Here is a 144,179-nt window from a genome sequence, read left to right on the forward strand (position 1 = left end):
CTTATTTGTGACCACTTCCTGACTTTCTTCATGTAGGCATCCCCTATTTGTATGTGGTTTCCATAAAAAGTCTCAATCAGTTCTCTGCCATTTCTGTACCCTTCTGCTGGTGGCAGATATGCGCAGTTCTGTGCGATGTCTCTAGGCATGCCTTTGGTAAATTGTACTAAGTACTCTATTTTGTCACCAGGATCATTTACCGCCTGATCAATAGCTCGATCAAATGCCTGAGGAAGTTTATATAAGTCCATGGATCACCATCAAATATTGAAACATTTCTATGAGGTATATTAGACGCTTGTGCCTTATTTTGTTGTTCTTTCTGTTGATCATAACACTGTTCATAATGTGGTTGTTGAAGAGGTGCTGGTGCTTTATTTTGCTGATCATAAAGCGGTTGCTGAGGTTTGTTTTAACTTTCATTTTTCACAGAAAGTCACAAATACTTGTATCATGTGGCTTTACATTTTTCACATCTGGTTTCTACGGAACATTATGAGGGTTTGGTTTATCTGGACTGCGTTTGCGTCCTTTAAGAGCTCTCAGTTTTGCATTGGATTCTGCGATAGCTGCTCCCAAAGTCAATGGATTTCTTTTAGCCTTTAGCTGTGCTTCTTCAAATTCTCTTTTGGCTTTCAATTGTGTTTCCTCAGCTTCTCTTTGGGCTTTCAACTGCATCTTTTCCATATCTAGAGTCTGTTGCCTTCTTTGGTTCTCTGCTTTAGCCAACAGCACAGCTTGTGCTGCCTCTTGAGATTTGAGGGCACTAACTGAAGTAGCCATTGAACTTGCATGACTTTTAGTTTTTGCAGAGACTTAGGAGACATTAACTGCAGGGGAAATATCATCTTTCATTCTGTAATCCCTGTATTGGTTACCAGAAAAGTCAGGTTGCTGATTGAGGCTTTTATTCTGACATACTTCTATAGTTCATTCAAATGTATATCCCAAAAACGTATGAAAAGTTTTCATTTTAGCATAAATATCATTTTGTATCATTTTCTGTGTATCTTCGGTGCTCTGGATGGATAAAAGTTTATTGCTTAACCAGTTATATTCCATTCTAAGGTTAGAGAATTAATTCTTGATAATTTATTCTATTTTTTTTACATTTATATTCCCCTTGTTGTAAATCCTTCACGATCTTCATCAGACAAGATAAGAATTGTTTATATTTGTGATCTATTTCCAACTGAAGATTAGCTGTTACTGAATTGAATGGCTTTCTGTCGTCATAGATATGGCCCTTGGTGACGTCATATTCAATGCGACTTCCACTCACACCACTCAGACTTTCATTTGGAGTTTGATATTTCCTTTGGCTTCCGGATTCAAATGCCATGGCGATCTTAAATCAGAACAGGGCAGAATCCCTTTTAAGATAATTAAGCTCCTTTATAAATTATACAATCTCGTGAGGAGTGCTAGCAATTTTCAAATGTCCATATCCGATCAAAGACAAAGATTAAAAGTACATATCAGGTCTTTTCAAGTTGTCGTTGCTTTCTTCCATCATATTACGACGTCAGGCTTAGAACACACAGGTTTCTTTCTTTAATCCAAGGCAGTTTTCAAGCTTTCAATCTTAGGCAGGTTTTAAACTTTAGTGTAGCTGCTGAAGTATAAGGTGAGTTCAAGCAAGGGTCCAACACATGCTGAAAGAAATCTCTCACTCCAAAAGTTTGTTTTAAAAATATGTAGTGAAAATTAAAAGCAAATAATCCAAACAAGAATAAAGAAATAAAGAATAATAAAGAAAAAAGCAATTACACACGTAGATAAAAGGCAAAAAAAAGGAAAAATGTGTCTTCTCTAAGCTTAGCTTTTCTTGAAAAACTTTATTTCTTTATTTCTTCTTCTATACTTAAAGATTCTTAACTTCTTTTGTACGCTTTAAGCGTACGGCTTTGCACTTAAATAAGCGTGTTGTCTTACATGTTAATTCACACAATCAAAAGGCACATAGGCACGGTTTAAAACCTTGTGCCCTCTACACCTTACACATGGCAAGGCTGGTCACTAACTGAGAATAATGTTTAGTCAGAGCTGTTAGAAATGGCTAGAATTTAGTTCAACTGATGGGGGTTATAGGAACCTCCCATAGATTATGCTTTATCATTTAGTAAAATATTTATGAATCTTATATAACTAGGAAATGGTTCTTACAATTATTTGAAAATAAAAGCATACTTTTGGTATGTTTTATTTGACTTTAACACTCTTTTCATAAGTAGAATGAGAAATTATATATATATATATACTAGCAAAATACCCGAGCTTCGCAGGAGAAGTAGTGTGTTAAAGAAGCAATGAAAAAGAAAAGGAAACATTTTGAAAATAACGTAACATGATTGTCAATGTAATTGTTTTGTCACTGTTGTGAGTGATGAGTGTTGTTGTCATATATATACATATATATTTATACATATATATTTATTTATTTACACACACACACATAAACATATATATATACATATCTATACATATACACATATATACATACACATATATATATCTACATATATACACATACATATGCATACACACATACATACTTACACACACATATATACACACAAATACATATATATATACATATACATACATATCTACATATATACACACACAGCTATTTCGTATCAGTGCAATACGCTGCTTGTTAAAACGGATAACTCCCGCTCTTACGTGCAAGTCTGCGTGGATATTATGAACTATCGTATTTGTTCAAGTTCTATTTAAATTTTAAATAGAAGGAATTTTTATTTAGTCGACAGAAATATCTTTGGTAGGAATGGTAAAAACAGACAGGAATATTATTCCTGAATAAATCAACTCAAACCTTAAACAACTTATAATATTTTGCTCTCCATAAAAATATATCCTGTCTAAATTATACAAGTTAGAAATAAAGTAAACGTTAAAAGAACAAACATTCAAATTTCTTTACTCTTATGTAATTTTATATAAAAAATAAACTTAGATTTTAAATATCCCAAAAGATTTTGCTCTCCATAAAAATATATCCTGTCAAAATTATACAAATTCAAATATGAACATGCTGCATAACAAAACCTGGAAATATAAATAAAATGTGTTCCTTTCAGCAATAACAAATCAAATCATTCAGTTGTCTTTGCTCATATGTCATTTTAGAGCTGGACGCCTGGCATCTTTTTTTGGCAACAGGTTCGTTTATGTTTGGTGTGAGGTTCTGTGTTGTGGAGATTCTCAGGATGGATTGCAGGTGCTCATCAGTGAGGCGACTCCTGTGTGCTGTTTTGTTAGTCTTTATCACTGAGAAGAGCTTCTCACACAGATATGTGCTACCAAACATGCACAAGGTTCGAGCCGCATGTAGACGGACTTTTTGTTCTTCAAAGTCACCAAAGCGCGTGCAAACTCAGTGCGCAGCGCTCAGTTTATCAGCAAAGTGCGATTTGGGAACACCGTAGTGACGACTTGGTTTAACATTACTTGGCAACAGGGAAAGTGGGGCAAGGTGCACTGGTGCATTTGTGTCTCCCATAAAAGCAGCTTCACTTGAAATCACTTTGTGATTGTGCACGGGTAAAACGTCCGCTGAAGTGTCAGATTCTTATTTAATTATTCTGCTTTCTGTATCTTCTGCATTGCATTCAGGTTACCCTGATGTTTTGTCTCATAGTGCCGTCTTAGATTAAATTCTGTAATTACAGCCACATTAGCTCCACAAATGAGACACACGGGTTCAGTAAACATATACTCAGCCTCCCATCGGTTTTTAAAGGCTCTATTTTCAGAATCAACTTTTCTCTTCAGCATCGTGTGAGCTAGCTTTGCAATAACTTGCAGCATCATAAGCTAGACTTGATTAACGCGGTAAGTGTTGGCAAGGCAGCTGAAGCGCTGCATTATGGGATCTGTAGTTTATTGTGTTACCAGCGCTTCATATACCGGGCCATTAATAACAATAATACAGTATATAAAATGATCTGCGGGCTGTGGCCGCGCCCTTGAGTTTGACACATATGGACTAAATAGAACTTGAAAAGATATATTTTTTCAAATGTGATCGCAATTCAGATAGAGTTGACGCGCACTACAGCCTGCATGCCTCAATAAGTCATCCTCCCTCGCTCTTACTTTTTTACCGTTCATCTAATGAATACACTGAGTATGGCTTTACCAAAACAATCATTGATGGCGAATAAAGTATCCATTATTCGAGTATGTAGATCGGGATATATATATACATATATATATACCCGCGTATGCAGCGAGAAGTAGTGTGTTAAAAAGCTAGAAAAGAAAAGGGAACATTTTAAAAATAACGTAACATGACTGTCAATATACAGTATTTGTTTTGTGAGTGTTACTGAGTGTTGCTGTCATCAAGGATTTGATTATCATTATTTCTTTCAATCAGGTTCGTATTTGTAGGATGTGTTGTGTTCAAGTTACATTCCGTGTTTGTCAATCGTTGTAAAGATGACAGGTTTCTTTCATCGATTCGTTTCTTACTGCATCAATAAACAGCTCGTCTTCTTCTTTATCTGAGACCTGACACACTGCATGCACGGGTTTTTTACACTGTCTTCCTTTAGCGGGACATTGACTTTTTCCACCGTGTGCTTTGTTTCCGCAGTAGCTGGATTTATGAATATGCTTGTATCAGGCGCTTCATATTTTTGCTGCCTTTTCAATTGTGTAATTCGGTTTTGTTCAGCTCTTTGGAACTGTTGCTTTTATCTGTGCACTGCGTCAGTTCCGTGAGCGCTCGGTGTACATGCATCGAAGGTTCCCAGCTGTGCTGGTGCCATCTCGTGCTATGTCCATGGCTGTATTTAATGTTACCTTAGTCCTTTCTCTCGCAGTTTCGCTGAGTTTGTGTCAAACACCACCCTGACCATCTCATCTTCCTCTCCATAAGCACAGTCCTTCACCCGTGAATATTTAGTGGGAGTTTGCTATTGGATTGCCGCTGACGGACTGCCTTATATGGGCAGGCACTAAATTACAAACGCCAGCGAAGCCTGTCTATGAACTTAATTTAAAGTGTAGGTTTACATCGTGCTTTGTTTCCGAAGTAGCAGAACTCATGAATATGGTTGTATATGTCACTCGCTCGCTTCTTATTGTTTCGCTGCCTTCTCAATTATATAATGCATGTTTTCTTCAGCGATTTTTCGAGGTCTTCCTGGTTTTCTATGTACTGCGTGATTATGTGGGAGGCGTGATGATGTCACACGAAACTCCGCCCCACGGCGTTCAAGCTCATCTCCATTACAGTAAATGGAGAAAACAGCTTCCAGTTATGACCATTACGCGTAGAATTTCGATATAAAACCTGCCCAACTTTTGTAAGGAAGCTGTAAGGAATGAGCCTGCCAAATTTCAGCCTTCTACCTACACGGGAAGTTTGAGAATTAGTGATGAGTCAGTGAGTGAGTGAGTCAGTGAGTGAGTGAGTGAGTGAGGGCTTTGCCTTTTATTAGTATAGATATATATATATATATATATATATATATATATATATATATATATATATATATAGTCATACCTGGATGGAGGTGGTACCCAGCCGGGACGCCTGAGAAGACAGGAGGAGGGCTGGTGCCTCCTCCAGACCTCGAGGGGGCGGCCGCCCTGGAGGCCTCGGGTAAAGAGCTGGGAAGCTGTCGACCCTGTAGGGACCCGGGGTTACCGCCAGGAGGACCCCAATACCAGGAAGACCCTAGACCTCAGCACTTCCGCCACACCAGGAAGTGCTGGGGGGAAGAAAAAATAGGGACACCCGGAGTGCTTCTGGAGAGACAGCTGGCACTTCCTCCACACTGGGGTGTGGCTTTGGGAGATTGCTGAAAACACACCTGGAGCACCTCCGGGTTCTTATTTAAAGGAGCAGCCTCCCTGCAGAAGGGACAAGAGTCGGGTGGAAGATTGGACAAGGTCTGAAGAAGGCAGGAGGCGGCCTGAAGAAGAGAAGAAGAAAAGAAGAGAGAGAAAAGGCATTGGATTGGCCTGGACTGAGGGGTATTGGGGATTGGTGAGCACAGAACTGTAAAAAGAAATAAGAAATAAACGTGTGCTAGGTGACATGAGCGTGTCAGCCTATCTGTGTCCGGGGCAAGGTTCACAATGGCGCCCAAAAAAAATATTTTGAGCAGCAGGCACCCCTGTACATGTTCCAAGGGTGCGGAGTGCTCACTGTACCACACAGACAGGTCCCTTTATTCTCAGGTGACCCATTGGCTTATGCAGACTTTATTAGGGCCTTTGATAACGCTGTTGGGGGTGTGTTAGGAAACCCTCAAGATAAATTAGATTATCTGATCCAGTACACCAGAGGTTCTCCTCAAGAAATGATTAAAGGCTGTTCACGAATGTTACCAGATGCAGGCAATTTAGAAGCCAGAATGTTGCTTGAAAGATATTATGGGAATGAGTTATTCGTAGCAGACACATATCTCAATAGAGCATTGAAATGGCCTCAGATAAAGCAAAACGATGGGGAGGCTCTGAGAGATTATCCTAACTTCCTCTCAATCTGCGTGAATATTATGAATGATTCAAGGAACGATGGAGAATTCAATAACAGTCATAATATGCGTGCAGTACTGAAGAAACTTCCATTTTCTCTAAGAAACGAATGGATGAGATATGCTTTCAAGCTTCGAGAAAATAAAATGAGACCTGGCATACCTGAACTAATTAATTTTTTGAGTAACGAAGCTGAAATGCTTTTAGACCCTGTACATAGTGCTGTTTCACAAGACTACACTTGTATAGAGAAAAAAGAAAAGACCAAGAATGCTAGGCCCCCTTATAAGTACAGAGATCGGGAAGTATATTCACCACCAATATTCCCAAAGCAGCCGAAAAGGAGAGTCAAGAAATCTCTGTCAAAAAGACTGTTAATGATACATGTGCATTTAAAAACCCTTGTATATTCTGCAGTGGCCAGCATATCCTTACTGAATGTAAAAGAATCAAAGAACTGCCACATAAAGAAAGAATTGACTTTTTAAAATCTAAAGGCTTATGTTTTTGCTGTCTCAAACAGGGACACCTTGGTAAGAACTGTAAGGAAAGAATGAAATGTCAGACATGTTCTTTTCATCAGCCAGACATCCTGCACTTCAAAAAAGAGAGTGGAGCAGCATCTAAACCTACAGCAAGTGTAGCAACACCAACTGAAAAGAAAACCGAGACTGGAACTTGTGCCTTTACTGGGGCCTGAGAAGAATGTGCACTGCAAGTAGTTCCTGTTAAGGTAAAATCCAAGAAGAGCGAAAGGTATGTAGAAACATATGCCTTTATAGACCTCGGCAGCACAGTAACAATTTGCATTGAAAAGCTCCAGAACCAATTGAGCCTTCAAGGCAGAAGGACTGTGAGTTATTATGATGACAATTCAAAGATGCTAACCCAATGTTCTGTCTTATCAGATTTACAAGTCTGTGGTCTCAATGATGTTGAATACATTGATTTGCCAAAGGTCTTCACACAGGTGTCCATTCCAGTGAACAGAGAAAGTATTCCACTACAAGAAGATATCGATAAATGAGCATATCTTAAAGAAGTACGTCTATCTCATATTGACGCTGAAGTTGATCTTTTAATAGGAATCAACTACCCAGAAATCTTTAAGCAGTCACGAATAATACCTAGCCAAGGAGGTGGACCTCATGCCATGAAGACTGCACTTGGATGAGTAGTTGTTGGACCACACAAAGAGACAAATGACCTCGGAAAACAAAATAGTAAGATGCCTAAACATTCAATCAATCGTGTATCAATAACAGAGATTGAAGATATGTTGCTGCAACAGTATAACACAGATTTTCCAGAGCGCTGCTGTGAAGAAAATGAGGAGATGTCACAGGAGGACAACAAGTTCATGCGTATAGCCTCAGAATCTGCGAGACTGGTAGGTGGCCACTATTGTTTAAATTTGCCTTTGAAGGATGAAACACTTAAAATGCAGAATAACCACTGTATTGCTGAACAGCATGCTATTGGACTCAAAAGAAAATTGAGCAAAAATTCAGGTTTCCACGAAGACTTTAAAGCCTTCATGAAAGACATTATAGACAATGATTATGCTGTTAAGGTACCCAAAGAAAGCCTGAATTACAATGAAGGCAGAGTGTGGTACATCCCACATCATGGTGTGTATCATCCAAAGAAAAATAAGATTCGAGTGGTCTTTGACTGCACTGCCACCTACCAGGGGATTTCACTTAATGAACAATTATTAAAGGGCCCTGACCTAACTAACACACTCATTGGCGTCCTTACAAGATTCAGAAAGGAGCCAGTAGCCTTAATGGCAGACATTAAGTCAATGTTCAACCAAGTTAAAATACCAGACAAAGACACTGATCTTTTTCTTTTTCTATGGTAGCCCCGAAGGCAATCTAAGTAACGACCTAGAAGAATTCAAAATAACAGTACATCTTTTTGGTGCTACTTCTTCACCCAGTTGTGCTTCTTATGCTTTGCACAGATGCCAGTAGATGCCAGAGATACATTTCCTGAGGAAACTGTTAACACCGTTCTCAACGTGGATGGCTGCTTAAGGTCAGTGATGACAAAAGAACAAGCAATAAAGCTGGCAAAGGACCTTCAAGCTCTATGCCTCAAAGTGGGATTCCATTTGACTAAGTGGGTGAGTAACAACAGAGCAGTTTTATTGTCCATACCTGAAGAAGACAGAGCTCATGAACAAAAGGACTTAGACTTGAGCCACAGTCTCCTTCCCACAGAGCGTGTCCTGGGCATCCAGTAGTGCACAGAAATGGACAGTTTCAAATTTCAGAGTAAGTTGCAAAATAAGCCTGCTACAAGGTGTGGTATTCTGTCTGTTGTTAGCTCAATTTATGATCCACTTGGTTTTCTAGCACCGGCCTTACTGCCAGCAAAGCTTATTCTAAGAGAATTATGCAAAGAGAAATTTGGGTGGTATGAGGAAGTAGAAGTCAAACACATTCAATGGAATGGAAAAAATGATTTGAAGTAACCTTTACAAAGATCATAAATTGCACCGGCTGTTACAGACTGAAATCAAATGTATGTTTTTATTCTAAAACAGTAAGACTAAGAGCGGTTTACTTCTCAAAACAGAGGGGCGCAGGATCGAACCCGTGATCCCTTGGTTCCCAAGCGGGGGCTGAGTCTATTGAACCACGGAGTCAGTTACAATAAACTGGTGTCAATGTCGCATGTTAAGGCGGCTTTTTGTTTCTGCAGTTATATGCTTGAATAAAAGCGCAATTGTGTTATTCTTGTGAAAATGTTTCTTTGCTATTTGGACTTCAGGCTTCATACATTTTATAGTTTATGCCTACATTTTGTCATCTACTACTAGAATATAAAAAAAGTTTCTGTTTTAACAATGTGTTGACACAGATTACTGTAGAAACGGAACAGACATGAAATGCGTGTGTTCCAAACAACGATCTATTATTTCACTCTAAAACTCCACTTCACTCCCAGATACTCAATCAAGGCCTGAGCTGAGAGAAGTTCGTGCACATTCTAAATTGGTGGGGGGATGGAATAGCCGGCTTCTCTTTATCAGCACATTTAGAAGACAAAGGGCGCTGGCGGAGAGGTGTGAAGGGATTTAAGAAGCAGTTTAAGGTGGGACGGAATTACGAGTTTTTTCGTAGGCTCTGGTAATTCTAGTGTTAAGGGACATGCCACTAATGACTGTGGTGAAAATCAATGTAATCCTCTGATTATTACAATTAAGAACCCTACTGTTCATGACGCTGGTACTTATATCCTTGGGGCTTATGTCTCAGGAGCTGACCCCTTGGGGAAATTTAATATTAGGGTACAGGGTCCTTCCCCCTCCAATGTTTCCCTTAACTCCTCCACCCTTGTCACCACCCCTTCGCCTGACGAATCAGCCCCTATAGTTTGTATGTTGAACCTAACCACCTTAACAAGCACCTTTTTAGTAGAAACTGGCTATGGAGATCAGAATAGATGGTTGCCGTGGGTAATCTATTCAGCGAAACAGGTTAACCGTTCCCGTTGCTACGCTTGCACAGCTGCACGCTCTCATTTAGCTACAGTCCCTTTCCCACTATCCAACATTTCGGACCCCACTGAGTTACCTTGCCTCCTGTACTTATTTACTGCCCCCAAAAACCCAAAAAATTGTGCTACCCTATCTTTTCTTTTTCCACCCACCCACTAGTCATATGACTACCCCAATGTTTCAGTCCCACGAAGGCAATTACATGTGTTTTAAGTCAAATGGAACCGCTTTGGTAGGAGAATTACCCTCTTCTTTCTGCTCCCAAACCTTCCATGTCAACTCCTCCTTTTTAAATTTCACTCTTTCACTATTTCTACTTTCCCAAACTACCTCTAGATCTAATGTTTGGTGGATGTGCCGTAGGTCAAAACTATTCGATATCTTGCCTTCCGATTGGTCTGGCACTTGTGCCTCTGTACAGCTAGTTATGCCTTTCCGATTATTGTCCTTATCCCCTTCACACTCTCCGTATCACCCCTCATATTCCCAGGCCTCCACTCCTTCCCGCCGAACCCGTTCTCTCTCAGATTCCCCTTCTGGTTTTTCCCTGCACGGTCCAGGGGTATATATTGATGCCATAGGAGTTCCCAGAGGAGTCCCTGACAAATTTAAAGCAAGGGATCAGGTGGCTGCTGGGTTTGAATCCATAATACCCCAGATCACCATTAATAAGAATGTAAACTGGATCAATTACTTATATTATAACCAACAGTGATTCCTCAACTTCACTAAAGAAGCTGTGGAAGGTATTCATGAGCAATTAGACCATACCTCCCTAATGACTTGGCAAAATCGCTTGGCCCTAAATATGTTACTTGCTGAGAAAGGTGGAGTGTGTACTATGTTTGGTGACGCCTGTTGCACATATATCCCTAACAATACTGCATCTGATGGGTCTATTACCCGTGCACTAGCTGGCCTTACAGCCCTTTCTAATGAACTTGCCACTAACTCTGGCATCTCTAACCCTTGGGATCAGTGGTTTATGTCCACCTTTGGATCCTGGGGGCAATGGATAAGGTCAGTGTTTGTTTCTCTGGCAGTAGTATTTATCGTCCTTCTTCTTGTTGGATGTTGCATCATTCCTCTTATTCGCTATATTGTATCTAGGTACTTCACTGCTTCCATGGTCAAGGCCTATATGTTACATGAGGCACGTATGCTGCAAGTTGCTACTTCTGTTTCCTCATCCCCTTATTCATCTCCCCCTCCATCTAATTACCTTTACCTTGTCACGTCCCAGATTGTCAAAAACGGGGGAATGTGGAAAAAATAAAAATATAGGTCAATAACTTGTGCTTGACAAATCTGAATGTACGTGACAGAAAGCATGTTCTACGGGGTGTGTGGTAGGAGTCATGCAGGCCCTGCATGCTTACAGTGTACGAGACAAGTGCTACTTCTTGGGCGTGTAACGGGTGTGGACTCATCAGGCCTCAACAGATGTACTCCACCCTTAGATTATTTGATAATGCTTATGTAACTAAAGTCCTAAAGCCCTATAAGAATGGGGGACACGGGCCCCTCGGTGCAGATGAAGGGCGGTGTCCTAGGACTGTGCTTCTCTGATATTTAACCTTTGCCTGGTGTGTATCAATAAAAGATTTTTTACTAACTTTAATTATATCTCTCTGTCTTCAGTCACAAGAAACGACACCCTACAAAAAAGTGTCCACACTGGCCCTTTTGGCAATGACAAATGTCCAAGTGAAACGTCTTCCACTAAAAGATAAGGTGGTATGCTGTGTTTTGTAGGTGGGGATCTTAGTGCCATTAGCAGCCTCCAGAATGGGCCCTTCTCTCCCTGAAGCCACATCAACAGGTGATGCAGGAAGCGTGCTCACTTGTGCGCCAGGTATCATATAGAAAACGGCCAAAAGACTGAGCATCTGTTGTGTAGAGCAGGTGGTCTGCGGGGTGTGAGGAGATAGTGTTGACTGACCTGGGTGTGCTAAACTTACAAGGAGGGCAGTATTTCTTCATGTTCTTGCTGAATCAGGCATGGTAAAAATACAGATCAGATGTCGGGAACATGGCAGGAGGAAGAAGAGCAATGCGAGGTGCAGGCTTGCTAACAGGACTGACGAGGGTTGCAGGAGGAAGATAGCTCTGCAAAGGAAAATGCAGGTTGTCAGCCATCTTGGCTAACTCTTGGTAGTCAACAATGGACGTATTGACCTCACAGAAGGGCAAACAGCAGGCAGTCGAGGGGAAGTATTTTACATGAGCTTAAGGGGTCAGAAGGTGTGAAATAACTGTAGCGTTCTAAAATCTAATTTCTTTGCCTTGATTTTTTTTACTTTTTCCATTTAAGTTAAAACATTTAATTTTAATTTGAGAAAAAAGGCAGCTTTAGTAATCCTAACTCAAATTTTAATAATGAGGCCAGTGCAATGCAAGTCCTGTTGGATGTTTGACTTTTCAGTTAATGGTTTAGAGGACCCAGTCTTCTATGAGGGCTACATCTGCAGGAGATGCCAGCTGATCCAGCACCTTGAGCTTAGGGTCGCTGAACTGGATTGAGGAGTTGGCTGACCTTCATTGTAGTAGAGAATTGGCGGGCATGGTCCAGGTGTCCTTTGGAGAGATAGTGTGCACCCCTTAGGTGGCACAGGAAGAGATTCAATGCCAGACATAGAAGGCTCATTGTCACAAGGCACAGGATAAAGGGTGCACACTGTCCAGGGGCATCAACCCCAGAAGTGTCAAATTGTTTTCAGGTCCTTGCAAAGCTGCATAGTCTTTCTGAAGATTCTGAGGAGGAAGGTGGGATGAGGATCCCCAAAGGGCCAACTTAAGACCATTTCCCAGGAAGAGAGTGGTAGTAATAGTTTGGGACTCGATCATTGGGGGAACTGAAGTACAGGTTGCTGCAGAGACAAAGATTCTCGCATGGTGTGTTGTCTCCCAGGTTCACAGGTGGGAGACTTTCCTGGAAGGGTGTATAGGTTCTTGGCCAGAGTGGAGGTGGATTCATTTGTCATTGTCCAGTGTGGTATATGGCCGACAGTTCATCCCAGCCAATATTCCCATGTCACCAGATGGAGCCCTTCTTGCAATATGGAGGTGCCCCGAGTTCCAGCAGGGCATCATGGACAGTCGAATTTTACATCACAGTCCTGCTAGATACAATGAGGGCCACCAGGAGACACTGCAAGAAGGCACGAGGATTTTTATTATAGCACAGAAGTACTTTCTAGTCATGAGAATGGAAATAACGAAGTACTTCTGGGATGAAGAAAAGAAGTTTTCACCTGACCCGGAAGTGTTATGAAGCCACGTGGACTGAGGGATAGAAACACTTCCGGGTCAAGAACTATAAAGGACTCTGGGAAACCCCAACAAAATGAGCTGAGTTGGGAGGAAGGGTGACGAAATGTCTGGGAGTGGAGGATTTATTGTATTTGAATTATTATTGTTATTATTATTGGCTTACTGTGGAGGTGGAGATGCTTTGTGCACAATTTATGAAATTAAATTCTTTTGTGACTTTTATCTGGTGTCTGACGTGTGGTCTGAGTGTTCAAGGGGACAATAGCACCCCCTAGCTGTCACACCATGTTGGAACAAATGACATACAAAAGGGTAGTCTGTCAGTTCTGCAATCCAAATTTAAAGAGATAGATTACAGACTGAGGAGCAGAACTGACAAGGTATTCTTCTCTTAAATTCTGACTATGCCATGCGCCAGTCCAGGTAAGACTAAGGAGATTGGAAGGCTTAATGCATGGCTCAGATCTTAGTGTTGGATAGAAGTTTATAGGTTTCTAGGGCATTTGGACTCCTTTTGGAACAGATGGGTACTGTTCCACTGTGACGGGTTACATCTGAAATGGAGGGGCACCAATGTGTTGGGGAGGCGTATGAGTGGGTTAGTTCAGGATTATTTAAACTAGGGAATTGGGGGGCAGGGAGTTTAGGACAGGCCAGGTTTAGAACTATACATTGGAGAAACAAACAGTAGTGTAAAAATACTAATGCATAGTAATTTAAATTCTAACCCAACATTTAAATATAAATGAGGACATTTTGTCTGGAAAGCATTAGGGAAAGTTGCCTTATTTTAGGAGTGTGTTATAGACCACCCAATTCAATCAGTAATTTCAATGTGCATCTTTTTAGTAATATTAAAAAGTCAAGTTTACAGGGGAATATTATAGTCATGGGGAACTTTAACTACTTACAGTGGTGTGAAAAACTATTTGCCCCCTTCCTGATTTCTTATTCTTTTGCATGTTTGTCACACAAAATGTTTCTGATCATCAAACACATTTAACCATTAGTCAAATATGACACAAGTAAACACAAAATGCAGTTTTTAAATGATGGTTTTTATTATTTAGGGAGAAAAAAATCCAAACCTACATGGCCCTGTGTGAAAAGTAATTGCCCCCTTGTTAAAAAATAACCTAACTGTGGTGTATCACACCTGAGTTCAATTTCCGTAGCCACCCCCAGGCCTGAATATTGCCACACCTGTTTCAATCAAGAAATCACTTAAATAGGAGCTGCCTGACACAGAGAAGTAGACCAAAAGCACCTTAAAAGCTAGACATCATGCCAAGATCCAAAGAAATTCAGGAACAAATGAGAACAGAAGTAATTGAGATCTATCAGTCTGGTAAAGGTTATAAAGCCATTTCTAAAGCTTTGGGACTCCAGCGAACCACAGTGAGAGCCATTATCCACAAATGGCAAAAACATGGAACAGTGGTGAACCTTCACAGGAGTGGCCGGCCGACCAAAATTACCCTCAAGAGCGCAGAGACGACTCATCCGAGAGGTCACAAAGACCCCAGGACAACGTCTAAAGAACTGCAGGCCTCACTTGCCTCAATTAAGGTCAGGGTTCACGACTCCACCATAAGAAAGAGACTGGGCAAAAACGGCCTGCATGGCAGATTTCCAAGACGCAAACCCCTGTTAAGCAAAAACAACATTAGGGCTCGTCTCAATTTTGCTAAGAAACATCTCAATGATTGCCAAGACTTTTGGGAAAATACCTTGTGGACTGATGAGACAAAAGTTGAACTTTTTGGAAGGCAAATATCCCATTACATCTGGCGTAAAAGGAACACAGCATTTCAGAAAAAGAACATCATACCAACAGTAAAATATGGTGGTGGTAGTGTGATGGTCTGGGGTTGTTTTGCTGCTTCAGGACCTGGAAGGCTTGCTGTGATAGATGGAACCATGAATTCTACTGTCTACCAAAAAATCCTGAAGGAGAATATCCGGCCATCTGTTCGTCAACTCAAGCTGAAACGATCTTGAGTGCTGCAACAGGACAATGACCCAAAACACACCAGCAAATCCACCTCTGAATGGCTGAAGAAAAACAAAATGAAGACTTTGGAGTGGCCTAGTCAAAGTCCTGAACTGAATCCAATTGAGATGCTATGGCATGACCTTAAAAAGGCGGTTCATGCTAGAAAACCCTCAAGTAAAGCTGAATTACAACAATTCTGCAAAGATGAGTGGGCCAAAATTCCTCCAGAGCACTGTAAAAGACTCGTTGCAAGTTATTGCTGCTAAGGGTGGCCCAACCAGTTATTAGGTTCAGGGGGCAATTACTATTACTTTTTCACACAGGGCCATGTAGGTTTGGATTTTTTTTCTCCCTAAATAATAAAAACCATCATTTAAAAACTGCATTTTGTGTTTACTTGTGTTATATTTGACTAATGGTTAAATGTGTTTGATGATCAGAAACATTTTGTGTGACAAACATGCAAAAGAATAAGAAATCAGGAAGGGGGCAAATAGTTTTTCACACCACTGTAAGTATTAACTGGTTTAACCTTGCAAATTGCGGAGTATAAGAACAGGAGTTTTTAGAAAAAACTAGTGACTGTTTTTTAATGCAGTATAAGTACCTACCCGGGATGAAGCCTGTCTAGATTTAGTATTTTGTAATAATCAGGATAGAATTGAGGGTGTGGCAGTGATTGAAACCATAGGGTCAAGTGAGCATAATATAATACAATTTTCAGTGTTTTACAAGAATGCAGATGTAATAATTAAAACTGTTAAATTTAGTTTGTGGCAAAGTGTAAAGAGGATAGACTGGGATACACTTTTAAGTGTGGAAACAGTCAAGGAGCTGTGGAACAGGTTTAAAAATGTTTTACATGTAATGCAGGACAGGTACATACCTAAATTTGGAATTAGGAGGAAATTTTAAAAAGTCTGCAATGTGTTAATAAAGAGTTAAAAAAAGAAGCTGCAAAGAAAAAAAAAGCTCTATAAAGCGTATAATACTAATAACTGCAATGTGAATTGTAGGGCATATAAACACATGAGGGCATGTAAATTTGAAAAAGCAACAAAAGGGTATGATCAAAGTGAAGCATATATTATTTATCTTGGAATTCAGAGTGCATCTGATAAGGTGTCAAATGAAAAGGCTGGGCATCAAACTAAAATAAGTGGGATTTCAGGGTGGTGTTTGTAGATGGGTGCAAGATTGTCTCGGACACAGGAAGCCAATTGGTTATGGTGTGTGGGACCGAATCAGAATTGTATGATGTTAAGAAGGGTCTTCCACAGATGTCAGTGCTAGGGCCACTGCTATTTTTAATATATATAAATGATTTGGGTAGGAATATAAGTAAGAAGCTGGTTAAGGTAAGTGGATTGGCAGATAATTAAAGTATTCATATCATTATTCACTGGGAAATAGTAACGTGTTTTTAGTGGTTGAATTCTGAGGTTTTAGTATACAATATGTTTTCCTAAATCATTTATCTGGGGACAAAAATGTGCTACTGTGTTTTTACTAGTGTTCTAACCATCCATCCATCCATTTTCCAACCCGCTGAATCCGAACACAGGGTCACGGGGGTCTGCTGGAGCCAATCCCAGGAAACACAGGGCACAAGGCAGGAATAATTAAATTAAAATAATAACTGTATGTAGAAGATAACTTTTGCAATGGCAAACGTAAAGAGAGGAGTACAGTTTCTCTATGTACTGTGACACAGTTGTTAAACATGGTACCCACAGTCAGGTTCGTGCAGTCTTTTGTCTGAAAATTATGTATAAGAAGTGAACAAATCTGCAATGCAAGGACAACATATTACTTAATGGAGAAATCTGGAGACTCAAGACATGTAGATTGTTTCCCCTTACACTCTTAAATGAACCATGAAAATTACTCATCAAAAAACAGACTCTCCTGAAAGTATGATACTTTGTGCTTTGATTTGGTAATTGTGTTCCTAAAGACAATTATTTTAAATTTATCTTTAGCTAACAAGCCACCAGCAAAAAAGTCAAAGAAATCTGATGAAGCAACACATTTTTTTAACAGTTGATTAGAATTAAAACTTGTCACATTGATGGAGATTACTTTTTAGTCTTCTTGTCCTATATTTTCTGGTTTGTTTATTTTCATATGTTTTGTTATCTTCATTTTTATCCTGTTATTACATTACCTTATTGCTGGTCCTGTGATTTATTGTCATCTTATTAATGTTATGTGTAGTGACTTTGGGCTTGAGGAAGGTGTTACATAAATAAAATGTATTATTATTACTTTTGTACATGACTCATAATGTCATTGGTTGCATCTAAATGCAGTTACACACTCTTAAGTTAAGAATAAATTATTTGTCTTGACTGCATCCATTACATCAACAAAAAATATTCCCATAAGCGTGCATAGACTTTTAACATTTTCTGTATATACATTTTTTAATGCCATATATATTAATGCATTTTTTTAAATTTTATTTTTTCTCACAACCAAGCATTTATGAAGGGTTCTACATTTTTCATATTGGTTGGTTACAGAGTTCTGTATTATACTTGAATGACTTGGGGTATGTACTCCTACAAGTTGAACTATTTGGTATGTAGTGTTGCCTAATATAGTCCATTGTACAATGTATTTGCTTTTAAGTCATAACTTACAGCTGTGAGATCATAATTTTTAGTCACATGGTACATAATATAATATTTATTACCTGGGTAATGGAGTGAAGTAGGACAGTCAGATTTCATATACAGTGGAACCTCGGTTTGCGAGCATAATTCGTTCCGGAAACGTGTTCGCAATCCAAAGCACTCGTATATCAAAGCGAATTTCCCCATAAGAAATAATGGAAACTCAGATGATTCGTTCCACAACCCAAAATTATTCATATAAAAATGATTAATACAAAATATAAAGTAAAAATACATAAAACAAATTAACCTGCACTTTAACTTTAAAAAGAATCATGGCTGGTGTGAGTGAGTTTCTAAACTCATGAGGGATTCCACCCAAGGGGACGACACGCGGAAGAGTGTCCCAAAGCAATGGCAGTCTCCCAGCGCTGTAGCAGTTCGCCGTATAAAGCGTCCAAAAAGATCACAGACATGCTATAAGCGCCTGCCGTCAATGGATGATACAAGGAACATTATAAAGATCCCGCTACAATAAATAACAGCGCTGTTGCTGTTTCAAGCTGAAGGCAGCTGGTGTTGTTAAAGTACTGAGACTCAGCTTCGTGTTTTGGGGTGCAAGATGGGGACTTGCACTTCACAGCACACACGTGTGCGTGCACACACACACACACACAATCACAATGCTGTAGTAAACAGTATACGCTCGTACGATGTTGACTATATGAGTGAGGCAGACAGACTCAGATGGAGAACAGGAGACAATTGCCCTCAAGAGAAGAGAGAGAGAGAGAGAGACGCGCTGCGCGCAAGCAAGAGAGATAAGGAGAAAGAGAGAGAGGCGAGTGCGAGCAAGCGAAAGAGATAAGGAGAGAGAGACATGCACGGGCAAGAGAGATAAGGAGAGAGAGAGAGACGCGTGCGCATGAGAGAGAAGAACCATCAGCTCAGTTGTGATCACATGACGCTCAACAGACAAAGCGTATCTATACTGCTCGTATTGCAAGACATCGCTCGTTTATCAAGTCAAAATTTATTAAAAAATTTTGCTCGTCTTGCAAAACACTCGTAAACCAAGTTACTCGTATTTTGAATATAGCAAAAATGTATGTATTGCTGAGGGAAAAAATAAGAAAGAATTATGGCATATCAAACAAGTTCATATTTGGAAAAATATTGAAGATCATTTATTTTCATGACACATAGTAAAAGTGGTTGACTTCAATTTAAAAAGTGTTGTGGTGGGTGTAAGTACATCTCACCTGATGCTGCTGAAAATCAAAACAAATGTCCATCTATTCTTCTTAAAACCAGCTTAGTTCAAATTTGTGGGAAGCCAGAGCACATTCAAGAAGCACTACTGTACATGTTAAAAGTAAAGTAATTCTGAACAGAGCCACAGCACCATACGTCACCGCAGTTCTAGACCCGCAGTTGTAGACCCGCAGTTACAGACCCGGAAGTGGCGTCACCTTCGTCTCCATAGTTCCAATAAATAATCCATAAAATCAGAAGTGAAACGTGGAGGTTAAAAACAATAGAAAAAAATCTTCTTAAAAACAACAAAGTTAAAATAGAGCAGGAAGCATTCTTTAAAAAAAAAAAAAAACAAAAAAAACAAGATGAAGCCCAGTGCCTGCTTGCAGCTGACGTTAACTCTGCCTACTTCGGCTACTTCGCTCGCTCGCTCTCTCTCTCTCTCTCTCTCTCACTCACTCACTCAACCTCCCATCCGTTCTTTCTTTTTCCTCCCCTTTTAGCCTACTCGCGCTTCTATTTATCAAGATAAGCAGCCCCAGGAACAATCATGAATGCGGACGGTCCCTCACAAGTGCACTTTGGTGAAAAACGCCCACATTGCGAATCGTCCTGACAACCTTCAGCCACATAACCACCATGCCCCCTCACCAAGCTGCGAGCGCGGTGATTATTTATTTTAAAGGTGGACTTTGACAGGAGCTGTGGACCCGCTATACCACACACGTGAAAGTTCACAGAGAGTTATAGTGCGGGTTGTTCACTGAATGCTAGCAACTGGCGCACTAACGCTCGTGGGCATTCGTGGCTTTGTCTCGAGAGAGGTAAACAAGGCTAGCACGCGAGTCGTATTCCAAACAAAGGTCGTATACCAAGCAAAATTTTTCACGTTCAAACAGGACGTATACCAAGTTGGACTTATTCCAAAGCAGACGTATACCAAGGTACCACTGTATATTAATTACATTATATAGAACTGCTCTAGTTTTTGTCACTTATTATTATAAACGATGGGCCATCAAAAGAAAAAAAAAGAAAAATACTAATAAGAACACAATTTATTTGTATAGCACCCTGCCCAGAATTCAGAAAGAACAACAGGACCTATATAACATTGGCTACAAATAATATCTCACTAAATAAAGATAAATACAGGATATACAAAACATTCAAATAGAATAAAAGACAATAATTCAGACTAAAATACAACATATAATACTACAAACAAATCTTGAACAAATAGCATAAATTGTGATGTCATTAATTTTAGGAGGTCAGTCCACAGTCAGGGCACTATATACAGCTCAAAACCCTGCTGTCACCCACAGAGTGCAGGTTAGTGGGGGGCACAGAATGAGAGGACCTTAGTGGGCAGGTCAATACCAGAATTTCATATTCAGCCCTGTAAGACACAGGTATCTGTGAACGTGCAGCAGGATGGCTGGGATGTGGTCGCTGTTGGTGGTCCGTGTCAGGACTGTTGCAGTTGAGTTTTGAATCAGCTGGAGCTGTGATATAAGATTAGAAGGGGCACCTGCCAGTAGTGACAATGCAGGATGTGATAAAAGCAGGGACATAATAACTTGCTCAAGCGGTAGCATATAGATACAGAACAACAGAGGATGTCATTTCATTAACAAGGGGAAGTCAGATGGAGGAACTCCTGTGAGAAATTAAGGCAAGAGGATTACCCTGGACAGGACATAAGCTGCTGCATTTGTGAAGGACTGAAGTGCGGGACTATCTAAAACTATCATTGAGTGTATTTCAGTAATTTATGTAGTGACTTATAAAACCACAATATTACATTAAAATATACTGCTGAAAAAATTAAAGAAACCCTTTTTAATCCAAGTATATAATCAAGTCAATGAAACTTGTGAGCTATTGGTCTGGTCAGTGAAGTAGCAGAGGGACTTGTTCATCAGTTTCAGCTGCTTAGGTGCACTGGAGAGGTGGGGGCAACAATAAGACGACCCCCAAAAAAGGAATGAATGGTTTCACAGGTGGAGGGAGGCCACTGACATTTTTCCCTCCTCATCTGTTTTGTCACTCGTTTTGCATTTGGCTTCAGTCGGTGTCACTACTGGTAGCATGAGGCCATACCTGGACCCTACTGAGCTGACACAGGTAGTCCAACTTCTCCAGAATGGCAGACACATCAATATGTGCCATGCCAGAAGGTTTGCTGTGTCTCCCAGCACAGTCTCAAGGGCACTGAGGAGATTCCAGGATACAGGCATCTAGGAGAGCTGGACAGGGCCCCTCGTAGAAGGTCCTTAACCCATCAGCCCGACTGAAGGAACAGGATGAGCACTGCCAGAGCATGCAAAATGATCTCCAGCAGGCAGGCCACTGGTGTGAATGTCTCTGAGCAAACAATCAGAAACAGACTTCATGAGGGTGGCCTGAGGGCACGAGATCCTCTAGTGGGCACCGTGGAGCTCAACTGGCATTTGCCGTAGAATACCAGGATTGGTAGGTCCACCACTGGTGCCCTGTGCTTTTCACAGATGAGAGCAGGTTCATCCTGAACACATGTGACAGACGTGAAAGGGTCTGGAGAAGCAGTGGAGAACGTTATGCTGCCTGTAACATTGTTCAGCATGACAGGTTTGGTGGTGGGTCAGTGATGGTCAGACTGGGGAGGCATATCCATGGAGGGATGCACAGACCTCTACAGGCTAGACAACGGCAACTTGATTGCCATTAGGTATTAGGATGAAATCCTTGGACCCATTGTTAGACCATATGTAACTTATGTCATGTCCAGGGCAACCCTCATGCCTTAATTTATAATATAATAATTAAGTTATCTTAATTTTATAATAATATAATCTTATATCACAGCTCCAGCTGATTCAAAACTCAACTGCAAGTCCTGATACGAACCACCAACAGCGAGCACATCCCAGCCATCCTGCTGCACCTTCACAGCTCCCTGTGTCTTACAGGATTGAATATCAAATTCTGTTATCGAAGTGCCCACTAAGGTCCTCTCATTCTGTGCCCACACTAACCTGCACTCTGTGGGTAACAGCAGGGCCTTCAGCTGCTTATAGCGCCCTGACTGTGGAATGACCTCCCTAAATTAATGAGATCAGCTGACTCCATTCATTTGTTTTTAACTCATTTGTTTACAAAAACATTAAACAGACCTGACATTCGGCCCCTTCTTTCAGTTTACCCCCTTTATCTGTCCAGGTACTCAGGGTTTGCATTTTTATCACAATTTATGTTATTTGTTCAAGATTTTTATGTTGTATTTTAGTCTGAATTATTGTCTTTTATTCTATTTGAATATTTTGTATATCCTGTATTTATCTTTATTTAGTGAGATATTATTTGCAGCCAATGTTATATAGGTCCTGTTGTTCTTTCTGAATTTTGGGTATAGGAAGGGTGCTATATAAATAAATTGTGTTCTAAATAGTATTTTTAATATTTTTCTTTTGATTGTCCATCGTTTATTATAATAAGTGGCAAAAACTAGAGAAGTTCTATATGATGCATTTAATATATAGCATAATTCAGTGTAGAATATGTATTGCTGTTTTCTTCACATACATGTTTAAAAATGTTAGATTGGCTTAAATGTTAATTCCAAATTGGTTTAGTACAATATTGCACACATGCCTAGTGCATTATAAAAAAACACAATCACTTATTATAAACGTTTTACTAAACTCTAACGTGGTGCAAACATTGTAATTATATTGTATATTTCAATTCATGAATGTAAACGAAAAACTATTTTCAATTAACATAGATCTTGATTATTTTAGGCATGTTAAATGGTTCCCACAGACCCAAACACAATGTAAATGTTAATATTAATATTTCACAGAAATGATCCGTATTGTTTAGTTTGATGTATGACACAACGTGATGGCAGAAACCCTCTGAACTTCACAATAATGCGTTATATTTGGTCTGATGTACCTTTTATCCTTCTTGTTTTTATTGCTTAATTTCTGAACGGGTCCTTGACCTGATGTTACTTTCCGGGCTTTGCTGAGACCTGCCGAAATCTTCCAAAAGTAATTTTATGAAGTCAGTCCTGAAACGACAGAGACGTCACTATCGTGTCTGTAGCTGCGGGTCTAAAACTGCGGTGACGTATGGTGCTGTGGCTCTGCAAGTGGATGCTTCTCCAATCTGAAGGGATATGTCTCTCCACAAATGTGCTCATTGCAATTTTATAGTCAGTCATCAATTCAACGTACTCCAAGAAAAAGTCACACAAAAATGCAAACCCCACTCAGATGGTAAACAAACTGTGATTTTGATCAAAGTGTCCTTGAGCAGCAAGGAATCACTACAAATACTGTTCTGCCCCGCATCTTGTTAGTTGAGACTGTTATTTGTTGAACTGTGCTCCCCCTTCATCTTGTCATTTATTAACACACCAGTCAGTCACGTCCCACACTCACAGTGGTACTATAAAAGTCTATGAAAATCATGTAAAGCATGTAGGTCCCATAATAAACATTTGAAAGCAGCTTTATTTTGCAAAGTCACAGTGAGAAGAGTTTCAGAAAAGCAGACAATCAAATATACATGACAACGTCAGGGCTCTTCTGAACCCGGTCTGTTGGGAGAGACAAGTTTTTATACCCCTAGAATGCGTGATTTAATATCATTATGAAATGTAACAGTCAACATGTTTATTATACACAATCCTTGAGCCCCTTCAACGCCCCTTATGCAACTTGATTTCTTGGCCACTTTTGTTATGGCGTTCAGATGTAAGCTAAGGGAAAACGTGATAAGGCAGACTCATGTGTGGAATGCTTAGACCTTGAGTCCTTTGCACAAATATTTTTCTGTTTGCTAAAACAAAGCATGCTTTTACATGGTTTCGTAAAGCTTACTTCTCAGACATGAATTAGTACAAGGAAACGAAGAGAACATTCGTCTTCCACAGGAGTGAGGCAGAAAAAATACTGTAAATAAAACTGATGTCCTGAAGCACATCATGAAGTATTCCTATTGTCATGCAGTCCGATATGAGTATTGCATTGATTCAATACTGCCACTTTGCCAGTAGTCTTGTTTCATATACAAGCTAAAAGAAAAGAATTCAGAACTTTCCTTTTGAAAACAACTGCTAAAGACGTGTTTACACAGTCAACACTTCAAGAAAGGTTGGTTTAGGTGCAACTCTGCAGAACACAATGTAATATGTACATTTCTCTTTACAATATATATTCATTTTAAAGGGTCTCAAACATGCCTCCTAGGCCACAACAGTTACTGTATGTCCCATCTATTAATTTAATTTAACAAGAAACTAGCTCCAGCTTTTAAATAAATTAAATTAGATCAACTAAGTTCAATAGGTGTAAAGCAGTGATATTAAAAGAAGCTGGCTGTGTTAATGTACAAGCTTGCTACACCACATCAGCCATATTTAACTGATATTATTTATTAACATTTAAGTACTTTTTCTATTGTTCCTTTGTTCCTCAGAGTATAAAATGCCCTTGAGTTCTCAAAAAGCAGTATATAACAATATATGATGGTAATAAAAAGTAATGTTCAATTGCATAACATTTATATGATACTTTGGATTTATAGTTTGGTAAAATTATCTGCAGATATCTATGAGTAGGCAGCATAATTCAAAAAAGTAATTCTAGTAAGACACAATAAATGAAATGATATACTGACTACAGTGAAATGTCTAATAATAGTTATTGCAAGCAAGAAGCAAATGTCCAGATAAAGAATAAAATACTGTATTTGTATTTGATCACGCAGCTTATTTTGTTCTCCTTCAAAAATTATGTGGAGTAATGAAGGTGCCTAGATATTTGGTGACACTTCAGATGTATATTTGTATCCATCTCCTCTCTTTGGTGGTTCTTTTTCACCTGTAAAAAAACAGCAAATATCTCTTGAATAGAAGAATACAATATTGTGTGTCCATCGTCTGGATTATTCTTCACCACTGCCAATCAGATCAACAGCCGTTCATGGAGATAATGGAGTAGACAGTAGAATTCTGAGACTTTAATGCAAATAATGTAAGCAAATACTTCTCTGTGCTCCTAAGTTACAAATCTCTTGTTCACATGCATGATAGAAGAAGAATAGAGAGGGTCACTAATGAATGTTTTTGAATTGACCCCCCAACCAAGTGGCCCTAACCTCTCTCTCTCTCTCTCTCAAGAAAAAAGAAAAGCAGTATACTGACGTTAATAGTTAACATAAATTGCAGACTCAAAAAGCTTTATATGCGTTGGTCTGTCTAGGATATTAAATTCTAAAGCAAATTCATTGCACTTACTACAGTTATTATAACAAACTGCTTGTGGACAATTGTAGAGAGATACATCTGTCACACAGCCCACCCTCTGTCTTAAATACAAAACCTAAGAAAACCTTTTTGTTTTTTTCAAAATGAAAAACTCTAGTTCATGTGCCTTTTGTAAACATCCTTTCACTGTTGTTGTTTTTTTCCTGTACAGTATTTTACTCTTTAAATTCATTTCAAAGCAATGAAAAATTTAGACAGTGTTGATAAAGTCATGAAAAAAATCTTTGTTCGACATGATTATATATATCAGTGCATATTTTTCGTAATAAATTTGCTTGAGTTATTTAGTGTGCTCTACCAGAATACAGAGTATTCTGAAAGTAAACTCAGTTAGGACTGGCTATTTATTACTGTCTTTACCAACCTGGCCTGACTTAGGTCAGTACTACCAACTATAAATCTGTGCCACCTTACTATAAAAGGTTAGCAGTAAGTATGCAGGTTCACGAGATACATAATGCCATAATCAAAGAAATCCCTGACAGCCTCTAGAAAAATATGTGTATAAGTCTGGAAGCCTCTCTCAATCCATGTTTAAATTGAATGGACTCCACAGAGTCACAGTGAGAGAAATATGGCAGAAACTGAGTAAACAAAATGTTAGCCATTTCTGTCTATGAAATCTGAAACAATCCTATAGTATAATCTAAAAGTCTGAATGCCTCCCTCATCTTGGTGAAGGTCTGCATTTTAGGATGAAACTTGCCAAATAAAAATGTACTGACTGCAGAAGAGCAGGATCAACACCTTTGCTTCAAAGTAAAATAAGCAATGCTGCTGAGCAAAACTGATAAACAATCTTCAACAGTTCTATTGCAATGCTCTTCAAATCAGCGAGTAAGAGATTGAACATTTGGGCCAAAATAAATTATATGATTATATAGAGAAATCAAAGAACCTCATCCCATCACTGAATTATAATAGTGATTGTCAAAGAAGGCAAGGTCAGGCTGATATCCTGGCTGGGATGGATAATGATAACTTTCTCAGCCAAAAGGCTTTTATAACAGAAAGACTGTGGCAGACGTCCTCCCAAAGACATGAATTCCCTGTGTACACTGATTTTTCTGATGGAGCTCTCCCAGACAACATAGCGAGACCAGCGGGCTCTCTGAGGATTGTTGTCGGGTCTAGAAGACGACGCAGACCGAGGACGAAAAGAAAGCAGAAGTGGGGCCGCAGATCCGGCGTTATGCTAAGGCTAAAAAAACAACCATACAAGCCCTATACAGAACTTTTTTTTTGCAACTTCTTTGCATCTTTTTGCACCATTTGTTTTTGTTTATTTACTTGTTGTGTTCTACACATATGTCTGCACTGAAGGAGCTGCTTTAAATCTCATTGTACATGTGTATAATGACAATAAAAGGCATTCTATTCTATTCTAGAAACAACAATTTCATACTGTACTCACCATTTAATTTGACATCTTTGGGCTGCAGGAAGGGAGGAGGAGAATGAAACGGAAGGTGGTAATTGTTTAGAAGGAGCGTCCTTATGCAAATCTTTTCTTTGTAAAATTGTCGAGATGGTGGATTTCGACATGCTGTACATATTAGCGAGATCGCTCACACGAACAGCACTCTCATATTTCCACACAATTTCCATCTTCGTTTCGATTGTGATCACTTTCTTTACCTTCTCTTCCTTCCTTAGCAATTATGTGTCTTGCTTGCATGGTCTTAGTGAATTATATATATAGGTAAATCACTGCAATGACCGAAATTACATCCACAAACACATGTATCTGGGATCCGACTGATACTTACTAACACTCTTGTTTGTTTACAATTGTGCAAGCGGATACACATGACCGCATTTGGGTCATAACGCAAGATGTTGGTCGTAAATCAAAACAAAAATTTTTATTTTAAACTTCCCGATAATTTATTATAAATTTTATTAATAAAATCAACAACTAAAACACTTTTTTGAATAAATTCTTTATTTAATTTAAAGTACCGGCATGCAAAGTTACTTCTTCATCTGAAAGATGGTGCTGTGATTTCATCATTAATTACTTCCGTATTCATCGGCAAAACCGGCATAGCGCTGGAAATCTTGAATCTGAAAGGATATTCGTTGTATAAGCTGACCCCCAAACTCCAAGCCAGAAATCTAGGATGAAATTCTCGGCTTATATTCCGGAATCTACATTATGATGATGACATCATTTTTAAGATGAAATGCAACAAAATATGTTTATTATATTATACAGATAAAACTTTAACTTCATTTAAATAATTATTTATAATTTATAATAATATATTGTTAATAAATAAACATGTGAGGACATGGTGTCGCAGCGCTAGCAAGGAGCTGGCGCTCCCTTCATGGATTGTTCCTGCCTCGTGTTGTATTCTTGCTGGGACTGACACGACACTGGATGGATAGAATAATTTAATATGTACTACAAAGATATTTCAATGTTCCTTAAAAGTTTTGAAGAATCTGCGTTCTAAGCTTACAGATGGCTTAACTTCTATTACAGAGCTGTGTGGCGATTGGGTATTTGGAGAAAGAAAACTAAGGACGGGACTTGGAGGTTAGTATGTTGGAAAGAGACAGTACTGTTGCAATAAATTATTTCATCGAAAGTTGTGCACAGCGTAACAAGCATCTTGCGTGAGGCACGAACAGTCACTGCACCACCGTGTTCCTATGTTTTATAACATGCTTTAACTCCTATCATCATGAAAATTATATCACGTATACATCTCAGTATTTTAATTGTTCAGAGAGCTGTAATATTACAAATGTAATGGATTCTGTATCCTGTCGGAAAAAGAGAAAGCCCGGAAGCACGTAGTGATTCACACAAATAGAGCACATAGAAAATCAAATAGAAAACAAAGCATTTAATGTGCTACTTTAGTTACGATGGGATTTGAGAAACTAGTAAATTTAATGATTTAAAGATTAAGTTTATGATGTTCTACTTTAATGACAAAATAAACTATGTGATTAAAGTGGAAATTTCATGTTTTTTCCCCCACTGTGTGCCTTTTTTTTCTCTGTACCTAATAAGCTTTCATATGACACTGAGACGGTAGGCTACGACTTGCCTTTTCACGGCGACTTGTGACAACTTCTTTTTTATTTCCGGTACTGTGTGACTTTGTAAATTTGAGCTTTCATGTTTCTCCTACAGGCTATATCACTCGATCAACTTCCTTCTGTTGTTTATACCACTGTTTAAACCAACAAATAGTATGTTTTTCCTTTGCCTCCACTTGGTATTCACTGAAATTCTTCTATTTTCCCTTGTGCTTTTGCCATTGTCTTTTCACAGAAGGTTGAGCTTAAGGGTTATTTATATTGATTTGCATATTCAAGGAGGCATAATTCTGGGAGGAGTTGGGGCGGGACAGCAAGCGCGTGCACATGTGTTACTTTTCAAGCTGACTGGGATTTATGTAGTGAAAGAATGTGGAAGTTGGCGTTCGCACAGACTTATGCCTCTGGATTTTTTTGTGCGTACAAACATTTCCGCTTTTGTGCTTACGCTATGTTATAATGTCAGTTCTACACACGCCGTTATACATGAGGTCCCAGGTGAGTCAGAATCAGGAGTGGAGTCAGGCTCAATTAAGTAGAGCATTATAAAGAAAAAAAGTATGAGAGACGTGGAAGAACAAGGAGGAGAATTGTTGGAAAAAAAATATAAAAAGTATTTTCTGTACAATAAAATATTTTATTTTAACCCAGGACTATGCTGGTGTAGTTGTGTTTGGAGTGTGGGGCTCTGTGACACTTCGTACAGTCCACATGATATTGTAACAGTATATCAAATGATAGGGTGGCATGGTGGCGCAGTGGGTAGCGCTGCTGCCTTGAAGTTAGGAGACCAGGGTTCACCTCCCGGGTGGAGTGGAGTTTGCATGTTCTGCGTGGGTTTTCTCCGGGTATTCCAGTTTCCTCCCACAGTCCAAGGACATGCAGGTTAGGTGCATTGGCGATCCTAAATTATCCCTACTGTGTGCTTGATGTGTGTGTGTGAGCGCCCTGAGGTGGATTGGCGCCCTGCCCGGGGTTTGTTTCCTGCCTTGCGCCCTGTGATGGCTAGGATTGGCTCCAGCAGACCCCTGTGACCCTGTAGTTAGGATAAAGTGGGTTGGATAATGGATGGATGGATATCAAATGACTAGCAAAATACCCGCGCTTCGCAGTGGCGAAGTACTGCCTTAAAATTTTTATTAAGAAGAAAATTAAACCTTTTTAAACTGAGGGAAAATATACCAATAATTATTTGTTAAGGATCTCTTTGCATACCACATTGTGAGTTCGGCCCTCCGGTTGTAATATGACCAAGCTGTTCGCTGAGCTTACTCTTGAGCATGCAACGTACAGTTGGCTATGTGAACAGTAATCTTGTTTCAAATCTCACAGCTTGGATTACTGCTGTCATAATCAGTTTGAGTTTCATGGTTTGTTTCAATTACGACTGTATTTGTAGGACTTGTGTTGAAGAGACATTCGGCATCTGTCAAGCGTTGTAAGTATATAACCGGTTTCATCGATAACTTCACATCCAGCTTTTGAGAGTTTAAACATTCATAAACATCAAAGTGTCCACTACTCAAATCGTCACCTGTCAATCTAAGATGTTTAAGAGGCATTGGCGGTTCTCCAAAGGTGTAAAATATTTGGACATTTCGGTACACTTGAAAGTGACAACCGAACAATTCAGCGGCAGCCATCAACTCACAAGCATCTTATAATGCTCCTGTGTAAATATAATTATCTCCTGTACCGTCATCAGTCCACACCTTGAACCTGTTCCAGTCATTGAATACATAAGACACAATGTTCCTCCGGATATCAAGAGTGAGCCTGATATGGCCGTGCAATATGTAACAAAGAGAATGGAAAAGGTAGGTGACATCTCCGGGCATGGAAACCACTTGGTAAGTGACAGTTCTTTGATCGATGGTGATCACCTCGATAGACATGTTAATGGGGGTACGGTTGGAATGGATAAAGGAAATGGGTACCTGAACAATGTAAAGTAAGTCTAAAATACCTACACAATAACTATAATCGTAATAAATGAACAATAAAACAGCAGAGAGGCTGTGGATTAAATAAAAAGGCTGTAGTTATCAGCAGGGAGACGTGAATCCTGTGGCGAAGCAAGGAAGGGAATGTAGAGACCGGAGCGATGGACGGCCTTATATAGGCAGGCAGCCAACAACGTGGGAGGCGTTGGGATGGGGGACCCAACGCCGCCTCACATGGTGACCGAGCTGCAGGCTATGGACATATATATGTACATAAGTAGGATTCAGTTAGCGTTGGAAACCCGCGTACCAAATTTCTTGAAGATGGGCCCATAAGTAACAAAGACCGTTAAAAAGTTCAATATGGTGGCCGACAGTGGCATCATACCACCGAAATAAATGCCAAATTTCAGCTTTCTACCTACAAGGGAAGTTGGAGAATTAGTGATGTTGGAAAGTTCAATATGGCGGCTGACAGTGGCGTCATACCACCAAAATAAGTACATACATTGGTTTTGGTTAGAGCAGGGAAGCCGCCTACAAAATTATGTGAAGATGGGGCCATGAATAAGAAAGTTCAACATGGCGAACGTTGTTAACCGTTATGACCGTTACACGTAGAATTTCGAAATGAAACCTTATCTTTTGTAAGTAAGCTGTAAGGAATAAGCCTGCCAAATTTCAGCCTTCTACCTACACGGGAAGTTGGAGAAATAGTGACGCTGAAAAATTCAATATGGCAGCCAACAGTGGTGTCATACCACCGAAATAAGTACGTACATTGGTTTTGGTTAGCGCAGGGAAGCCACCTACCAAATTTCATGAAGATGGGGTCAGCCTTCTACCTACACTGGAAATTGGAAAATTAGTGACGTTGGAAAGTTTAATATGACCGCTGACAGTGGCATCATACCATCGAAATAAGTAAGTACATCGGTTTCGGTTAGGGCAGGGAAGCCGCCTACCAAATTTCGTGAATATGGGGCCATAAATAAGAAAGTTCAACATGGCGGACGTTGTCGACCGTTATCGACCGTTATGTAGAATTTCGAAATGAAACCTGCTTAACTTTTGTAAGTAAGCTGTAAGGAATAAGCCTGCCAAATTTCAGCCTTCTACCTACACGGGAAGTGAGTGAGTGAGTGAGGGCTTTACCTTTTATTAGTATAGATTATCCACAACAACTTGAAGCCAAACTGTAGTTGTTAAACACAGTATGGTAATGATCCAAAACACATAAGCAAATCAGCTTGCCAAAAGAAATGATTTTGGGATTTCACGTGGTCAGATTAAAGTTAGATGTAAACCCTGTTGAGGTATTATAGATGGATCTGAAGCAGTTCTACAGGGTAAACATTAAAAAAAAATAAAAATATTTTATCCACAGTACAATAAAAGAATGATTAGGAACTACAATAAATTATTATTGGTGCTTAAAACAAATTCTAGTTAAAGGTGGTGTTTGTCGATTTTAACAACTTAATCGATTAATCAAAATTTGTATGTTAAAGTGATTTTCTAATGATAAAATTGTGAATTAAATAATTATGGAATAATTATGAAAATTATGAAATATTTGAAAAGTTGATCTATAATGTAGGACTAATATGCAGTCAGACAATACAGGAAAAATTTAACAAATCATGTGAACCATACATGGCCATGTGCATTCTGGCTCTTGTTACTCCCAGGAGGTTTGTGTGTTAATCTAGTAAGAAGCAAGCCTTTTTTACTTGGCTGCATGCAGCAGCAGATGTAGTCACATATAAACAATACACACCCTGCTCTGTTTATACCGTAGTTCAAGCGTTCAGAGCACAACACTGCATGGTTGCAGATCACCCCCAAAGTTTTTTTCTTTGCCTTTACATGTCAATCTTGCAGATATTTTCATTTCTGCCTGCATAAAATGTTTTTTTTGCTCACGGTCTGGGCAGTTTCTCGTCACAAATTTGTGCACATTTGGCTATTGTTGTGTGCTCTTAAGTTTAGATTGTGTAGGAGTAAGCATAAATTCATCAGTAGCCGATTAGCTAATTGTAAAGAAAGGCAGTAATATGATTTTTTTCATGTGGAATTTGTTTGAATATTGTTATTGAACACACCCATGTTTAATGCAAAGTTTGCAGGAAGACAATGAACACTAAAAGTAGTAGTACAACAAATTTATTTAAACAGTAATTCCCAGTGGAGTGGCTGGAATGTTAAAAAATACCAACAAAACTGTAGCATTAGTGAAGCTAGTGAACTCAGCCCAAAGCACCAGTTAAAAGGCAGCTAACCTTAGTGGCATCATTTTACCGTATAATCCCATATGGTAAATCACTACCCAAATGGAAAGAAATCACATATGTGGTGGCATATTATGTTGTAAAAAGATATGGTTCCATTAACAATACACACTATTGATTCAAATATCTCGCAGAGAAGGTGTTGCTGTGTCTGTAGAATGAAACATGAGACAGAGGAGCTGAGCAGCGGGAGGAACTTACTTTTTATGCCATTACAACAGACATGTGGAGTACCTGCATGTTTCAGTCCTATAGTATATAAGCTTAATAGTTCATTACATTGATAAAGATTGGAAATGCAATGTCATTGTTAAAATTATAATTTTGGAAGCTTTTTTCATTCCAAACAAATAAACACATTGTTTTTATTTTTTTATAACTGAATGTTTGTGAGGAGTAGGTGGTAGGTCTAATGTATTTATGCATTAGTAAAATTTAAATTATTGATCAGCTTAGTAGCTTTGTTGGGTAATAATCATAATACAATATGTATTATTGTAGAATTTTGCTTCATAAGTTGATGAACTGTTAATTATTATTTCTTCTTTTTTTAAACAAAAATGCCACAAAAGATCCATGGCTTGATAGAGCTATAGGTATATGCAAGAAGATTGTGGGCACTTTTTCTTTCTGCTGGAAGAAAAATAGAAAGATAGCTTCAGCACAGGCTCCCCACTTATCAGATCATGTCACTGTTCCCAGGCAAATGAGGCTCAAGACAAATGTTGATCCAACGTGTTTTGGAGCAGGAGAAAGTCATTGTCCTGGTCCTGGGTTGCAATTAGAAAATGAGACAGATTTTACCTACTTGGCAGGGCTTAGATGTCTTGGAATCAGTCCATCACTAAAGCCATCAGGCAATGAATGACTTCACCTGAAAGTAGTGCTGCAGTTTATTTTTTTTAACACCAGCATTCTGGTGTTACAAGATCAAGACACAGAGCTCACAATACACATCAAATATGCCACCTTGCAGCACCTAAATAGCAAATACAGTGACTCAGATACAGATAACTTTCTGTTATTGCTCCTTTGATGAATGTTTAGTTCTGTGTAAATTAGATTGGAAATGATGAGTTGGAGATAATTAAGTAAAGAGTTGTCACAAAACTGATGCCCCTATCAGCTGTCAGGGATGCCAGGGGCCATGACCCGGCCGGGACGCAATGAGGGACCGGATGTGGGTCTGAGCCCACCCTAGATCACGTGGGAGCTGCCTTCTGGGTTGACTGGGGTCTGAGTGACCAATGAACTGGGGTCTTTGTGACCAATTGTTGTAAATATTGTAGAATAAACGTGTGGTGGTGTTTTAACAACATGTCCGCCTGTCTGTGACCGGGCCAGGTTCACACAACAGATAGATAGATAGATAGATAGATAGATAGATAGATAGATAGATAGATAGATAGATAGATAGATAGATAGATAGATAGATAGATAGATACTTTATTAATCTCAAGGGGAAAATCACATAATGCAGCAGCAGCATACTGAAGAAATTAAAGTCGAGTTGACGGCCTACCTGAGTTTCCCTGACAAAGCTCCTGAAACAGATCCTCTTCAGTGGTGGAAACTCCATGAAGCAAGCTTACCCAACTAAGTGATCTTGCCACCCCAACGGCTAAAAAGGGATTGAAAATTAAATTGAGGGTGGCCTAGAGTGTAATTTTTCTGCCGCACTCTGCGCTGTCCATACAACACGGCCGCAGAGAGCTTAAACAACTTGGCACATCCACATAAAACAACAAGGGGTGAGCTTTCTTGAAGGCTTTTACTGGACGTACCTCATTGTAAACTGAAATATACACAAAAGAAACATACAGGTGTATACAGGTATACAAACAAAGACAATAAAGAATGATTTACAAAGCAATACAGTCGGCACTCGTTTATCGCGGTTAATCATTTCCAGACTCTACCACGATAAATGAATTTCCGCAAAGTAGGATTCTTTATTTATAAATCAAATATTTTCACAGTTAGAGCATAGACAACTTGTTCCTGTTCCAGAACCCCCCGCGAAAGGTGAAAATCTTTGAAATAAAAACCATATGTTTATATTGTTATTTTTATATTGACACGATTGGGTCACAGATTTGCACAGAAACACAGGAGGTTGGAGAGACAGGGACTTTAAAACACTGCAAACAAACATTTTTCTCTTTTTGAAAAGTTTAAACTGTGCTCCATGACAAGACAGAGATGACAGTTCCTTCTCACAATTAAAAGAATGTAAACATATCTTCCTCTTCAAAGGAGTGCGCGTCAGGAGCAGAGAATGTCAGAGAGAGAGAAAAGCAAACAATCAAAAATGAATAAGGCTGTTCTGGCTTTTAAGTATGCAAAGCACTGCCGGACAAAGCAGCTGCAAGAAAGTGAGCAATGTGAAGGTAGTCTTTCAGCATTTTTTAGTTGAGCATCTGTGTCCTTTAGGTCAGTGTGCTCACACACCCTCCGTCAAGAGCAGTGAATATCAGAGAGAGTGAGAGAGACAAAGAAAAGCAAACAATCAAAAATCAATATGTGCTGTTTGGGTTTTTAAGTATGCGAAGCACCGCCCACGAAGCATATTGTATATCATTGAGGAGTTTTATTTAACACGTAATACGTGCTCTGATTGGGTAGCTTCTCAGCCATCCGCCAATAGCATCCCTTGTATGAAATCAACTGGGCAAACCAACTGAGGAAGCAGGTACCATAAATTAAAAGAACCATTACCAGCAGAAATCCGTGAACCAGCAAAAAATCCATGATATATATTTAGATATGCTTACATATAAAATCTGCGATGGAGTGAAGCCGCGAAAGTCGAAGTGTGATATAGCGAGGTGTACATTAAACAATAAAGCTTTAAAAGACACAAGTTGAGTGATTTCCATGGTTGGATTAAGTCAAAGAGAAGTGTGTAGACAGAGGTTCAAATTGCTGTGTACCACAACTAACCAGACCCAGGAGTTTATATACCCTGAAGATACGTGTCGGACATGACCGAAACTAGAGATAAAGGGGTGCCTACGTAAGACACATGTGGTGTAATGTATTCAAATGTTTATTGTGGGACCTACGTACTTTATGTGAGTTTCATAGACGTTTATAGCACCACTGTGAGTGTGGGGCGTAACTGACTGGTGTGTTAATAAATGACAAGATGGAGAGGGAGCACAGTTCAACAAATAACAGCTAACGACATGTGGGGCAGAACAGTCATCAGTGCATTTTTTGGACTTTTGTTACTTCATCTGTTTGTACCTATACCATGTTTATAATATAGAGACATCCTTTGATTATTTTTGTCCTTATTCACATCATTCTGTGTATGGTAATAGACCCTTTATCTACCACACCCATTACTAAGACTACATGGCAGTTACTTTTTCACGCAGAGCATTTTAGATAAATGAAAATAATTAATATCAAAAATGTATTATTTATTCACTTAGATAGATAGATAGATAGATAGATAGATAGATACTTTATTAATCCCAAGGGGAAATTCACATAATCCAGCAGCAGTATACTGATACAAAGAAACAATATTAAATTAAATAGTAAAAAAAAAAAATGATGTTAGCATTTACTCCCCCGGGTGGAATAGAAGAGTCGCATAGTGTGGGGGAGGAACGATCTCCTTAGTCTGTCAGTGGAGCAAGACAGTGACAAAAGTCTGTCACTAAAGCTACTCCTCTGCCTGGAAATGACACTGTTCAGTGGATGCAGTGGATTCTTCATGATTGACAGGAGTTTGCTTAATGCCCGTCGCTCTGCCACAGATGTTAAACTGTCCAACTTTAATCCTACAATAGAGCCTGCCTTCTTAACAAGTTTGTCCAGGCGTGAGGCGTCTTTCATCTTTATGCTGCCACCCCAGCACACCACCGAATAGAAGAGGGCACTCGCCACAACCGTCTGGTAGAACATCTGCAGCATCTTACTGCAGATGTTAAAGGATGCCAACCTTCTCAAAAAGTATAGTCTGCTCTGACCTTTCTTACATAGAGCATCAGTATTGACAGTCCAGTCCAATTTGTCATCCAGCTGCACTCCCAGATATTTATAGGTCTGCACCCTCTGCACACAGTCACCTCTGATGATCACAGGGTCCATGAGGGGCCTGGGCCTCCTAAAATCCACCACCAGTTCCTTGGTTTTGCTGGTGTTAAGATGTAAGTGGTTTGAGTCGCACCATTTAACAAAGTCTTTGATTAGGTTCCTGTACTCCTCCTCCTGCCCACTCCTGATGCAGCCCACAATAGCAGTGTCATCAGCGAACTTTTGCACGTGACAGGACTCTGAGTCATATTGGAAGTCTGATGTATATAGATTGAACAGGACCAGAGAAAGTACAGTCCCCTGCGGCACCCCTGTATTGCTGAACACAATGTCAGACCTGCAGTTCCCAAGACGCACATATTGAGGTCTGTCTGTAAGATAGTCCACAATCCATGCCACCAGGTGTGAGTCTACTCCCATCTGTCAGCTTGTCTCTAAGGAGCAGAGGTTGGATGGTGTTGAAGGCGCTTCAATAAATTATAAATAATGAACTTCGGGTTCATTAAATGCTTTAAATGCTGTATTTTGTTGGAGACATAGAAAATCCTAAAATATTTAGACAGGGGTAGGTTATTTTGCACAAAAATACATTTTGTAATGTTTGAAAGCCTAAATGAACTCTGTTTCTGACTGTGACCATGACAACAGGCCAGCTGAAACTTTTCAGATAGGTTTTATCTTTCAATGATGAGACTGGAATTGTAAGGTCAGTCAGTCAGTCATTACCCAACCCGCTATAATCCTAACACAGGGTCACAGGGGCCTGCTGGAGCCAATCCCAGCCAACACAGGGCGCAAAGCAGGAAAAAATCCCGGAGAGGGTGCCAACCCACCACATTAAGTAAAGGTTTGTAGAGTTATTATTGGCACATTTACAGAGTACTGTGAATTTTTTACTTGTAAGTGCTAATCAACATGCAACATGTTGTCACTCTCCAGCAACGTAATTAGAGCATATAACAAACCTTGAAACACCTGTCTTCTCTCCTGAAAACTTTCAAACACAGATTAGGGTGTAGTGGTTGCTCTCTGGCTAAAGAATCTGGGGCCTCATGCATAACGTTGTGCGTAGAATTCGCACTATAACATGACGTAAGCACAAAAGCCGAAATGTGCTTACGCACAGAAAAATCTAGATGCAGGAATCTGTGCGTACTCCAACTTCCACGTTCTTCCGCTCCATAAATCCCGGTCAGTGCGAAAAGTAATGCTTGTGTACGCGCCTTCTGTCCCGCCCCAACTCCTCCCAGAATTACGCCTCTTTGAATATGTAAATCAATATAAATCGCCCTTAAGCTCAGCCTTCTGTGAAAAGACAATGGGAAAAGCATGGGGGAAAATATAAGAATTTCAGCGAATACCAAGTGGAGGCAAAGGAAAAGCATACTATTTGTTGATTTAAACAGTGGTACAATCAACTAAAGGAAGTTGATCAAGTGGCGTAGTGTGTCGGAGAAACTCAAAAGCTCAGGTTCACAAAGTTGCACAGTGCCAAAATAAAAAAGAAGTCACATATCAAAGTCGCCGTAAAAAGGTGAGTTGTAGCCCACCGTCTGAGCTTATTAGGGTACAGACAAAAAAAATAGGCACACAGTGGGGAAAAAAAGGAGATCTCAATATCTGTGCAAAAGGATGAAGGTTCAAGTCTTTAAAGTCTTGGTGCTTCCTGTTTTGCTATATGGTTGCGAGACATGGACGCTATCCAGTGACCTGAGATGAAGACTGAACTCCTTTGGTACTGCGTCTCTTCTGAGAATCCTTGGGTACCGCTGGTTTGACTTTGTGTTGCATGAGCAGTTACTCAGGGAGCCCCAAATGAGGCACATTACCTGCATTATGAGGGAGTGTCAGTTATGGCACTATGGCCATGTGGCATGATTCGCCAAAGGTGATCCGGCTCACAGGACCGTCATTGTTGATTGCCCGAATGGCTGGACCAGGCCAAGGAGACGCCCACTTATCATCTGGCTGCAGCAGATAGACAAACATTTACGGAAGGTGGGACTGGACTGTGTGTCTGCCTCGGGGGTTGCCAACCAGGATCCGGTTTTCATAATGTGGTGGGTGCATCCACATGCTCCCCATCCTAACCTGACCTGCTAATTCGGAAAGGTTCCTTTGCTTCTTGATGTTAAAGCCAATTTTGCACCCACCTACACACTATACCTTGAGTTCCTGCTTCTTTTAGTTTGATCACTAACCTTTCATATGATACTTTTTCTGAAGATTTCTAAAGTCAGGATAAATAATATTATATGCACCTCTCTTTTTAGATAAATATCTAAAAATATAATCTTTTTAGTCTAAACCCATGCTTGTTGGCCACTTATACACCTGCTCTCGCCATGTAATTTTCCTGAATAACTATTTCCTTTAATTTACACATGTTTCATGCTTACCAGCCTATAATTATTTGGATCCACCCAATCACTCTTTTTATATATCATGGGATAATATTTTCACGTCTTTAGAGATTAGTGATCTTTGAGAAATACAGTATGTTCAACATAAATCTCATTAAGAACTCTAGGATAAATGTTATATGATTCTGATCATTTTGTTAGATTTCAGCCTATTTATTCTAAGCACCACCTTATGCACCACCTCTGCATTTTCCAAATCCCTAAGGAGCTTCTTAGTAGTTCCTGTTACTTTTGGAAGTTTATTGATTTATTCATGTTTATATACTTGAGGGGAGGCACGTGGCGCAGTGGGTAGCGCTCCTTCCTCACAATTAGGAGACCCAGGTTTGCTTCCCAGGATCTCCCTGCCTGGAGTTTGCATGTTCTCCCTGTGTTTGCGTGGGTTTCCTCTGGGTACTCCGGTTTCCTACCACAGTCCAAAGGCATACAGATTAGGTGCATCGTCGATCCTAAATTGTGCTTGGTGTGTGTGTGTGCATGCCTTGTGGTAGGCTGGCGCCCTGCCCAGGGTTTGTTTGCTGCCTTGCACCCTGTGTTGGCTGGGATTGGCTCCAGCAGACCCCCGTGACCCTGTAGTTAGGATATAGCGGGTTGGATAATGGATGGCCTTTTTATAACTTCACTTTAACTTAATACTGATACTCTGTATGTTCAATTCTTCATAATAACTATTCACAGTGGCTCCAAAATCCATACTAACCCCTACTCTCTCTTCTGTTTCTTTTTCCGGTTTCTTTGTGGTGGCGGCCTGCCACCACCATCTACTCAAAGCATCATGATGCACCAACATTGATGGACTGAAAGCCAGAAGTCTACGTGACCATCATCATCAGGTCCTTCCATGAAAACCCTAAATACAAAGAGGACTGTTTGACTAATGTTAGGTAGATTGCCCAGAGGGGACTGGGCGGTCTCTTGGTCTGGAACCCCTACAGATTTTATTTTTTCTCCAGCCTTTGGAGTTTTTTTGTTTTTCTGTCCACCCTGGCCATCGGACCTTACTCTTATTCTATGTTAATTAATGTTGACTTATGTTTATTTTTTATTGTGTCTTCTATTTCTCTATTCATTTTGTAAAGCACTTTGAGCTACATTTTTTTGTATGAATATGTGCTATATAAATAAATGTTGATTGATTGATTGATGGATGGATGAATATACAGTAGTTAATGTATGGATATATTTTTATTTTGCGATTTTAAGTACATTCATTTAAGATATCTCAAGATTTCCTTACCAAATGTGAACTTATATGGACAATCTAAATGTTATGCTTTGGAACAAAGTGATTTCTTTCCCTTAGTCATAGAATTTACCTCAGAGTTTCTTGTCTCCCCACAGCATCACCTTTCATAACCTAGGCTGAAACAGTAGACATTCTTTTGTAGCTTATTTCACTACAGTAAAATAATCAATATCTCTGGCAATTTCACAGATAATGTGTAGTGCAGTTGTAAAATAGATGATACAGAAAAATACTTGGTATTAAAGAGATGGGCAACTTCTTCTTTATTTGGCTCCTTCCATTAGGGGTCACCACAGTGGATCATCTTTTTCCATATCCTTTCGTCCTCTGCATCTTTCACCATTACACCAACCACCTTCATGTCTTCTCTCACCGCATCCATAAACCTTCCCTTAGACCTTCCTCTTTTCTTCTCTCATGGGAGCTCCATCCTTAACATACTTCTCCCAGTATACACAGAATCTCTCCTCTGCACATGTCCAAACCAACACAATTTCACCTCTATAGCTTTGTCTCCCAACTATCCAACCTGAACTGACCTTGTAATGTACTCATTTCTAATCCTGTCCATCCTTGCCACACCCAATGCAAATCTTAAAATCTTTAACTTTGCCACCTCCAGCTCTGTCTCCTGTTTTTTGGTCAGTGCTACCAACTCCAACCCATATAACATAGCTGGTCTCATTACCATCTTGTAGACTTTTCACTCTTGCTAGAGGTGTCTGTGACAAATCACTCATGGCACTCTTTTCCACACCCTCCAACCTGCCTGCATTCTCTTCAACACTCCCTGTTACTCTGTACTCCCAAGTATTTAAATTCTTCCACCTTTGCAACTCTTCTCCCTGCATCCTCATCACTCATCTGACATTCCTCTGATTCACACATAAAGTATGTATTCTGTCTTCTTCCTATTGACCTTCATTCCTCTTCTTTCTAGAGCATATCTCCACCTGTTCAGGGTCTCCTCGAACTGCTCCCTGCTCTTGCTACAGATCACAATGTCAACTTCAAACATCATAGTGTATGGGGACTCTACTTTAATCTCATCTGTCAACCTGTCCATCACCATTGTAGATAATAAAGGGCTCAGGGCTGATAAATGATGTAATCTCCCCTCTAACTTAAATGCTACTGCAGACCTCACCAGTGTCACATTTCCCTCGTACATATCTTATACCACTTTTACAAACTTCTCTGCTACTCCCAACTTCCTCATACAATACCAGAACCCCTCTCTACGCACCCTATCATATCTACGTCCACAAAGACATAATGTAACTCCTTCTGGCTTTCACCATACTTCTCTATCAACACCCTCAGAGCAAACATCACATCTCTGGTACTCTTTTTTGGCATGAAACCATAATACTGTTCACTAATCATCATCTCCCTTCTTAACCTAGCTTCCACTTCTCTTTCCCATAACTTCATGTTGTAGCTCATCAATTTTACCTCCCTGTGGTTACTACTGCTCTGTATATCCCCTTTATTCTTAAAAATTGGCACCAGTACACTTCTTCTCCACTTCTCAGGTATCCTCTTACTTTACAAGATTGTATTAAACAGTCATTTTAAAAACTTCAAAGCCATCTCTCTTAAACACCACCATGCTTCCACTGGTGTATCATCTGGACCAACAGCCTTTCTATTCTTCATTCTATTCATAGCTGTCCAAAATCGCTCTCCATCTGCTCAACACACTCTCCTCACTTGTGAGTATATTTTCATCTTTATCCTTTATCATCCTAACCTGCTGCATGTCCTTCCCAGTTCAGTCCCTCTTTCTAGCCAACCGGTAGAGATCAGTTTCTCCCTTCTTAGTGTCCAACCTCTCATACAACTCATCATATGACTTTTCTTTTGCCTTCATCACCTCTCTCTTCACCTTATGCCTCTTCTACTTGTACTCCTGTCTACTTTCTGTATCTCTCTGACTATTCCACTTCTTCTTCGACAACCTCTCCCTCTGTATACTCTCCTATAATTCCCCATTACACCAACAGGTTACATTATCCCCTTTCTGCTGTCCAGATGTTATACCAAACCCCCTTCTAGCTGTCACACTTACTACTTCTGCAGTTGTTGCCCACCTTTCTGGTAACTCTTCACTTTCTCCCACTGCCAATCTTGCCTCTTCCCTGAACTCATCCTTGTAGTCTTCCATTTCAACTTAGCCTTTTCAACTTCCACCATTTGATTCTTCATTCTGTTGTCACTCTCCTCTTCTTCTTGATATCCAACATCATCCTATAAACCATTCCACCACTTCCTCTAACTCACTTCATAAATTTTCTTTCTCATCCACTACACACCCAACTTGCAGGGCATATGCACAAATAACATTCATAAATTTCCTTAAATTTCCAGCTTCATAATCATCACTCTGTCCGACAGTCTTTTCACCTCCAAAACACTCTTGACATACTGTTCCTTCAGGATAATCCCTACCCCATTTCTCCTCCTATCTACACCATGGTAGAACAATTCGAACCCTCCTCTGATACACCTAGCTTTAATCCCCTTTCATCTGGTCTCTTGCATACACAATATATCAACACTCCTACTTTCCATTATATCTAACACTCTCCCCTTACCAGTCACATAGCTTACATTCAAAGGTCCTACCCTCATTTCCACTTTCTTTACATTTCTCTTCTCCCTTTGCCTCTCTTCTCCTTCTTCGGCCAACAGTAACCCAATTTCCACCAACACCCCATTGACTAACAGTACTTGTGGTGACCGTTGTTAACCTGGGCCTTGACTAATCCAGTATGGAAATCTGTACTGTTGTCCGCATATTGAATACATGGGCAACTAAGTTAAAAAAAAATCTTTTAAAAACACAAATTTAAATCACCCCTGAAACTCCAGTTTTTACTTCACATTGACCAGCTACTCTAACTTGGCCTACTGTACTAATAGTTGTGGGCCAATGTGTGCCCAAAGATACGGGAGACTAATGTCCCATCAATTACTGGTTCTAGTTTTGTTCCTAGTGTTCCCAGGGCAGACTTCCCAAAACCCTGTCTTAGTTGCTGTAGATCTTGTGCTCACACCATTTACTTTAAATTGACATATAAAAAACAGAGTTGATGACAACTCTGAGTATATAATTTGATTAAGCCTACAGATTTTTTTGTTTCTCAGGAATATCTCTCGCCATCCTTGGCTAGCTGTAAAGGCATATTTTGATTCCTCTTAAATGGTCATGACTAGCAGGCTTTGTTCCATATGTCCATATGTTTTCTCTGATATTATTTTCCGTTCTTTTTTGTGTTCCCCAGGGCACACACTATAGTATGTGAGATCTTTTTAATTGTAGATCGTCTTGCGTTGGGCGGAGTGGTGGCTCTGATGCTATAACCTCTCAATAGTTGAGAAAGACTGATCTACCTGGCACCATGTCACATACATTTAGGGGACTTGGGTAAGCATGGTTAATACAATAAAATCAAATTTATTAGGAAATAAACCATATGTGAGAAGAAAAGAGACATGAAATAACAGAAACCTCAGAGCTCAAACTGGAAACAAAATCACACAGGTCTGTCAAAATCCAACTTGTCCTGGTATATCTATGCTAAAATGGAATCTCTTGACAAGTATTCTTTTTTTTCTTTCCTTTTCAGCACTAACCAACTCATGATGGAACTGCAGTCCAATACAACACACATTTATGCAATTAAATTACAATCACTTCTAAAATGCCAAACTAGAGACACCAATCAATGTCTTTGAGATGTGGGAGGAAAACCTGCATTCACACAATTACAATATACAAACTCTGTACAGATGGTGACCAGGCCTGGAGTCAAACTCAGCATATTGGAGGTGTGAGGCAACAGTACTGACTGCTTCAACACTATGTCTTTCATTTAAAATTACAATATCTTTGTATACTTAAAAAATGAAAGAAGAAAAACAAAAAAAATAACTTGTGAAAGAGACAAAAGACTAAAAGAGGACAAAATGACACTGCCATATGTGCCAAATGTGCGACACAGAAATACAAATTTGCAGTTTTCTTCTTGATAAATAAAGCTCTCTAAGAGTTCAAATTAAAGTAAAGAAAAAGAAGTGAAAGCAGCAAAAAAACTTGTCTTGTAAGATTAGCACTATAAAAATAAATTACATCTGATTGAAATGTAATACATTTAGTACAAGGAAACCACAAATCTTCACAATTTCATTTTAGTTAAGCTAAGTCTATTGGAGCAGTAAAGATGTATAATTAAATGAATGTACAAAAAAACTTCATCAGCAAGTATTGTTGAATTTGTATTGGGAAATAAGAATTCAGGAACAAAAAGCCATGTAGCAGTGTTACCTTAACATTTTGGTAATAAAAGAGCAGCCATTGACAGACAAAGGGCTTTTGCTGAATTTTTGGTATAACTCCATTATAAGTTAACTGCAATTACAAATGAGGCATTCAGTCTATTGAGTTGAAAGTGAAAATGATAAAAGCCACTGAGCTTAATGTAAATACACAAAACTGAATCAATTTAAATGTCAGAATTGTCCTCAAGATTGATTAATTGAAAGTGAAATTGGCTTGATTTTCTAAGAATGTTAGTTACTTCTCTAAGTACTCTGTTTCATTGGACTACTCCCTCTTTATGGAATTTGATATTGTTAAACATATATACAGCATGCAGCATATCTTGTACTACAAGGTACAATGCTCCATTACAACATTATTTACAAAAATGTCTGAAACCAGGAAAGCAACCAATGAGAAAAAAAAACCTCATAAAACAGTATGTCACTTGTTAAGTATCAAGCAAAATTTTTTAACATTCTGTATCACTTGGAGGTTCACTGCTTAATGATAGGTTTGCTGTATATTGATTCATGGAGAATTTACCTGAATTCTGACTTACAATAAGATTATAGAGCTGAGCTGATTTGAATGTTATCTTGGGAAGAAAAAAGATGCAAAAAATTGCAAAGAATTAGACAAAGGTAATTTGACAAAAAGCATGATGAAAAAGACCTTGTTTTGGAATATACATTGTGGCCCCGCCGGCTGGAGCCGCCGGGGCGCAGGAGGACGTGAGGAGGGCTTGTGCCTCCTCCAGACCGCGAGGGCGTCCGTCCTGGTTCTGTTGGGGGCCACGGGTTGAGGGCATGGAAGCCCTTCCCTGTAGGGGCCCGTGGTCACCGCCAGGCGGCGCCCCGATGCCGGTTTATCCCGTGCGGTTGCCGGTCGGGGCAGGAGCCCGGCCGGGACGCCTTGGAGGACCGGAGGAGGGCGAGTGCCTCCTCCAGACAGAGTGGGGCGTCCGTCCTGGTTAGGCAAGGGGCTGGGTACAGGGCTTTGAAGCCCAGCCCTGTAGGGACCCGTGGCCACCGCCAGGCGGCGCCCCGGTGCCTAATTATCCGGGAGCCCGCACTTCCGCCACACCAGGAAGTGCCGGGGGGAAGACTTTATGTGGCACCGGAGAGCTGCCAGGAAGACAGCCGACACTTCCGCCACGCTTGGCGTGGCTAGAGACGAAACACCTGGGGCTCATCCGGGCATTATTTAAGGGGCGCCTCCCTCCAGTCATTGGTGGAAGTCGGGAGGCAGAAGGACTGAGCTGGAGAGCGAGGACAGGAGGCGGCCAGGAAGCAAGGCACAGGACTGTGGGCCCTGGACTTGGGGGAATCAGTGCAAGAGGCACTGGGGTTCGTGAGTGCACGTGACATTTATATGATTGTAAATACTGTAAATAAACGGTGTGTGGGTGCAAAAATGATGTCCGTCTGTCTGTGCCGGGGCCAGCGTTCACAACATACATCACATAGATAAAAAGGGCAAACAGATAAGGTATAATATGAGGTGAATTGAAGATGCATTTAACAAAACATGCTCAGCCTAATGGAACAGAGATTCCATCTAATACTAAAACCTTAGATCCAAGAAGAGCAATGTGGATTGCATTACATCTATGGAACAGTCCAACAACTCTTTGTCTTTTCACAGACTTTGAAGGCGCCAAAGGGTTTTACCATTCTAAATGAGCTTTGTGGACTTTGTGGACACTAAATGTTTATTTCCTGAATTTTTAGATCTTCATTCATCAAAATTTACTAAATTAATATGTCCGCTAATGGTAGTATTACAATTGTTTTTGTAGCTCTTTTTAATCTCTCATTCACCATATACAATTTCTTGCAATAGGAATTTGTCATTTTTCGCTTATTCTTCAAAGGCACACACAGATTTTTTTTTGGGTGGGGAGTTATAGTTAGCTATTTGCACAGGACCCCTGGAGTAATTGCAGGCTATGGGTCTTGCTCAACGGCCCAACGGAGTAGCATTCCTTATGTCATTGCCAGGATTCGAACCAGCAACCTCTGAGTTACCAGTCCATGGGCCTCATGCATAAACAGTGTGTACACACAGAAATGTCATGTAAGAACGTTTCCACGTTCGATGTATAAAACCTACACTTGGCATAAAGCCACGCACTTTTCCACGGTACCTCATACCCTGTCGTACGCAAGTTCTCCACTCGGTTTTGCAGACTGGCGGCACCCAGCATCAAAGCAGTACTATCTTTATTTTCCTGACATGGCTTTATAAATACACTGAAACTAACCGCATATTGTTGATTAGTGTAATGCATCTGATTGTAATTAACTTGTAACAATATAATGCCATAACTGCTTTAGCGTTGTTACTTTCACTGCACCTTGTTCTTTTTCTTCTTTCAGCTGCTCCCTTTAAGGGTTGCCACAGCGGAACATCTTTTTCCATGTTACTCTCACTGTACCATCGGAGTATTTATATTACTATATCTGAGTGGGGAATCACAGCAGCAGCTGATCAGAAAGAGAAGTATCGGTATACAGCATCAAGCCCACGCTGCCTCAGCCACGGCAAAATGTTTCAAAGCCTTTCCTGTACAGACCTCGTGGTTCAGAAACAGTTTCATCCCAAGAACTATAAACGCACTCAATCAATTGCTCCTTATAGAACTGTTTGTACTTATAATTGCAATTACCCCAATGTAAACTTGCACTGTTATAATACTGCACAACCTTCACCACTTTATAAAGCGTTTTTACATTTGATGACGATATCATTTTTAAGATGAAATGCAGCAAAATATGTTGATTATATTATACAGATAAAACTTTAACTTCATTTAAATAATCTGTATTGTTAATAATTAAACATGTGAGGACACGGTGCCATAGCGCTAGCAAGTTCACGTATTGTTCCTGCCTTTCGCTGTATATTTGCTGAGGCTGGTGCGACATTGGAAGGATAGATGAATAGAATAATTAAACACATACTATGAAGATATTTCAATGTTCCTTAAAAGTTTTGAAGAATCATGGTTCTAAGCTTACAGATGGCTTAACGTCTATTACAGAGCTGATTGTGTGCCGATTGGGTATTTGGGGAAAGAAAAGTAAGGACAGGAATTGAAGGTTAGTACGTTTGAAAGACATTACTGCTACAATAAATTATTTCATCGAAGGTCGCGCAAGGCGCAGCAGCATCTTGTGTGAGACATGAACAATCACATGCTTTCATTCCAATCATCATGAAAATGATACCACATATACATCTCAGTATTTTAATTATTCAGAGAGCTGTAATAGCATGAATGTAATGGATTTTGTGTCCTGTTGGAGAAAGAGAAAGAACGGAAGCATGTAGTGATTCACACACATAGATCACATAGAAGATCAAATACAAAACAAAGCATTTAATGCTTTGAGAAACTAGTAAATAAAATGATTTTAAGATGAAGTTTCTGATGTTCTACTTTAATGAGAAAATAAACTACGTGATTAAAGTGGAAATTTCAAGATTAAAGTTGACATATGTTAATTGTTGGAGGGAATGACACTGATCACAACAATATTTTGTCATCATTTAACTCAGTTGGAATCCCAATTAATTTTACTGAATCAGCCCGCAATCTAGGAGTTATCTTTGACTCTAGCATGTGATTTAAAGAGCATATCACAAAGTTGTCCAAAACATGTTTCTTCCATCTTAAATATGTTAGGAAATTAAGGCGCTTTCTAAATAAACAGGATTCTGAGAAATTAATTCATGCATTTATCTCTAGTAGGATTGACTACTGCAATGCAGTGTTCACTGGCTGTTCAAACTGTTCTCTATACACCCTCCAGTTAATCCAAAATGCGTCTGCAAGAATTATTACAAGAACAAGAAAATACGAACACATAACTCCAGTTCTTAAATCCTTACACTGGCTCCCGGTTAAGTTTAGGGCAGATTTCAAAATCCTCCTTTTAACATATAAAGCATTAAGTGGCCAAGGTCCGGCTTACTTGTCTGAACGTATCATGACTTACAAACCTGAGCGCACATTAAGATCTCAAGATGCCGGTCTGCTTATGATTCCAAGGATTAATAAAATAACAGTGGGAGGTCAAACTTTTAGTTACAAGGCCCGTAAACTGTGGAATGGTCTTCCTGCTTCAATAAGAGATGCCCCTTCGGTCTCAGCCTTTAAATCCCGGCTGAAGACTCACTACTTCAGTTTAGCATATCCTGACTAGAGCTGCTGATTAACTGTACATACTGCATCTCTTTTGTTAGTCATTAGCACTAAAACATAAGTAACATGATAGTTATAATTGAATACTAACCCTCACCTATTCTGTTTCTATTCTCGGTACTCAAATGTGGCACTTGGTGCCACGACCCACCTGCCAAGTTGTTTTGCCTTCCTATGGTAAAGTCAACCCTGATGGAGGATCACAGAAATCATGGGAAGGAGGGGTCCTTTCATCGGATTGGCTGGCCCGGCACTGTTTCAGCCGTGGAATGGCCAAATTGGGGAGGCAGTTTGATGAATGAGGACTCCAGGACTCCAAATTGTATTATGTGGTATCATCTACTGTTAAATTCTGCTCTGTACTTCTAAAATGTTTATTTTTATGCCGTATTAAGGATTTGTTCTGTTCTGTGTATTGTATTGTATTGTTTTGACCCCCTTCTTTTGACACCCACTGCACGCCCAACCTACCTGGAAAGGGGTCTCTCTTTGAACTGCCTTTCCCAAGGTTTCTTCCTTTTTTCTCTACAAGGTTTTTTTGGGAGTTTTTCCTTGTCTTCTTAGAGAGTCAAGGCTGGGGGGCTGTCAAGAGGCAGGTCCTGTTAAAGCCCATTGTGGCACTTCCTGTGTGATTTTGGGATATACAAAAATAAACTGTATTGTATTGTATTGTATTGTAATGGTTGAAATAATTCTCATACAATGAATATATTTTCTCTAATTTTAAATGAAATAGGATTTTCATTTGCTATGTTTTTATATTTGGAGATTTAGGATTTTTCTAGCTGAGGTTAACATCTTTAAGCAGGCCCATTTGGGTGTTATCCCAAACAGAGTAGCTGGAGGATTAAAGATTATTGTGAATTCAAGACTGTCTGATAAATGAGGAAATTTTATATTCCAATTACATCTGAGACACCCTTTCAAGCCCAACCTAGCCCTTCTCCCATTTTAATCCATGCTCTGTGCACAATGTGAACAAATTAAAAAGATTTAGCATATGAATGGGGTGAGTGTCTCATTTTAGAAGTAGAGCAGATTTTTGGGGCAGCTTTCTTGAAGTTGTTTTTAGCTTAAACAAGAATGCTAAGTTAGTGTTATCAACACCAGAAAATTCTAATGGGCCACTGACACTTTCATTTTCATCATCTGCTGCATGCTCATCTCTCTCTCTCTCTCTTTATGTGTTCTACAATGTGCATGATGTGTGCTTACTAGCAGGATCACATATGGAGGAATACTCTTAGCATGTGGGTGACAGTAGTGGATTTACATTTTTGGGGCCCTAACACTTGAACTGTTATGGGGTCCCCTTCACAACCAACAATGAGGTTTGGGTAACCACTGTTATCTTCCTCAATGAGACTGTTTCATGACAGAGCACCACAGATTTTTTTTTTAATTTAGCCACTATATCTCATATTGTGACATATGTACAGAAGTAAATGTGTTATTATTTATTGCAATAGTATTATATGGTTAATTTATTGTAACATTTTAGTAGATTATTCATGTTACCAAAATGGTGTCCTTTACAAAATATTTTTTTCAATTTGTCAATTACACCTAGCCTAAGATAAATAATTGTAATATTTTTTTAAATTTCTGTGATAAATATTAATAGTGTTTTATTTTATTTTATTTGTAAATATTTTATATTAAATACATTTAAAGTGAAACATCCTTAGTTTGAATATTTTTTCATTTACGGTGTCACACATGTGATCATGGGAGGTGGCATGAGGAGGTCTAGTTAATGCTGAAACTCCAGTAGGTGGGGATAATCATGAGTACTAATCAGTGACTTATGTTGAGGTTCGTGGCTGGTGAGTCCATCTTATATGATTTACAAATATATTAACACAAAAGAGTTGCTTATTCAATGACTACAGTCTTCTTGGTAAATTTTTCATTTCACAATATCCCGTGTTAGTCCAGACATTGCCACAAGTTGAGAACAAAATGCATGGAAAGCAGTAAAGGCGGTTTCTTGTAGGACAGCCACAAAGCCACTCTTTTTGGGTGTACCACTACGTTTGAGTAGAGCGAGTTGTTTTTTGTCCCTTAGTCTGAAGTAAACCTTTTAGCTCCAGCATTGGTCTTCCATTATTTATCACTTCTTGTTTTCACTGAAAGTCCAGTTTTGAGAAATGTTTAAGCTTAGATATATAATCTTCCATTTTGGCAGTCAGTCAGAGCAAAATATAAAAATAAATGGACTGCTGCAGTGCACTTGACATTCTGATATTGTTAATTTATCAGCGCCTAGAGCCTTTGCATGGAACAGCAGCAACTAGCACCTGCTGGGCTCATATCCACTCTGTTGAGTGCAGCATGGTATTGTCATCCTCACCTTGTGCCTTTTCACTGCGGTTTTATGTCTGATCAGCAAGACTAAATATGTCACACACATTCATTAAAGATATTAGCCAGAATGTGGAAAGTGTCTGCAAACATTATATTGGCGACATACAGAGAGACAGCAACAGGCTGTTTGAGGGATATCTCAGTCTGAAGTGAGGTGATGCTCATCGCTGCTGCACCTCGTATTTCTCCCTTGTATTTGAAAAGGAAATGCACAAATTCAGCGATTTTGACTATAAAAATGATAACAATTATTGGAATCATACAGAAAACAAATTTATAGCACAGACCAGTGGACAAATTTATTTTATGTTATCATTATTAGTTCTGTCCTTTCTTGTGACTCAGTCTTTCGTGATTACTCGGTGGAGTATTACGCATTCTTTTTCCTTGCAGCGATTCTACAATATATGAGGTGGATCCCAAAACCTTTGTCATTGTTTTTGACTTTCTTTACAACAAATAGCCTACATATTGTTTAATTATCCTTTAAATATTTATTTTAACTATTTATTTAGTATTGAATTACACTATATTAGTATTATTTTTTAAAAACTCCCTCTGATACAGTAGTCACCTAAAGTTGTTAAACAATGAGAACTAAAGTCGCCTCTGAGCCCCTCTGGGATTAGGAACCTTGAAGTTTAAGCTTCATTAGTTTCATAGTAGATCTGCCATGAAAGATCAACCTTTAAGAATTAAAATTTTCTCACATACAGATTTGATACTTGATTTATCACAGTTAAACAGTAATTGTAGGCTGCAAAGTGCTGGTTAGGCTCAGACATTAAAGATTCGGAGCATCATACTCGAGTCAACATCATTGTGCCCTCAACAAGAAGGTTATGTTCATGCTTTATAACACATTAGTTAGACCTCATCTGGAGTGGTGTAAACACTTTTTTTCTCCAGGCTACAAAAAATGAGATAGAAGTGCTAGAAAAAGTCCATAGAAAAGCAGCTAGGCTGATTGAGTTATAAGGAAAGATTAAATAAAGCTGAGCCTTGTTGTGCCTTTGCCTCAGCTAACCTCTTGATTCCAAACTCAACGAGCCAATGATATAAGGCAGCTTACTTATAGAACCCTTAAATCTACTGTATATCTGTGGTCGAGAATAACATCACACTAAACTACCTCTAACAGTTCATGTATCCCTGAGGCCTTATTTTGAAGTAAAAGTTAAAGCAATTGGTCTCTTTTAGGATATATCCCCTTCATATTATGAAGCAAGATTCCATCTGACTCATCTGTTTATAGGGAGTTCTCCTGAGGTTACACCACTACATTGTCCATTATATGTTATGTCTCTCTCACCTTCTGGCCCTATGAGTAAATACTCATTTGGTGTCATTCAAATAACTCCTGGTGAGGCCTTATGCAGGTTGTTCCTTGCCTTCCATGTTGGAATTGTCTGCTATACCATGTCTCCTATTTACAAGTACATTCTTGCAAAAATGTGATATTTGTCAAGTTGTAACAGCCGACCCCTTACCCAGCCTCCAAGACCTGTGGCCTGGATTAATTACTGAGGTTGAATCTAATCCAGCCGTACCTTTAATAAATTAAACTTTTCCCCACAATCGACGGCGTAAATAAGCACAAAAAAAAGCAGACATGTAAACTTAAACTGATAAATTGTATTAATGAAACAGAATAGCTAAACAAATTATTAATATCCCTCCACCAAAGCAACACCGTGACAAACACCTATATGAATATAACAAACCCTCCCTTGCCCTTGTAACATATAACAAACAACACAAATACCAAAAAAATGAATGAGAAATGGAAATGAACGGTCGTGAACTTGAGTCCAAGTAACAATTGTACTGAATGCAGATGACTGGTTAACCGATATATGGAGTGTTTGTAATTCCCGGAACAAAATGGAACAGCCTCTCCTCGGCACGTGGTGGATAATGATGCAACCCCGGGGTCTCTCGTGATGAGGGTGTTGGAGTAAGTCCGGCGGAATTAAAAACAAACTGGATGGAAATGCACGATGTGGAATACAGCAGGTACAGGTGGTTTGTGGTCGTGAAATGAAAGTCTCCTCTCTCTCCTCTCCCTTCTCTCCCTCCTCGTTCCCTCTTGATTGTTTTTATAGTCCTGTGACGAATGTAATTGATTGATTGAAAACCGGTGTTTTCCAGGTTTGGGGCTGTGGTCTCCTTCCATCATCCTGCCACACACAAACAGTAAACGGGACGATGGAAACAAGACGCACGTGGTACGAACACAGACAACACTATTACTACTATGTAACCTCGCTACAAAGTTAAAATCCAAAGTATAGCACTAGGCGAAAATATATAAGATACACTGTTATAAGCAGCATGCACCACTTGGCGGTAGGTAAAAAACTGATGATCTCAGCTTTCATGGGGCACTACCATATGCCTGAGTATACATATCAGAAACATTAGTGCCCAGAGAGGTAGAAAATCATTATAAAATCACAGGCTTTATTTTTGCAACATTTGGTATACTTACACCTATTGTGGAATATGGCCGGCAGCTTATCCCGGCCAATACCCCCAAGCCACCAGGTGGGGTCCTCCCTGCAACGTGGAGATGCTCCAAATGCCAGCAGGGAATACTGGACAATGTAGTTTTTATTCTCAGCCCTGTTGGATACCTTGGGGACTGCTTGGGGACTGCAGGGAGGCACAGAGACTATTTGTCTTACGCCCAGGAAGTACGTCAAAGTCACGTGGACAAAGGGAATGATGTGCTTCCTGGGTGAAGAAAAAGAAGGATTTTTATCTGACCCAGAAGTGTTCCAGGTCACATGGACAGAGAGGATGAAACACTTCTGGGTCAAGGACTATAAAAAGGATAGTGAAACACCAGAGCGTTAAGCTGAGCTGGGTGGTAGGAGGGCAACGCGTCTGGGAGTGGAGGATTGTGATTTATTGAATTTGTATTGTTTTTTCGAGAATAGTGGAGTGGTGGTGCTTTGTGCACTTTATTATTATAATAAATAAAAATTATTGGACTTTTACCTGGTGTTTGGCGTGGTACCTAAGGGTTCAAGGGAGCAATAGCGCCCCCCTACTGCTACACTGGTGTGGTCAGCAGGATTCTCTGGCCGTCGATTCGGCAGAGGACCTGTTTTATAAAAATTTTTTGGGCAGAAAACCCCAAGAACGTAGCGTCAAAGCATTCGGAGGTAGAAACGCCACCCTCTATAGAGAGCGCTGCAATAGAAAGCCTCATTCAACATCAGTACGTGATGGGGAAGAAATCTGAAGAATGGGAATCACCCAAAGAAACAGACCCTAGATGATGCCGCAAGTACGTGGGCCTACTTGACGGGAAGCAAGGAAGACTGGGCAATGATAGAAGCCGAGAGGGCCCGAGCGTTACGGCAACAGGATGGCTGCCAGACATCAGACACGAAGGACTACCTATATGAACATAAAACACGTAGTCAAGGTTCAGAGGTAGGTGCTGGAAAAACGCCTGATGCACTGGGACTTTACTATAATTATTTTTCAGAGGCCTATCTTCTTGTTTCTGACAACGAGTCGGAGATATACTTCCCACCTAGGCAAGATGATGAGGAGGCTAGCCCATCTAGGAGTCGAAAACTGGGGATCCTATTCGACGAGAATAGTCATGTGAACTATCCCGGAGCAGGCTGGGAACACCTAAAGGACTACAATTGATCATATGACCACAAGGGTCACATTCCATTCGCTGAAAATGGGCACGAGATCTCCCCAGATGGATTATGGGAAGGAGAAGGTCGACAACAGTCCATAGGTGAGGTCGTCATTTGCTCAACGGAATCGAGATCCCTGATGGGAAGGGGGAGTCAAGCAAAGCAGCGCTAGCTGTAAATAAAAGTAATGAGGGACCCCGGCCCTCTAAAATGAAAGACTCCAATTCCCAAGAGCCTTTGCACAACCCAGCTGAGCACGTGCCAGGAGCGGATGTGCTGATTGGCTCCCAGCCGAAAGGTAAGGCAAATGATGATAGTAGCCTGCCTTCGGCTGAATTAAATGACATTGTGGGACTGTGGGATCTCGAGAAACTGCTCAAGTCTGTATATAGTTTCTTACAGGTATTGGCAGACATCAAGAAACGGGTGGAGGAGCTGGGAACGACGGCCAAAGCGCCGCTGAAAAGGGTACAGGAATACCTACAGTGTTTTGGTTGGGAGTCTCCTGTCATGATTGATGTGGTGGTACAGGTAAGTGGGACCAGTACCGTACATTATAAAGGGACGCAGTGCGATCCGGGCCTGTGTTTAATAAGTAGCGGGTGCCAAGTCACTGCAAACCGAACAAGGGAATGTAGTATGATGACAGAAGGAGGGGGTGAAGCGCCGATCAGAGCAGCTGAAAAGTGCTGTCTTTCGGAACAATGCGGTGCTAAAGAGGCCACCTCCGGTTATAAATAAATCAAAGGGCGTGAAAACAGTGAAAGGGGTCTCTCTCTCCCATAGAGAGATTTAAACTGTAGACAAGCCCAAGAGTAAAAAGGAGATCCCTAAAATAAAACGGGGGTATCCTGACAAGTTCGATAAGGGGTTGGAAAATGTAAGAGCGGCCGATAAACCCATCTCAGCGGAGAGAAGGATGGAGCCAGAAGTACTGAGGTGCATCCAGTGTCACGGAGGAAGGCGACCAGGAGGACGGTCGGATCCGCTGCAACTGTCGTCGGCCAGGCCACGTATGGCAATGCTGTCCTCGGAAGGACAGGGGACCAGAGGGATTTCCATTATAACGTTCCCCCAAGGATTTCCGGGGAGGCTAGACAACCTTGCCAAGGCCCGACTTACGGATTCTCCTGGAGGAAGACGTCCCTCGTGGGGCTGGACGTTCAAAATCATAATTTTTCACTGGGGGCAAGTATTGTGGGATATGGCCGGCAGCTTATCCTGGCCATTATCCCCAAGCCACCCGGTGGAGTCCTCCCTGCAACGTGGAGATGCCCCGAATGCCAGCAGGGAATACTGGACAATATAGTTTTTATTCGATGTGCTTCCTGGGTGAAGAAAAAGAAGGATTTTTATCTGACCCGGAGGTGTTCCAGGTCAAATGGACAGAGAGGGTGAAACGCTTCCGGGTCAAGGACTATAAAAAGAACAGTGAAACACCAGAGCGTTGAGCTGAGCTGGGTGGTAGGAGGGCAACACGTCTGGGAGTGAAGGATTGTGATTTATTGAATTTGAATTGTTTATTGAGAATAGTGAAGTGGTGGTGCTTTGTGCACTTTATTATTATAATAAATAATAATTATTGGACTTTTACCTGGTGTTTGGCGTGGTACCTGAGGGTTCAAGGGAGCAATAGCGCCCCCTACTGCTACACTATATAACAACTGTTGTTAAATATATTGCATCTCTCTCAAATTCAAAACTTCAGTTTATCCAAATAAAGCTCCCTTTACTCACAGGTTGAGTGTACATAGTCCTCTCATCTCAGTCCTATTTTAAACATCTTTAAATGCACCCAAACCACTATAGTACTCTAATGTGAATACCTAAAAAGTTATAATACATAAAGCTCTACCAATAACATAAAATGAACGTAGAAATCTGCAGCATGTTAAAGATATAAAGCATGCATTTGCAAGATGTCTCTTTCATTTTCTGTGAGAAACAGAAGATGGTCACCTAGTCTTGTATCACACAGAAAGTGCAGATCATTAACTTTCAAGTACCATCATAGTAACTTCCCTTTCACCTCAAGATCCAGACATCTATGCTTAAAAATATACAGGAAGTAGTTTATGCTCTTCTTAGGAACTGATTGTTTGTTTGGTTATCAATCAAAGAGTTGGGTCTTTTATCTAATACAATATTGTAAGGTGTCACATTTTCAGCTTTCATATGATGTATTGCTTTCCTTTTTATGCACCTAAGTTTCTAATATATGAGGTTTAAAATGGAGTGAGGTTACTCGCTTGACAGCTTCACTGGAGATAAAAGCATTTTTTGTCATGATAGAATGTATAGTGTTTTTTGTGTTTAGTTTAATCTATGTAAAGAAATAAACATGTAACTTGATATTAAAGAATTTCAATAATTTGAACACCATTCCATTTTCCATGGTAGCGGCAGCAACTCTTGGATGTTTTCACTCAAAAACCAATTTAAAACTCCCATTTGAAGTGGTGTGATCCAGCATTTGACAGATTAAATTTGTTTTTCTTATAGATGTGTACTTTCTTTGTTTTTTTATTGTTTATGCTATTCTTCTTCCTATTACTGTTGTATTTATTACTTGTAGGTCATAACATTGATGCTATAGCTCTTTTATAGTATATCATGACTATTCCTATTTATTATGTTATATTTTTTATTGCTGTGGATTTTGCATGACGTAAACAAAAATATACAGAATTAAGCAAAACTTGTAGATAAATGGCAAAATAATCATATATCACAAAAATAATGCATAATATATATAATATGCTGATATTGCATAATCTTTTCTGCAAGGCTTCACATATATTACATTTTTATTTGTTTTTAACAGCTTATTTCACAATAGAGAATCTGATAAAAAAAGCACATTTGAAAATGTATTTTTTAAATACATGTTTTTTGAAAGATTCACGGATCTTGACTTTGCTGATGATGCTGTGATCTTTGCAAAGTCAATGGTAGCTCTGATCAGGGGCCTCATGTATAACGCCGTGCGTAGAACTCGCACTATAACATGGCGTAAGCACAAAAGCCGAAATGTGCTTACGCACAGAAAAATCCAGATGCAGGAATCTGTGCGTACTCCAACTTCCACGTTCTTCCGCTACATAAATCCCGATCAGCATTAAAACTAACGCTCGTGCACGCGCTTAATGTAACGCCCCAACTCCTCCCCAGAATAACGCCTCTTTGAATATGCAAATCAATATTAATCGCCCTTAAGCTCAGCCTTCTGTGAAAAGACAATGGGAAAAGCACGGGGGAAAATATAAGAATTTCAGCGAATACCAAGTGGAGGCAAAGGAAAAACATACTATTTGTTTAATTAAACCGTGGTATAATCAAAAAAAGGAAGTCGATCGAGTGACATAGCGTGTTGGAGAAACTTGAAAGCTCAGATATCAGTCGCCGTGAAATGGTGAGTCATAGCCTACCGTCTGAGTGTCATATGAAAGCTTTTTAGGGTACGGAGAAAAAAAAGGCACACAGTGGGGAAAAAAAAAGCACAAAATGTCAAATTTAATCTCGAAATTTCCACTTTAATCATGTAGTTTATTTTGTATTTAAAGTAGAACATCATAAACGTCATCTTAAAATCAGTTTCTCAAATCACATCGTAATTAAAGTAGCACCTTAAACGCTTTGTTTTGTATTTGATCTTCTATGTGCTCTATGTGTGTGAATCACTACTTGCTTCTTAAACCGGCTCTCTTCCTCCGACTGTACACAAAATCCATTACATTTGTGATATTACAGCTCTCTGAATAACTAAAATACTGAGATGTATACGTGATATCATTTTCATGATGATAAGAGTTAAAGCACGTTATTAAACATGGGTTTTACAGCGCAGCGATTGTGCACGACCATCGATGAAATTAATTATTGCAGCAGTACTCAGGGGTGGCTGTAGGCTTGTGGTGGCCCTGGGAAGAAAAAGAATCGGTGGCTCTATCACCCGCCAATGTCAATTTGGTATCTTATGAACGGCGGATGGCCATGTCCATTGCGGACACTGCATAGCCGCCTCGTGCTCATGACACAAGCAATTAACTTTTGTCGAAATTTGCCACTGCGTTTTTAGCGGTGTCGTTATTTTCTCTTTCTGTTTTATATTCAATATGCAGTATATTGGCGTGGCCGCCCATGCAGTTCTTGCTTTTCTTTCTCCAAGTAACCGATTGCCACACAATCAGCTCTGTAATAGATGTTAAGCCATCTGTAAACTTAGAGCGCTGATTCTTTAAAAAGTTTAAGGAACATTGAACTATCTTCGTAGTACGTGTTTAATTATTCTATCCTTCACGCCAGTCCCAGTGAAGAATATAGATTATTTAAATGAAGTTAAAGTTTTACCTGTATAATATAATAAACATATTTTGCTGCATTTCATCTTAGAATGATATTGTCATCATATGTAAATACTCACTTTGTAAAGTGGCTCAGGTTGTGCAATGTTATAACTGTAGTGCAAGTTTACAGTGAGGTAATTGTACTTAAGTACAAATAGTTCTACAAGGAGCAATGATTGAGTGCGTTGAGTTCTTGAGATGAAACTGTTTCTGAACCGTGAGGTTCGTACAGGAAAGGCTTTAAAACGTTTTGCCGTGGCTGAGGTAACGTGTGCCTGGTGCTGTATACCAATAATTCTCTTTAGGATCAGCTGCTGCTGTGATTCACACTCGGATACAGTGATATAAATACTCCGAGTGCTGCTGTGAGAGTAATATGGAAAAAGATGATCCGCTGTGGCAACTCCTAACGGGAGCAGCTGAAAGAAGAAGGTGCAATGAGAGTAACAATGCTAAAGCAGTTATGGTATTGGGAATACTATGGCTATTCCCTGGACCATTATATTGTTACAAGTTAATTACAATCAGATGCATTACACTAATAAACGATATGTGGTTAGTTTCAGTGTATTTATAAAGCAGCGTCAGAAAAATAAGTTGTAACCACACAGGAACAGTAGCACTGCTTTGACACTGGGTGCCACCAGCGGAGAACTTGCGTACAACAAGGTATGAGGTACCGTGGAAAAGTGCTTGGCTTTACGCCAAGTGTAGGTTTTATACATCGCGATTTGAACGTGGAAAAGTTCTTACGGAACATTTCTGTGCGTACGCACCGTTTATACATGAGGCCTCAGGGCATGTTAGAGACTGAATGAGGAGTCTGAGTGTCTGCATGTCTACCTTGTTGAGAGGTTTACTTACCTTGGCAGTGATATTCATGTCTCTGGTGACTCTTCCTATGAAGTCAGTAGACGGATTTGGGGAGCATTGGGGGTCATGATGTCGCTTGAAAGGGGTGTGTAACACTTGGCTGTGGCAGATAGAGGGTAATTTCCAAAGGGAGGGACTGCTCCGTGTGTCTGCCTGGGGCAATAGAAATTGCCTTTGACATGCTCAAAACTAATCAGCAACATTCTTGAGACATACCATTCCATGAGTGCAAACCAGGATCCCGAGTTATTTCGTTGTGTAGTGGGTGTGGCAATGCACTGTACTAGTGCATGCTCCCCAACTTGACTTGACTTGATGGCATTTGAAATTATTGAAAAGAAAAAGAAGAAATACAATGCATTTCCAAAATCTCTTTTTACGTGCTAATGAGTAAGTGTATACATTTTAAAAGGTATACTCAACATGCAAAGTCCACTGGTGTATGTTGTCACGCATTTGTGCTTGGGAGTCAACCGAAGGGACCAGAAAACACCAATCCCAAACCAGGCCCGGGGGTGACGGGTTGTGCTAAACCTCTCTATTTTCTCTCTGCAGACAAAATACGAGAAATCGTTTGTGTCCCAGCCCTGAGGACGTCACTGCCTGTCCCAGCCCTGAGGGCCTTATTTCCTGGAAACAGACTATAAAAACCAATCATCCTTTATATCTAATCAGTTCTACAATACGGGTGGCTGTCCCAATCCTTTGTTGTGTGTCCAGTCGTTTATTTCACAATGTATATTCCATGTAATAAAACTATTGGATAGTTTTTAATTATCTGCCCTGAAAATATCTGTAAAATAGAACTGTTTAGTCTTGCTTTTCACATCTGTTGCATCGGGTTATGCTCTACCCAGAACACTAAAGTGGCCTTTAATTTATATTTCTAAATTGGTATCACCCTTTACACACCACTTCCCAAACAGTTAACTATCATCGTCCTTTTTCACCAAGCAATTAATGTCAAGTCTGTCAATAGAAATTGCCTTTGACATGCTCAAAACTAATCAGCAACATTCTTGAGACATACTATTCCATGAGTGCACTTCCCTGCACTTTTGAACTTTCTTCTGCTTGAAGTCATCATGCCTGAAGGGAAGGTACTGAACCTTGAATGTTCAAAAATGAAACTTTCCCCATGATTTCCTCATAATGTATTTTATTTATTTTCTTTTCAAGTGTTTTTATTTTGTTTTTTGCACTTTGTACAGTTAGGGACAAAGTTCTACCTACAGTGTAACTAATACTGTGGGTATGTTAAAATACTATGAATAAACAATAGCACCTGCTTTTCTAAAATTATATAATATAAAATAAAGCATAAATAGGCATTCAGTAGAACAGTGAAGAACATCCAATATGCATATTAGGACCATAAGCGTCCACATGTGAGCCACAGGTGATTTGCAAGTTGGAATTTTGTTTAAGGGTATTAGATAGATAGTGAAAAAGTGCAAAACACACTATTAGAGAGATAGGAGTTGAAATTGGTCCTGAGAAAGCCCCGTATGTAAGCAGTTTTTGCTTTTGTTGGACTATTCTTTTGGCACATTATGTTCTTCCAGCTTTCTTCTCTATATCACAGAGGTAACAGAAATAAACATGCATATGTTAGGATGTACTTATGGAATTCCTTCATACTCACACTAGTTCCAAGAAATGAAAACTGCAGTGTCATCCATAAGAACCATTCCATCAGCCGCCCTAACTATGACTCTCCGAAGAACAGATTCAGATGTGCGTAATGCTTTGATTCCTCTGTAAGCAGGACGTGGGTCGCTAGACCACGGATGGTGTGTCACTTGCTCACAGATTCCTCTAACAAACACCTCTTTATCTGCCCTCAGAGCCCTTGCAGACGTCCTTCTCAGTTCCCAGTACAGACCAGAGTTGAGCTGTGCACTGCAACTCCTCTCTATGATACCCAGGGTACCCTGCAAGATGAAACACCTCCTTCTGATAACACCAGTAACAACAACACAACCCTTAGCAACCTTCAGGGTCTTGTCACGAAGGTCTCCCACATCACATTAGGATTGGCAATCATACCCAAATCTAAAAGTTCCTCACACAAACTTCATGCAAACAAGTCCAAACCAAGTCCAGGCTCATTTTCCTAGTAGTTGGTTACCTACTGGACCTAGGCTGGACCCTAAGAGTAGAAACAACAAGTCTGTGGTCAGAATTCACAAACTGGGCACTTCTGTAGACCCAGCAGTTTTGCAAGAGCCTTCAGCGTCTGCCCACCAGGATGTGATCGATCTCCTTCACCGCACCACCAGTATTGGAATACCAAGTCCAATGGTGCGGTTGAGGGTGCTGGAACCAGGAACCAGCGATTCGCAGCCCCTGACCTTTTACAAGGTCAAGGAACATAGAGCCGCTTTCACCATGGTCACCAGACCCATGGGGACAGAGACAATCCTCATAGCCAGCCCTGTCAGTGCCAGTGGCTGTATTGAAGTCACCCATGACCAGAGGAGTGTCACCTTGTGGGCACGCATCAACCACTGAGCAAAGCTTCAAATAAAATGTCTCCCTCGCCGAGACATCACTCACTGCGTTCAGAGCATACACTGAGACAACAGACAAGGCACCCAGGGAGTTCCGTAATCTGAGTCCCATAATACGCTCATTGAAAGGAGTGACATTGGACACCATCAGAAGAAGCCAATCCGCTACAGCAACAGCTACTCCCTGAGTATGACAGTCATCAGACCGACCAGACCAATAAAAGGTATATCCACCTACAGAGATCTGGCCAGTCCTCGGTCTGCGCACCTCAGAGAGTGCCGCCACTGAAATGCGGAGCTGTGCAAAATATAATAAAATAAAGAATAAGGCATAGATCATAAAGGATAATAATAAAGATAGATAGTTAAAGGCAAAAAGAAATATTGATAACAAATAGCTGTACATTCTATAAATTGGTAGAGAACTGAGAACAGAGCAAACAGAATGGACGGTCTTGTGAACACTCCTAAGAAACTGAAAGCAAACAGGGTCTCCAGTAGAACGTTACGGGAGTTACAGGAACCACGCTTCAGCTCTGTCTGGTACGATTCTAACTGTGTGCAAATTAAAACTTATGCCAAAAATACGACAGGGCAGGTTCAACTTTCAGCATTAGCTTCGATGGCGATAGAAAGGGACTTTTTGATGGAACTGAAGCGCATGGATAATCCGGACGACAGAGTAATTGAACTGTTTTTGAGGAAAGAGAGGAGGATGGATTTAGTTTACAAATAATCCAAATTTTTGGTGAGTAAAATGTTGAGATTTTCCTAAATAATATTGCAAGTTTATGAGTTATTATTGATGTTTTTAATGTGCATCGCGGCTGTGGCTGCAGTAGAAAGGAACTTGCTCACTCCTGGTTTGTCTATTCAATAAAGGCATTTATATATATATATATATATATATACTAGCAAAATACCCGCGCTTCGCAGCGGAGAAGTAGTGTGTTTAAGAAGAAGAAAAAGAAACATTTTAAAAATAATGTAACATGATTGTCAATGTAGGTTTTGTCACTGTTATGAGTGTTGCTGTCATATATATATATATATATATATATATATATATATATATATATATATATATATACACACACACATATACATACATATATATATATATATATACACACACACGTAAACATATATACATATAAACATATCTATATATATCTATATCTCCATATATATATATATCTATCTATATCTATACTAATAAAAGGCAAAGCCCTCACTCACTCACTCACTGACTCACTCACTCACTCACTGACTCATCACTAATTCTCCAACTTCCCGTGTGGGTGGAAGGCTGAAATTTGGCAGGTTCATTCCTTACAGCTTCCTTACAAAAGTTGGGCAGGTTTTATATCGAAATTCTACGCGTAATGGTCATAACTGGAAGCTGTTTTTCTCCATTTACTGTAATGGAGATGAGCTTCAACGCCGTGGGGGCGGAGTTTCATGTGACATCATCACGCCTCCCACGTAATCACGCAGTACATAGAAAACCAGGAAGATCTCCAAAAAGCGCTGAAGAAAACATGCATTATATAATTGAGAAGGCAGCGAAACAATAAGAAGTGAGTGAGTGACATATACAACCATGTTCATGAGTTCTGCTACTTCGGAAACAAAGCACGCATGTAAACCTACACTTTAAATTAAGTTCATAGACAGGCTGCGCTGGCTTGTAATTTAGTGCCTGCCCATATAAGGCCGTCCGTCAGCGCAATCCAATAGCAAACTCCCACTAAATATTCATGGGTGAAGGACTGTGTTTATGGAGAGGAAGATGAGATGGTCAGGGTGGTGTTTGACACAAACTCAGCAAAACTGCGAGAGAAAGTTTTAAGTGCCAGGACTAAGGTAACATTAAATACAGCCATGGACATAGCACGAGATGGCACCAGCACAGCTGGGAACCTTCGATGCATGTACACCGAAGCGGCTCACGTGAACTGACGAGTGCACAGATAAAGGCAACAGTTCCAAAGAGCGCTGAACAAAAACCGAATTACACAATTGAAAAGGCAGCAAAAAATATGAAGTGTCTGATAAGCATATTCATAAATCCAGCTACTGCGGAAACAAAGCACACGGTGGAAAAAGTCAATGTCCCGCTAAAGGAAGACAGTGTAAAAAAAACCTGTGCATGCAGTGTGTCACGTCTCAGATAAAGAAGAAGACGAGCTGTTTATTGATGCAGTAAGAAACGAATCGATGAAAGAAACCTGTCATCTTTACAACGATTGACAAACACGGAATGTAACTTGAACACAACACATCCTACAAATACGAGCCTGATTGAAAGAAATAATGATAATCAAATCCTTGATGACAGCAACAATCAGTAACACTCACAAAACAAATACTGTATATTGACAGTCATGTTACGTTATTTTTAAAATGTTCCCTTTTCTTTTTCTAGCTTTTTTAACACACTACTTTTCCGCTGCGATACGCGGGTATATATATACAGTGGTGTGAAAAATTATTTGCCCCCTTCCTGATTTCTTATTCTTTTGCATGTTTGTCACACAAAATATTTCTGATCATCAAACACATTTAACCATTAGTCAAATGTAACACAAGTAAACACAAAATGCAGTTTTTAAATGATGGTTTTTATTATTTAGGGAGAAAAAAAATCCAAACCTACATAGCCCTATGTGAAAAAGTAATTGCCCCCTTGTTAAAAAATAACCTAACTGTGGTGTATCACACCTGAGTTCAATTTCCGTAGCCACCCCCAGGCCTGATTACTGCCACACCTGTTTCAATCAAGAAATCACTTAAATAGGATCTGCCTGACACAGAGAAGTAGATCAAAAGCACCTCAAAAGCTAGACATCATGCCAAGATCCAAAGAAATTCAGAAACAAATGAGAACAGAAGTAATTGAGATCTATCAGTCTGGTAAAGGTTATAAAGCCATTTCTAAAGCTTTGGGACTCCAGCGAACCACAGTGAGAGCCATTATCCACAAATGGCAAAAACATGGAACAGTGGTGAACCTTCCCAGGAGTGGCCGGCCGACCAAAATTACCCCAAGAGCGCAGAGACGACTCATCCGAGAGGTCACAAAGACCCCAGGACAACGTCTAAAGAACTGCAGGCCTCACTTGCCTCAATTAAGGTCAGTGTTCACGACTCCACCATAAGAAAGAGACTGGGCAAAAACGGCCTGCATGGCAGATTTCCAAGACGCAATCCACTGTTAAGCAAAAAGAACATTAGGGCTCATCTCAATTTTGCTAAGAAACATCTCAATGTTTGCCAAGACTTTTGGGAAAATACCTTGTGGAACGATGAGACAAAACTTGAACTTTTTGGAAGTCAAATGTCCCATTACATCTGGCGTAAAAGGAACACAGCATTTCAGAAAAAGAACATCATACCAACAGTAAAATATGGTGGTGGTAGTGTGATGGTCTGGGGTTGTTTTGCTGCTTCAGGACCCGGAAGGCTTGCTGTGATAGATGGAACCATGAATTCTACTGTCTATCAAAAAATCCTGAAGGAGAATGTCCGGCCATCTGTTCGTCAACTCAAGCTGAAGCGATCTTGGGTGCTGCAACAGGACAATGACCCAAAACACACCAGCAAATCCACCTCTGAATGGCTGAAGAAAAACAAAATGAAGACTTTGGAGTGGCCTAGTCAAAGTCCTGACCTGAATCCAATTGAGATGCTATGGCATGACCTTAAAAAGGTGGTTCATGCTAGAAAACCCTTAAATAAAGCTGAATTACAACAATTCTGCAAAGATGAGTGGGCCAAAATTCCTCCGGAGCGCTGTAAAAGACTCATTGCAAGTTATCGCAAACGCTTGATTGCAGTTATTGCTGCTAAGGGTGGCCCAACCAGTTATTAGGTTCAGGGGCAATTACTTTTCACACAGGGCCATGTAGGTTTGGATTTTTTCTCCCTAAATAATAAAAACATCATTTAAAAACTGCATTTTGTGTTTACTTGTGTTATATTTGACTAATGGTTAAATGTGTTTGATGATCAGAAACATTTTGTGTGACAAACATGCAAAAGAATAAGAAATCAGGAAGGGGGCAAATAGTTTTTCACACCACTGTATGTATATATATATATATTCCGATCTACATACTCGGATAATGGATACTTTATTCGCCATCAATGATTGTTTTGGTAAAGCCATACTCAGTGTATTCATTAGATGAACGGTAAAAAAGTAAGAGCGAGGGGAGGATGCAGGCTGTAGTGCACGTCAACTCTATCTGAATTGCGCGATCACATTTCAAAAAATATATATCTTTTCAAGTTCTATTTAGTCCATATTTGTCAAACTCAAGGGCCACGGGCCACATCCGCCCGTGTAATTATATCCGCCCGAGATCATTTTATATACTGTATTATTGTTATTAATGGCCCAGGTATATGAAGCGCTGGTAACACAATAAACTACAGATCCCATAATGCAGCGCTTCAGCAGCCTTGCCGAACACTTACCGCGTTAATCAAGTCTAGCTTATGATGCTGCAAGTTATTGCGAAGCTAGCTCACACGGTGCTGGAGAGAAAAGTTCATTCTGAAAATAGAGCCTTTAAAAACCGATGGGAGGCTGAGTATATGTTTACTGAACCCGTGTGTCTCATTTGTGGAGCTAATGTGGCCGTAATTACAGAATTTAATCTAAGACGGCACTATGAGACAAAACATCAGGGTAACCTGAATGCAATGCAGAAGATACAGAAAGCAGAATAATTAAATAAGAATCTGACACTTCAGCGGACGTTTTTACCCGTGCACAATCACAAAGTGATTTCAAGTGAAGCTGCTTTTATGGGAGACACAAATGCACCTTGCCCCACTTTCCCTGTTGCCAAGTAATGTTAAACCAAGTCGTCACTACGGTGTTCCCAAATACGCACTTTGCTGATAAACTGAGCGCACTGCGCACTGAGTTTGCACAGCGCTTTGGTGACTTTGAAGAACAAAAAAAGTCCGTCTACATGCGGCTCGAACCTTGTGCATGTTTGGTAGCACATGTCTGTGTGAGAAGCTCTTCTCAGTGATAAAGACTAACAAAACAGCACACAGGAGTCGCCTCACTGATGAGCACCTGCAATCCATCCTGAGAATCTCCACAACACAGAACCTCACACCAAACATAAACGAACCTGTTGCCAAAAAAAGATGCCAGGCGTCCAGCTCTAAAATGACATATGAGCAAAGACAACTGAATGATTTGATTTGTTATTGCTGAAAGGAACACATTTTATTTATATTTCCAGGTTTTGTTATGCAGCATGTTCATATTTGAATTTGTATAATTTTGACAGGATATATTTTTATGGAGAGCAAAATCTTTTGGGATATTTAAAATCTAAGATTATTTTTTATATAAAATTACATAAGAGTAAAGAAATTTGAATGTTTGTTCTTTTAATGTTTACTTTATTTCTAACTTGTATAATTTAGACAGGATATATTTTTATGGAGAGCAAAATATTATAAGTTGTTTAAGGTTTGAGTTGATTTATTCAGGAATAATATTCCTGTCTGTTTTTACCATTCCTACCAAAGATATTTCTGTCGACTAAATAAAAATTCCTTCTATTTAAAATTTAAATAGAACTTGAACAAATACAATAGTTCATAATATCCACGAAGACTTGCACGTAAGAGCGGGAGTTATTCGTTTTAACAAGCAGCGTATTGCACTGATCCGAAATAGCTGTGTGTGTATATATGTAGATATGTACAGTATGTATATGTATATATATGTTTATATATGTGTGTGTATGTATGTATGTGTGTATGTATATGTATGTGTATATATGTAGATATATATGTATGTATATATGTGTATATGTATAGATATGTATATATATGTTTATGTGTGTGTGTGTAAATATATATATATATATGACAACAACACTCATCACTCACAACAGTGACAAAACAATTACATTGACAATCATGTTACGTTATTTTCAAAATGTTTCCTTTTCTTTTTCATTGCTTCTTTAACACACTACTTCTCGCTAAGCTGGTATTTTGCTAGTATCTATATATATCTATATCTATATATATCTATCTATATATATATATATATATATATACACACACACACACACACACATATATACACATCTACATATATAAACATATATAGTAGTACATACAGAAAGCAACTGTCAAAAGAGGTGTTAGATTGATTGATGACTTTAAGCCCTGCCCCAATATATGATGGATGACATTAAGCCCAACCCCAAATATGAAAATATGATATGAAAATATAAAAACATGAATATGAAAATATAATTTATGAAAATATAAAAATATGAACTATACCCCGCCCCCTGGGGGTTGGACCAGTGTCATAATTGATCATCTCTAAACCCCGCCTTTTAGGGTGGGTCTTTCATAAACCGGACACTTATCACTCCCCATTAACAATACTCACGCCCGAGGTACGCCTTTATCTCTCTATCCGCCTATAGGGTTAGGGGAGAGGCGTATCGCTCCACCCCTTCCCAACCCCGACTGTAAGAGGAGACGAAAGAGTTGTTGTATAAAATTCTAGTCACTTAGTGAAAACGCCATGACACACAAAAGCAAACAGAATGGCCGGTCTTGTGAACACTCCTAAGAAACTGAAAGCAAACAGGGTCTCCAGTAGAACGTTACGGGAGTTACAAGAACCACGCTTCAGCTCTGTCTGGTACGATTCTAACTGTGCCGGGTAGAGGTAAAAAGAAATGGCGAGGGACAGCTCACGATTGCCGTTTCCAAAAAGGAGCCTATCCTTCCCGAATATAACGAGACCGGTCACGAAGAGGAGGAAGAAGATAAAGAAAATGTGATAAAGGAGCGAGTGAGTGAAATAAATTTTTCTATAAAAGACTGGAGATTTTTTAAAGTTCTTATGCCAAATATTGATGAAGCTATTTATCAAGGAACACTATCCGACCAGATGAAAAGAATTAAAAGAAAATTGGAGGAGGAGTTTAGCATGTTGAATAATTCATGCTCGGAGGAGGAGGAAGACGAAAACTGGGAGTCAACCGCCCCCTAAGTTAGTGGAGATAGATACAGAGGTCTTTTCCATAGTCTACATTAACCTAAAACCCTATCGCGATGTCTTCAACTAACTACCCTTCCGAAGCTGGTGCTAGCTGGGCCGGTCGTCTCCCTGTTCTCTCGGCCTCTGAGTCCGACATTTTGATGCGCTCCGAAGAACCAAGCTCCGGGGGTATGGAACATACGTCCGCCGCTGACTACCTGTTTTGGCCGGCTAACCTTCAAGCCAACACCGCCTACTCTACTCCCGACGATATGATCGACCCTAACCTACAGCCCGGCTACTCTGCGGCAGACCAGATGCTGACAGACAACGATGTGTTTTGGGCGGGTAACAACCAGCACCCCGCCGGTTACGTACCTGATCAGGCCTGTTGGTCTATGGAACAGACAGCGGCAGTCAACGGCCTGTTTTGGCCCGACGACATCGTACCTAACTCCAAGTACTCTGCTCCTAACAACTCTCCTTCAGACAGACCGTCTTGGCCGGATCTTCTGATGCCCTCAAATGACCAGATCTATTGGCCCGAACCTCAGTTAACTGCCCCTGATGATATGTATTGGCTGGACAGTCTCCTGGAGAACTGTACAGTACCTGTCTTTTTTGTCCCAGTTGAGGATGCTCTGGGGAGCCTAACAGGCGCTGAGGAGATAGCCATGCAGACCATGCATCAAGAAGAGACTGTGGATGACTTGGTAGAGGCTCTGGCCTCTTGGAAGCCATCGTCCCAGAATTCTGATTATGAGGGCATGGACATTGAATAAAACTGACGGGCCCCTGGGTGAAACACTTCAAAAGACTCTGAAACTGATAAAAAGTTTGATTGCGGCTCTGCTGGACATAATAGTCAATCGGGACCTAAAAAGCCCCTGTCAAGGTTATTTTATAGACCACCCCAGCCAGACACAGCATACGTGTCAGTTTGACCCTGACTCTATTTATCGGGTTGGCTGTTTTCAAGAGGTTCTGACTGTTTTCCACAAACCGTGGCTCAGGAGCCTGGTCATAAAGACTCTGGGATGCTTCAACATCTTTCCACCTTTTCACAAGGTTCATTCATTTGTCCAAAATGCTGTAGATGAACTGGAAAATGAACATTCTATTAGCGAGGCTATTGTACAAGCCTTTCACAACATGGACGATCCCTCTTACTCAAAAATACGTGAAATAGCCGATGCTTTCTCTAAAAGGCATTTTTCTGTACCCGACATGACCGATGCACCTTTGGGGTTTTACGGGGAGTACGACATAGAAAAATTTGACAAAGTGTCTGAACTCAATGTGCCGGTGCTATGAAATGTTTTAATAATGTTTTTAATACTGCCGTTTTGAAATTTTAATAATGTTTTGAAAATTATCAATAAAGACTCATTTGATTTTTAAACCATTGACATTTTTCTTTCACCGTCGGCGATGGAGGGTTACTTGAAAAAAGTTTATTATAACCTGGCAAATCCTGGTAGCATGGGGGAAATGACTCTTTGAAAAGAGCTCTTGAGGTTTCGGGTCAGAAAAGTAATGACCAACAGGTGTCGGATTGGTTATCCGGTCAATATGCTTATACAATTCACAAACCCGCTAGAAGGCATTTTAGGAGAAGTAAGGTTTATGTATCCGATATAGACTCGCAATGGCAGATGGATTTAGCGGACATGACAAATGTGTCCGAGCATAATCTGGGTTATAAATATTTGTTAACATGTATCGACGTACTTTCCAAGTACGCGTGGGTACGACCCCTCAAGAAAAAAAGTAAGGAAGTGACAAGAGCCTTCCAAGACATTCTGAGCGCCGGGTGTACTCCAAAGAAGCTCCAGACCGATAAGGGGAAAGAGTTTTTCAACCAAGATTTTCAAAAGCTGTTAAAGAAGATCGGAATAAAACATTTCACCACAGGAAACGAATTAAAGGCCTCCGTGGTGGAGAGATTTAACTGGACACTAAAATCTAAAATGTGGAAATATTTCAGCGCTTATAACACGAGAACCTACATCGATAAATTGCCGGATCTAGTATACTCTTACAACAAAAGTTATCATCCAAGCATAAAAATGGCTCCTTCCAATGTAAACACGTTAAATTCCTGGAAAGTTTTAAAAAATGTATACGATGTAGCCAACCCCCCGGGTCCGCCGTTGTTTAAGTTCAAAGTAGGAGAGACGGTTAGGGTGTCTAAAACCAGACATCCTTTTGAGAAAGGTTATGAACAAACATTTTCATATGAAATCTTTACCGTATCTGAACTACCCTGAATTACAGAAAATTAAAGTCGGATCCACAGACATTTACAGGATCGAAAAAATACTGACTAGGAAAGTTAGAATAAAAAATGACTCATTTTAGTCAAATGGCTCGGCTGGCCAGAAAAATTTAACAGCTGGATACCGGAGAGCCAGGCCCTAGATGTTCAATAAAATCCACAGTGCTCCTAATCGACTCTTCATTCTCTAGCGGTATACGATGGAGCGCAAAAGTTTTGTGACTCTACTGGGCAATGCTTCCTCAGACATTTTCTCTAACAACACAATTTCCAATTTCACGACGAAGCTTGCTAAGCCCATAGAATTAGAAGGTTCTTGGGAAGTCGGTCTAGCCGAAATTCAGTATCCACATACGTGGAATACCATAGACAAACCGGATAACGAATTCTACGTTTCAGCTCCGGGGGTAAAAAAACATTACTACATTCCATGCGGATATTACGAAGGTATTCACGACCTACTGTCTTTTATGAATTCGACAACCTTAAGCCTTCCCACTTTGACAGATGTTGCAGCTGGATTTGTCCCTTCTGAGAACCCTGCGAAATTCAGTTATAATGCTGTGGAAAGAAGAGTCTACATGGTACCGGGTGAAAAGGATGAAACTATACACTTAAAAGGACAGCTGGGTCGAATATTAGGAGAGCATCCTGATCAGACTCGGGGTTTAACTTATAAGGCTCTTTTCCCAGCCGACATCAGGGCCGTGTTTTACACTTTGTATGTGTACGGGGATATGGTATCTCATCAGAGAGTCGGAGACAGCTACGTACCTCTTTTGAGGCATGTTCATATAGAGGATCAGGCGAATAAAATTACAACCATCACCTATGACAAACCGCATTATGCCCCAACCAGCAAGAATCATTTTGACACAGTGACTATTGAAATAAAGACGGACCAGAACAAAAATGTGCCATTTCAGTTTGGTAAGGTGATAGTGAAGTTGCATTTCAGACCCGTCAGACATTTTATGCACGACTGAAACAATGAGGTCTTACCAGGACCCGACACCTTACGTCCAATATTATCAGACCCAAGCGGGTAAAGGCTTACCGGGATTCTCTGGATCCCCTGTAATGTATGGTGGGGGGATTGGAGGTATATTTCGAGGATTGTTTAGAAGAGCTTTACCTCTCCTGAAAAAAGGCTTTGATATCGCAAAACCACATATCAAATCTGCGGCTAAAAATATTGTAAAAGATGTGATTACAGGGGCTATATCCAGTGCTGCAGGTGGAGTCCTAGAAAAGCAGGAGGGAGAGGGCTTAATGGTCATGAGAAAGACAAAACGCAAGAGACCACCAGGGTCGTGTCAGGCCCAGCCGGCTAAAAAGGCCAGGCGCACTATTTTTACAGCATTATCTAAACGATGTCAGAAGAGGAACAAGACTAAAGCAAGCAAAAAGAAGAGACATTTTTTAAGAGAAGATGGCTTTCGTACACAGAATGTCAGAAGAATGTGTCAAATCTGAACTGGATCTGCCTTTCACTCAAACGAGTGTAGATAAAATTATATACGTTGAAGTCCCACCACTCTCAGCCCTCTCTGAAGTAGCTCCGCTAGAATTTCTCATAGCCGGAAATGGGGAAGATTACCTGAACTTGAATAACACTCTTCTACACCTAAGGGGAAAGATAGTGAATGCTGACGGGACTAACGTACCTGCCGGGGCAAAAGTCGGATTTGTCAACTACCCTATAGCCAGTTTGTTTTCCCAAGTTGATGTCACCCTGAGGGACCGTCTAATATCGCAGAGTTCAAATTGTTATCCTTACTGAGCGGTCTTAGAAGGCCTGCTAAATTACAGTCAAGAGACTGTTCATTCTCAGTTTGCTACAGGACTTTACAAAGGTACACTTAACAAATTGGAAGAGACAGACCCCGACGGAGAAAACATCGGTTTTAATAACAGAAGCGCCTATACAGCCGGTAGAAGGACTGTTGAGCTTCTGGGGCACATACATACAGATCTCTTGGTTCGGAACAGCGATGAATTCTGCTTAATGTCCGGCAATGCCGAACGTTACAGAGTAATCATAACATCAGTCTCCCTGTTTGTAAAAAAAGTAAAAGTTTCACCGGCCGTGAAATTAGGACACGCTCATGCCCTTACATCAGCCAATGCTAAATACCCTGTGGAAAGGGTGAATATAGAAGTATTCAGTATGTTCGGGAATCAGAGTATGCAATCAAGAAAACCTGTTTCTGGGTCAACTACCAAAGTATGTGGTGATTGGCATGGTGGATAATGAGGCCTTTTCGGGTCTTATACACGGAACCCGTTCAATTTCAAACACAACGATGTAGAGTTCCTGGCTCTGTACATGGACGGTGAACAGATTCCTGCCAAACCTTTTCAACCAGACTTTGTAAGCGGCAATAGTGCTAGAGAATATTATAACCTGGTATTGGCCACTGGTAAGCATTTGAAGGATCAAGCTCTGGCTATCAGCCTTTCAGAGTTCTCGCAAGGATATACTCTTTTCGCTTTTGATCTAACCCCCGATCAAGAATGCAGAGATCATTTTTCATTAGTTAAAACTGGAAACATGAGATTTGAATTACGCTTCCGCATCCCTCTCCCTCGGACCGTCAATCTAATAGTATATGTGGTCTTTGACAACATCATTGAAATCAACCAGAGATGTAATGTTCTGTATGACTACTAATAAACACCATAAATACAAAACAATTTACAGAACTACTGACTCAAGACCCCTACACCGAAAGATATTTCCGCGGTGTGCTGGCGTGTGATCAACTACCGGAAAAAAATAATGGCTTGCCGGCCATGTTTGTAGTGAATACTCACTGTCAAACCCAACCCGGAGAACACTGGCTGGGGATTTACCTCACAGAAGACGGAAATGGGGAGTTTTTTGATTCCTATGGAAATCCTCCGGACTTTATCTACTTCCCGAAAGACATTTACCATTTCTTAAGCAAAAACTGTAAACAAATCATTTACAATAACCGGCAACTTCTAAGTTGGTTCTCAGACAAATGCGGTCAACACTGCCTCTATCTGCATCAGAGAGGCAAAGGTCTCCAGTACACCTCTGTAATAAAAAAAATATTCTGAGGACGCGAAGAGTAATGACTCTATGGTCTCTAAATTTTTTCGTTCCTGGCTTCCTTCACCGGGACTCTGTTTTTATCAGTACCCTTGCATGCAAAGATCAGAGACCTATAAATATTTCAATAGACGGTTAAAGGATGACGACACTCTGTAATGAGATAAAATTGTATTTAATAAACAAATAATTTTACAAATTAATAAGCAATCCATTCCAGTCTTTTTTTCTCGGTTTCAGTCGGTAGGGGCTAACTTCTGTTTAATGAGCAGGGAGCGGGGTGGCGGGTGGCTTAAAACTTTCAAGGAGTTCTCTCATTTCATCATTAGGTACGACAGAAAATGGAATGTTCAAACCGGCCATGGTGTTTACAAATTCCTTCCACCCCCGCGGTCTCCTATGTTCAGGTATTGTATGAGAAGCGGTCAGATTACGGACCAAATCCACCATGTTGGATCTGACCAAAGGTTTACCTTCTAACAACAGCTCTCCACGATTATTCCAAAACACGTGATGGGGATTAAAGGACATTTTATGTAAAACAAATTCAACATTTTTCTTTGATTTTACAGGCGCGCTTCTCAAAACCTCTTGCCAAACCTTGTCCTCAGACACCTTGACTGTTCCAGTGCCCCCCTCGCCATTTTCTTCTTTTGGTAATACGAGCGTCAGACTGCTAGTTTCTTTATCGGCCTTTTTAATTAATGTCAGATATCTCTGCAAGATAGAAGTGTAAAGCTTCACCTTCTTGTCAGCCCCTATATCACAGCATTGCAGGACGTTTCTCATTTCTTTGTCCAGTTCAGTTTCCGTGGCACTCAAGAGATCATTCAGGTTAGAACTCTTTTGCTGAAAAAGAGACATTTGTTGCTGCGGGACCAAATAAATTTTTGGGGCGTATTCCATGTTTATGCTCTAGAAGCTAGTAAACTGGATATGAATGGCACGCAACACTTAAAAGAGCTCCCAAAAAGCCTCCTTTCTGGTTCAGAATAGCTTTCTTCTTTTTTAAGGTTAGTTTCCTGTCACTTATTTTTCTGACAGATGTTTTATGCTTCTTGAGTCGCTTAAACTGTTTCGGCGAAAGAGGTATATTACCTTTTAAAGTATTACAGGCTATTTCGGACAAAGCATTAATTAAATCGTCAGAAGACGCGTTTATAAGAATTTTACGGCGGCGACAAGAGCAACGGAGTAAGGCCTTGAGAGGCTTTAGGTTTCTGCTTATTCTGGCTGACATGCTGACAGAATATGTAACTTTGACTCAGAACAGCTTCTTTTATCTTTTCACGGTGTACACGACCGGCCAGTCGGGCGGAAACAGACCTGTTCTTAAACGCAGTTTGTCCGGGGTCTGCGCCTTTATATCCACTAAGAAATAGCCGTATGGTAGTTTTGTAGCATTTTCGAAAGCCTCCAAAAAGAACCTAACATGCCTCGGATACATTTGGTGGGCCAAGGTAGTAATCTGCAATTTGTCCCTGGGGTTTTTAAAAAGAGTAATATAATTGGCGTTAAGATTAATCGTTCGGCTTTTCTTTCCTTGAAAGAATAAATTTTGAACCAAGTAAATGATAGACAGATTCCGATGATGTATATATTTTGTGAAAGCTTTTTCTATTCCCTGGCTTTCGCTAGCCGATTCCATCAGATCATCTATAATGACCAAATTTATTTTCTCAGGAGGGAGAAGTTCGTCGTCGCATAAAGACTTTGGGAGCCCCTCAATAAATTTTAATTGCTCGTCGTACATTTTCTGCCAGCAACTATAAAACCAAATTATGTTTTGAAAAGGTTGAGACACAACGTGGTTCGAATGTTCCAATAATTTTTTCACATAATAGGATTTACCGGAACAAGAGGGTCCTGAGATGATTTTAGCGAAGGGGTGTTGAAGGCAGGCGTCAAAGTCTCTTTTAGTAGCCATAAGGTCTTGTGTTGTAATCTTTTAGGAGAACCCTCTTGTTATACACCACTCTGAATTTCTTCCTGAGTGGTCTGTTTTCTAAAGTGAAACGTTTTTTATTTCGATGGATCTGCTTACCGTGAACCAGTAACTCTTGAGGAGGGGCTTCATGAGACATCACAAAATTCTGAACTAGATTGGTTAGTGACTCGAGGTTTATAATTTTACTGGTTTCAAAATTTGATGGTGATACCTTTTACCTTCATACATGTTTTGCCTCATGCCGTTTTATACCCGTACGTCTTTGGACCGCCTGAACCAAATTCAGTAATATAATCACCAGGATTTAACTCACTGGTGAGCTCTCCTAAATAGTCACCCAGACGAGGATTGTACTGACCAGGCTGAGAAGTAAAAATGACCGAGTCGGTGTCGTGGTACAACACCCTTTTCTCCCAGACTGTCCAGTAAATCGTACAACTCTAACCGGGCATAGGCCGTGGTGAAAGCAGCAATGACGACATTAATGCTACCAGGTAGGGCATACTTTTCATCGGTGTACTTCCATTGTATTTAAGCAATCTCATCGCCGATAAATTCAAAATAAGAAACATTATACTGTTTGGAGAAAATAGATTGCAAGAATTCCTCACCGTCCTTGACTAAGCTAGTAGTGAGATGGAGAGGTTTTTGCCCAAATTTACCCCAAAGAGAATTTAAAAACAACTTTAAAATTTGTCTCTTGGCTGGATTTACGGCGATGTTATCACAGTCCAATCGTACACCTTCCTTCTGATAATAACCTAAAATATAACGATCTCGGGAAGCCTCATCCGTACACCAGGCAGGATAGCCCGAGGCCCCCTGCTTGCCTTTTAGATGAAGCTTGATATAGTCTGAGAATAACTCAGAAGTACGTTCGGGGTAATGCCAAATCTTGTATACTTTTGAAACTGTATACCCTTTGTCAATGGCCTTTGCTATTTCCACACTGCACCAAGTACCTGTTAAAGCTCTCTCATCCTCTGTGTGATGACAGTCCACAATCTGAGCTTCTGTCTCCGCGCAGGTGTGACAGAGGGTGAACATTAATTTCACACAAAACCTGAGAGGCCGGACTGGAAAATTGAGACCACGCGGAGGCTGGATGGTGGCTTTAATTAATCCAAAATACTGCCTGAGATCGGCAAACTGCTGAAAAAATGATAGTGGGGTGACCGACCGGGTACATTTTTGTTTTATTCACAAACAGGTACAAGCTAGTGAAATCATAATAGTGAATCTGTTCGGGGCCCACCACCTTGTGGTACAATTTTATGGTGTTGGTACGTCCACCAAACAAAGAGTCCCTCGGTTGTATACGTTGAGGGAAATCAGTGTTTTAAGAATGTTTGTAGCCTGAGGTCTTGTTTTTTCATCATCTCCCAAGAATGCTCCCAGAGCACGCGCACATCTAGATTAAATTTTGTCCTAAGTATTTCCAATTTTCTCATAAACTTGATACATAAGCGCACAAGTCATACCGGTTAAAGGATGGGTACTGTTTAAATCATAACATTCTGGACAGCCGTGATAAAAACAACCAGCAAATTCAAAGGCAGTGGGAATACCATTAACTACGGCATAGCCATCAAGATAAAAGGAACCCTTCTTTACTTCCCCAAGGTTTAGAGCGTGTTGAATGTTCAATTTTTCTGTTTCACAGAGATACAATAACCATTGAATAGATGCGTTCGAATAGTTTTTCTGACTACTACTGTAATGGTCAGAAGGAATTATACCGATAGATTTTGGAGGCATACAGTTTTGCCTGTACATGGCCATACATAGAGATGCCAGGGTCATGCATTGAAACGGGTCAATATTGCCAATTTTGATGACCTTGTCTCTGAATTTAATGCACACTTTTCTAAGAATTTTGACGTCATTTTTACAATAAAAAGCCATCTCCTCTTTAAAATTAAAAACACCATGCTTGACACTGTCGTACCAGGTAAAAAAATTCTTCATTTTCTTTGGTCATCATGCTCTGGATGTCGTAGCATTCAGGTTCAGGGTAGGGGCCGATATAATTCTGATTTTCAGCCGTATTGAAGAAATGAGGGAAATAACCTTTTGCTTCAAACCCCATGGCTTTAGGCATGGCACTCAATTTCATTGTTAAAAAATTCAAAGAATCAATAAAATGTAATTGATAACCATCATCTGTGAAACACATCAGCTTATTTCCCTGAGTAGTAACACTAGGGTTCACACCATTTTCAAGCAAATATTTCATTAAAAAGTACCCATCGCAACCTTTTGAATTGTGAGTTATGAAGGTATAGCCTTGATACTTGGGGCGACGGTATCTGGCAAAGAACTGGTGTACATAATCTTCACCTGCCCAGAACCACATTTACCCCACAAGGACTTACAGTATATGTAATTAGGAATGTGCACCCCCGTTTCTTGCCGACTTTCAAAATCATAAAATACGTATTTCTCACAACGATCCTCAGACTTCAAGGTTTCTATAAAGCACTGATGGCTTTTTGCATCATTTTCAATTTTTGCTTTACAGAAACGGCATTCCTTGGGGCGACATTTATGGGGTTTTGAGGCAGCATTCACTGTGTAAGTTTTGTAACACAGGGGACACATTTTTGCAGTGTCACAGGCCGCTTCCATATCGTTGGTCTTCTCGTTAAATTTAGGAATTGTATGCTGAATAAAACAAAATTGGGACCGGCAGTAACGGTTGCAATCACCACACTTGACAAGCTCTTCAAGGATCGGACGGCAATCTGGGGAGAAACAGACGTTGCAGTGGCCTTCACAACGATGGCTAAGGATTGAGTGGTAGCTTGTGTAACAGTAGTCGCACAAGTATTTCACCCCCAGAAACCCTTTTAAATTCAAAATACTGTAGTAATGGTTATCGTGTAAAAACATAATAGGTTTTGGGGTTTCTACCTCGGGAACTTTCAAATTTTGAAAATTTCTCATTTCTTAGACACCTGTACCAGACAACAATTTTAATACCCAGCAAGTTTTCAAATTTATGAACGTCCGCAAAGGATACCTTTTCATTCTCAGATAATCCAGCCCTGCTCTGAAGGTTATACGCTTCACGCATGCATAACTGTGGGTTTTGCATGTACCAGTCATCCATTAGGCTAAGCAGACAAAAGGCAAAACAGAGCTGATTCCCATAATTATAAGAAATAATAAAATGCCTCATTTTCTTTCTAACTATTTCATGATTGAGTAGAGATGATACGTTGCGAGCGCCACTAGGTGACCGAACAATCTGGATGACTAGCATTACAGACTCATCAGCCAGCAAACTCGCATGACTCTGAAGAAGATTCTCTATCTGCTGAAGAAAACCATCTACATTAATATTAGAGCCAGTCAACTGTATAAAAACACTGATAGGTAATGAATCAGCATGCAATTCTAGCTGTACAACATCTTGCGGATTTAAATTTCCTGAAAAACTATCCAGAATTCTTTGCAACGTCTCATGAATACTGTTAAACACCTACTCGTAAGACTGTAGTTCATAGGCATTGGCAAAATTTAAGGGGTGTCTTATTTCAGTGTGATTAACACTAGAATTACCAGAGCCTACGAAAAAACTCGTAATTCCGTCCCACCTTAAACTGCTTCTTAAATCCCTTCACACCTCTCCGCCAGCGCCCTTTGTCTTCTAAATGTGCTGATAAAGAGAAGCTAGGAGCAGCCGGCTATTCCATCCCCCCACCAATTTAGAACGTGCACGAACTTCAGCTTGATTGAGTATCTGGGAGTGAAGTGGAGTTTTAGAGTGGAAATAATAGATCGTTATTTGGAACACACGCATTTCATGTCTGTTCAGTTTCTACAGTAATCTGTGTCAACACATTGTTAAAACAGAAACGTTTTTTATATTCTAGTAGTAGATGACAAAATGTAGGCATAAACTATATAATGTATGAAGCCTGAAGTCCAAATAGCAAAGAAACATTTTCACAAGAATAACACAATGGCGCTTTTTTATTCAAAAATATAACTGCAGAAACAAAAAGCCGCCTTAACATGCGACATTGACAACTATTTGTTGTAACTTCCTCCTTGGTTCAATAGACTCAGCCCCCGCCTTGGAATCAAGAGGTCACGAGTTCCTGCGCACCTCCGTTTTGAGAAGTAAACTGCTCTTAGTCTTACTATTTTAGAATAAAAGCATACATTTGATTTCAGTCTGTAACAGCCGGAGCAATTTATGATCCTTGTAAAGGTTATCTTATTTTTTTTATTATTCACTTTTCATTCTCTCAGTCGCGTTCAGAATCAATCCATACAACCCCATCTGACACAGCTGTTTTCGCTAAAGACGCGCTATAGCTCTGCAGTGTACCACGATGCATACTAACGCCACCCCCCGGGTTCTGACACACAAACGCTGGCGAAGCTGCCTTCTTCGTATCTCACCGTCACTTGCTTTTCTTTTTATTCAGTTTTATTGAGTGTTCCTGCCAGTCCCCGCATGTTGCTGTATGCTTTTTCTTTTGTACTCCAGGACATGAAGAGGAAAGAATGGTAAAGACCAGTAACTTCGGCGCAATATGCAATCATCAGACACTCCCCATCTGCCCGTGTCGTTCAAACACAGGAACATATACTGGTGTAAAAGTATAACAAAAGTGCACTTTTATTCAAGTGCACTTTTTCCATCGCCTTTTCCTGTAAGAATTAATGTCTCTCTGTGCTGTGGTTTCTATTACACACCTGAAAGAAAGAGACAATATATATGAAAATATAATCGCACTAATGCAATATTATTTGAAAACGAACAGCGTCAGATCGGGTGTGAATTTATGCAGGAACTGGAAATTCTCTGATGCGGGACCTTCCCCCAGGGAAGAAAGTACAGTGTCAGGTGCTCATTCAGTGTGATAGGAACCATAGCACAGAGAGGTGTGTACACGGCAACAAGTAAATGTAGAAAGGACGGTCCTTGGGTGTGTGGGAACTGTTAATATTTGAATGTGATTATTTTATATAGCACGGAATGAAAATCTGCACTTCTTAGCATTGCACCATGCAAGCTGTCGTATCAATCGCCTACTGTAACTTGCTTTCTTTTTCTTCGGTTATACAGGTAGTTTTGAATAAAAGTGCACTTGTTTTGTTTGCGAAATGAAGTGTCTGCGTGCACTTTTCATGGCATTACACGTGTATTTTTTGAGCATGCCCGTTTGAGCAGTATAAAAAGTATTGAAAAGTATAACAAAACAACGGGCAGATGGGGAGTGTCTGATGATTGCATATAGCGCCGAACTTACTGCTCTTTACTATTCTCTCCTCTGCGTGCCCTGGAGTACAAAAAGAAACAGAATACAGATGCGCTATAGCTCTGCGTTGTACCACGATGCATACTAACGCCCCCCCACCCGGTTCTGACACACAGACGCTGGCGAAGCTGCCTTCTTCGTATCTCACCGTCACTTGATTTTCTTTTATTCAGTTTTATTGAGTGTTCCTGCCAGTCCCCACATGTTGCTGTATGCTGGATATGTTCACATGTATTGTCTCTTTCTTTCAGGTGTGTAATAGAAACCACAGCACAGAGAGACATTGCTTCTTACAGGAAAAGGCGATGGAAAAAGTGCACTTGAATAAAAGTGCACTTTTGTTATACTTTTACACCAATATATGTTCCTGTGTTTGAACGACACGGGCAGATGGGGAGTGTTTGATGATTGCATATAGCGCCGAAGTTACTGGTCTTTACCATTCTTTCCTCTGCATGTCCTGGAGTACAAAAAGAAAAGCATACAGCAACATGCGGGGACTGGCAGGAACACTCAATAAAACTGAATAAAAAGAAAATCAAGTGACGGTGAGATACGAAGAAGGCAGCTTCGCCAGCGTTTGTGTGTCAGAACCCTGGGTGGCGTTAGTATGCATCGTGGTACACTGCAGAGCTATAGCGCGTCTTTAGCGAAAACAGCCGTGTCAGATGGGGTTGTATGGATTGATTCTGAATGCGACTGAGAGAATGAAAAGTGAATAATAAAAGAAATAAGATAACCTTTACAAGGATCATAAATTGCTCCGGCTGTTACAGACTGAAATCAAATGTATGCTTTTATTCTAAAATAGTAAGACTAAGAGCAGTTTACTTCTCAAAACGGAGGTGCGCAGGATCGAACTTGTGACCTCTTGATTCCAAGGCGGGGGCTGAGTCTATTGAACCAAGAAGGAAGTTACAACAAATAGGTGTCAATGTCGCATGTTAAGGCGGCTTTTTGTTTCTGCAGCTATATTTTTGAATAAAAGCGCAATTGTGTTATTCTTGTGAAAATGTTTCTTTGCTATTTGGACTTCAGGCTTCATACATTATATAGTTTATGCCTACATTTTGTCATCTACTACTAGAATATAAAAAACGTTTCTGTTTTAACAATGTGTGTACACAGATTACTGTAGAAACGGAACAGACATGAAATGCGTGTGTTCCAAACAACGATCTATTATTTCCACTCTAAAACTCCACTTCACTCCCAGATACTCAATCAAGGCATGAGCTGAGAGAAGTTCGTGCACGTTCTAAATTGGTGGGGGGATGGAATAGCCGGCTGCTCCTAGCTTCTCTTTATCAGCACATTTAGAAGACAAAGGACGCCATGGAGAGGTGTGAAGGGATTTAAGAAGCAGTTTAAGGTGGGACGGAATTACGAGTTTTTTCGTAGGCTCTGGTAATTCTAGTGTTAAAAGCAGGTCTGTCAATCTGCTGAAAAACGCCCTGAACGTCATTACTAGAGACAGCAGAGGGCCCAGCCATGCCTAAGTAGACGAGGGTGAGGGTTTAGATACCACAGAACCACCGGACATGACTGGCGCGATTGAAGAGGTTGAAGGGGTAGCTGCAAATGGCTGTGCAATAGGGACTGAGGAAGCCGTGACTGAAACAGGGGACAAGACTGAAACAAGGGGAGCAGAAGTGGTAGCTACAGGGACTGAAACAGAGGAGACAGGGCCTGAAGATACAGTGACTGAAACAGAGCCTGAAGATGCAGGGACTGGAACAGAGGAGACAGTGACTGGAGCAGAAGTGCGAGCTACAGGGACTGGAACAGAGGAGACACATGGCCATACTAAAGTAGAGGAAACAGAAGTGGGAACTACAGGGACTGGAACAGAGGAGACAGTGACAGGGACAGAGGTGGCACAGGGGACTGAAGTAGAGGGAGGTACAGAGACTGGAACAGAGGAGACAGTGACTGGAGCAGAGAATGCCGAGACAGAAGCAGAAGTGGGAGCTACAGGGACTGGAACAGAGGCTGCCGAGACAGAAGTGGGAGCTACAGGGACTGAAACAGAGGAGACAGGGCCTGAAGATACAGTGACAGAAGCAGAAGTGTGAGCTACAGGGACTGATGTGGCCATACCCGGAAAGGGGGCAGCATTTACAGAACCCAACGTGTTTGTTAAACCATGAACTGTTTGAGCATTCACATTTTCGTTAAAAGACCGTTGAACCCTTTCTAACAAGTTATTTAATGTTTGCATTTCATCGGGGGTGGCTACTGGACGTAGGGCTTCTAAAAGGCTGTCAAGCTGGTCAAAGTCGATGGGAGTGGTAACAGGTGAAGGAACTCTCATGGTCGCTATTATATTATTCATTTAGAACAGGTTTTGATTTTGCCAATTAATATATTCAAATTAATTAAAATATAGGGGTGGTGGAGTAGGCATTTTTGGGGGCCGAATAGAAAAGCAGAGTTCATTTGCCATATTTTGTAATAACCCAGCATTTTGAGAACCGCTCCCAGCATCCAAGTCCTCACTTGCACGCCTTTTGCCAGACATTATTTGGGGAACAAGTTTTCTAAAATTGCATACAATAAAATAACCTTTTCACGTATATCTGGAGACCGTGGTAAAAGGTCCGGTAATGCACTTTGAAAAATCAACAGCACTCGTTCGATTTCAGTCTTCAGCCCAGCAGCCTTAATAGTAGGGTCAATTCTTTCAGGTTCACCGATTATTTGGGTGAGAAGTCCGGGTGATGATGCAAACGGCGGTGGGCCCCCAAGTATCTGAGTCAGTAAGCCTGGAGAGGCGGGTTCTGAAAAAACAAGCAAGACTAAGTTTTCTTTAAAAATAAAGATTTGCTGCGCACTCGCACAGATAGTTCAACTTACCGGGCTGCGTGAATGAGATGTTCAATAGCAGACTGTCCGAGAGCCTTTGCGCCAATTGTAGATGCTGACTGGAAACTTCGGAAGAATAACCGCTCTTTGGGGGCGTTGAGTATTCTGCTAAAAAGTACATATTTAACCCCAACGCCTTATTTTCTTCCACCCCCGACACCCCCATACACACACACACACAAACACACAAGAACCCTCAGTTGAAAGTGATACTTATGGGTTTCTGGGGACTCTTTGTCTGAGGCAGGAATTTTATTCTCAAAAAGACAATCTGTGGCAGCTATTAAATCCTCCAATTGCGAACTAGTTAGATTTAAAGAATCAAACAGTTCACCCTCCGATTCTAAAATATAAAAAACTAGGTTTGTACGTACTTAAAGACAATTACATTAAAAAGTAATCAGCCGGAACGTTCTTATACGTTTATGCATTTCCATTAAAAGTAATTAGTATGAGACGTACATTAACATTAAAACGTAATAAGTTTGTACATACTTAGACATTAAAAGTTTTAAATCGGCACGGTCTCATAAGCAACATTTCAATTTATAAAAGGCTAGTCTATATAACTACTATAATTACCATTAAAAAGTAATAAGTTTGTAAATATTTAAAGACATTAAATCGGCACGGTCTCATAAGCAACATTTCGATTTAAAAGTACGGCTGTAAGAAGATCTGACTCACTTTTTGAACATCCAACCGGCCAGAAACTACAGCCTTCTGAAATAAGAAAAATAATTCATTTATAAACTATGGGCGTTACGGCTAGGTAGTTTTTTCATTTAAAAAGCAGAAAACCTACCTCCAGGTGAGAGGATGCTTGGAGATTGCTCTTTGTCGCTGGAACTATCTGATTTGAAAGCAGATTTATAAAAGAATATCATTTCAACAGTTTGAAGAGACGGACGTTAACGGCATATATTTCGATAATCTACACTTACCCTAAACCACAAAAGTATTTTTTGCCATGCCAGCCATTGCGGAAGAAAAAAGCGAAAACGCCTACCTTATGGAAAGTTCTTGGAGACACTTGGAATAGTTATTGTGGTAATAACCGCGAAGCAGAACACTTTATGCTGCGCATAGGGCTGCATAACGCCTTTGAAGGGTGGAGCGGAACACGTGGGATGTTTGTGAGAAAGCTCATAGGTGCCGAGTTGTTGATGTTCTGCCTCTAAGGGACGGTGACCCTTTCTAGTGGCAAAGAAGCCTCATTCAAACGCACACAGCTGTAAGGTTCACATCTAAGCAAATACTTTATGTTTTACCGAGAGATCGTCGTGCTAAATGCAGACGTTTGATATGTGGAGCCGTTTTTTAGATCGCCACGTGTATTTTAAGGTTGATATACTGTAAATGTGAAGTAAAGTCTATTTTATCATGTACCATAGAGCGCGAGAACCGTTTTAATAACTTTTCTTGCGAGCTTGTAAAGATCATTGTGAATATAAGAGAGAGTAATTAGTGGAAAATATTTCATTTAATAACTTTGTTCTTAGACCATAGGGATGTAAAAAGTCTTGTGATTAAGTTAAGAGCCAGTGCTGAAAAGTGTGCTAAGAGCTTTAGTAAAAATCAGAAGGAGTGTATATTTTCTTAATTGCTTTGATTCGGGGTGAGAATAAGTATTTTACTTTATGATATAAAAAAAATAGAACACGTTTAAATTAGATTAAGGCTTTTCTTAATTGCTTAGGCTGATAACATGAAAACAGAAAGGCGCCGACTCCCTGTGGAGACATAATTGTTGCAACATCTGGCTGGGTGTTTTATCGCTGAGGCCTAAAACAGCAGGTACGCATTTTAGATTATTATCATGTAATCAGAAAGGTACTGCCTTGTTACGGCATGGTAATTAAATTAAAGAGACAGGCTGTGATCGATCATATTTGGCGCATTCCGATGGGGAAAGTAATTGAAAAACAAGTCTTTTAGCTTAATTGTTTTGAACCAGTGAAATTTACAAAGAGGCGCGCAGGCATTAGGAGTGGCTATGTATTTTCTTCCTTTTGATTCTAGTGCAACTTATAATGTTTTAGAAAATTGTATATTTATTTTCTTACTATTAGTTTATAACTTAGAGTGGGGATCATTTGTTTTATGGCTGTGCAGGAAAGATAAGTGCTTATAAAATAAAGATGTGTGTCGTTATCTTATAACTTAGAGCAGGGAGTCCATATCATTTTTAGAAGCGGTCGGCCAGATAATTGTATATTTATTTTCTTACTATTAGTTTATAACTTTTATGAGTTTTTATGTAGTCGCACATATGCGGGGCTTTGCATGCAGGATATGCGGGGCTTAGCATGCAGGATAAGCGTATATTTAATTTAATAATATTAGTTTTGAATCTAGTTGTAGCTGCGTTCTCACAAAATTACCAAAGTTCCGCAGCTTCAACTCAAAAAATGGGATTCAACAAAAGCCTGACGCGCAGAAATGATCTCCACAGACAAAATATCTTGGTTTTTGAAGGTTTAGTTAAGTTTTGAAGTAAAAACAGTTCACACAAAAAAAGGAAAATTAAAATAACAAAAAAAGGAAAAATTAATGTTAAGAAAAGTTCAGTTATAAGCTTAATCTTGTTACATCTCAAATCGTTACTTCTTCCTTAACATTTCTGAACCATTTCAAAACGGTCAGAAAACTGTATGCTTATCCCATTTCTAAGCTTAAAATGGGTCTTTCAAGTCCCTCTTTACTGGGACCTATTCTAAACAAACTGAGCTTATTATCACACTGTTACTCAGTTATAGTAAGAAGGTTCTATCTCTTGCTAACTTATAGGGGGAAAAGACTATACCATAAGTTATGACTATGAATGGAATTTATATTCTATTCAAGTTAAGCAAACATTAATATGAGTTTAACTCAAAACTTTAACTTTCTAAGATTGGCTCTTACACTAGTGTTTATAAAATGAGGTCGTGTGTGTCATTAGTTTATAAGCACAGGTGTGTGTGAATATTTTCAGAAAGTTACACATAGGCATAGCTATGACTGCAAGATAAGTGTATATTTAATTTCTTAATATTAATTTTGAACCTAGTGTTTATAAAATAAACCCACGTGTCCAAGTTTATAGCTTATAAATACATTTTCATACTTTTATAGTGTTATATTTGTATATGCTGATATTTTCATAAATTATATTTTCATATTTTCATAAATCTTATTTGGGGCAGGGCTTAATGTCATAATCATATTTGGGGTGGGGCTTAAAGTCATCAATCAAACTAACACCTATTTTGACAGTTGCTTTCTGTATGTACTACTATATATACACATATCAACATATATACACACATACATATGCATACATGCATACATACACACACACATATACATATATACATACATACATACAGATAAATATACATATATATATACACACATACACATACATATATATATATATACACATACATACACACACACACACATATATATATATATACACAGACACAGATCTACATATATATACATATCTACATATATGCACATATATATATATACATATCCACATATATATACATATCTATAAACATACATACATACATATATATCTACATATACAGTATATGTATATATACTGTATATAGCAAAATCCCCGCGCTTCGCAGCAACGAAGAACTGCTTTTAAATTTTTATTAAGAAGAAAAGAAAACCTTTTTAAACTGAGGGAAAATATACCAATAACTATCTGTTAAGGATCTCTTTGTATACCACGTTGTCAGTTCAGCAGTCCGGTTGTAATATGACCAAGCTGTGCACTGAGATTACTTTTGAGAATGCAACGTATAGTTTTGTCTAGGAGGAAAGCAATGTTGCCTCAAATCAATTGCAACCTTTTGTAGGGTGTGTCCCTGAGACTTATTAATTGTCATCGCGAAGCAGAGCCTTACTGGAAATTTGAGGCATTTCAATTGAAATGGGAGATCAGAGAGTATAACGGTGATGCCAGGAATACATTCAGAGTGTGGCGCTCTGCTGTTTTTTTGTGTAGCTGCCTTCACACAGCTTCTCCGCTGCTTTATAAACGAACGCCATATAAGACCATTGTTTCTCCTTGCTTCGCGGTTCTGTACTGTTTTATTGTTCGTTTATTACGTTTTTTATAGTTATTGTGTAGCTATTCGAGACATACTTTACTGTTCAGATACCCATTTCCTTTATTTAATCCGTGGCTTGTACGTTATTTTTTGTTTGTTTATTACGATTATAGATATTTATTGATTCCCTTCTTTAGCTGACTGCCTGCTCATATAAGACACTCCGCTGGTTTTTTGTGAAACAGCCTTTACACAGCTTCTCCGCTGTGTTATAAATGAACGACATATAAAGCCATCACCTTGTCAATTGTGTAATGTGTTTTTTGCATGGAAGTGATCACTCGTATTGCGTTCAGTCAGTTCACGTGAGCTGCTCTCTTGTGTGATGTTGCGATGTCCACGGCTTTATTTAATGTTAGCTAAGACCCGGCACTTAAAAGTTTCTCGCTACAGCAATTTTAACTCCGTTACAAAGTGATCCAAATTCTCGTTTATACCTCGTGTCTTCTCATTAAAGTTGTATCTCGCAAATAAAGTATTCAGCGCTCTTTGGGAGCTCTTCCTTCTTTTCTACGTACTGAGGTCACAGTCAGTTCATGTGATTACGTGGGAGGCGTGATGATGTCACACGCAACGCCGAACCCCCGGCCATCGAGATAAAATCCATTACAGTATATGGAGAAAAATAGTTTCCAGTTATGACCATTACGCGTAGAATTTCGAAATTAAACTTGCCCAACTTTTGTAAGGAAGCTGTAAGGAATGAGCCTGCCAAATTTCAGCTTTCTACTTACACAGGAAGATGGAGAATTAGTGATGAGTGAGTGAGTGAGTAAGTGAGGGCTTTGCCTTTTATTAGTATAGATATATATATACCCTGATCTACATACTGTCAAATAAACGAACCATACGCCGTGGCGCAACACAAGAGGCTTTGCCTCTAGCGCTGATGTCCGAGGTTCGATTCCCGAGAGGGGGTGCAGTGAGTATGTATGCCTGATGAGCCCAGAATTAGGGTGAAACCCTTGCCGTGTTCTCTTTTCATTATTTGACAGTAAAACTATTTCAATATATAGAACTGTGAATAAACGTGTGGTGATGGCTGAAACGATGTCTGCCTGTGTGTGTCTGGGCCACCCTATTTCACAATACACACACACATACATATATATCAGAGCTTCCCGATTCATTTTACACTCGCACCCCCTGTGACGGACGATCCCGATTTCGCACCCCCTTGGTTTGAAAAGAAGTATGAAAAAATATGAGGTTAACGCAGAAAAACAGATCACCAATTGAAGCTTTATGAATAATGGATACTATATTCGCCATCAATAATTGTTTTGGTAAAGTCATACTCAGTGTAATCCTTCCATTTTCTAATTTTTTCTCGACTAGCCATGATTTCTTTTTTTTTTTTTATTAATTTTATTACAATCCATACATAGCAATCAAGTTTTTACAAAAAAAAGAATTATGTTAAGAACAGATCGATCCCCACCCTGAGAGAGAGAGCAAGCCAAACGTGTAAAATTTAAGGCTTGTAAAATACCTAAATTAACAAATTCTCTGTGCTTTATAAACTTATTTTTAAAATATTACTGATTAGATTCTGCCATGTTTTGAAAAAAGTCTGTACAGATCCTCTAACTGAGTATTTGATTTTTCCAATTTTAAATAATATAACACATCAGTTTCCCACTGACTTAAAGAGGAGAGTTTGGGTTCTTCCAGTTTATCAGAATAAGTCTGCCAACAGTGTAGTGAATGCAATCACAATTTGTTTGTCTTTCTCCACTTTAAGCCCTCTGGAAGAACCCCAAACACAGCTGTTAATGGGTTAGGAGGGATTGTGAGTCCAAGGCTGTCTGAGAGGTAATTAAAAATTTTTGTCCAGAATAATGTTAATTTGGTGCAGGCCCAGAACATGTGACCCAGTGAGGCTGGGGCTTGGTTGCAACGTTCGCAGGTTGGATCATGCCCTGGAAACATTTCGGAGAGTTTTAGTCGAGACAGATGTGCTCGATATATAATTTTGAGTTGTATAATTGTATGCTTTGCGCATATGGAGCTCGAGTGAATTCTCTGCATTGCTACTTTCCACTCCTTTTCTGATATATTAATTGAGAGATCATTTTCCCAGTGTCCTCTTGGATCTTTGAAAGGAAGGGATTGTAAAATGATTTTATATATTGTAGAGATGGAGTCTAACTCCTTGAAATTGAGCAATATTTTTCCAGCGTGGATGAGGGTGCAAGATGAGGAAAATCTGGAAGGTTCTGTTTAACAAAGTTCCTGATTTGAAGATAGTGAAAGAAATTTGTAGCTGGAATGTTAAATTTGGAATGTAATTGTTCATAGGATGCAAAGACGTTGTCTATATAAAGATCTCTAAGCAAGTTAATTCCAAATTTTTCCAGATATTAAAACTGCAAGGTTGAAAGAGGTGGTTCTCTTGCAGGGTGCCACAGAAGAAGCTTCTCCGTCTTAAAATGCTTTCTACATTGGTTCCAGATTCTAAGTGAGTGGAGCACAATTGGGTTATTAGTGTATTGCCGATAACGTGTGTTTATTGGAGCACAGAGCAAGGAATACAAAGAAGTACTGCAGGATTTTACTTCTATTGCGGTCCATGCCTGTGTATGTTCTTCTATTTGTGTCCAGGTTCTTATCGCCTGTATATTTGCTGCCCAGTAATAAAACTGGAAGTTAGGTAGAGCCATGCCGCCTTCTGCCTTTTGTCTTTGTAGGGTCGCTCTTTTGATGCGTGGATGTTTTGAATTCCAAATAAATGAGGTTATTGTTGAATCTAATTGCTTAAAGAATGATTTATTAATGTATATTGGTATGTTTTGAAATAAAAAGGAGCTTAGGAAGAATATTCATCTTAACAGTGTTAATTCTTCCAGCTAGTGTGAGATGAAGGGTTGACCATCTATGCAAGTCTTGTTTAATTTTTTCCATGCAGACGACGAAATTTTGTTGATAAAGAGCTTTATGTTTACTTGTGATGTTTACCCCTAGGTATTTAAACTGTTCTGCAATGATAAAAGGTAGGGTGTCTAATCTAATATTATATGCTTGAAAATTCACGGAAAGAGTACACTTTTATTCAGATTAATTCTGAGACCAGAGAGCTTTTGAAATTCTGTGAGTGCTGCTAAGACTGCAGGCACAGAATTTTCTGGGTCCGATATATACAGTACCATGTCATCTGCATATAATGAGATTTTCTGTTCCAGTCCTTCTCTGCTAATCCCCTTTATCTGATCAGTATTTCGACAATGTATTGCCAGTGGTTCAATGGCAATTGCAAACAGCAGTGGTGACAAAGGGCATCCTTGTCTTGTGCCACGTTCTAGTTTAAAGTAGTCTGAGCAAATGTTATTGATGCAAACTGAAGCTTCTGGGTTAGTATACAGTAATTTAATCCATGCACAAATGTTCGGGCCAAACCCAAACTTCTCCAAAATAGTAAAAAGGTATTTCCATTCAATCATGTCGAATGCTTTTTCTGCATCCAATGATAATAATATTTCTGGGGTGTTTGATTTAGTTGGTGAGTATATTACATTAAACAGGCGTCGAAGATTTGAAGATAAGTGTCGGCCCCTAATAAATCCAGTTTGGTCTTGTGATATTACGAGGGAGCACTTTCTCCATCCTTCTAGCTATGATTTTAGAGAGTATTTTAACGTCGTTATTCAGAAGTGAAATTGGTCTGTATGATGCACATTGTAATAAGTCCTTATTTTGTTTTGGAAAGACAGTGATTAGTGCTTGGCGAAAGGTTTGTGGAAGAGATTGGTTATCTCTGGCTTCTGTAAATGTTGCTAATAGGAGGGAGCTAGCTGAGCGGAGAATTTCTTGTAAAACTCTGCAGGGTAGCCGTCAGGGCCTGCTGCTTTTCCACCTTGGAGTGACTTTATAGCATCCAGTAATTCTGATAATGACAGAGGTTTATCAAGTTCCTCCACACTAAAAGCGTCAATTTGTGGTATCTGTAATGTATCCAGAAATGCATTAGATTGTATATTGTCTTCTTTAAACTCAGTAGTATATAGGGATTTATAGTAGTCTCTAAAAGTGTACATTATATTTTTGTGTTCGATGATTTTATCTCCGTTCGTGTTAGTGATTACCGAGATTGCGTTGCGTACATCTTGCTTGTGAATTTGTTGCGCTAAAAGCTTATTAGCTTTCTCTCCATGTTCATAATAATGATGTCTGGATTTGTAAATTAGTTGTTCAGTTTCTTTAGTTGTCAAGAGGTTTAATTCTGAATGTAGAGCCTGCCTCCTCTTATGTAGAGTCTCGCTTGGTAGTCTGGCATGTTCTTCATCTATTTTAGTAATTTCGCTTTTATCTCTGCTACTTTCTTCGCTTCGGATTTATTTCTGTGGGAAAGATATGAGATAATCTGTCCTCTTAAGAAGGCCTTAAGAGTTTCCCAGAGTATTCCTGCAGAGATCTCAGGGGATGTATTTGTCTCTAGAAAGAATTTGATTTGTTTGGATATAAATTCAGTACAATTCTCTCAGCTAATAGAAGCGGTTGAGCGCCATCTGCGGGTGAGTGTATGGGGCTTAGTAATTTCAGCTCCAAGATCATAGGAGCATGGTCTGAAATAACAATAGCATCGTATTTACAAGATTTAATCTTAGGCAAGAAGTTATTATCTATAAAGAAGTAATCAATCCTTGAGTAGCAATGATGTACTGGTGAGTAGAAAGAATATGTTCTTGAATTTGGGTTTAAAAACCTCCAGGGATCTGATAAGTTGTGATCAGTTATAAACTTTGTAATTATCTTTGCGGTGTTAGTTGCCGTTCCCCCTGTGGAGGAAGTCTTATCTAAAAGTGGATTTAGAACACAATTAAAGTCCCCAGCCATTATAAGTTTATGAGTGTTCAGATTGGGAATGGATGCAAATAAATTTTGTATAAATTCCTTATCATCAACATTAGGTGCATAAACATTTATCAAAATCATTTTACAGTTAGATAAGTCTCCCATGACCATCACATATCTCCCTTCAGGATCCAATACTACATCTGATGCTACAAATGGTACTGTTCTATGTATGAGAATTCCCACCCTCTAGTTTTCTTTGTAAAACTAGAATGGAACATTTGGCCAGTCCAGTCTTTTTGCAGCCAGAACTGATCCTTACTTAGTAAGTGGGTTTCCTGTAAAAATACTATTTTAGTATTTAGACCTGTTAGGTGAGAAAGTACTTTCTTTCTCTTTAATTCGTGATTCAGGCCTTTAACATTCCAGCTTACGAAGTTAACTGTCCCATCATGGAGACACTGATTCTGAGTTTTTGATGTCATTTTATAGTCTTAACTGGAAGTGAAATAGTTTAGGTCTTAATTTCCTATTCCCCAAGAGTTGTTGCCATGCAGCTTATTATTACGTTGATAGTTATAATTATAAAGATTGAGATGATAGATTAGGTATAAATCAAGCCTGCTCTCTTTCTCTTCCCCTTAACCCCCACCCTCCCTTTTTGCCTCCCCAGGTGAGGCTAAAACCCACTTCACGCAGTCCCAGTCCTCTGACATAGCCATGATTAAATGAATGGTAAAAAAGTAAGAGCGAAGCGATGGTGACTTATTGAGGCAGGCAGGCGAGAGCACAATAGCACGCGGGCTCGATGTAGTGCACGTCAAGTCGATCTAAAATCCTCGATCAGATTCGAAAAAATATTATCTTTTCAAGTTCTAATTGGATATAAGTAGGTTCTATTTAGTCGACAGAAATATCTTTGGTAGGAATGTAAGTTGAATTTAGTCTTTAAATTTCTATGGTGAAGAAAAATTTATGTAATGATGACTAAATTTAACTTACATTCCTACCGAACATATTTCTGTCGACTAAATAAAAATTATTATTCTGGCACCCACAGCAACAGTTGCTCGCACCCCAAAGGGTATATATATATATACATATATATATTGGGGCTCGGCCGGACACAGCCCGAAGAGGTAACGTGGGTCCTCCTTCTCATGGGCCCACCACCATGGGAGGGGCCAAGGAGGTCAGGTGCAGTGTGAGTTGGGTGGTGGCCGGAGGCAGGGACTGACTTAGCGGTCTGATCCTCGGCTACAGAAACTGGCTCTTGGGACGTGGAATGTCATCTGTCTGAAGGGGAAGGAGCCTGAGCTAGTGCGCAAGGTTGAGAGGTTCCGGCTAGATATAGTCGGACTCACCTCGACGCACAGCTTGGACTCTGGAACCAATCTCCTCGAGAGGGGCTGGACTCTCTACGATTCTGGAGTTGCCCCCGGTGAGAGGCGCCGAGCAGGTGTGGGCATACTTATTGTCCCCCAACTTGGAGCCCGTGCGTTGGGGTTTACCCCGGTGGACGAGAGGGTGGCCTCCCTCTGCCTTCGGGTGGGGGGAAGGGTCCTGACTGTTGTTTGTGCGTATGCGCCGAACAGCAGTTTGTAGTATCCACCCTTTTTGGAGTGTCTGGAGGGGGTGCTAGAGGGCATACCTTCTGGGGATTCCCTCGTTTTGCTGGGAGACTTCAATGCTCACGTGGGCAATGACAGTGAGACCTGGAAGGGCGTGATTGGGAAGAATGGCCCCCCCGATCTGAACCCGAGCGGTGTTTTGTTATTGGACTTCTGTGCTCGCCACGGATTGTCCATAACGAACACCATGTTCAAGCATAAGGGTGTTCATATGTGCACTTGTCACCAGGACACCCTAGGCCTCAGTTCGATGATCGACTTTGTGGTTGTGTCGTCGGACTTACGGCCATATGTCTTGGACATAATTTCTAGGCGCAGCAGGGTGTTGAAAGGGTCCCGTTTGGTGGACTCAGGATTGGGTCACTGCTTTTTGCAGATGATGTTGTCCTGTTTGCTTCATCAGGCCGTGATCTTCAGCTCTCTCTGGAGCGGTTCGCAGCTGAGTGTGAAGCGGCTGGGATGAGAATCAGCACCTCCAAATCCGAGACCATGGTCCTCAGCCGGAAAAGGGTGGAGTGCCCTCTCAGGGTTTGGGGGCGAGATCCTGCCCCAATTGGAGGAGTTCAAGTATCTCGGGGTCTTGTTCACGAGTGAGGGAAGATTGGATCGTGAGATTGACAGGCGGATCGGTGTGGCATCCGCAGTGATGCAGGCTCTGCATCGGTCTGTCGTGGTGAAAAAAGAGCTGAGCCGTAAGGCAAAGCTCTCAATTTACCAGTCGATCTACGCTCCTACCCTCACCTATGGTCATAAGCTATGGGTAGTGACTGAAAGAACGAGATCGCGAATACAAGTGGCTGAAATGAGTTTCCTCCGCAGGGTGTCTGGGCTTTCCCTTAAAGATAGGGTGAGGAGCTCAGTCAACCGGGAGGGGCCGCTGCTCCTCCGCATCGAGAGGAGTCAGATGAGGTGGCTCGGGCATCTGATCAGGATGCCTCCTGGACGCCTCTCTGGTGAGGTGTTCCAGGCACGTCCAACCGGGAGGAGGCCCCGGGGAAGACCCAGGACACGCTGGAGGGACTATGGCTCCCGGCTGGCCTGGGAACGCCTTGGGATTCTCCCGGAAGAGCTGGAAGAAGTGGCCGGGGAGAGGGAAGTCTGGGCTTCTCTGCTTAAGCTGCTACCCCCGCGACCCGACCTCGGATAAGCGGAAGAGGATGGATGGATGGATATATATATATTTATATATGAGTATATATATATATATATATATATATATATATTGTGAACGCTGGCCCCGGCACAGACAGACGGACAAGATATTTTGCACCCACACACTGTTTATTTACAATACTATTTACAGTTTTGCTCACGTGCACCCCCAGTGCCTTCTTGCACCGATTTCCCCAATGTCCAGGCCCACAGTCTCTTGTGCCTTCCTGGCCGCCTCGGCTTCCTCCCGACATGCACCGCTGACTGGAGGGAGGCGGCCCCTTTTATGGGGAGCCGGATGGGCTCCAGCTGCTTCCCAGCACTTAACGGTGGCCACACCCCTGTGTGGCGGAAGTGCCGGCTGCGTACCCGGAAGCCGTCCGTGTCTCCCCAGTCGTCTTCCCCCCGGAACTTCCTGGTGTGGCGGAAGTGCTGGGCTCCCGGGACAATTAGGCACTGGGGCGCCGCCTGGCGGTGGCCACGGGTCCCTACAGGGCTGGGCTTCAAAGCCCCCTACCCGAGGCCCCCTGCATAACCAGGACGGACGCCCCCACTCGGTCTGGAGGAGGCACACGCCCTCCTCCGGTCCTCCAAGGCGTCCCGGCCGGGCTCCATCCCCGGCCAAAGACCACACGGGGTAAACCGGCATCGGGGCGCTGCCTGGCGGTGACCACGGGCCCCTACAGGGTAGGGCTTCCATGCCCTCGACCCATGGCTCCCAACAGAACCAGGACGGACGCCCCCTCGCGGTCTGGAGGAGGCACAAGCCCTCCTCACGTCCTCCTGGGCGTCCCGGCTCCAGCCCCGGCCGGGGACCACAATATATATATACAGTAATCCCTCCTCGATCGCTGGGGTTGCGTTCCAGAACCCCCCGCGATAGGTGAAAATCCGTGAAGTAGAAACCATATGTTTGTATGATTATTTTTATATATTTTAAGCCCTTAGAAACTCTCCCACACTGTTTATAAATATTCTCCGCACAGTTATACAGTAAACCCTTGTTTATCGCGGTTAATCCGCTCCAGACAGATAAATGAATTTCCACGAAGTAGGATTCTTTATTTATAAATCTAATATTTTCGCAGTTAGAGCATAGAAAACCTGTTTACGACCTTCTAAATACGTTTTTTTAACATTATTAGAGCCCTCTAGACATGAAATAACACCCTTTAGTCAAAAGTTTAAACTGTGCTCCATGACAAGACAGAGATGACAGTTCTTTCTCACAATTAAAAGAATGCAAACATATCTTCCTCTTCAAAGTGCGCGTAAGGAGCGGAGAATGTCAGAGAGAGAGTAAAGTAAACAATGAAAAATCAATAGGGCTGTTGCGCTTTTAAGTATGCAAGCACCGCGATAAAGCAGCGGCAATGAAGGGATCAATGCGAAGGTAGCCTTTCAGCATTTTTAACAGGAGCGTCCCTATCTTCTAAGCAAACAGCTTCTGTGCAAACACAGAGAGAGAGAGTAAAGAAAGCAATGAAAAATCAATAGGGCTGTTGCGCTTTTAAGTATGCAAGCACCGCGATAAAGCAGCGGCAATGAAGGGATCAATGCGAAGGTAGCCTGTCAGCATTTTTTACAGGAGCGTCTGTATCTTCTAAGCAAATAGCCTCTGTGCAAAAAGCCCTCTGCTCACATCTCCTCCGTCAAGCGCAGAGAACGTCAGAGAGAGAGAGAGAGCGCGAGATTAAAGCAAACAATCAAAAAATCAATAAGTGTGCTTTTGGACGCACCTCAATAAAGCGGCATTTCTTAGAGGAGCGTCCGTATCCACTAGGCAAACAGCTTCTGTGCAAGCAGCACCTCTGCTCACACCCCCTCCGTCAGGCGCAGAGAATGTCAGAGAGGGTGAGATAGAGGCAGAGTCAAGCAAACAATCGAGCACCGCGCAGGAGGCATATCTTATAGCATTGAGGAGTTTTAGTTAATATGTAATACGTGCTCTGATTGGGTAGCTTCTAAGCCATCCGCCAATAGCGTCCCTTGTATGAAATCAACTGGGCAAACAAACTGAGGAAGCATGTACCATAAATTAAAAGACCCATTGTCGCAGAAATCATGAATCAGCGAAAAATCCATAATATACATTTACATATGCTTACATATAAAATCCATGATAGAGCAAAACCGCGAAAGTCAAAGCGATACAGCAAGGGATCACTATATATATATATATATATATATATATATATATATATATATATATATATATATATATATATATATATATATATATATAGAGTATATATATATATGTTTATATGTGTGTGTGTGTGTATATATATATATATATATGACAGCAACACTCATAACAGTGACAAAACAATTACATTGACAATCATGTTACGTTATTTTCAAAATGTTTCCTTTTCTTTTTCATTACTTCTTTAACACACTACTTCTCCGCTGCGAAGTGCGGGTATTTTGCTAGTCATTACTGTAAAGGGGTTTGAAAACCTCATTTGATGCTGTCTTGCTCTGATGATCAAGATCTTCTGACTAATAGGGCATGCTTGTTTGCAGACACTGATTTATCTGCTGATTTCTTCTACAATAACCTTCAGCATGACGTGGTGGTGTCAGCAGTGACCTGAGAAATAAGAGGTCTGCAGAAATTAAGAAGAGAAACTTTGGTAAACTTATTGTTAAGTTGCCATATTGCTTATGAGTTCAGTTACTTTTAGCTACAAGACTTCTGGCACATTGTCAACATGCAAGCAGCAAAAGAAAGGGACAAAATTGCAAAATTAATGGCACCCAAAGACATGAAAGCAAAATTCAGATTCATGACAAAGGATGGCAACCTGAGCTGCATGTCTGAAAGGTACAGAAATAATTTGTTTTGGTTGATGTGCTTTTAATTTCCTTCTTTCACATCTTTATACTGATTGTGGACACAACTAGAGTGACTCCCACTGCGTGTTTAATGTGCTGCTGCCAAAGAAATCCATTGCTGATAAAATCACCATATTCTATAAAAATGAACACACAAGACAAAGACAAACAAGCAGCTAAAGGCATACACATTTACTGGTCTCCTGAATGTTCCTATGCCTGTGGTAAAAAAAATGGTTTCTTTAATTACTTTTTGGGTGACACAACAGGGCAAAGAGCAAAAAAAGCAATAAAAAATTTAATTAAATAAACATTACCCAAAACACAAAGAGCAAAATAACAAAAACAAAAAATCTAAAATACAAATTAAACATTAACCAAAACACCATTTACAAACACTAGCCTTGGTCTCACCTACTTCCTAAGCTGAGAGTTAGCAGGTACTTGTTCTTGGTACATAGTCTGCCTTCTGACTGTTGATTAGCTAGAATCCTATATCAGAAAAGAATAGGCCAACATTCCTCTCCCAAATGTCCAGCAACTGGTCTCCTCAGTTGTCAAATGTTTACGTACTGTTGTTAAAAGAATTGGGGATGCTACACAGTGGTAAACATGGCCCTGTCGCAACGTTTTTGAGATGTGTTGCAGCCATCAAATTCAAAATGAACTAATATTTTTCATGAAATACAGTAGTAAAATGTCTCATTTCAACATTCAATATGTCTTTTATGTTCTATTGTGAATAAAATATGAGTTTATGACATCTTGGAATAGGGGTTGTATCATATAATGAACTTTTATTATTGAATGGATCTCCACAATGGGTGAGAACTTCCTCATCTTTTGTAAACCTGTAAACCTGAAGAAGGGGCCTGAGTTTCCTCTAAAGCTTGCATATTGTAATCATTTTAGTTAGCCAATAAAAGGTATCATTTTGCTTGACTTTTCACTACATTCATAATGGCTAACACAGCACAACACCCTAGTACTGCTCTCTCATTGAAACTGTTGCCTGTTTAAAAGGAAAAACTATATCTCAACACTTCTTTGATTTTAGAGGAAGTTATCCTTTCTTGATTTCTTATGATTATACTAACCATTCATTTTGATCTTCTATTTTTTTTTACATTAATTTTTGTTTTCTTACTTAATTTTGACCTGATGAAGATCACACGCAGTCACAAACTGTTAAGTCCATAGGTGATGTAAGTGTACAATATTTATTCTAATGCTCGGCCCTCTTAGTGCATAGCACTGACATTTTCATGAAGACTTGTTTATGGACTTAAACACAAAGTTGTTAATAATCATATACAATTAGTATGATAAAACTGTATAACAGAACAATAAATACTTCAGAATCATGTAGCATATGCAATTACTTCAGTCTGAGTCACTTATTATATAATTGCTCCAATCTTTTCCCTTTTACTGCAGATGGCCAGATATATTATTATGTTAAATATAACTTTACACATATTGTTTAGTTTCTGCACTTTTGATATTTACCTAAAAATATTGATAAATCACTTTTGTTTATTGAGGAAAAAACACAGCAGATGCCGCTGCAATACAGTAAACAAAAAGAGAGCAGCAAGCCTGAAAAGAGAGCTGGTGAAAACAGATGAATGAACTGATCGATGAATAGATGATTTTGCAGGGACGTTGTATAGTTCTTGCAAGGCCTAATTTGGAACAATATGTGCAGTGTTGATCCCCACATTACAAAAAGGACATATCAGCACTAGTGCAAGTTCAGAGATGATCTACTAGTCTGATTTTGTAACTTCAGTGTAAGACCTACAAAGAAAAATTGAAGAAAATGCATAATTTCTAAGCAAAAGAGAAAAAGGTGACAAGATAAAAATAATTTCAAATTATGAAGGTAATTCTTAGTATGTCAGATGTCCCTTTATATTAATTCTTCAGATATAAGACAGGGAAGATGGTTAAAGGAATATTTCATCCAAAAATGATTTTTTATATGTTACTTACTCCATGGTGGATGAGAAAAAAAATGTAATCTCATGTTTTCATCCATAATAGAGATAACAAATTTTCTCATATGATAATTGTCATATTTCAGCCAGGGTGTGTTCCCTTGCATCTGATTATTTTCCTATAATTCATCTTCTTTGTTAGGAGTGTGGAGCTTTGAGGCTAGGGAACTGCACCAGTAATTGGAAGATTGCTGGTTCGAATCCTGTAAACTCCAGAAGTGATTCTACTCCATCTGGCCCATGAGCAAGGCCCTTATCCTGCAGTTGCTTTGTCCTGGGTATAATGTAAATCTGCATCCAGCCCTGCAAGCAGGTCCTCCAACATGCAGGGAAATATTTGGGGATTGATGGCAGGATTTGAACTCCAGTCACTGTAAAAGTTCCAGTGTGGTGCTGAAGTGTCACCTGTTGCATGGCTACACTCTAACCTTCTTTCTCTCATTCTTATTCTCATTCAACCTAGGGCACGAATCAGAAGCAGAAGCACAATGGGTGACAGTGAGATGGACCGAGTTGTTGAAGAACTCCAGGCTCTGGATATCCAAATCCAGAAACTCCTGTCCAGATGAAGGCAACTGAGGAATCGGAAGGCTCATCTACTGGAAATATAATCCCCGACACCTAAAATCGTCTCTACAAGTCGTGGCTCTGTAACATCAACTCCATGCCATGTTGCTCACTGTCAAGGCCAAATGAGTTTTAATCCCGCTCCTTGTCATCGGAGTGACGACGTCAACGATGAGGAATTTGGCCTCTTTGAGCTATGCAGGTCGGGTAATAAGGCTATCACCTCCAGGGCTATCGCCTCCATCGGCATAGGCAACCATCTCCACCCACAACCATTTCGACCCTATCCTCTCCCCCAGTTTGCCTTCAATCCCAGGTGAAGTATTTGTAATTGAAGATTATATTGTAAGTGATCTAAACTGATCGAATGAGTATTACATTCGTCTGCCTGGATTAAACATCTGGCTGAAAAGCTTCTGCATTCGTAGACAACTGGGACTTCTTCTAGGAGAGACTACGTTTCTTTAAGCGGGATGGTCTGCATCCAATTAGATTTGGCGTCCGTGTCCTCTCCCAAAACATCGCTAAGGTAATTTGTCTCTCTTGACTCTCTATTTTTACTTCTAACCCTTTCCATAATGCTTTGATAGACCATGATAATTAGGTAACAAAATCTTCCTTAAAAGTGCTCTGCATTAATACTATAATAACTAATCTCAATGCACGTAAAAAATCTAGACAGTGCGGCATAAATACGAATAATTTAATTACAATTACAATTCTAAATGAACAATGTATTTAAACTATGAAAAGCAGACCATAGATTAAATAGAAAATACACACCGAGTGGCTCAAATAAAAAATAACTTAATTTCTATCTCAAATACCCATAACACTCCTACAATTCAATTCTGCTCTTCCGAGAAATGAAATATGGCTTTATTAAATGTTAGAGCATTAACCAAGACATTTTCCATCAACAATCTTATTAATGTTAGGAAAATCGATTTTATGGTATTAAGTGAAACGTTTCTTAGCTCTGATGGTGCTACTGGTTTAATCAAATCTGCGCCTCTGAATTACAGCTTTGCTCATGCTGACCGTCAAGGTAAAAAAGGCAGCAGTATAGCAAATATTTACTTGAGCCAGTTAAAGTGTAAAGACGTCAGCTTTGGCAAATTCAAGTCCTTCAAGTATCTAGCTGTTGTTATACATGGAGTTTCTCAGTGTCTAGTATTGTCTGTGTATAGACCCCCTAAATACAGTGCATCTTTCTTTGAGGAATTCTCAGACTTGGTGTCAATTGAAATTACGAACTATGACATGTTCCTAATAGCTGGTGACTTTAACTTTCATATGGTTTGGTGCAGCATGTTGATCTTCTTACCCACTATAGTGATCACATACTGTAATAGACATGGTCTGTACATCTGAATTATCTTTTGTCCACATCGCAGTACTTATTTGAGCCTCTCTAAAAACAAAGTAGTGCTTTTCACTTTCAAATTGTCTCTTCCTGCATTTAACTGTAAATATCAAATTTCTTTCATAAACATAAAAAATACAGTATATGTCCCTCTATCCTTGATCAGATCTTTTTCCATCTTCTGTCTTCCGTAACACTTTTAATTTCAGACTAGTTGTAGGTTCAAATCCTGCTACTGACATTGCATGACACAGAGGAAGTCACTTCATCTTCCTGTGTTTCAATTAGAAAAACAAAAGAAATGTAACCACTTGTATCTCAAAAGTTCTACACTACCTTGGATGCCCTAGTGAATATGATAACAAACTAAAATATATTAATAATGTGCTACAAAAATGGATGGATGGATGGATGTGCTACAATTTTTTTAAACATTTTTAAAAGTATAACAAAAATATTCTTTCAAAAACTACTTAAAACTAATTTTTTCAGGTAGACATTTAACTTTCAGCATTTCCTTACAGTATTTGTATTTTATTTTATTTTGGGTCATTGTTGCTTATTCTGTTTCAGTGCTGTGTGTATCCTATATTTATTATTTTTTTGTATTTTATGCAGATATTATTTGTATCCAATGTTATATACAGTATGCCTGTTGTTCTTTGTAAATTTCTGTGAAGCACTTAAAATATAAAATAATTTTGTTTTTGTTTGAAGAAAAAATCTATTTCATTTTATCATTATGAACTTGGCATAGTATTTGACAAATATTTATTCCTCTGGTCCTTACATCTTTCCATCTCCTACGCAGAACAGAATTTCAAATCACCAAAATGAACTAATCTGATATTAGCTGTTGCATTCACAGATGTGAGGATAGTTGAGAAGGAGGTCAAATACTTAAAGGAGCAATTAAGTTAATTCACAAGTACAGGGGTATAAAAATCCATACAGCAGCTTCAGGACACAGTTAATATATTCTCTGCTAAAATGGATGCTGCTGCCACTACTGCAGCTGCTGCTCCTGCTCCCAGCACATCCACTATAGCACTTCACAAGGAACCAGTCATTGTGCTTCCCACATAGTTCACAGGAGACTCTAACAAGTGCCAGGGTTTTTAAGTCAAAGTAGTACGGTTCCTAGAGGCCCAACCAACAACTTATCCAGATGATCATACATGTATTGTATTCATTATGTCATACTGGATACAAAAACCTTTTCAATGGGTGTATACTGTATGATGTAATCCACTGATAATGTATCACTGTTTTCTTTGGATCTGTTTGTGAAAGAATTCCATAAAATCTTTGGTGTACTAATTAAAACAGAGAATGCAGCTAATCTGTGTTTTACAAGAAACAATGAGCATTAATGAGTATATTATGGAGTTAAAATGTTGGCAGCAGAATCAGGGTAGGATGTGAAAGTGCTCATATCCTTGTTTTGTAAAGGTTTTAAAGCAGAAATAAATGATGACATTGCAGGCCAAGAGCTTTCAGGCAATCTGGATCATTTACTTAATGTGGTTCAAAGCGTGGGCACACAATTAAAAATAAGTCAATATGAGAGAAGGTGGAACAAGGGTCCCACCACTTCAAAAGCATTTTAAATTTATCTTACAGAACCTATGAAAAAAGGCAAAACAATAGTTGAATCTCAAGAATGACAGTGACACCGACACCTAAAAAAAGATTATATTTCTACTGTGGGGAATCTGAGCACATGATGTACTCATGATCTAAAGCTTCAGGGAAACTAGAACTCTCACTCTGTTTTCAGGTGGAATGTTGTAGTCAAATGCTTTTTCATAATGTGTTACTCATTCCATGTATTAATAAAACGTTTATGTCAGCAGTCATAGATAGCAGGGCTGCAAAAAAATGTCATAAGTTCAAATACCTACCTTGTAAAAACCTTGTATTTTGGAAGCAGATGGTAAACCTATTGGGTCAGGTTCTTTAAAATTTACTACTCCTACTTGTGTACTTCGTGTGGGTCTTTTCACTTAGAGCATTTTTCATTATTAAATCTTCCATTCCACAAGTTACAACATTCAGCCCAAAAATGCATAGCCAGTCATATTCACTTAATTATTCTAAAAAAATGTACCATGCCTAGTTTAGAAAGTCCATCAAGTCCTACTGTCTACCACCCTACTTGGTAGTTCATTCCAAGTGTCTTTGGTTCCCTGTGAAAAGAAAAACTTCCTAATGGTTCTGCAAAATGTATCCTTTACAAATTTCCTACTGTGCTCTTGATGAACTTGTTTTAAAATAACAGTCTCGATCCAAAATATTAATTCCCTTCATAATTTTAAACATTTGAGTTATGTCTCATCTTAATCTTCTCTTGCTTAGACTGAAAAGGCTCAGCCCTCTTAATCTTTCATCATTATTCATCCCCTGTAGCCTTAGAATCAGCCTAGTCACTGTTCTCTGTCCTTTTTGTAGTACTGCCATGTTCTTTTAGTAGCCTGGATGCCAAAACTTCACACAGTACTCCAGATGAGGCCTCACCAGTGCATTATAAAGCTTGACCATAATCTCCTTGGGCTTGTACTCTTCACATGATACAATATAACCTAACATTCTGTTAGCTTTCTTAATGGCTTCTGAACATTGTCTGGAAGTTGATACTATAGTGTATACTACAACTCCAAAATCCTTTTCATCATTCTCAATGTGTATTCTAACCTAACATTTTTACTTTCTATGTGTAATGATATCCATTTACTGACATTAAACTATATTGAATTCAATTAATTCATTTCTTTAATATTAGTATTTTTTATTTTGAAAGGTAAATGATTTATTAATTTATTTTTTCAATTAAGTCTTGTCACAACAGAAGGGGTAATTGGAAGATGATACATATGAAGCGCTCAAGTTTGCTCATCATCTTAAAAGAAATAGTATGTAATCAATTGTTTCTTTTTCAGAGAAAAACAAGGAATAAAGTAACTTAAGGGTAGCTATGCAATGTGTTAATAAAGCTTAACTAGGTAGCAGGATGACCATTGTACTTGTAGGAGAGACAATTGACACTCTTGTGTCACCATTTCTGCAACTCTGCAACTCCCTGATCAGTAAACACTATGACTAATGCTGTAACTAATTTTTGTGAAGATGCTGTGATTTCCATCATATATGGGCCTGGGATGACGCCAGTTTTAAGTGTGTCTTGGTAGAAAGGCTTAGCATAAATAATCACCAGAAACCTTGGCTTGAATGTTATCAATAATACTGCCCTGCAGCAAATCTTTACCTCTGTTTCCACACACATGGTGGTTTGACCTCAGGCTGATTTGTGAGTGTAAATGACTTTAAAGGAAGTTAGAAGATGAAAGCCACTGGTGTTTATGTATAAGATTAATTGGATGCTAAGAAGCCAGCAGCTTAAGAATGAAAAGGCAAAGTCATATGAGCACAGAGAAGAAGAGGAAGAAGCCACAGACTTCTGTTATTCCAGTATGTATAAAACACATTTTCTTACTATACTGTAATATCAAATGCTTTGTAAAAAACATCTTGGTGTGATGTTACAAAAGATTCTGTGAAATGATAGACTGATAAATGCAATGGTTTTACTCATTCATTTATAAAATATCCTTTTTCAAGTAAACAAATTTTAAGATCAGTGGAAATGTATTTCATTAATGTAACAAAAGATTCTTATTTTACCCACTCAGGTAAAAGTAAAATAACATGTTTTATACATTTCCACCAGGCTTGGTATTGTTGTTATCATTTTTAGGATTCTCAGTCTGTTTTCTACAAAATTAAACAAAATTGTAATGCATGTAGAGCATATACTGAGGTCTGTAACAGATGATATAATTTAGTTGGGGTTTTCCTTCAGCATATCGCTTGGTGGTCATCTGGTCTGCTAATAGCCTGCAGCTGTAGGAGAAGGCTCTTTGAAGACAAGTACATTCCTGTGTTATCCATTTGTTGGCATTCTTTTCATTCTGGAATGGACTTTGTTACAACTCTTTTTGTCAGGCTATATCACTCTCTCAATGATATTTATTTAGCATGAATCTTTCCATAACATAGAAATAGAAAGAAATACCTGGGTTTTTTATTTAAAGTTATTATTTTACAAACTTACAAAACACAAACATAACTAGTATATATAATATGATTAAATATAACCATATAAACAAATAAGGGATTGTTTTTTTTTTAAATCTACTGTTACAATTTTGCCAAGTCATATTTCAACTTTAGTAAACTGCTCAAAAAAATTAAAGGAACACTTTGAAAACACATCAGATCTCAATGGGAAAAAGAAATCCTCCTGGATATCTATACTGATATAGACTGGGTAATGTGTTAGGAACGAAAGGATGCCACATCGTTTGATGGAAATGAAAATGATCAACCTACAGAGCCCTGAATTCAAAGACGCCCCAAAAATCAGAGTGAAAAAAATTATGTGGCAGGCTAGTCCATTTTGCCAAAATTTAATTGCAGCAACTCAAAATTGTACGCAGCACTTTGTATGGCCCCTGTGTTCTTGTATACATGCCTGACAACATCGGTGCATGCTTCTAATGAGATGACAGATGGTGTTGTGGGGGATCTCCTCCCAGATCTGGACCAGGGCATCACTGAGCTCCTGGACAGTCTGAGGTGCAACCTGGTGGCATTGGATGGACCAAAACATAATGTCCCAGAGGTGTTCTATTGGATTTAGGTCAGGAAAGTGTGGTGGCCAGTCAATGGTATCAATTCCTTCATCCTCCAGGAACTGCCTGCATACTCTCACCACATGAGGCCAGGAATTGTCGTGCACCAGGAGCCACTGTACCAGCATAGGGTCTGACAATGGATCCAAGGATTTCATCCTGATACCTAATGGCAGCCAAGGTGCCTTTGTCAAGCCTGTAGCGGTCTGTGTGACCCTCCATGGATATGCCTCCCCAGACAATCATTAACCCACCACCAAACTGCTCATGCTGAATGATGTTACAGGCAGCATAATGTTCTCCATGGCTTCTCCAGACCCTTTCACTTCTGTCACGTGCTCAGGGTGAACCTGCTCTCATCTGTAAAAGCACAGGGCACCAGTGGTGCATCTGCCAATTCTGGTATTCTATGGCGAATGCCAATCGAGCTGCATGCTGCTGGGCAAAGTGAGCTCAGGGCCCATTAGAGGACATGGGGCCCTTGGGTCATCTTCATGAAGTCTTTCTGGTTGTTGGGTCAGAGTCATTCACACCAGTGGCCTGCTGGAGGTCATTTTTTAGGGCTCTGGCAGTGCTCATCCTGTTCCTCCTTGCCCAAAGGAGCAGATACTGGTCCTGCTGATGGGTTATGGACCTTCTATGGCCCTCTCCAGCATTCCTAGAGTAACTGCTTGTCTCCTAGAATCTCCTCCATGCCCTTGAGACTGTGCAGGGAGACACAGCAAACCTTCTGGCAATGACACGTATTGATGTGCCATCCTGGAGAAGTTGGACTACCTGTGCAACCTCTGTAGGGTCCAGGTATCGCCTCATGCTACCAGTAGTGACACTGACTGTAGCCAAATGCAAAACTAGTGAAGAAACAGTCAGAAAAGATGAGGAGGGAAAAATGTCAGTGGCCTCCACATGCTAAACCATTCCTGTTTTGGGGGTCATCTCATTGTTGCCCCTCTAGTGCATCTGTTGTTAATTTCATTAACACTACAGCAGCTGAAACTGATTAACAACCCCCTCTGCTACTTAACTGACCAGATTAATAACCCATAAATTTCATTGACTTTATGCTATACTCTCATTAAAAAGTGTTCCTTTAATTCTTTTGAGCAGTATATTTTCTTTAAGTACTTCTCTGAGAAAAATTAAATTCATTTTAGCAGTCCCATTATGTCCCATCAGATTCCACAGAGTGAGAAAGCAACTGTAATTTGTCCAGAAACAACACCTTTGTTAGACCTCTCTGTTTTGAAATTATATGTTTGTTTTCTGCCTTGACTTCTTCTATCATTTGAAAGGTATGCATTTTTCCCAAGATCTGATCATCCTGTTTAAAACAAGCACAGCGATGCTTTGGCTGTAGTTGCAGGAAAGTCCTGAGTTTATGATTTCATGTCAGATTTAAACTGTGCTTTCAATTTTGCCCTTCTGGACTTCATCACAATTACACTACTTCTGCCTCTTCTTCTTACTACTTCCCTTTAAGCTTCCAGCAAAGCATCATCTATGCTCACAGCCACAACACCTGGCATCCTCACTGGACCTTTACAGAAACTTGCCTCACTGAACTTTCTCCTTCCATTTCAGACCTGACTGCACATTCCAAACCTGATCACATCTCTTTTTACCTGTCCAGGACACCACCCCTTGTTCGGCCCATCAATCACTTCTGCTCCATTGTTTCATTTGCATAAAGCACATTCTCAGCACAGCGAAGGCCAAATAAATAAAGAATGGTATCCACAAATAAAATAATATACATTTTCTGTAACATCACAATATTTCACTCAAATCAGTCTAGGCATTTGTGAGATTTTAGGGTATTTAGTTTTACTGTTGTAAGAGGTTTTTACTAGTAAATATTGATATATCGAAATGTCATTTCTTTTCGAAGACCTACTGACCTAGATTTACTATCTTGCCAAATTTCAGTGTTTTAATGAAATGTAAGATACTTTTTGTTGGTGAGTGATTCAGTGAGGGAGTGAGTGAATGAGTAAGTCAAGTTGCTAAATGCGAGGCACAGAGGCATACATTTTTCTGACCATTCTAATGGGAAAAAATATGCAAAGCTAAGAATGATTTGGGGTGTGTTATTATTATTATTTTTTTTTTTTGTCTTATTTTTGTGTGAACGGTTCTTGCTTTCAATTTCATTTAAGCTTTTAAAATGAAGATACTTGCACTGTGGTAATATTTATTTATTTATTTTTATGTGTACACATCATACTGAATGCTTGAATCTTTTCCATAGCTGCAGAATTTTGGAAAAATATGCAGCTACATTTCTTAAAATTAAAAATATCTTAAACTTCCCTGTATTTTAGATACAATTATTTATCCATCCATTTTATGAATATGCTTTATTTCATGACTATGGAAACCACAGCCGATATCAATAGCCTTGGGCATAAGTCAAAACCTAAATGGACAGATTGGTATCCCTAAAGCTTAATTCACTTTGTGTTAGACTGTGATGTTCCTTTAATTGTTTTCAGCAGTGTATATCACAAGTCATACATACTGATGGGAAAAGGAATCACACGATATACAATGAAAACAAATGAGAATAGTAGGAAAACAAAACAATATAATAGCAAATAACAGTAAAACAACTGTGAACATTAATGACAGTTATCTGTCAGTTCATCACTTGCAGCTATCATTGTTTGACACCTTTGGTGCTCAGAGTTAATGAACCTGTGAATTTTCAGGAATGTGAGGTTACTGTATTTCTTCTGAAGGGTCTTATTAAGCTACTTGTTATTAGCAGGTTAAGAGTCATGTTAGATGTTGTGATCCAAGGCATCCTGCAGGTGCTGCAAGAGGTGAAGGTCTGGAGAATAGGCAAGCCAAGGCAACATCTACACACTAGTCTTCCTTAGGCAGTTGTGACCTCAGCAGTTTTGTGTGGCCTGCTGTTGTCCTGCTGTAATGTTATGTTGTGTTGCTTTGAGTAGGGAATGATAATTTGATACACAATCTTAACCCCTTAATGCACACTATTCAGCCCACCCTTAGTGAAGTGGAATTGCAGATGCTGCATATGGTAGCCCACAACATTATATTGGATCATCTCCAGAGATTAGTTTCCTAGACACAGGCAATAGCATATGTTTCTCCTTTCCTTCACACCCTGGCCATCCCATCTGTGTGGAACAGGTGTGACTCAGCTTTAAAGAGAACCTGATAACACTACAGATGAGTTAATTGCAACCTCTGTCTAGCTTAAACTAGGTGAGCATAAGATGTGTCAATTTGCTCTAATATCTGTAGCTTTAAGCCTTTTCCTTTTTGTCGTGGCACTGATGCTGACATTGTGTCTGTTTTGTCAGTCCTACTCTGGTGTGGAAGAAGTTCTTGGATGGCCATCTGTCCTGTTGGTTTGCCTACAGTCATGACATAAAGTCTAGTAAAGCTAGCACATAACATGCCTACCAGCAATATGCCAATGGCCTTCTCCCATGATTCCTTTGACAACTGAGGCACAATTAAGTGCATAGAAAACTAAGTGTGGATTCTTTTCTTTCTTTGGCCTAAAATTTGAATTAAGGCAATTTTGAATGTGACTTATTCTACCTAGACCTTACTGAATAAAAATGCACCTAATGGCATATTGTGCATTTGGCACTTTGCTAATGCCTCACTTAACAAGGTTACCTTTTCTGAGGGCTAAAACAAGCTAAAACTGTGGTCTTCTCATTTAAAAAAAATGTTATACTTCTTTTATTCCATCAGTAATGAATGCACACTCTTATTTGTACCTGTTCAAACGGGAGATTTGAAATACTTTAAACTAATCCTAGGGATGCAAATGTGGAATGTAGTACAGTATAATGAAAACCAACTAAAAGCAGCATATAAAATTCAGTTAGGCAGTCAGCAGGCATAGAATCACACCCAAGACCCTGGAGCTATGAGGCAAAATACTGTGCCATATCGATGCCCTTAAGAGCCAGCTTCTGTGGCCGAAAGTATCGGACCGCCAAGGTCCCCTCCTTTGGCCACAACCCAACTCACACTGCACCCAACCTAATTGGCCCCTCCCATAGGTAGTGAGCCCATGGGAAGGGGGGCCCACGTTGCCTCTTCGGGCTGTACCTGGTTGAGCCCTAGGGAGGCCCCGGTGACCCGCGTCCAGGCGAGGGAAAACAACGTCTAAATTTTTTATTCGTCATAGAAGGTCTACTGAACCGCTCTTTGTCTCTCCCTCACCTAGGACCAGTTTGCCTTGGGTGGCTCCACCAGGGGCATAAAGCCTTGGACAACAGAGCTCATAGGATCATTGGGACACGCACACCCCTCCACCACGATAAGGTGGTGGTTCTAGGCGGGGTAGCCCCCCTCCGCCTTCGGGTGGGTCCTAACTGTTGTTTGTCTGTATGTGCCGAACAGCAGTCTGGAATACCCACCCTTTATGGAGATCCCTGGAGGGGGTCCCTGGCAGAGTCTCCTGTCAGAAGTAGCTTCAACTCCCACTTCTGGCAGAACTTGTACCATGTCCCGAGGGAGATGGGGGACATTGAGTCTGAATGGGCTATGTTCTGTGCCTGTATTGTTTAGGCAGCTGACTGGAGCTGTGGCCGTAAGGTGGTCAGTGCCTGTTGTGGCGGCAATCCCCGAACCTGTTGGTGGACACCGGCGGTGAGGGATGCCGTCAAGCTGAAGAAAGAGTCTGACCGGACCCTTTTGTCCTGTGGGACTCTGCAGGCAACTAATAGGTACCGACAGCCCAAGCAGAATGGGGCTTCGGTAGTTGCTGAGGCAAAACCTCGGGCATGGGTGGAGTTTGAGAAGGCCATGGAGAACGACTTTTGGACGGCTTCGAGGAGATTCTGGTCCACCACCTGACATCTCAGGATGGGGAAGCAGTGCAGTGTCAACACCGTATATGGTGGGGATGGTGCACTGCTGACCTTGACTCGGGACATTGTGGGTTGGTAGGGGGAATACTTTGAAGATCTCCTCAATCCCACCAACATGCCTTCCAATGAGGAAGCAGAGCCTGGGGGCTTCACCATCTCTGGGACTGAGGTCACTAAAGTGATCAAAAAACTCCTTGGTGGCAGGGCCCCGGGGGTGGATGAGATACGCTTGGAGTTCCTCAAGGCTCTGGATGTTGCAGGGCTGTCTTGGTTGACACATCTCTGCAACATCGCATGGACATCGGGGACAGTGCCTCTGGATTGGCAGACCGGGGTGGTGGTCCCCCTCTTTAAAATGGAGGACTGGAGGGTGTATTCCAACCACAGAGGGATCACACTCCTCAGCCTCCCTGGAAAAGTCTATTCAGGGGTTCTGGAGAGGATGGTTCGTCGGATAGTCGAACCTCGGATTCAGGAGGAACAGTGTGGTTTCTGTCCTGGTTGCGGAACAGTGGACCAGCTCTACACCCTTAGCAGAGTCCTGGAGGGTGCATGGGAGTTTGCCCAACCAGTCTACATGTGTTTTGTGGACTTGGAAAAGGCGTTCGACCATGCCCCTCGGGGAATCCTGTAGGGGGTGCTTCTGGAGTATGGGGTACAAGACCCCCAGATAAGGGCTGTTCAGTCCCTGTACAACCGGTGTCAGAGCTGGGTCCGCATTGCTGGCAGTAAGTCAAACCAGTTTCCAGTGAGAGCTGGATTCCGCCAGGGCTGCCCTTTGTTACCAATTCTGTTCATAACTTTTGTGGACAGAATTTCTAGGCGCAGCCAAGGTGTTGAGGGGGTCCGGTTTGGTGGACTTAGGATTGGGTCACTGCTTTTTGCAGATGACGTTGTCCTGTTTGCTTCATCAGGCTGTGATCATCAGCTCTCTCTGAATCAGTTCGCAGCTGAGTGTGAAGTGGTTGGGATGGGAATCAGCACCTGCAAATCCGAGGCCATGGTCCTCAGCCGGAAAAGGGTGAAGTTCCCTCTCAGGGTTGGAGGCGAGATCCTGCCCCATGTGGAGGAGTTCAAGTGTCTCGGGGTCTTGTTCACGAGTGATGGAAGAATGGAGCGTAAAATCGACAGGCGGATCGGTGCAGCATCCGCAGTGATGCGGGCTCTGCATCGGTCTGTCATGGTGAAAAAGGAGCTGAGCTGTAAGGCAAAGCTCTCAATTTACCAGTCGATCTACGTTCCTACTCTCACCTATGGTCATTAGCTATGGGTGACCAAAAGAACGAGATCCCAAATACAAGCGGCTGAAATGAGTTTCCTCCGCAGGGTGTCTGGGCTTTCCCTTAAAGATAGGGTGAGAAGCTCAGTCATCCGGGAGGGGCTCAGAGTAGAGCCACTGCTCCTCCGCATCGAGAGGAGTCAGATGAGGTGGATCGAGCATCTGATCAGGATGCCTCCTGGACGCCTCCCTGGTGAGGTGTTCTTGGTACGTCCAACTGGGAGGAGGCCCCAGGGAAGACCCATGACACGCTGGATGGACTATATCTCCCGGCTTGCCTGGGAACGCCTTGGGATTCTCCCGGAAGAGCTAGAAGAAGTGGCCAGGGAGAGGGAAGTCTGGGCTTCTCTGCTCAAGCTGCTGCCCCCACGCCCTGACTTTGGATAAGCGGAAGAAGTTGGATGGATGGATGGATTGATGTCCTCATGTAAACATGTATATTTTTAAATTTTCAAATTTATAGCAGTCTAAAGTTTATTTTATAAATGAAAAAAATCCCACATTACTAGCTTGACTTTAAACATTTAAATAAACCATGAATAGAACGATAGGATTTCTTTATGAAATAAAAAGCACAAACAGTGATAAGAAGGCAAAGAGATAATGCAGATTGTGCAAAAACAGAACACATCATTGAGGTACATACTAAATAAAGGCAGCACAAAGAATAATAAGTAAACTACTTCACCAATTTGAATGCATTTACATTTAACCAGAAATATACTGTATTTTAAGTTATACTTCCAAATAAGTAAGATGAAAAATAGCACAGGCTGGTGCTTGTGAGAAGAAGCTTCTTTTTGGGATGTTCCAGTACCTGAGTAGTTAAGCAAGATTCATAGCCCAACAATAACTGGAATAAAAACTTGACAGAGCAGCTGTCAGGGCAAAATGCAAACAAAAAAGTGTTTAGAACAGTCTTTCTCATAGTGGGCGATAACGCCCCCTTGTGGGCTGGAGGCCTGCAGGGGGGCGTTAAAGGGCCCAGAGAAAATTGGGGGGTGTTGAAGCGGTTTAGGGGGGTGATGGCTGATTTGTGTTTTTTTTTCTAATATTTTAAAATTTAAACTAAAATCAAAACCTACCTACTATACTACATTGAATATTTTGTTCTTATTCCTGTCCTGTTTGATTGTATAAATATAAATAATTTATCATGGCTTTCGTAGGTAGCCCATGAGCAATCAAGTTTTAACAAGTTTTTATTAAACAACGCGATTTGTGCAATCCTGTATCAGGCAGCCAGATCATCAATACTTGTTCTAACTGATTCTGGTCGTTTTTATCGAAAATAAAAAATATAGAAAATAAAAAATATTGAATTAAAAAATGTCGAAATTTTCATATACAGTGATCCCTCTCTATATCGTGCTTTGACTTTCGCGGCTTCACTCCATCGCGGATTTTAAATGTAAGCTTATCTAAATATGTATCACGGATTTTTTGCTGGTTCGCGGATTTCTGTGGACAATGGGTCTTTTAATTTATGGTACATGCTTCCTCAGTTTGTTTGCCCAGTTGATTGCATACAAGGGACGCTATTGGCGGATGGCTTAGAAGCTACCCAATCGGAGCATGTATTACGTATTAACTAAAACTCCTCAATGATATACGATGTGCTTCCCGCACGGTGCTTAATTGTTTGCTTTTCTATGTCTCTCTCACTCTCTCTGCCTGACAGAGGGGGTGTGAGCAGAGGGGCTGTTTGCACAGAGGCTGTTTGCCTAGAGGATACAGACGCTCCTCTAAAAAATGCCGCTTTATCGCAGTGCTTCGGCATACTTAAAAGCACAAAAGCATGTATTGATTTTTTGATTGTTTGCTTTTCTTAGCGAGCACTCTCTCTCTGAAATTCTCTGCTCCTGACGTGCGCACTCCTTTCAAGAGAAGATATATTTGCATTCTTTTAATTGTGAGAAAGAACTGTCATCTCTGTCTTGTCATGGAGCACAGTTTAAACTTTTGACTAAAGGGTATTATTTCATGTCTAGAGGGCTCTAATAATGTTAACAGTGTGGGAGAGTTTATAAGGGTTTAAAATATATAAAAATAACCATACAAACATATGGTTTCTACTTCGTGGATTTTCATCTATCGCGGGGGGTTCTGGAACGCAACCCCTGCGATCGAGGAGGGATTACTGTAAATGAAAAATTAATCTTAGCCCTTGCCTTAACCCCTAAAACAATTTTTTATCTATATTAAAATATCGACATTTTTTTAATTCGATATTTTTTATTTTCGATAAAAATGACGGTTACCATTCTAACTTGCTCAGTACGAAATCCGTCGAATGAGGTAAACGAGTTTGTGCATGTTTGTCTTATTCCTGTCGGTGCGTGCTGTATTTTAATCCTATATAAGAGCGCGTAATACTTTTTTTAATTTCATTAGCGTTTTCGCGCAATCCTTAGAAAGTTTTTTAAGCTCGATACATTACTCACGTATTTGTAAAGACAAAACCATGTCAGAAGCAAAAAAGACGAGACGGCAATACAGTGCGGAATATATTAAATACGGATTTGTTGACAATCCCACAAATCAATCTTCGCCTATGTGTCTTCTTTGTCAAAAAACATTTTCGAATGAAGCGATGAAGCCTTCTAGGCTAAAAGATCATTTGAATAAAATGCATCCAGATAAGAAAGAAAAAAATGTGGCCTATTTTCAAGACCTGGAAAAGAAGTACATAGCTCAGCCAACTGTATCAAAACTTTTTTCAGCGGCTTCTAAGGAAGATGATGACGGACTTCAAGCCTCGTACAATATCTTTTTGTTAATTGCTCAAACAGGCAAACCACACACTATTGGAGAAGCGCTAATTTTACTGGCAATAAAAGAAGTAATAACTACTGTGCTCCATAAACAAGCAGCAGATATTATTCGAAAAAATCCTTTGAGAAATAGTTCTGTGCAAAGATGAATTGATGAAATGGCTGAAAATATTGAAGACTCATTGTGCAATTATCTGAAGACTAGTCAATTCTCAATTCAGTTGGATGAGTCCACTTTACCAACTAATGAAGCACTATTGTTGTCATACATGAGGTTTATTAAAGATGAGAAAATATGTCAAGAACTATTATTTGCTAGAAATTTAGAGACAGATACAACTGGAGAAACCATATTTAATACACTGGAAAACTTTTGTGATGAGAAAGAAATTCCCTTGAAGAATATTATATAGTATATACACTGGAAAAGTTTTGTGATGAGAAAGAAATTCCCTTGAAGAATATTATACAGTATCAGCTGCTATGGATGGCGCTCCGGCTATGACAGAGCGTCACAAAGGCTTGATAGTGTACTTAAAAAATAAAATTCCAGATGTGCTCGCTATTCATTGCGTCATTCATCGACAACATTTGGTTGCGAGAAATTTGAGTGAACGGCTGTTTCAATCACTGCGACATGTCATCAAAGCAGTCAATAAAATCCGAAACATCTCTTTAAATGACAGATTATTTAATCAGCTTTGTGTTGTTAATGATGAAGATTTCAACCGATTGCTGTTTTACACTGAAGTGCGTTGACTATCAAGAGGTACTTGTCTGACTCGATTTTATAATCTGTTTGATTCTGTGATAGAGTTCTTGGAAAACAAAGACACAGAATTGCGCAACAACCTCATCACATCAAAGAATAATATTGCATACTTGACAGACCTGTATAAATTGTTTAATGATATCAATCTTCAACATCAAGGTGACGACTTGAACTTGATTAAAACAAAAAATATCGTTGCTGCTTTCGTAGCCAAATTACTCTTACACAAAAAAAACATTGGCAGACGTGTATTTTACAATTTCCCTAATTTATCAGCAGTACCCTTCATCAACAACGACTTGCTTGTTTACTGCCAACATTTGGAGAACCTCCACAGTGATTTCAAAGAACGGTTCCAGGACATTTTAAAATTGGAAATACCGGACTGGGTGTTGGATCATTTTTCAAATGTCAACACAGCAGGATCATCCCAGCTTGAGGAAGAACTTATAGAACTGACAACGAAGAGGAAATAAAAATTAAATTCATAAATGGCTACCAAGAATTTTGCCTACAAAAGCCAATCCCACAATTGTACCCTGGACTGTGGTCGATTGTTCAGCAATTTTTGGTAACATTCCCATCGTCATATTTGTGTGAACGTGGATTTAGTGCTGTGGCAACGCTGCTAGCTAAAAAGAGGAATCCTTTGCATGTTACCAAACGCAGTGACTTATGGCTGTTTTTGAGTAAATTCGAACCTGATATTAACAAACTTGTTAAAAATCATCAGATTCATCCTTCACATTAGATAAGTTTGAAAATTTTAATTGAAATGTTTGTTTAAATTTGAATAAAAGTCTTTTTAAATATTATAAAGTTGCGTTTTTATTGCTCCCATTAGAAAGTCTCATTTAAAATGTAAGTTTGAACTCAGAAATAGGGTAAGACACATATGGTAGGCTATAATTAAAGTAATGATTGCATTTGTGATTTTTAAGATGTGGTAAAGTTAAACATTTTGGGGGGCACTAGAAAATTGATTCTCAAAGTGGGCGGTAGGCAAAGTAAGTTTGAGAACCTCTGGTTTAGAAGAACAGAGTCTCATATGAGCAATATATATTGAAAAGGAAATGTGTGCAGGTCTCAAAGGGTCACGTCTCTCCTACACTTGAAAATGATAATCTGATTTACTGCCCTAAGTGGATTAGACAGGAAATGTGAAAGGGGGATAAAGAAGGAAAAAGCTGGATTGGTAGTACTACGCAGGCGGACCTTCTATCCATAGCAAGTATGAATGGAGTTGTCAATGATGATATGAGGAAGACTAGTTTGAATGATAATTATGAAAAGAATAAGGCCTGTGTTCAAATTTCAATCTGTCTGGGTGGAGTTCTCTCCATTTGCGTGGGTTTTCTCCAGGTGTTTGAGTTTGCTGTTTGTTTTGTCATGGAAGAGCCCATGTCCTTACTGTTAGGACCTTCAGTGTACACTTGAAGATCTCAAACTTTGGACAGTTGCAGTCTGAAGCTCTACTTGTGATTGCTGTCAGGGTGAACTAGGGTTAACTGTGTGCATGTGGTTAAAATGGTTCCTCCCTTTTCCTCCCTTCTATTATCTTTAGACCCCAGACTTTTTATTGGAAAGATATTAATGTAAAGCCGAAAACAAGGGTAAAATAAAATAAACCTATTCATAACTATGATTGTAAATGTGGTGAATGCAGAATCAGAGCAAGGACGTAACCATACAACCTAAATATATAGAGGCACATCTTGGGAAGTCTAGGCAACTAATGTGCCTTGAAAAAAGGTGTCTCTTTCAGTCTTGCATTGCAATTCTCTGCTGATAGGTTTTTCATCCGGACTATGGATGAATACTGATGGAAAGACAGAGAAAAGCAACTGCTAGTATAACCCCATATTTAAGTCTGCTTTCTTTTCCTTACTGTACCCTTTTTACCAACAGGGCTTCGTAGTTTAGGGGGCAACTTAATTTCATGTGCTTTTGGGTCAAACCTAAATAGGCACAACCTATGTTCTCAAATATTTTACCAATCACTTTCCAACTTTTGGCAGTGGGCTAAGAAAAAATGTTTATTTTTGCGTTATCCTCCAGAACCAGTGGTAAATGGATGAGTTTAGATGATCCTGAGTTAATCTCTTCTCTAGTCTCATCTTGTCCTGTGGTTAGCAGAGGAAGCAAAGCAAATGATCTTATTTATAACATTAGAAGTTTTTCTGTAGTGCAATACAGTATTACTATGGAGATACTGTAGATTCAGAAAGTATTCACACCTCTTCACTTTTTGACATTTTGCTATGAAGCAGCAGGTATCTTCTGCCATTCTTATTCTCTCAAATTCTGCCAGTTTTGATGGAGTCTGTCATTTGACACCTTCTTCATATCTCACCAGAGATGTATAATTGGTTCAAGTCTGTGAGATGCCTGTACAACTCAAGTATATTCCCAGAGTTGTCCCTAAATCACTCTCTGTTCTGTGATTAGGATCATTGTCCCTGTGGAAGGTAAGGTTTTGGTTACATCTGAGGTGTAGGGCAGGGTTTTATTAAGGACATATTGTTTCATTCAGCTTTCCTTCAACCCTGTCTAGTCTCTTAGTCCCTGCTGCTGAAAAACAGTTAAATAAGATGATGCTGCCACCACCATGCTTCACCATTAGAATAGTATTGCATAGGAAATGAGAGTTGCTTGATTTCCTTCAGACATAACATTAACCAGACTGGAGAATCTTGTTTCTTACAGTCTGATGGTCCTTTAGGTGCCTTTTTTCAAATTTCAAGCTGGATCCTCTCATATGTATTTTATTGTGGGCAGGCTTCTTTTTGGTCACTCTGTCATAAACCTCAGGTCAGTGGAGTGTTGCAGTGGCTGTCATTTGGGAAGTTTCTCCCATCTTGTTTCCTTAAGAGGCATTAGCTCTCATAGGTCTGACAGTATTGTCCAAATATAGTGACATAAATATTAAAGAAACATGTACTATAACAAACCACCCTTTGTCACTGGATCTGTGACAAAAACAATACTTGAAGTTATATCCACAAAGCAAAAGGTACTTGATCCCCCGTTACAGTGTAGATATTTCAAGATCATTTGTGGAAATGTGAGATGTAGTACCACTATGGCTTCTGTACCATTCATCTAAAATCAACGTAAACATGGACAAACAGTTACATTTAACATGGTGTTACCAAGTAGTGATCAATGTATCTTATCAATGGTGTTAGTGGAGATTTTTGCCCTGTTATTTCTTACATAGTCTGTGTTGTATCTACATATTACTGAATATATGCAGTGGGTGTCATAGCATCAGATTATATTACAATCCTATATAGCATCTTGATGGATTAGACTATTCTTTGGCACTCCTATCATTTCTAGCTTCAGTATGTTGCTATATGTGCCCCACCCTTTGGTGTCTGATCCCTATATGAGGTATAGTGGTAACGTAACTCAGATGCTATTCTAGCTTCATTGATATGATTATTAATTGTTCTTAACTAGTATTATTGCATAATTGTTCGTTCAATATCTTTTATCCTCCCCAACTTCACTATCAGATGTTCTATTATAAGTTAAAAATTTACAAGTTCACATCATTGATAAAAAATGCATATCCTCATACCTTTGAGCCCTTCTTATAACTGTTTCAAGTATATTCCTAGGCTTGCTATATATATATATACGTTGTCCAACCCAGTGGTTTGTTAACAAAGTCTTTTTCTTGGTGGCTTTGCAGACTGGTAACTTTGCAGATCCTTTTGAACAAAGTGTGACTGCTTCAAGACACTAAAGTTTTTTGTTACTGGAACAGAAAATTAAACAGTCCTTTTGCCATTAGGGAACTCATGAGATTTACACATGGTGACTGTCCCTTTTTAGCAGAGGCACATTTCCCTCTAGGTTTGCACTGTATTCAGTAGTGATTCATGGGAGACTTCAACAGCTGTCACATCACCTCAGTGGCTACAGCCTGTCCCTGCCAGAGTCCATAAAACTTGTCTCAGTAGCAAAAAATGTCTGCCCACATCATGGCATCAAATTTGAGTAGCTGGACTTACAATCTTTCTTTAGTTCTTCACTCCGTTCCCTTCTGCATTATCGCTGAGCATTAACTTAATACATTGATGTAACAACAACTCTTTTCCTAAAATTAATCACTTACAGAGACAAATCAATACATGTATTTCAATTCTAATACATTTTGTAATTACTGAAGTGATAATAATAATCATTTGTTATACATCAAAATATGTAAATCCTCTATACTGTTTTTTCATGAAGAAATCAGTCTAGTATTCATTTGTTTGCATTTTTTCATTTAAACATGTAACACTTGCACTAAATCAGCATGCAAGAAAATTATTCCAGTAGCTGCTGTTCATTAATTTATGATTGATAAATATTCACTATCCTTCGATTAGATTATTTCTAATTGCTCTGCCCAAACTTGCTATTAAGCTATTTTTTGCAACTTGTATAGAAACATAGTTTGTGTTTTTCATCCGTTGGTCACTGGATTTGCTGAATCTGGAGAAAAAGAACATCTATAGATTTAAATTAAACTTTTATGCTTATAATACTTTTCTTGACATTCAGATTTTAAAATACTTAACTCTTTGACTGACCATGTTACAAACTTTTCTGAGATTCATCTAGGGCAATAAGTCATGGCTTTAATTAAACTCTGCATCTGTTTGCAGGCTTCAAAGACACAGACCAGGCACAGATTGTGTTATCAATCACCAGTCATGATCACTATTGATATTCACATGTATATCTAGCACATTTAACATTTGGATATGATCCTTATTATTATAACAATTATGTTCTTATGTTATGATATTATTATATTTATATGGGACGTCTCCCATTTTCTAGAGCTTTATTTAACATTCTTAGTCAGCTGACGAACATAGAAAGACAGACTTACAAATGACATAAACATGCATCTGCCACCCCAGACTTTGAATAAAGATAATTTATTCGTATTTTATTTTTCTTTGCTAGATTCTAAATCCTGCTTCATGCCCAAGCAAAATTACTTGGCTAAAGCAGAAATTCGTTCACTGGAGAACAGAAAATCAACCTTCACTTGTTTCAGTCATTTCTACACACAGTATTTGGCAATTGCTTCATTCTTTCACATATACACATACTCACATTCTCTGTTACAATAACACTTCATTCACTGAATAAAGTTACAAGGATCTCTAGCACACGTGCTATAAACTCACTCGAGGTTGTGCTTTTTTGTTTATCTATAAGGTTTCACTGTGCAACACACTTAAACGCATCTTTTCCTTCATGCTTATTATTAATCCTCAGGCCGCAATCTGATACTACTGTAAATATTAGGTGTACTTCTTACCTCAGTTTCATACGCGCTATTTTCCAGATAATGGAAATTTCAGCCGAACTCCCGGTTCACCGGCAACAAGGAGAATCCACTCGTGGGGAAAATCACGCAGCACAATTCCACAACAAGAAAGTATTCCCAGAAAAAGTTACGCAGTCACAAAGAATATTATGACTTAACAAGGAAAACATACATGCTTGAACCTTTATCTCGTATCACCAGGCAAGTGTGCTAACCACTGCGCCACCATACATTCCCTTAAGAGTTCCCAAAATACACAACCTCCATTCATGCACAATCGGAGACATGCTGCATATCGCAAGAACTTGTCTCCCTTTTCATTTAGTATTATTAAAGAGCATTTTCTTTTTTAAACTTGATCAGGGTTTAAAAGGAAAAATGTTTTGCACGTTTACAAATCTTAAACAAAAGTAGAGACATTCTGTTTTTATTTGCAATTAAACATATCGATAATTATCTTTCTTTGTCATGTGAGAAACTGCCTCATTTTTTAACTTCACACTTATCCAATTAATCCCTTCTTAAAACAAAGTTTGGCCAGTACTTACCAGAAGGTACAAAGGCATGTTTCTCATTGCAAGTTTTAACCCCAAATGTATTTATTCTTTTTCCAATTTTTAGTTAGAGCTCTTTTGCATTTTAGCGCTATATGTGTACACTGTTTTTAACAGTTTCTTTTTAAACATTAGCTTATAACGTAGATTCGTAGTTTAAGCTATATTTAAAAGTCGATTTCATATTTTTTGTGTGTTTAAACACACGGCGAATACTTAAAAGTACCAAAATAGGTGGGGGTTTTGCCAAAACCTTTAACCTTTAACCTTTACCCTTGTAGGTAGAATGATAGGAACAGCTGTGCGGCTTTCAGACTGCTTTTTAACACGTGGGCGAACTGTGTATTTTTATGTTGCTGCTATAATGGCGCTAAAGATTTCTACAAGTTATTTTAGCAATCGTGATCAAGCCGTTATGAATTCTATCGCTGTTGGCTTTATTTTCATCTTTAAGTTTTTCAGCTCCGCTGGATTGCTACACAAACGGCAAGGTAAGTGTATTACCTGCATGTCTGTCTGCCTGTCTCAATGCTAAAAAATAACGTGCAGCTCTTTATAGCCTTATACACATATTGTTTTCTAATGGCTAGTGATGTATTTTATTTTAAATACGTGTTCCCCAACACGGCATTTACTTTTTCTAGGTAGATGTTGGACTTCGTACGGCAATTAATTAATCTAAGCTGCCACCGTGGGTGCCGTTTCATTTCACAGGACAGCCAGTCTCGTGCTATAAGTTTCAATCTTGTTGTTTTCAATTTATTTTGTCCGGTTTAGTCCCACATTATTCTTATGCTTTGAACATAAAAGTCCACTCGCATACCGTAGGAAACAGACGCTACCACGAGTCGCTGACAGGTGTCTGGTTTTCTTTCCAGCCTCATGCACTGTGCCGATTTTGACAAGACCGCCTCTTGTCTTTTGATGGGATTAATTAATATCCCTATTCCAATTCGGGCTAGGCATGTTAAGGCAGTTTATTCTCGGTCGGGAGTTCATGACAGTGTGCACGACCATCCAAATATCAAACAGAGCCTCCCATATCGTCAGTATAAGCATATTTTAATATATATAATATTATAAATAATATATAGTTATTAATGTAGCCACAATCCTGTCGACTACGCCAATTTTGTTTCCTTAAGAGGCATTAACTCTCTTGGAAATGTGTTATTTTGAAATTGCGGCATATTAAGTAACTAAACAATATAGTAATATAACAGAAAAGGTGATATCCCTCCCATTGTGATTACGGCGGTACAAGAATCACATGAGAAAAATATACTTTAGCTTACATTTACTGACAGTTGACGTGGTTACAGATGGGAAGCATATGACAGACTTTATCTAGGTGGGAATCTGGATCAACACAGTCTGCCATTTTTCGTCCCCACGCTGGAAGGTTTTTTGGAACTTTGCCGACACCTGCCTCAAAGGGTCTGGCTGTTGTCCAAGCCTTTAAATAATGTCTGCTTCACTTGCTGGTCTTTTCTGGTTTCCACACAAGGGCAGGAAAGACGTAACCCCACTTCCAACAGGACAATGCTCACCCTGCAGTTCTTATTCTCCCAACAAGGAAAGAAGATTTTGTGCTGACAGAGGACAGAAATACACTATTCTGTGTTTAGGCTGACTATACAATCCTCCTGTTGTCTTTGGCTATCTAGTCTATGCTTGGCTAGCAATTCTAAATGCTGAGCCCCTGTGTGCCAAACTTAGCATGCACATGTGAATGAAACTCATAACAGTATTGTCCAAATATAGTGACATAAATATTAAAGAAACATGTATTATAACACATCTCCACACAGGTTCCCTGGAGGTAAGACAGAATGAGTATCAAGTTCTTCGTCACCACTCTTAACATGGTCCTTTTCCCACAATTGTTCAGTTTGGCTGAGTAGTCAGCTCTTGAAAGAGTTGTGGTTGTTGCAAACTTCGTTTAATTTAGAATTAAGAAGGTCACTGTGCTCTTGGGAACTTTCAGTGCTGAATTAATTTTTTTGCAGCCTTTCCCCAATGTGTGCTGCAATACAATCCCGTCTCTAATCTCTGAATGAATGTTCTTCAAATTCATGTCTTGGTCTTTACTCTAATATACATTGTCAACTTTGAGACATTTCCTAATCATTTCCAATCAATTCAATTGACCACAGGTAGTCTCCAACAAAGGCGCAGAAATATCTTAATGATAATCAATAGTATAGGATTGTACCTGAGACATATTTCAAGTGTCATAGCTAAGGGTCTGAAAACTTCTGTTAATGTGACATTTCAGTGTTTTATTTTTAAAATATATTTACAAAAATTTCTAAAATTCTGCTTTCGCTTTGTCATTCTGGGGTAATTCACTCTTATTCTAGTTTAGTGTTATTAGGACCTAGGGCCTCATGTATAAAGCCATGTGTACAATTCACACTAAAGCATGGTGTTTCCAATTCCTGTCCTTCCATTTTCTTTCTCCACATAACCAATCACCACAATATAAGCTCTGTAATAAATGTTAAAACAGCTGTAAGCTTAGAATGGCGATTCTTCTAAATTCTTAAGGATGTTTGAAAAATCTTCAAACCCAATGGCCAGGACGCATACGCTGAGGAATCCACCATCAAACCTCCCAACTCCCGCTGCCTTCCCGGCCTTATGCGGCCAGTCGCCCTTCACTGGTCACTTCTGCTACTCGATCACTCAGCGGGAGCAACCACTACTACAGCTCCCGGGTGTCGGCCTAACACCCAGGCTTCCGTGCAGCTGCCTGCTAGCATTCGCTCACTCGCTCACCTGCACCGGATTTCTCTCTCTCTCTTGCATCCTGCTTTCTTTAGCCACCTCCGTCTTTCTTTCTTTCCTTGTTCTACCTCTTTTTTTTCCTAGCCGGATTGCGCTTCTATATATATTGAGAGGGCATAGCAGCTGCAACAAATTAGCAGCCCTAGGAACAATCACCTTTGCACTTAGGTGAGAAACACCCACATCGCAAATCGCCCTTATAACTACTGCAGCCACAACCACCACGCCCCCTTGCTAAGCCACGAGCACAGTGATTATTTATTTAAAATGGGCCTTTGCTGAGAGCTGTGGACCCGCTATACCACATCCCTCCTCCACTCGTCCATGCAAGCTTCATACTACTTCCTCCTGACACTGGCTCAGAGCTGTGGCAGCTAACTCCTTTTAGTTAACACCCGGAAGTACTCCCGGTGTCTCATAAGCATGCTCCAAAAGTACTTCCAGGTAAGGTGGAAGCCCCATGAAGTAGGGATCCCCAGACCCTACGGCACCAACAGGGCTGAGTTGGCAAATTCTTTGATGATGCTATGTGGGAATCTGGGGCACCCGCGGGGAGGGCTGCCATCTAGGGATCCAGGGGAGATCATGCCCTGTGCATGATTTCTCCCTGGGTCCTTCCATTGAGGAGGTATTCCAGGCCGGGTAAGAGTCCCAGATGTCCATCAACCCATCCATCAATTGACTCAACCCTTTTAATTTGACTTGGCACATTTAATGTAATAACATAAATATATAAACAAAATAGAACAAATATAAGCTAATTTATACTTGCTTGTTGTTACAATTATGTTTTTAATCCTCAAGTGCAGATATGAGGTTGCTAGGTGACATTTTTTGTTAACTGTATGCAGCCTTCATTCAGGCAGCAAATTACTGATGAAGTGGTAATCATAACTCCCTACCTTACCAAGCATAACATTTTTTATTAATGGCACTTTTCTTCTTATAAAATGTCTGAAATACGAAAACCTAAGTTTTGTCATTTGAGTTTCCAAGAAAAGCTTAAGTTCATTCTCTTCCAGTATTAATTGATTAATTTTTTGTTAGTCTGTGCAGGATTCTTTGCCAGCATCATAAATCGATCATATAAATAGCATATTCACTGTCCATTTCTTAAATATGAATGATGTTATCAAGACTATTATGGCTTAAACAAGTCACAGCTTTGTACGGAAGATACATCTCTGCACCTGAAGATGTTATTTAGGTCATTCATAACTGTTCTATTAGGAGTGTGTTGTTGTCTGATTTCCTTACAGGTTGTCAGTTCCTTATTAACTGTTGATCCAAACAGATTAATGTGTCCATTTAAGACTATGTTCTTTGATTATAGTTAGCAAATGTTTTAAATCATCTGTGCTAGACTCCATAGCCAATTTTATTCTCCTAATTTTTTTCATCCTCCCCCAGAGCTATAGCCCAGACAAGTGCAAACACGGGACCCCTTTTCTACACCGTGGCAAAGTAATATTAAGGCGCTTCGCACTTTCTTTTGCACGTATATGATTATGAGGTCGTCAGCTCAGATTATGAAGACACGCACAGGAGTGGAGGACTGACAGTGCCATCACAGCCGATTAATGGCAGGGACGTCTCACAAGTCTACACAAGACCTACCGCGACTGTCCCCAAAAGGTGCTCATATCGTCAGTGAAGACATCTCTCTACACTATATAAAAGAAAAAGGCAACTTTCCTTTCTTTACACCTTTTTTTCCTTTTATCCCAAACCAAAGCCTTTCTCTCTTATCACTGCAAAGGACACAAAACTAATTTTCTTTAATTGCTGGTAATGCCGGTATGGCACATTACCAGAGACAGAAATTTGGACGTTCACATAGAAAATGAAATTTCTATACTACAGCCGTCGTGTAGCGCCTTTCAAAAGGATCTACTACCGAGAGATGATCCATATACATTTTAGCTGCTGTTAGTACTACTTACCTGTTCTATTACACCGTCTTTAAAATGTAGTTTACCCGCAACCACTCCAGTAGTGCTCAATGTACCTTTACTTCTTAAAACGTTAATGTTTTACTGTTTAATAACTTATAGACTACATTTTATTTTTCCCTTGCACTCAGTGACCAAAGCTATACACACACATATAGACACATACATATATATACAAATATATAACCTGTGTGTATGTTTGTATATATATATATATATATATATATATACTAGCAAAATAACCGTGCTTACTGTGGAAGTACTGCATTAAAATTTTTATTAAGAAGAAAATGAAACCTTTTTAAACTGAGGGAAAATATTCCATTAATTATTTGTTAAGGATCTCTTTGTATACCATGTTGTCAATTCGGCCCTCCGGTTGTAACATGACCAAGCTGTGCACTGAGCTTACTCTTGAGCATGTAACTTGCAGTTGGCCATGTGAACAGTAATCTTGTCTCAAATCTCACAGCTTGGATTGCTGCTGTCATAATCGGTTTGAGTTTCATGGTTTGTTTCAATTACGACAGTATTTGTAGGACTTGTGTTAAAGAGACATTCGGCATCTGTCAAGCGTTGTAAGCACACAACCGGTTTCATCGATAAAATCACATCCAGCTTTTGAGAGTTTAAACATTCATAAACATCAAAGTGTCCACTACTGAAATCGTCACCTGTCAATCTAAGATGTTTAAGAGGTATTGGCGGTTTTGAAAGGTGTAAAATATTTGGCCATTTTGGTACACTTGAAAGCGACAACCGAACAATTCAGCGGCAGCCATCAACTCACATACAGAACCATAGGTGCTTAAGGGCTTAAGCATTTCACTCTTATACTGCTCCTGTGTAGTATAATTATCTCCTGTACCGTCATCAGTCCACACCTTGAACCTGTCCCAGTCATTCAATACATAAGACAAAATGTTCCTCTGGATATCAAGACTGAGCCTGATATGGCCGTGCAATATGTAACAAAGAGAATGGAAAAGGTAGGTGCCATCTCCGGGCATGGAAACCACTCGTTAAGTGACAGTTCTTTGATCAATAGTGATCATCTCGATAGACATGGTAATGGAGGTTGGAACGATAAAGGAAATGGGTACCTGAGCAATGTAAAGTAAGGCTAAAATACCTACACAATAACTATAATTGTAATAAATCTATACTAATAAAAGGCAAAGCCCTCACTCACTCACTCACTCACTCATCACTAATTCTCCAACTTCCCGTGTAGGTAGAAGGCTGAAATTTGGCAGGCTTGTTTCTTACAGCTTACTTACAAAAGTTGGGCAGGTTTCATTTCGAAATTCTACGCATAAGGGTCATAACTGGAAGCTATTTTTCCCCATATAATGTAATGGAGTCTTGAGTTGGAGATGGCCGTGGGGGGCGGAGTTTCGTGTGACATCATCACGCCTCCTACGTAAGTACGTAGAGAACAAGGAAGAACTCCAAACAGCGATGAGCACAAAACGCCATTTCACAATTGAGAAGGCAGAAAAACATTATGAAGCAAATGATGCATACAAGCATATTCATAAGTACAGCTACTGCGGAAACAAAGCACGGCGTGAACCGTAAGTTTATATTAAATTAAGTTCATAGACAGGCTGCCACTAGCGTTTGTAATTTAGTGCCTGCCCATATAAGGCCGTCCATCAGCGGCAATCCAATACAAACACTGCCGGTAAATGTTCACGGGTGAAGGACTGTGCTTATGCAGAGGAAGATGAGATGGTCAGGGTGGTGTTTGGCACAAACTCATTGAAACTGCGAGAGAAACTTTTAAGTGCCGGGTCTTAGCTGACATTACGAGATGGCACCAGTACAGCTGGGAACCCGATGCAAGAACATCAAGCGGCTCACGTGAACTGACGCAATGCGCAGACAAAAAGCAACAGTTCCAAAGAGTGCTGAACAAAAACCGAATTACACAATTAAGAAGGCAGCAAAAAAATATGAAGCGTCTTATACATACAATCATATTCATAAGTGCAGCTACTGCGGAAACAAAGCACACGGTGGAAAAAGTGAATGTCCTGCTAAAGGAAGACAGTGTAAAAAAAACCCGTGCATGCAGTTTGTCACATCACAGATAAAAGGAAGACGAGCTGTTTATTGATGCAGTAAGGAACTAATCGATGAATGAAACCTCTTATCTTTACAACGATTGACAAACACGGAATGTAACTTGAACACATCCTACAAATACGAGCCTGATTGAAAGAAATAATGATAATCAAATCCTTGATGACAGCAACATTCAATAACACTCACAAAACAATTACTGTATATTGACAATCATGTTACGTTATTTTTAAAATGTTCCCTTTTCTTTTTCATAACTTCTACTTCTCCACTGCGGTACACGGGTATATATATAAATGTATATATATACCCCGATCTACAATACATACTTTAGCATAGACAAGCCACACGCTGTGGCTAATTGTAGAGTCTTAAGCCTCTAACGCCGACATTAGAGGTTCGATTCCAGAGAGGGTGTACTGACTATGTACGCGCTACCGATTCATTTTACCTTAGCATCTCCTTGGTTTGGGCGTATGAAAAATATTCGGTTAACGCAGAATCATGTTACGTTATTTTTAAAATTTTCCCTTTCTTAGCACAAGCACAGCTGAGAAGCTTTGATGCATGTACTCCATAACGCGTTAAAAAATAAGTTGCATCAATAACATTTGCTCAGACTACTTTAAACTAGAACGTGGCACAAAACAAGGATGCCCTTTGTCACCACTGCTGTTTGCAATTGCCATTGAACCACTGGCAATACATTGTCGAAATACTGATCAGATAAAGGGGATTAGCAGAGAAGGACTGGAACAGAAAATCTCATTATATGCAGATGACATGGTACTGTATATATCGGACCCAGACAACATTCTGTGCCTGCAGTCTTAGCAGCACTCACAGAATTTCAAAAGCTCTCTGGTCTCAGAATTAATCTGAATAAAAGTGTACTCTTTCCGGTGAATTCAAGCATATAATATTAGATTAGACACCCTTCCTTTTATCATTGCAGAACAGTTTAAATACCTCGGGGTAAACATCACAAGTAAACATAAAGTTCTATATCAACAAAATTTCGTCGTCTGCATGGAAAAAATTAAACAAGACTTGCATAGATGGTCAACCCTTCATCTCACACTAGCTGGAAGAATTAACACTGTTAAGATGAATATTCTTCCTAAGCTCCTTTTTATTTCAAAACATACCAATATACATTAATAAATCATTCTTTAAGCAATTAGATTCAACAATAACCTCATTTATTTGGAATTCTAAACATCCACGCATCAAAAGAACGACCCTACAAAGACAAAAGGCAGAAGGCGGCATGGCTCTACCTAACTTCCAGTTTTATTACTGGGCGGCAAATATACAGGCGATAAGAACCTGGACACAAATAGAAGAACATACACAGGCATGGACCGCAATAGAAGTAAAATCCTGCAGTACTTCTTTGTATTCCTTGCTTTGTGCTCCAATAAACACACGTTATCGGCAATACACTAATAACGCAATTGTGCTCCACTCACTTAGAATCTGGAACCAATGTAGAAAGCATTTTAAGACGGAGAAGCTTCTTTCTGTGGCACCCCTGCAAAAACCACCTCTTTCAACCCTCACAAACATATGCAGTTTTAATATCTGGAAAAAATTTGGAATTAACTTGCTTAAAGATCTTTATATAGACAACGTCTTTGCATCCTATGAACAATTACATTCCAAATTTAACATTCCAACTACAAATTTCTTTCACTATCTTCAAATCAGGAACTTTGTTAAACAGAACCTTCCAGATTTTCCTCATCTTGCACCCTCATCCACGCTGGAAAAATTATTGCTCAATTTCAAGGAGTTAGACTCCATCTCTACAATATATAAAATCCTTTTACAATCCCTTCCTTTCAAAGATCCAAGAGGACACTGGGAAAATGACTCTCAATTAATATATCAGAAAAGGAGTGGAAAGTAGCAATGCAGAGAATTCACTCAAGCTCCATATGCATAAAGCATACAATTATACAACTCAAAATTATATATCGAGCACATCTGTCTCGACTAAAACTCTCCAAAATGTTTCCAGGGCATGATCCAACCTGCGAACGTTGCAACCAAACCCCAGCCTCACTAGGTCACATGTTCTGGGCCTGCTCCAAATTAACATTATTCTGGACAAAAATTTTTAATTACCTCTCAGACAGTCTTGGACTCACAATCCCTCCTAACCCATTAACAGCTGTGTTTGGGGTTCTTCCAGAGGGTCTTAAAGTGGAGAAAGACAAACAAATTGTGATTGCATTCACTACACTGTTGGCACGCAGACTTATTCTGATAAACTGGAAGAACCCAAACTCTCCTCTTTTAAGTCAGTGGGAAACTGATGTTATATTATTTAAAATTGGAAAAATCAAATACTCAGTTAGAGGATCTGTGCAGACTTTTTTCAAAACATGGCAGGATCTAATCTGTAATATTTTGAAATGATTTTATAAAGCACAGAGAATTTGTTGATTTAGGTATTTTACAAGCCTTAAATTTTACACCGTTTGGCTTGCTCTCTCTCTCATGGGTGGGGATCGATCTTTTCTTAGCATAATTCTTTTTTTTTGTAAAAACTTGATTGCTATGTATTGATTGTAATAAAATTAATAAAAAAAAAAAAAAAAAAAAATAACGCATTTAATCACACTTTCAATTCAAAGCAAAAGGGAACTTTTGTCAATGCATGATTTCCTGGTACATCCATTACACTGATGAACACATCACAGCTACAAAAATGTTACAGTCGGAATAAAGCGCGTTCCTACGACTGATCATTTCGACTACCCGAGCGAAGCCTTAATAAAAGCATGGTTTTGTGCACACTGAAAAGCAAGCAAAATTAGATGCATTACAGAAAGCGGACTTTGTGGCTCTTACTGGGGATCATTGGACTTCCGTGACCGTTAGTAATTCTAAATACATCTAATTACAAAATGTTCAATGATCACACTGTTTTAGCCTAATGTACAAAATAATTTTGGCTAATGTTACTCAGAGTTTAAAGAGTAAGCTGGTCAAATTACCTTTTATGTTTCTGACTTATTTTTTTAAGAAGAAAATCTGCACTTTATGTTGAAATTTTGGTTATTATTATTTAAAGACAATACTATTCTGAAAATGTACTTAAAGTACTTAAACTACCACTTTATTTTTAAGTCTGCCCAATTTTAACCAGGGATGATATTTTTGTTTCTGTTTTGAATTCAAATGCAGTTTAAAAGCTTTTTTTTCAGAAATTAAAACAGCTTCAGTTTACAATATTCATGTCCATGTCTATTATTTGATTCTGTAAGCCCACTAAAACCGTTTTAAATTAAAAAACAAAAACATTTGCGATTTGGGGCAAATTTCGTGTGATTACATACGATTAATCAAGATTAATTCTTACACAGCCTCTAATTAATTGGATTAATTTTTTAATCGAGTCCCACCTAATATATATATATGTAGATATATATGTAGATTTGTATATATATGTGTATATACAGTATATATGTAGATATGTATATGTTGTATATACAGTATGTATATATGTGTGTGTGTATATATACAGTATGTGTATATATGTATGTGTATATGTATATATATAACTGTATATATATATGTGTATAGATGTGTATATATATATATGTGTATAGATGTGTATATATATATATATATTTATATATATGTTTATATGTATATATATGTTTATATATGTGTCTGTGTGTGTGTATATATATATATATATATATATATATATATATATATAATATGCCAGCAACACTCATGACAATGACAAAACAATTACATTGTCAATCATGTTACGTTATTATTAAAATGTTTCCTTTTCTTTTTACTTCTCCGCTGCCAATCGTAGGTATTTTGCTATATATATATATATATATATATATATATATATATATATATATATATATATATATAATATAAATAGATAGATATGACAACAACACTCATATTAATGACAAAACAATTACATTAACAATCATCTTACGTTATTTTTAAAATTTTTGCTTTTCTTTTTCATAACTTCTTTAACACACTACTTCTCCGTTGCGAAGCGCAGGTATTCTGCTAGTAAACAATAAAAGAGCGGAGAAGCCGTGCATTAAACAAAAAGGCTGTAGTTATCAGTAGGTACTTCCTTGATGAAGCAAGGAAGGGAATGTAGAGACCGGAGCGACGGACGACCTTATATAGGCAGGCAGCCAACAACGTGGGAGGCGTTGGGATGGGGGACCCAACACCACCTCACACGGTGACCGAGGTGCAGGCTATGGACGTATATATGTACGCAAGTAGGATTAAGTTAGCGTTGGGAACCCGTGTACCAAATTTCTTGAAGATGGGCCCATAAGTAACAAAGACTGTTGAAAAGTTCAATATCGCGGCCGACATCATACCACCGAAACAAGTACGTACATTGGTTTCGGTTAGTTCAGGGAAGCCGCCTACCAAATTTCGAGAAGATGGGGCCATAAATAAGAAAGTTCAACATAGCGGACTTTGTTGACCGTTATGACCATTACGCATAGAATTTCAAAATGAAACCTGCTTAACTTTTGTAAGTAAGCTGTAAGGAATGAGCCTGCCAAATTTCAGCCTTCTACCTACACGGGAAGTTGGAAAATTAGTGAGGTTGGAAAGTTCAATATGGCGGTTGACAGTGGAGTCATACCGCCGAAATAAGTACGTACATTGGTTTCAGTTAGCTCAGGGAAGCCACCTACCAAATTTCATGAAGATGGGGCCGTAAATAAGAAAGTTCAACATGGCGGACGTTGTTGACCGTTATGACCGTTACGCGTAGAATTTCGAAATGAAACCTGCTTAACTGTTGTAAGTAAGCTGTAAGAAATGAGCCTGACAAATTTCAGCCTTCTACCAACACGGGAAGTTGGAGAATTAGTGACGTTGGAAAGTTCAATATGGCGGCCGACAGTGGTGTCATACCAACGAAATAAGTACGGATATCGGTTTCCGTTAAAAGTTCAATATGGTGGCCAACAGTGGCGTCATACCACCGAAATAAGTATGTACAGTACATTGGTTTCGGTTAGCGCAAGGAAGCCGCCTACCAAATTTCGTGAAGATGGGGCAGCCTTCTACCTACACGGGAAGTTTGAAAATTGCTGACGTTGGAAAGTTCAATATGGCAGCCGACAGTGGCGTCATACCATCGAAATAAGTAAGTACATCGGTTTCGGTTAGCGCAGGGAAGCCGCCTACCAAATTCGTGAAGATGGGGCCATAAATAAGAAAGTTCAACATGGCGGACGTTGTTGACCGTTATGACCGTTACGTGTAGAATTTCAGAATGAAACCTGCTTAACTTTTGTAAGTAAGCTGTAAGGAATAAGCCTGCCTAATTTCAGCCTTCTACCTACATGGTTAGTTGGAGAATTAGTGATGAGTCAGTGAGTGAGTCAGTCAGTCAGTGAGGGCTTTGCCTTTTATTTTATATATATATATATATATATATATATATATATATATATATATATATATATATATATATACACACACACACACACACACACACACCTATCTACATTGTATATATACACACACACACACATACATATAATTTGTGTGTATGTATGTATGTATGTATGTATGTGTGTGTGTGTATATATGATGTAGATATGTATGTATATATATATATATATATATATATATATATATATATATATATATATATACATACAGTGGTGTGAAAAACTATTTGCCCCCTTCCTGATTTCTTATTCTTTTGCATGTTTGTCACACAAAATGTTTCTGATCATCAAACACATTTAACCATTAGTCAAATATAACACAAGTAAACACAAAATGCAGTTTTTAAATGATGGTTTTATTATTTAGGAGAAAAAAATCCAAACCTACATGGCCCTGTGTGAAAAAGTAATTGCCCCTTGTTAAAAATAACCTAACTGTGGTGTATCACACCTGAGTTCAATTTCTGTAGCCACCCCATGCCTGATTACTGCCACACCTGTTTCAATCAAGAAATCACTTAAATAGGAGCTGCCTGACACAGAGAAGTAGACCAAAAGCACCTCAAAAGCTAGACATCATGCCAAGATCCAAAGAAATTCAGGAACAAATGAGAACAGAAGTAATTAAGATCTATCAGTCTGGTAAAGGTTACAAAGCCATTTCAAAAGCTTTGGGACTCCAGCGAACCACAGTGAGAGCCATTATCCACAAATGGCAAAACATGGAACAGTAGTGAACCTTCCAGGAATGGCGGCCGACCAAAATTACCCCAAGAGCGCAGAGGCGACTCATCCGAGAGGTCACAAAGACCCCAGGACAACGTCTAAAGAACTGCAGGCCTCACTTGCCTCAATTAAGGTCAGTGTTCACGACTCCACCATAAGAAAGAGACTGGGCAAAACGACCTGCATGGCAGATTTCCAAGGCATAAACCACTGTTAAGCAAAAAGAACATTAGGGTTCGTCTCAATTTTGCTAAGAAACATGTCAATGATTACCAAGACTTTTGGGAAAATACCTTGTGGACTGATGAGACAAAAGTTGAACTTTTTGGAAGGCAAATGTCCCGTTACATCTGGCGTAAAAGGAACACAGCATTTCAGAAAAAGAACATCATACCAACAGTAAAATATGGTGGTGGTAGTGTGATGGTCTGGGGTTGTTTTGCTGCTTCAGGACCTGGAAGGCTTGCTGCGATAGATGGAACCATGCATTCTACTGTCTACCAAAAATCCTGAAGGAGAATGTCCGGCCATCTGTTCGTCAACTCAAGCTGAAGCGATCTTGGGTGCTGCAACAGGACAATGACCCAAAACACACCAGCAAATCCACCTCTGAATGGCTGAAGAAAAACAAAATGAAGACTTTGGAGTGGCCTAGTCAAAGTCCTGACCTGAATCCAATTGAGATGCTATGGCTTGACCTTAAAAAGGCGGTTCATGCTAGAAAACCCTCAAATAAAGCTGAATTACAACAATTCTGCAAAGATGAGTGGGCCAAAATTCCTCCAGAGTGCTGTAAAAGACTCATTGCAAGTTATCACAAATGCTTGATTGCAGTTATTGCTGCTAAGGGTGGCTAAACCAGTTATTAGGTTCAGGGGGCAATTACTTTTTCACACAGGGCCATGTAAGTTTGGATTTTTTTTCTCCCTAAATAATAAAAACCATCATTTAAAAACTGCATTTTGTATTTACTTGTGTTATATTTGACTAATGGTTAAATGTGTTTGATGATCAGAAACATTTTGTGTGACAAACATGCAAAAGAATAAGAAATCAGGAAGGGGGCAAATAGTTTTTCACACCACTGTATGTGTATATGTAGATATGTATATATGTATATAGATATATATATATATATATGTATATATATGTATATGTATGTGTAGACTCAGTCCCATTATGACAGCAGCAATCCAAGCTGTGAGAAAACAGTAAAAAGGAGGCATGTCAAACGTCGTGGTACATTTTCTGATGCAGCTGCCGAAAACAACTTCGTGACGCTGCCGCCAAATACACAAAACAATTACTTTGACAATCATGTTACGTTATTTTCAAAATGTTTCTTTTTCTTTCCTTCTTTAACACACTACTCCGCTGCGAAGCACAGGTATTTTGCTAGTATTATAATAATATGCATAACACAAGATCCTCAAACCTGCTTAATTATATTCTATCTGGAAACCCCAAATGGAAATGATGGTAGTGCACAAATTCCAAGTAGGCAAATACCAGGGAAAGATTTCAAACCCAAGAAACTGGATCAATGAGGTAGTAGAGTTAACCACTGTTTTACCATGCTGCCAAACTCCTCAAATATGTGATTGAGACAGCCATCATTGAATTCATTAGAAATGATGATGAGCCTGCATATAGAAGGATTATGAGCAACTGGCCCTTTGCTGGAGTCAGAACAATATGGAGATCAAAACTGTGGAGATGACAGTGGACATCGGGTGGGGCCCTCTAATATTACCTCTCCTCTCCACACTTAAAAATGATGTAGTAGTTGTAGAAACCTATACATTCCTGGGATCTGTAACGATCATGAACTTGATATGTAAGACCAACATAGATTCCATAATAAAAAAGTACACACTTCCTGTGACAACTGAAGTAGTTCAATCTACTAAAGGAGCTTCAAATTCAGTTCTATACAGCAATTATCAAACCTGTTCTAAACTGATCTATTACAGTGTGGTTTGGATCAGCAGTTAAACATGACAATAACCAGCAAATAATCAAATCTGATAAAAAGATCACTGGTACCAGTCTCCCCTACTTACAGGGACGACACTATTCTAGAGGCATAAAGCAGGCAGGAAAAATCATCAACAACACCTCTCATTCAAGGCCATAACGCCTTTGAACTTCTCTCATATCTACCAAGTATTACATACTAAAATATGTCAAAATAAGTAGATATTAAAGCAGTTTCTTTGCAAAGGCTATCAAGCTCATAAATTATGCATTTGGTTTTCCGTGTTCAGACTAAGCACCACCCAATCTATCTCACAATGACTAATGCTTAATTCAGTATTTATTTCAGTATTTGTTGCACTGCCTTGCACTTCATATGCATATGTTTACATTCTTTGTTTTGTATTTATTTCAGGTGTGTACTAGCAATAGTGTGCATGCCTGTTATGCAACCATACATGGACAGCCATCAGTCAGATTGCTTGTATATGAACATACGCAGCCAATAAATGTGATTCTGGTTCTGATAATACAATATTAAATTTAATCTATACAATATAAGAAAAATACATAGTACATAGCAAGTTGCAAAAAAAATTTTATTTACTATATTACTATACTATTGCTGTATTTTATTGATAGAAAACATAGCAATAGTCACTGACAAAGTAATATGAAGGAGCTATACAGCTAAAGGCATAGCTACAGAATACAACTATCACACAGGACACAAAGCACAAAGTAATAGATCTTGATAAACTGACATATTAGCTCATTTTATACAAGTATTACAAGTATTTTTATTGTGTTATATATCTTATTTATTTAAAATAATAAACATCTGACCCCTCAGAATTTCTAACCAATTCCATTTTAAATACAGTAAATGTCATGCACCTGGTGACATACTGGTGATTATGATTTATACGCTTTGGGCCATCTTTACACTGGGGCAAGAGGGGGCAATGCCCCCTTAAACAAACGTCCTGCCTCCTTAAATCAAACTTTTAGAAGTTGAGAAAGAAAATAATAGATTACCCACAAACTGAATATGGATAAGATTTACTACAGTAGCTGAAAAATCCACTGGAAAAGGCACAAATGAGATGATAGGTTTCACCTGCTGTTCGCTCTTTTCCATCCGTGCTCTGTTTGTGCAATGGCTCACACAGCACTCGGCAGAGATCTCCCACTCACCCTCCCCCTAGCTAAACATCCAATCACTGTTAGTATACAAATGACCCGGTGTCAGGTTTCTCAGTAGGCAGGGCTGTGCAACAGCGAGAGGATTTGAGGAAGCAGCAAATCTCTGTCGTCAAAATCACAGCGACTCGCGAGATAATTAACAACAACTAAAAAATACATCAATATTTGTACAGTCAGTGGGGGGGTAGTCCATTGTTCTTCTTACAGTTTCAGTCTGGTAGAGAAGTGTTTCTTTCTCAATCCCACAAGCACCACTGTGAGCCTGTCTGCTGCATAGAGCCGACTGGAGGACCTGTGTCTGTCAGACCCGACATAAAGCCCCGCCACAGCTTTTAACTCTGCACTCAACAGTTTTCTCGTTTCATATACTGATGTAATCGCAGCAATTTTTGTAAAGCTTATTCACTTTCCACCTCAGCTTCCAACAGCTCACAAAGGGAAAGTTAATGCTGTGAGATGCATCCTTTTTTCCAATGTTTTAAAAAGTGTGGCGCTGCTCCTGCCTGTACCAATAGCAGTAGCAATGATGCTGCTGCTGGTACATCAGAGACAGCAGCTAGCATGTCTACTCCTGTGGCATCAACAAGCACTGCTTCTCCTGTACCTGTCCCAACTATTGCTGCCCCAAAGCAACCTGCTCAGCTACCCAGTGACTTAAATGTCAATACACCATCCCAGCCAATACTGGATAGTTACCCCAAATGCGTATTTGATGGTAAGATCATTCAATCCTTCCTGGTACCGCACACGACCATGGCTGGAGTACTCTGTTGTCCGGGACGCATGCTTTTGTTTCCCCTGTCAGAAATATGGCTGCACTGTTAATGAGAGGGATGTAGTTTTTACCTTAACTGGTTTTAACAACTGGAAAGCAGCACTTGATCATGACAAGGGGCTACAGAGGCATGTGTTCAGCCAAAACCATGTGCATGCTTCAACCATCTACACTGAGCATAGAAGCAGAGAGGCCACAGGGGGGACTGTGGATTCAATGTTGGTTGGTAAAACACAACTTGAAAAAAACCATTACTATGTCAAGAGTATTGGTAGTGCTATAAGGTTTCTCTGTGTAAATGAGTTGGGGCTCCGTGGGACTGCAGAAACCTTGAGACATGATGCAGCGGGTAATGATGATGACATTGCTTCAGGTATTTTTCTAAAACTGATGGAATATACCTTAGAAAAGGATGAGAAGTTAGCAAGCATTGCTAAGGGTATCCCAAAAAATGCAAAATACACATCTAAGGATATCCAAAATTAAATTATCCGAACACTGGCTGACATGGTGCTTGGAGAGGTCAGGAAAAAATATGAAAATGCTGATTCTGCAGGGTTTTGCCTCAAAAGTAATTTGACCAGGGATAGGTGCAATGTAGAAAATTTGTCTATGATAATATGGTTTGTCAGAAATTCCATGCCAGAGGAGCATCTTATTGGGTTGCTTGACTTGAACAACTTGATACAGAGTACAGCACCTCTGAGATACTGTTACACCTTTCTGATGCTGGGTACAGTGCTGACAATATACTTAGCCAGTGTTATGATGGGACTTCTGTGATGAGTGGGGTTAGAGGTGGTGTACAAGCTCTGCTCCAAAAGAGGCTTGACAGATATGTCCCATACATCCACTGCTACAACCACCAACTGCACTTAGTGGTTGTGCATGCCATGCAGCGTGAGACGTGTGCAAAAAGATTTTTTACCCTATCTAGTTCATTCTACAACTTTTTTCACCACAACTATGTGCTCAATAAACATGATGCACCTTGTCTAAAAAGGCTGTTTGAGATCAGATGGACAAGCCACTATGAGGTGACAAGGTGCACTGTGGACAATCAAGAACAAATCCTTAGTATCCTATCTGAGATGACAGAGGATGATGATGCTGCAGTTGACCTGTGCACCGAGGAAACAGGCCTGATATGCCAAATTAAGAGGCATCACTTCGTTGAGATAGGAAAGTTCCTATTCCGGGTGCTTGGTGTCTTGAAACCAACAAATGCTATTCTATAGTCTCAGTCAGTTGATCTGTGCAGTGCTTCTGAGGTTGTTAGTGCAGCACTGGACTCCTTAAAAAACATCCGCGAGGATGACTGTTGGGGAGTGTCATCTCCTGCTAAGGATGAGTCACAGCCAACAAAGAGAAGGAGAACAATGAGCAAACACCTGGGTCAAAGTGTTGTGCTCTCAACTTTGGGCCATACAGACTCTTGTGACCCTAACATTTGCTACCATCAGTCTCTTAAAAGATCCCTGCTCAACACAAGAATATTGACCCGATGAGGACCATATCTACTCTTGCACCTAGCATCTAAAGCATTTCTAGATCCCACCCTGTTGCACCCTCTGGCTGTGATGGCTGGCATTGCAGCAGATGTTGTAAGTCTGAAAAATGAAGTTCTTGTGGCAAAACAGATGCTGCTCAAAAAATGTTGAAAGGAAACAGACCTGTCCACTGTGTGTAAACTTCTGCAGGAGTACAAGGAAGCCTTTTCTGAGTTGTATAAATTGTATGTAACAGCCCTGGGGCCTCATGTATAACGCCGTGCGTAGAACTCGCACTATAACATGGCGTAAGCACAAAAGCCGAAATGTGCTTACGCACAGAAAAATCCAGATGCAGGAATCTGTGTGTACTCCAACTTCCACGTTCTTCTGTTAGATAAATCCCGATCAGCGTGAAAACTAAGCTTCGTGCACGCGCATTATGTAACGCCCCAAATCCTCCCAGAATTACGCCTATTTGAATATGCAAATCAATATAAATCGCCCTTAAGCGCAGCCTTCTGTGAAAAGACAATGGGAAAAGCACGGGGAAAATATAAGAATTTCAGCGAATACCAAGTGGAGGCAAAGGAAAAACATACTATTTGTTCAAATAAACGGTGGTATAATCAACAAAATGAAGTTGATCGAGTGACATAGCGTGTTGGAGAAACTTGAAAGCTCACATTCACAAAATCGCACAGTGCCGGAAATAAAAAATAAGTCACATATCAAAGTCGCCGTGAAAAGCCGAGTTGTAGCCCACCGTCTGAGTGTCATATGAAAGTTTATTAGGGTACAGAGAAAAAAGCCACACGGTGGGGAAAAAGCACGAAATGTCAACTTCAATCTCGACATTTCCACTTTAATCGCGTAGTTTATTTTGTCATTTAGTAGAACATTATAAACTTCATCTTAAAATCGTTTAATCAACCAGTTTCTCAAATCACAGCGTAATTAAAGTATAGCACGTTAATGCTTTGTTTTATATTTGATCTTCTACTCGTATGTGATCTATGTGTGTGAATCACTACTTGCTTCTTAAACCAGCTCTCTTCCTCCAACTGGACACAGAATCAATTACATTCGTGATATTACAGCTCTCTGAATAACTAAAATACTGAGATGTATACGTGATGTCATTTTCATGATGATAGGAGCTAAAGCACATTATTAAACATGTGTTTCATGAGCCTCGTGCTCATGACAAGCATTTATCTTTTGCCGAAATTTGTCGCTGCGTTTTTAGCTGTGTTGTTATTTTCTCTTTCTGTTTTATATTCAACTAGCAGAATACCCGCAGCTTCGCAGCGGAGAAGTAGTGTGTTAAAGAAGTTATGAAAAAGAAAAGCAAACATTTTAAAAATAAAGTAAGATGATTGTTAATGTAATTGTTTTGTCATTGATATGAGTGTTGCTGGCATATATATATATATATATATATACACACACAGACACATATATAAACATATATATACATATACATATATATACACATACTGTATATATACACACATATATATATACATACTGTATATACAACATATACATATCTACATATATACTGTATATACACATATATATATATACAAATCTACATATATATATCTACATATATATATATATTAGGGGTGGGACTCGATTAAAAAAATTAATCCAATTAATTAGAG

At 39.6% G+C, this 144,179-nt stretch overlaps 1 long non-coding RNA gene across 1 annotated transcript; it reads right to left on the reverse strand.

Moving 5' to 3' along the window:
- Positions 1-24,405: 24,405 nt before the first annotated feature.
- LOC120539657 lies at positions 24,406-86,318 on the reverse strand. The gene is made up of 6 exons (XR_005635647.1): positions 86,237-86,318; positions 86,098-86,145; positions 85,980-86,015; positions 85,284-85,400; positions 84,993-85,207; positions 24,406-25,050 (listed from the first exon to the last, which is right to left on the reverse strand). It is a non-coding gene; the product is annotated as an uncharacterized LOC120539657 (long non-coding RNA).
- Between the last annotated feature and the right edge of the window lie 57,861 nt (positions 86,319-144,179).

Source organism: Polypterus senegalus, chromosome 11, assembly GCF_016835505.1.
Source record: "Polypterus senegalus isolate Bchr_013 chromosome 11, ASM1683550v1, whole genome shotgun sequence".
In the NCBI taxonomy this organism is placed as follows: Eukaryota; Metazoa; Chordata; class Cladistia; order Polypteriformes; family Polypteridae; genus Polypterus; species Polypterus senegalus.